Below are 143305 nucleotides of genomic sequence, written 5' to 3'. Positions count from 1 at the left end.
GGTGGTGGTGGCTGGCTGAGAATGGAGATCGGTGGTGGTGGTGGGTGAGAATGGAGATCGGTGGTGATGGCTGCCTGAGAATGGAGATCGTTGGTGGTTGGCGGGTTGAGAATGGAGATCGGTGGTGGTGGCTGGCTGAGAATGGAGATCGGTGGGTGGTGGCAGGTTGAGAATGGATATGGGTGGTGGGCTGAGAATGGAGATTTGTGGTGGTGGCGGGTTGAGAATGGATATGGGTGGTGGGCCTGAGAATGGAGATCGGTGGTGGTGGGCTGGCTGAGAATGGAGATCGGTGGTGGGTGTGGCGGGTTGAGAATATGAGATCGGTGGTGGTGGCGGGTTGAGAATAGAGATCGGTGGTGTGGCGGGTTGAGAATAGAGATCGTGGTGGTGGCGGGTTGAGAATGGAGGTGGATGGTGTATGGATCCACTGTAACAAATCGGCATCTGTGAAGACATTGGTTGGAGAAGGTGGGCAGGTTGGCTCATGTTATGCTTGGGTGTTGTGTTCGGATGTCTCTGGTGTACCCTGGTTCTGGTGATGTTCTGGTTATGCCCAATGCTTGTTGAAAGCCAGAGATGCAAAGAAAGGCACATTAACTGGGCATGGCAGACAAGCTGGAGGGAACAAAGGCACCTGAACTCCGGGAAACATATGATCCGGGAAATACAGGATCCAGGCAGCACTAATGGTGAATGTATAGTGATTTAAGGAACAGTTATAGTGGCTGATGATAATGAGAGTACGAGGATCGAAGACAAAACATCTCTTAAATTATGTCTGAATGAAAATCAAACAAGACTTGGAGAGATTGAAAGAAAAAAAGGCTCCAGAGATTGGACATAAACTGGTTGATTAATGTGACATGTAAGCAAATGGAAAAAAGTAGCCCGTTAATTAATTATTAATTACATGACATATATCACACCCTTATATGGTACATATTTATGTGTGTATATGAAACAGACACCTATTAACCCTATTAACCCATGTTAACACACACACATACATATATGTATATATACCGCCATTCAAAGGTTTCGGGCCACTTAGCAAGAAATGTTCTTGTTTTCCCCGAAAACGGCCGTTGTAACATAACCCTAGCAACAATCAACGTTCTAACAATCAATGAACCTTTCAAAGTTAAACTTAGATTAGCGAACACGACGTGCCATTGGAACGCAGGAGTGATGGGAGTGATAGAGTGCCTCTGCACACGTATGAAGAGATTCCAACATTAACCCCGTCTGCTCTGAATTTCAGATCCATTTCATGTTATTTTAACGGACAAAATCTGGTTTTCTTTAAATAACAAGGGCATTTCCAAGTGACCCCAAACTTTTGAATGGTAGTGTATGTGTATATATATATATATATATATATATCACACACGCATATAAAGGTCAGAAGGGGGAAGGCAGAGGATAATCACAAGAAGTACAGTCATGTCATGGTAAAAATATGTGATAAAGTCAAACAGAAAGTGAAGTTTCTTGCACCGAGATCAACATTCGGTTCCCGGCCCAAAATGCGAAGCCGCGGTAACCTTTACGTTAATATTGTTAGACACCATGTGATGTCATCATGAGGCTATATCGTTGTAGTGAAACAGGAAATATTGTCAATAATGTGTTATGACATCATGGCATTGAGGTCACATGTGCTGTTTTTGTTTTTCCTTAAAAAAAAAAAAACAACAAAAAAACCCAAAAAACGAATACTTCCTCGCAGAAAGTGATTTCACAGCAGTCAGTACAGTACGTGATAGGGGATTTGGATCGTGATGCTACATCTATAGCCTTTATGTCTTAGCACCAAACTAGTCAATTGTTCTGTAACTTTTTCGAGAACGGGATTGTCTCTCAAGTGTTGTAAGTAATCCACCATGTAGTGGTATCTCCAACCGGAGGCATCAGGATCCTAATGCGGAGTCCGGGCCACCGCGCGTCACCAGCTGGTCCGAGAAGATCTTCTTTAGCTGGGCCACCTCCGCTGACAGCGAGGCCAGCTGGGATCGGAGGTCGGGGTTATCAGAGGCTGGTGCGGTTGCGCCATCCTGGCCTTGAGGACCCCACCGTCTTTGGGGGCAGATCATAGGCTGCTGGGAGAATCCGGGACTCGCTTCAGGGGCAAAACTGGTATTTTCTCGCGTCACTGGTGTTGTAGCGTGTGTTCCTTCGTCTCCAGGCGCACAAGCCTTGAACCTTAACTTGTGTGGAAGGCTCTTAAAGTTCTCGCCTAGGGTTTCTATCCTGAGCCGGGGACTCTCTACGGTTTCCCCTCCAACGTTTCCATAATAAGGCATGTTAGAAGGCGCCAGTGGCTGCGGCTCTGGCTCAGGGACCCGGTCTTCAAAGAAAACGGGGCTGCCCACACTAGGCGTTGAAAACCCGGAGTCTTCAGAATGAGGCAGAGGTGGCGGAGCGCTTGGAGGGGATGGTTCGTGTGGCCCACACGGAGGTGGGTAGCTTGCCCTACTTTCTTCACAAGGATCTCGTACCAGGCCAAAGCGAAAGCGGAGGGCTAGAAGCTCAGCGCGTAGACGGGCGTTCTCCTCAAGAAGAGCAATAACTCGATTCTCCAGGGCAAGGTCGCCCGCCCGACGCTTCTCCCTCGACCGTTTCGCAGCCTCATTGTTCTTGCGCCTCTTGTCCCAGTAACTATCATCTTTCTTCTCATCTGGAGTGAACTCGCGACGTCGTCGAAGGGAGCAGGAGGTGGGCGAGGGCGAGGTGGAAGGGGAGGAAGAAGAGCTTCGCCGTCCAAGGAGTGATCGGGCAAGGAGCAGCCCGGAACCTGAGAGGAGGGAGCCGGAGGCAGAGGAATCCTTTGCGAGATGGCTCTGCGAAGGAGAGACGTAGGGCTCCAGCGTCGGTGGGGTCGGGTGGGGCGGAGGATCATCGGGGTTGGAGCAGAGAGCGGCGCCGTCCATGGCAGGGATTGGGGAGAGGGCAGGAGGAGAAGGATCAACGAGCTGAGCCAGGATTGCGCAAGAAGGAAGTTCTGTAGAAAAACAAACAAGGAAGGAATTAGAGAGAAGAACTTCGGGGCATCACAAACACAATCACACTTACCGTATGGGTATAAAATAATGGTTTGAGTCAAGACACGAACGCAATCTGCAAATAGAGCAATCAATAATAATAATAATGTTACCTGTGATGACCCTAGGCACAGGTGTGTGGGCCGGCTCCTCCCTGCACCTGTCGGTTACACAAGACACCCTCTAAGCTCTTTTTTTTTTTTTTTTTTTTTAATAAGGTCCTGCTGCCAAGACTCCTCCGGTATATCCCATGATGCTCTATGGCGAACAGGGGTGTGGGAGGGAGCGCCCACATACATAGCATTTATTACAACCTGCATTCGGAGACACCGCCAATAGGGGGAGGGGGGGGGATTCATCAGCATTGAAAAATTGTTGATCCAAAGATCATTCTGTCTGTCCGCGGAGACACGAAAGAATTTTCGCTCGTTTTTGTGCAAATTGTCTCGTTCTTAAAAGTTTTTAGGGGCCCTCGTTTGAATCGGTGCAATTGGAGGTATCAGAGCTATAAAGCGGATGTAAATCGGCGCTGGCCCTTTAAGGCCGCTGGCCGCTAAATGACTGCTGGCTGGATCCGCGTGGCCACGTGCGGCCGCACATTCCAGGCCCAGAGGTGCTGTGCAAGCAGCAGGAAAGGTAAGTATAAGTACCCCGTGCCTGGTTTGCCAAATGGCCGGTCAGGCCCGGATACACGGTAACAATGCAGTTAATCATACAGAGTGATACAGACACGCGGTTACACAGATACACTCTAACGCTGCCAAACGGCAGCACACAGTAGCGTAGGCACAGAGGGACATTATTAATATAAACAACGCGGGGGCACCGAGGCGCGGCCCCCCCTCCCGTGTGTTTGTGTGTGTTTGTGTGTCTGTGTGTGCGTGTGTGTGCGTGTACTCTATCCTCTGCTCATAATTGTGTAATCAGTTCTTGGAAAGCGAGAACACAAACAATCATCTTATGAAAGCGAAAAAGTGCCTGGGCGTGCCTCGCATACAGAGTTACGCAAAACCCACGAAAACCCGACAAACGGAGGGACGGATTTAAACGAAAGCGGACAAAATGAATCTTATCTCCTGTTACACGCTATAAAAAAACACAATTAAAACACACACTGTGATTAAATAACCAAAATACATTCATATTTCAATATACTGTGGGTTAGGGATGCCGTGTCACAGCTGGTATCAATGGTTATATATATGTTTGTGTCTCTGTAAATCTGAGTGTAAGCTCTTTGGGTTAGGGATGCAGTGTCACAGCTGGTATCATTGGTAATAGGTGTGCGTCTCTGTAAATCTGAGTGTAAGCTCTTTGGGTTAGGGATATCATGAAACAGCTGGTATAATTGGTAATAAGTATGTGTTCTGAATGATTCCGTGTTTCTGCATACTCTGGGGCAGGACTCAAGTTGTCAATAATTTTCTTGGTGTATTTGAGTGTAAGCTCTGCAGGGCAGGAATACAAGAATCATCATTCTATTGTATCTTGTGTATTACATGTTTGTCTACGTTTCTGATTGTGAGCTCTGCAGGTTAGGGATTCCTTGTCATAGATTGTGCAGTAAAGAAAAAAAATCTGTCTCTGTTGGGAATGCTTTGTTGCCTCAAGTCTCCACTCCAAGCAATGCTATTCATCTCTGTATGTTTGAGTGTAAGCTCTGCGGGATAGTGTTCCATTGTGGCAAATGTGTGTAGTTTGTAATAAATATGCTCTGGAGTTCAGGACCCTCTTGTCACAATTGGTATAAAAAAAGTTATATATTTGCCTTTAGAGTGTAAGCTCTGTGGGTCAACTCTCCCCTCTCACAAGTTTCTGTATGTCTTTTGTATAGCTCTGTTACTGTGTATAGTACTGTGTATAGCACTGTGTATAGCACTGTGTATAGCACTGTGTACAGTACTGTGCATAGTACTGTGTATAGCACTGTGTATAGTACTGTGTATAGCACTGTGTATAGTACTGTGTACATTACTGTGTATAGCACAATGTATATTACTGTGTATAGCACCGTGTACAGTACTGTGTACAGTACTGTGTATTTCATTGTGTATGGATAAACCTAGTTTGACCAAATCATTCATCAGCTAATGTTATTTTTCCTTCTCACTTATATGTAGTATATGTAGCTCTCTGTGTATTAAAGTGCTAGCTTTTGGAGACAGTAATTCTGGGTATTGGAGCACAAAATCTATATATCATATCATATCATATATCATATTTCCTCTAAAATGTGCTGTAGCTTCATAAATGTAATTTAAATTGTAAGCTTTATGGGACAGACTGAATTCTCCCTGTATTATACCTGTAATGATGGCATATCTCCCACCCCCACCGTGTATCTATTATTCTGTATATTAGAGGAGGAATAAGTTCTCATTGCAGTATTATTCTCCCCAGGCTCTCTGCCTGTGTCCCTGGGTGTAGTAGAGTGTAAGCTCTGCAGGACAGGAAGGTTCCTCTCTATTGGCAGTGTGTATTTAGCTTGGTGCTGACTATGAATGATTCTTATTCTGTGTGTGTAGAGTAGCATTATTTACAATAATAATAATGACAACAATAATGATAATAATAATAATAATAATAATAATAACAATAATAATAATAATAATAATGATAATGATAATGAAAATAATAATAATAATTTATACAAAAATGAGAGTTTGGATCATACAGTACCTGCCAGCTTCAGATCTTTTCGTTGCTGAATTCCTGACTTGGCCTCTTTCTGTTGTTCTCTTTCTCTGCTGTCTGTCTGTCTAATGTCAGTCTGTTACCCTCTCCCAACCTCTCCTCCTGTCTCTTTCTTATTGTCTCTCTTCTCTTCTCTATCTCATTATGCCTCCCTTTCTCTCTCTCTCCCTTCTTCTCTCTCTCTTTGTCTCTTTCTTTTTCTCTCTCCCTCCTTGTCTCTTTCTTTCTCTCTCCCTCCTTCTCTCTCTCTCTCTGTCTGTCTCTCCCTCTCTCTCCCTCTCTGTGCAGTCACACAGCTCCTGCTTGCTGCTGGCCCCCTCTCCCTATCTCTCTGTATGTACACAGTGAGTGTCTTTCTTTCCCTGCCCTACAGAGTTCATATGAGGCTGAGCATTTACCTTACTTAACCCTAGTGCGTCCTGTGAGAATGTGCCAGCCTCTCCCCTCCTCCGGCTCATTCTGTCCCTTCCTCATTCTTTGTCTCCTATACAGCCCCCCATGTACCCCTCTCACCCACCTACATATAATAACCTACAGCGCAATTATCTGTGGATGGATACTCATCAGCATTATACAATGCAACATTATAACATTATTATCACTGTGACAAATATATATATATTACATGGGATCTTTATAGAAAGTTTCATATATACATATATATATATACACGGTATATACAGTATATATATATATATTGTCTTAATGTCTTTATCATCCTGCACGCTGAGCATTATTGCACAGTTACAGAATTTTCAAATATGTTTTTTTTCATAATTCAATACATCATGTTTATTATTAATGTATTGGGCTGGAGGTACCCAGCATGATTATATTCTACATTATCGGTGTATAGATACTCGGTATTATTATACAGCGCGGGGGTTCATTATCAGTGTATAGATACTCGGTATTATTATACAGCGCGGGGGTTCATTATCAGTGTATAGATACTCGGTATTATTATACAGCGCGGGGGGTTCATTATCAGTGTATAGATACTCGGTATTATTATACAGCGCGGGGGCGTTCATTATCGGTGTATAGATACTCGGTATTATTATACAGCGCGGGGGTTCATCATCAGTGTATAGATACTCAGTATTATTATACAGCGCGGGGGGTTCATTATCAGTGTATAGATACTCGGTATTATTATACAGCGTGGGGGGGTTTATTATCGGTATATAGATACTCGGTATTATTATATGGGGCGCGGGGCGTTCATTATCAGTGTATAGATACTCGGTATTATTATACAGCGCGGGGTTCATTATCAGTGTATAGATACTCGGTATTATTATACAGCGCGGGGGGTTCAGTATCAGTGTATAGATACTCGGTATTATTATACAGCGCGGGGCGTTCATTATCGGTGTATAGATACTCGGTATTATTATACAGTGCGGGGCGTTCGTTATCATTGTATAGATACTCGGTATTGTTATACAGCGCGGGGGTTCATTATCAGTGTATAGATACTCGGTATTATTATACAGCGCGGGGGGGTTTATTATCAGTGTATAGATACTCGGTATTATTATACAGCGCGGGGGGGTTCATTATCGGTGTATAGATACTCGGTATTATTACACAGCGCGGGGGGGGTTCATTATCAGTGTATAGATACTCGGTATTATTATACAGCGCGGGGGGGTTCATTATCGGTGTATAGATACTCGGTATTATTACACAGCGCGGGGGGGTTCATTATCAGTGTATAGATACTCGGTATTATTATACAGCGCAGGGGGTTCATTATCGGTGTATAGATACTCGGTATTATTATACAGCGCGGGGCGTTCATTATCAGTGTATAGATACTCGGTATTATTATACAGCGCGGGCGTTCATTATCGGTGTATAGATACTCGGTATTATTATACAGCGCGGGGCGCTCATTATCAGTGTATAGATACTCGGTATTATTATACAGCGTGGGGGGGTTTATTATCGGTATATAGATACTCGGTATTATTATATGGGGCGCGGGGCGTTCATTATCAGTGTATAGATACTCGGTATTATTATACAGCGCGGGGGGTTCAGTATCAGTGTATAGATACTCGGTATTATTATACAGCGCGGGGCGTTCATTATCGGTGTATAGATACTCGGTATTATTATACAGCGCGGGGGGGTTCATTATCGGTGTATAGATACTCGGTATTATTATACAGCGCGGGGCGTTTATTATCGGTATATAGATACTCAGTATTATTATACAGCGCGGGGCGTTCATTATCAGTGTATAGATACTCGGTATTATTATACAGCGCTGGGGTCATTATCAGTGTATAGATACTCGGTATTATTATACAGCGCGGGCGTTCATTATCGGTGTATAGATACTCGGTATTATTATACAGCGCGGGGGTTCATTATCGGTGTATAGATACTCGGTATTATTATACAGCGCGGGGCGCTCATTATCAGTGTATAGATACTCGGTATTATTATACAGCGTGGGGGGGTTTATTATCGGTATATAGATACTCGGTATTATTATATGGGGGGTTTATTGTCGGTGTATAGATACTCGGTATTATTATACAGTGCGGGGGATTCATTATCAGTGTATAGATACTCGGTATTATTATACAGCGCAGGGCGCTCATTATCAGTGTATAGATACTCGGTATTATTATACAGCGTGGGGGGGTTTATTATCGGTATATAGATACTCGGTATTATTATATGGGGGGTTTATTGTCGGTGTATAGATACTCGGTATTATTATACAGCGCGGGGCGTTCATTATCAGTGTATAGATACTCGGTATTATTATACAGCGCGGGGGTTCATTATCAGTGTATAGATACTCAGTATTATTATACAGCTCGGGGGGTTCAGTATCAGTGTATAGATACTCGGTATTATTATACAGCGTGGGGGGGTTTATTATCGGTATATAGATACTCGGTATTATTATATGGGGGGTTTATTGTCGGTGTATAGATACTCGGTATTATTATACAGCGCGGGGCGTTCATTATCAGTGTATAGATACTCGGTATTATTATACAGCGCGGGGTTCATTATCAGTGTATAGATACTCGGTATTATTATACAGCGCGGGGCGTTCATTATCAGTGTATAGATACTCGGTATTATTATACAGCGCGGGGCGTTCATTATCAGTGTATAGATACTCGGTATTATTATACAGCGCGGGGCGTTCATTATCAGTGTATAGATACTCAGTATTATTATACAGCGCGGGGCGTTCATTATCAGTGTATAGATACTCGGTATTATTATACAGCGCGGGGCGTTCATTATCAGTGTATAGATACTCGGTATTATTATACAGTGCGGGGTTCATTATCAGTGTATAGATACTCGGTATTATTATACAGCGCGGGGCGTTCATTATCAGTGTATAGATACTCGGTATTAATATACAGCGCGGGGGGTTTATTATCAGTGTATAGATACTCGGTATTATTATACAGCGCGGCGTGTTGAGTATCCGCGTGCAGATACTCGGTATTATTATACAGTGCGGGGTTCATTATCGGCGTATAGATACTCGGTATTATTATACAGTGCGGGGTTCATTATCAGTGTATAGATACTCGGTATTATTATACAGCGCGGGGCGTTCATTATCAGTGTATAGATACTCGGTATTATTATACAGCGCGGCGTGTTGAGTATCCGCGTGCAGATACTCGGTATTATTATATAGAGCGGTATGTTATCGGCTGGGCTCGGTGTATGTCAGTAATGAGGTCACGCCGGGCTGCTTCTGTAACATGCGGTAATATTAGCTCTACTCTGGAGAGGAGCCTGAGGGGAACTTACATAACACCGAGTACGGCCGTACTGAGCGCGTCTGCTCCCTGCAGAGGGTGACGGAGCGATGAAGCTCGGGGACAAAAAGCGTCTCCTTAGCAGCAGTTGGTAGAGAGGAGACAGGGGACCTACATAGGGTGATACTGAGAGGGTGATAGATAAGTGGAACCGCCTCCCAGCAGAAGTGGTAGAGGGTAATACAGTGAGGGTATTTAAACACACAGGGGACAGGCATACGGCTCCTGAATCTATGACGAGACCGACGGCTGATTAAAGTCCCTACACTAAAAACCAGGCAGGCTAGACGGGCCGAATAGTTCTTCTTTATAATAATAATAATTATTATTTTTATTATTTTCATTTATTGTGTTTATTAATTTTGTATTATTATTGTTTTTATTTATTTTATATTATTATTATTAATTATTGTGTTTTTTATTTTATATTATTTTTATTTATTTTATTTATTTATTTTGTACCATTTTTATCTAGTTTTGCCCCATGTCACAGTTTTGCTAAACTGTTTCCACATTCTAACTTTTTTTTGGTTAAATCATTTTCCTTTAATCCACTATGGATGGGTTAATACTCGAAAGCAGTTCAAATGCCCCAAAGTGTCCAACAAGATTTCCACTAAAGACAAAATTTTTTTTGTTGGGGGTGAAGGTGATGGGCAACTATCTCAGAATGAAGACATTGAGATGGGCAATCTCCTGTCCAAAGACCTTCTTGACCACCCTTGTGTTTAAGGGTCCATCAGATCCAAACATCTTGCTGGTCTTGACCAAGGAGGGAAAACCAAAGTATGAGACTTTGTATTAACTGCATTTTTTCTTGGGCTAATATGGCTACGTCCACTTGCCAACTTTACCAAATCTAGATAAATTTCTGTGTATCTAGATAGCGCTTGGAATATATTGTCCGCAAAAGAGTCCCAGTGTGTGCTCTGCTCTTCTGACCCCTTCGATGTTCTCGTTTTCTTGTTGGCTCCAGCCAAGATCTCCGTGTATAATTTCGTATTGGCATTGACCAAGGAGATCGGGGCGATAGCTGCTGCATTGTGTTGGGTCTTTCCCTTCCGTATGGATAATAAAGTTATCTTGGGGCTTTTCTAGAGTTCGGTGGCCCCCTTCCCGGGAATTTATAATATGAGGTGGTTCTGTTTCTTTACGAAGAACAAGAGGTGGTCCACTGAGACCTGAGCAGTGGTAGATTAACTATTAGGTACACTAGGCGCATGCCTAGTGTCCCTAGAGCTCTAGAAGGCCTGGTTCATTAATGGCATCGGCTGACGAAGCCGGAAGTAGGTATTAGTGAGGGTCATTTTATGTGTATGTGCGCTTGCCTAGCGGCCCCAAGGGTCTTAATATGGAACAGAACTTTACCTAAAGCAGCCAAAAAGGCTTCTTCACAGTGATGGCAAAAAAGATGCGGAATCCACAACCCACAGAGATTCTATTTATTCCTTTAAATATGGGTTCTTGGTTTTTTTTTAGGGTGTAAGGGGTAATAAGGGCATAATTCACTAAAGCTTGTTCATCCATCTGGACCAAATGTGTGGACTTCTTCTGGATCAACAGCGGGGTTGAACTTGATGGACGCTTGTCTTGTTTTCATCCTAAAGTAGTAAGTTACTATGTTACTGTGCGATGCTGTTTCTCTGTTGCTTTTGATTACATAAGATGATAATAATGTGGTTTTACTGGATAATGTATCGTTTTTGTTGTGATATTACCAATAAAATATGACATCAGATGAGAAAACGTGTGTTAAGACAACTCACAAAAGAAAGGAGATGCTAAGAAAGAAGAGATTGGCAGGAAAGTAGGGTGAGAAAAGAAGGAGGATCTAGAGATGAAAGAATTATTAATATCAAGGCGGTTATGAATGTTTAGAATACAGGACTGGAAAATTAAAAGGAATTGAAGCATCTTGCCGTAAACATATCCTCCCATGGAGCCTTCTGAGCCCTCCCCGTCCCTTCCAGTCTATTACATAACAGTTATGCTGCTCTGAGCCTGGCAGCCAAGTTGGCAAAAGAGAGCGAGTGGGGACCCCGGACGTCTTCCTTCTCCGTGCTGCAGGAGCCAGGACCGCCGCTGCCAGGATCGCAGAACTGCTGGGCACTTAGGGCTTAAAGGGCAACTAAGGCACTCAGGGGCCGGGTTACTGTAATAAGATGTTACAGGGGTAATAAGGCACTCAGGGGCCGGGTTACTGTACTTAGATGTTACACGGGTAATAAGGCACTCAGGGGCCGGGTTACTGTAATAAGATGTTACAGGGGTAATAAGGCACTCAGGGGCCGGGTTACTGTAATAAGGTGTTAGAGGGGTAATAAGGCACTCAGGGACCGGGTTACTGTTATAAGATGTCACAGGGGTAATAAGGCACTCAAGGGGCCGGGTTACTGTAATAAGAGGTTACAGGGGTAATAAGGCACTCAGGAGCCGGGTTACTTTAATAAGATGTTACAGGGGTAATAAGGCAGTCAGGGGCCGGGTTACTGTAATAAGATGTTACAGGGGTAATAAGGCACCCAGGAGCTGGGTTACTGTAATAAGATATTATGGGGGTAAATAAGACGTTACAGAAGTAATACGACGCTACAGGGGTAATAAGGCAGTGGTTACTGTAAATGCACACAGGAGAAATCTGAGAGTCCCCGGTTTGGATGTTTTTGTACAGTTATAAGATGTTACGGGGTCGCTGGTGTGAAAGGGGATTTGAGGTCTGTTCTCCCCACCCCTCGCTCCATCACTGCAGGGGAGTAAACAGACTTGTGTAACGAGGAGGAGAACAGAATGTACTTTGACAAAAGCTATTAATAGAATTCTCAGGGACAGGAGCGATTCTGGTGTGAGAGAGCAAGCGAGGGAGGGGAGAGATGGGAGGGATGGATAACTAGAGAGGGGAGAGAGCCCGAGCAATGTAAGTGTTGTTATGGGGTAAGCAGCGGGCAAAGGTATGCGGAGTAATAGGAGGACTTACAAGCAGGGGTTATATTGGGTAATAGGGAGGTTTTATAAGAAGACGTTATATAAAGGCGTTCGTGGAGCTTTACGACCAGGGGTCGACAAATGAGGTTCAAGCGACTGCCCGGCGGATACACGCGTATACACGCGCTACACGCTTACAGTATGTGGCCGCGTGTATCGTGCCGCTAGCAGCACGCTAAATGATGGGACGAGAGAGACGCCGTCGTGCACTGCCCCACTAGGCCCGATGGCCGGTCCAGGCCTGGGTAATAGCAGGGGTTATAGGGGAGTATTATATAGATATATTATATGGAGTTATAGGGAGGCGTTATAAGGAGGGACTATATAGAAAAATAGGAGGAGTTACAGGGCGCGTTCTATGGAGTTATAGGAGGATCTATAAGAAAGGGTCATATAGAGTAATAGGAGGAGCTATGAGGACGGGTCATATAGAGTAATAGGAGGAGCTATGAGGATTGGTCATATAGAGTAGTAGGAGGAGTTATGCATATAGTGACGGGGGAGGGGTATTCAGTGTCATATTAGAAGTGTGCGTTAGTAAAAGGTTATATGGATGTGTATGTGTAATAATATTAGGTAATGTAAAGAGAGGTTATATCGGGACGCGGTAGCAACTGAATCCGCTTATAATAATCCCCCCCCCATTTGTCCCATTCCTCCCTACTTACTGTGCGGCCCTCCCCTGCACCCCCTCCCTCCTTTCGTTTATCAAACGGCCTGCCCTTAATGTCTTGCTTTTCTTAGAAAAACATATCCGAGGCTATAGGGAGGGTATTTAAGGACACGGCATATGGTGACAGCAAACCTTTTATATTCTAACTAATCCCTCCCTCGTTAAAATCCTGCAGCACATCCCGCAATGAACCCACTCTCTGTTAACAAAACCCGTCGCAGTGCGTTACTTCTTTAACCCTTGTTTTATTTAACCCCTCTTATACCGGCCATTAATTAATCATAAGGTTGTCCATAAGGGTACAATTAAAGGTGCTATAGGTGGAACTGCACCTTTAAATATACATGTATATGATCACAGTGTCACGTAATTTTATGTTTTTATTTTATATATGGCTAACGCGCTCAGAGGAAGCCAGCGGGTTTAGTGCTTCCTCTTTAACCAAAGCCCAGACTTCCTCTGGGACCCGGGATGATAGCTGCCGGCCCGTCAGGAGCCCTAAAGAAACATTTTCTCCGTGATCACTTGGGGAGAGCGGACCCTGCAGTTCCACTACATACGGCATATATGATTGGCTTCTGGGGCCACTTTGCCCACCATATATCATGCCATCTTGACATGGAGTTTGCCATTCATGCTCCCACCAGTATACCCGAGATTTGACAGGGTTTGCCCGGTAGTCTCCTGAGGATTGTTCCCCCAATCTAAGGGTCTCGGGACAGATGTCACACATTCTGGATGCAACTCCTTCATATGCCACACTGATTTAATGATATGTGAGCATTGATGATATCACAGCTGAAATCCCTGCTTGAATACAGGTGACTCCATTCAGAGAATATTAACATTCAATAGTATTTCCGTTTACCACCCTGTCATGACCTGGCTCACTGTCCCAATTAGCTTTCTGAGTTGAGTGCTAACATCTCATCAGCTCAGTGCCCTGTCCTGGGTCCAAAATTACAAGCCAATGGTCCAATGAGAGATCCCATCAGAGATTCAGGGACTTGGTACAATATTCTAGGTCAGGGTCTGGTTCCAAATGCCTTGACATTCTCAAGGTGCGCCATAAAATGATGAATTTCTCACAGGTGGCTCAAAGATTTAAAGGTATGTACGGAAACTAGAAGAAAAGAAAGATCCTTGAAGAGCATCGCTGCTTGTCTTGCGCTTGTCTGCATCCTCTTCCAGACTCCGCTGCTCGAGGTGGAGAATGATGGAGCAGGGCATCACCCTGTGGTGATATCCTCTACATTCCACAGTGGTTCAAAGGGTTAAAATGATAAAAAAAAAAAAAAAAGAATTCACAAGATTTTAAAATGATACTATAGCCTTATTACTATATAATAAATCCTGCCGGTGTTGCCAGGGTTTGGACGTGACCTTGGATAATCTATATCCGGGTGCGGACGAGCTAATAGATAGATTAATTAGATAGATTTTTTTTAAAAACAGGTTGAAAGACTGGCGTTTGGGATCCGAATATAACTGCCAGCTGTCCTGAAATTGCTAGGGCACTCCCGACAACTCATGTCACAACTACCAACTTTCTGATTACAGGTGTTTTCCCCCCTTTAATGTTGATAGAAATGCAGTCACATCGTTTACACGGAAGTTTCTTTATCCTTAAGTGTATATTAATATTTATTGTTTTATGTAGCGCCACCATATTCCGCGGCGCCGTACAATGGGTAAACAGGAGTAAAAAATGAAGGAATTCTGTCTAAGGGAGCCAGGGAGTATAATTTGAACCGCAGCGACCTCTGATTATATTCTAAAGAGAGGTGAAAATAATCTGTCCCTCTAATCCGAGTTACAGCAGGCGTCTGGGGCAGTCTGCAGGTGACATCTCGCACACGTGACGTCTAGGATTATAGAGGACAGAGACTGGACGGGCTGGACAGTCTAGGGTTTATCTAGAGGATAAACTGGAAATAAACTCAGCGTAATTCTAAGGGTTGGATGTCGGTTGTCCAGCCAACCATTTTTGCCCTAAATACTGATTGTAATCCTCATGCCCATCTGGCACGCCGGCAGTGACCGACATGCCGATACTCCCCCGATTTCCAGGGTGCTGGCTGGAATACCCAACTGTCGGCCCTACTTCCTGCCCACTTTTGCCTACTTCCTGCCCACTATTACCAACTTCCTGTCCACTCCCTTACAACTTTTCCATACTTCCTGCGTACGCCCTGCCCACTATTACCAACTTCCTGTCCACTCTCTGTCCACTATTGCCTACTTCCTGTCGGCTACCTGCCCAATTTCCTCTACTTCCTGCCCTTCCCCTTGCCAGCTATTGCTTACTTCCTGGCCACTAAGGGCAAGCCCAACCCACACGTGACTAGCCCTGTCTCTTAAAAGGATGTTCCTGTAGCCTACCATGGGAAGTTACCAGGTATGATCAGATTTAAATATTTGTTGGCTTTTTGTACAAAAATAAGAAGAATCCATATAAAAGTCGGTAATTGTGTTTATCGTCGTTCTGCAATCACTGAGACCATCAAATATTTATTATACCTCTGTTCATCACTAACATTTATTCAGAGGGACTGGACGTAATAAACAGGGACACTTGGGCAGTATAATGATGTATAACATACATGCAAAACCCAGACATATGCTGTATAAAGACACAGAGACGGCGAGATACACACGGAGAAATAACGTATGCAGATACATACGTGTAAATGGAAAATACGACACCGCCGTTTATAGATGCAGCGACATACATACAAATAAACAGCTGCTATTCCACACACAGCGCACACGGATATAAATAACACGCACTGGACACAGTACCCACATATACATACACCGGGCACGGATATACCAGCCATGCAGAGAGGTGCAGGGAATACAGACACACGGAGAGGGACCCAGACAGACAGTAACAACTGGCCGGGAACACGCTACACCAGGGGACGGCCGCTTCCTCGTACATGTGTCCTCAAACGCCCGTCTGGCCCACGGCCCGGAGCCTGTTAATGTACAACTGACAGTCTGCACGTAGCTGTCTGCAGACACATCGGCTAACAGTAAAGCATTGCACCCCCTGCTATACAGCTGTACTACAACACCGCAAGCCCCGCTATACAGCTGTACTACAACACCGCACCCCCCCGCTATACAGCTGTACTACAACACCGCACCCCCCGCTATACAGCTGTACTACAACACCGCACCCCCTGCTATACAGCCGTACTACAACACCGCACCCCCTGCTATACAGCTGTACTACAACACCGCAAGCCCCGCTATACAGATGTACTACAACACCGCACCCCCCGCTATACAGCTGTACTACAACACCGCACCCCCCGCTATACAGCTGTACTACAACACCGCACCCCCCGCTATACAGCTGTACTACAACACCGCACCCCCTGCTATACAGCCGTACTACAACACCGCACCCCCTGCTATACAGCTGTACTACAACACCGCATCCCCCGCTATACAGCTGTACTACAACACCGCATCCCCCGCTATACAGCTGTACTACAACACCGCACCCCCCGCTATACAGCTGTACTACAACACCGCACCCCCTGCTATACAGCCGTACTACAACATCGCACCCCCTGCTATACAGCCGTACTACAACATCGCACCCACTGCTATACAGCCGTACTACAACACCGCACCCCCTGCTATACAGCTGTACTACAACACCGCAACCCCTGCTATACAGCCGTACTACAACACCGCACCCCCTGCTATACAGCTGTACTACAACACCACACCCCCTGCTATACAGCTGTACAACACCGCACCCCCTGCTATACAGCTGTCCTACAACACCGCATCCCCTGCTATACAGCTGTACTACAACACCGCATGCCCTCCTATACAGCTGTACTACAGCACCGCACCCCCTGCTATACAGCTGTACTACAGCACCGCACCCCCTGCTATACAGCTGTACTACAACACCGCACCCCCTGCTATTCAGCCGTACTACAGCACTGCACCCCCTGCTATACAGCTGTACTACAACACTGCACCCCCTGCTTTACAGCTGTACTACAACACCGCACCCCCACTATACAACTGTACTACAGCACCGCACCCCCTGCTATACAACTGTACTACAACACCGCAACCCCTGCTATACAGCTGTACTACAACACCGCACCCCCTGCTATACAGCTGTACTACGACACTGCACCCCCTGCTATACAGCCGTAGTACAACACCGCACCCCCTGCTATACAGCCGTACTACAACACCGCACCCCCTGTTATACAGCTGTACTACAACACTGCACCCCCTGCTATACAGCTGTACTACAACACCGTATCCCCCACTATACAGCTGTACTACAACACCGCATGCCCTGCTATACAGCCGTACTACAACACCGCACCCCCTGTTATACAGCTGTACTACAACACTGCACCCCCTGCTATACAGCCGTACTACAACACCGCATGCCCTGCTATACAGCTGTACTACAACACTGCACCCAATGCTATGCAGCTGTACTACAACACCGCACCCCCTGCTATACAGCCGTACTACAACACCGCACCCCCTGCTATACAGCTGTAGTACAACACCGCACCCCCTGCTATACAGCCGTACTACAACACCGCACCCCCTGCTATACAGCTGTACTACAACACCACACCCCCTGCTATACAGCTGTACAACACCGCACCCCCTGCTATACAGCTGTCCTACAACACCGCATCCCCTGCTATACAGCTGTACTACAACACCGCATGCCCTCCTATACATCTGTACTACAGCACCGCACCCCCTGCTATACAGCTGTACTACAGCACCGCACCCCCTGCTATACAGCTGTACTACAACACCGCACCCCCTGCTATACAGCCGTACTACAACAACGCACCCCCTGCTATTCAGCCGTACTACAGCACTGCACCCCCTGCTATACAGCTGTACTGCAACACTGCACCCCCTGCTTTACAGCTGTACTACAACACCGCACCCCCACTATACAACTGTACTACAGCACCGCACCCCCTGCTATACAACTGTACTACAACACCGCAACCCCTGCTATACAGCTGTACTACAACACCGCACCCCCTGCTATACAGCTGTACTACGACACCGCACCCAATGCTATGCAGCTGTACTACGACACCGCACCCCCTGCTATACAGCCGTAGTACAACACCGCACCCCCTGCTATACAGCCGTACTACAACACCGCACCCCCTGTTATACAGCTGTACTACAACACTGCACCCCCTGTTATACAGCTGTACTACAACACTGCACCCCCTGCTATACAGCTGTACTACAACACCGCATCCCCCGCTATACAGCTGTACTACAACACCGCATGCCCTGCTATACAGCCGTACTACAACACCGCACCCCCTGTTATACAGCTGTACTACAACACTGCACCCCCTGCTATACAGCCGTACTACAACACCGCATGCCCTGCTATACAGCTGTACTACAACACTGCACCCAATGCTATACAGCTGTACTACAACACCGCATCCCCTGCTATACAGCTGTACTACAACACCGCATCCCCCGCTATACAGCTGTACTACAACACCGCACCCCCTGCTATACAGCTGTACTACAACACTGCACCCCCTGCTGCACAATTGCAACCACTACTATCAAGCTGTAAAACAGTGCAACCCTGCAGCCCTTGCTGTACAGCGGCACAGATCCCTCTGTACCTCTTTTCTCCCCTGATGCCTCTCTTTTCTCAGAGCTCAGAATGTTTGCTGGGTATGAGGGGATCGCAGGGTTCTACAGACCTTACAGCCACAATAATGTGTATAAAAACAGCAGGAAATGGCTTTATGAATGAAACTGTATAAATAAAATACATTATTATTCTATATGTCCTACACAGTTACAAAAACATCGACAAATCACATTTCCGCATGAAAAATCTCACCACGCCCCTTAAAACAAAAGAGTTGCTCTTTGGCCATTGAAATGTTGGCATCCAGGTATGTTTGTTAGTGTGAATGTCTGTGTGCATGTGTGTTAGTGTGAGTACTGTGTCAGTGTGTGTGGGTATGTCAGTGTGTGTGATCCTCCCCCGCCTGAATTATATTTTCACACCTAAGCATGTCTTTTTGTTGACTTATTTTTTATTCTAAAAAACTGTGCTTTATTTATAAGCATTTTAAAACACTTTCACACTTTTGTCCAACAGGTGAAACAAGGTTAATTTTAAGTAAAAATTCAAAATGGAATTTGATCGCCCCCAAGTGGATGAATAAGTAATTGCAGCTGTACTCCGTTATATGTTTTATTGATCAACAGTATTATTATCTTTTATTTATATAGCACCAACAAGTTGCGCTTCATACAATACATATATTCAAGGGATCTGACAAGAATTGACAGACTAAGACAAACCGATACATTAGGTGGAGAGAGTCCTGCTCGCAAAAATATCACACCAAGCAAATTAACCCCACTGGAACATTTAAGAAGCCTTTTCAGTGTCTACAGCAACAACCTATTACTGCCTGCACTTGTGTCACATGACCAACTAAGTGTGTCCCCCCCCAATAAAATCTGGAAAGTTATGGGTGTTCAAATGTACCGGGAATGCTGCTTCTATTGGTGAATTTACATATAAAAGTATTAAAATTCAACAGAAGTTTTTCCAAGGTCTTCCAAAATTCGAGATGTTGGTCAGTTCGGACATAATTCAGAGAAAACAGAGATATATTAAATAGACTGGAGTTTAAAAAGGTTTCAATTGGCTTTATTCACTAAACTGTAAGTAAGAATGAAATAATTCAATGTATATATATATATAATTCCAGTGTATGGAGATACTGTACGCTTGACCTTACACTGTGGCCTGTAACACCATTCCACAGTACAGATTTCTACCTAACCTTGATATATTTATGACCAGGCTGTAGTCACTGCTGGTCGAGTCCAGGAAGTGTGTTACAACTTCCTGTTTGGGCAGACAAGCGGGATTCCGATGGATTCTTTGCTGAGGGAACATGATTCTCATAACATGTTAATCGGTTGTCGAGCGCTGGATTGAATTCCAATTTGGATTTAATTCTGGCTACCTGGTATGCGGGTGGGCGGGTCCACGCCCATCTGTGGGCGATCTCGCTGGTGTCAGTGGGCGGGGCTAGCCCCAAACACATAAAAACTTAACTGGTAGGAGGGGAAGTGGGTGGGGAAAGAGGTGGGCCTTAACGCCACTCCTGCGACCCAGAGAAGCGGGGCTTTACCCAGAGTCTCCGGGCGAAACAAGGAGAGCTCCCAAAGAATAGATATAATAGATGTATAATACTTCCTATGCTGACTGGGGCTGATCTTCCTGAAATAAAAAGCTTCCGGGACACCGATAATAACCGCCACCCATTTGCATAGTAGATTTGTGCACTCGGATTCGTACAAAGTTACGAATCTCCGAAAACGAAGGCGATCGCTAATTGCCGAGAGACGAACGGCAAAAGTGCCCAAATTTCGTTAGGATTCGTCCGTTCATTGCCAGATTTAACCATTATGAGCTGTTTTGGGGCCATTACAAGCCATTTTGGCGCTCATGGTTGAGGTAAAGCGGTAGGGAATGTGATGGTTATGGCTGTGATTGATGGCCGAATGGATGAATCCTAACTAAACAGCCAAAACCCAAAGCCTATCTTTCCACGCTGCGCTTTCCCCACTCCTGGACATTAATCAGGCGCACTTGCTATAATCAGACACAAGGGAGTAGAAGGATTTCCAGACAACGGGGTCCATGACGCACACTGTGCCACCTCCTCTATGCTCCTCCTGTTGGTTGCGGTTCATATCCCCAATGCAGGTCCAGCCAGGCACCTCGGGGCCCGTGACGCACCATTTGGAGTGGTCGATGTGGGACGTGAAGTTTAGAGTTGAGGTGAAGCGAATGGCCTGAATATTATACGTATGATAATCCAGAGAACAGTTGGACAAGAGAGTTCCATGCGAGTTCAACCAAAACTGCACGTACACGTCCGACTTCAGCACCTGCGACACCCATCCAGAGTACAGATCTGAGGGAATGGAGCAAAGGGTAATAGTGCTTAATAACCCCTCTTATTACAGTACAAAATACTCCTGAGTGCCTTATTACCCCTGTAACACCTTATTACAGTAAACCGGCCCCTGAGTGCCTTATTACCACTGTAACATCTTATTACAGTAACCCAGCCCCTGAGTGCCTTATTACCCCTGTAACATCTTATTACAGTAACCCGGCCCCTGAGTGCCTTATTACCCCCTATAACATCTTATTACAGTAACCCGGCCCCTGAGTGCCTTATTACCCCTGTAACATCTGATTACAGTAACCCGGCCCCTGAGTGCCTTATTACCCCATAACACCTTATTACAGTAACCCGGCCCCTGAGTGCCTTATTACCCCTGTAACATCTTATTACAGTAACCCGGCCCTTGAGTGCCTTATTACCCCTCTGCTACCGTTGTTAATATTACTTCAGTGTTCAGGTTATGCCTCACCATCTCCAAATCTCATGTTTTTGGAGAAGCTGGTAAAATTCTTCCCGCCGGCTGAGGTCAGAGTCACTTGCCGGTTCCATGGCGGTTTGCTCACATATTTCTTCTGTGATGCAGCTTTCAAGTCAGGAAGGTCTTGAGAAAAGTCATCAGGGATGGAGGAATTGTATGCCGTGATGGTATTATATAGGAGCTGCGTGCCTGGGAAGAGAGACACCAACATCTGTTACGGAATTCCAACGGTCAGCCGCTATGTCTTTTTCAGACCGCGCTTATTGATCTCCTCACCGATGTCTTTGAATTGGCTGTAAGGGTAAGTAACGCAAAGGAAGGACTGGCCGTTGTGAAGCGCATTGTGTGGCCAGCCGTACTTCTGCTCTACAGGAAGGGGGAAATGTGGGGTGCTATGCACCAACCAGAATCCCTGGGTCTTATCTAGAAGAACAACACCTAGAGACAGAGAGAAAGAAATAACATGTTGGAAAGGCTCAGGAATTGAATAGATCCCACCCCAAAATACAAAACACACTTTATCCATTCTGGGTATCGTCGGCACATAGATTGTAAGCTCCTGATCTAAAATAGTTTGCCAAATTCCGCTTGGGACGAGTCCATTATAGATGAGGTCATGTGACAAACGTCCAAGTTTCTACTTGGTTTCATAAAAGTTGTTATTGCTTAGATGTCCGAAACATACTATTTCATAAAAAAAAAATACCAATGTTTAACCAGCTTTTTAGGATGAGCCACCTTCGATGTTTCATGATTAGATTAGAAGGTTTATACATTTGATTGGGCCTTCGACGTTCCAAAAGATCATATTTTTCCCTACCGGTCCAATGAAAAGGTATCCGCTAAGTTCTCTATTTTCTCTCGATAAAGCTTGAAAAATAATCTTTAGCTTGAAACGTTATCTATTTGCTTTTGATGGTCCAATAAAGAGCCACGGTGTTTAACCAGGCTCCTTCCATTATTATGCCTGAGATTATTCAATATACAGGGTCATGGGATGTAGCAATGACTCCCTCTGCTCCTCACCCTTGGTGTGGCCCCGGATTGCGTCGGCATTGCCCGCAGGAACTTGGTCGTTGTACAGCACATAGGCTACATCCTACGAGACGAAAAAGGGTAAGGATTAAAATACATTTCCAGGGGGCATGTCATTCGGTGAATCAAAATGTATCAACAGGAGAGGGATCTTTGGATTTGCTACATTATATCAGTGCAGGATACCCCCCCCCCGGTGATGTTTGTGAATGAGGGCGGTCGAGTTGTAATGGCAGACGTGGACTCCTTTTACATGAATGGCCCCTCACCTTTGCCTTGGAGGAGCCATAGAGCTGGCTGAGGGTCCGTCCCACCGCGCTGGCTGTGTTGTTCATTAAGGACTTCCCTGGCAGCCATCCTCCGCTCTGAGCGTCTTGATACATGTACTTCATGCCCTCATCGGGATTCTTGCTCCTCAGTTTGGGCAATTTGTATACAATAAACCTAGAGCCAGCGATAACATAACAGGGTCCCGTTACTTTGTGGACCACACCGACTTAACGGCTGTCACATGATTAGTGGGTTAAAGGTGATAACACATATTTAATGGGTTAAATTGTCAGTGAGAATGGCGTCTTTAATGGGTCAAATCGGTCTACTTTTACATTTTTAATGGGTTAAAGGGTCGGTTCCACTGGAAAACACAATAATCAAAAGTGTCATGTTTAATGGACCAAATGGTCAGGGCCGCTGGAAAGCAAGGGTGGCTAATAATATTCATTTACCAATCCACGGCTTGGCCGCTGTCCCCATAGCAAGAGATGGCTGCCGAACTGGGGATATGGAAAAGGAGGATCATGAAGCTCCAGAGAGGCATCTTCTGTTGGGCTGAACTCACCTAAACAGTCACAAAACACAAAGGCAATAAACAGGGACAGCGATGGAATGGAAGATATAAAAAAAAAAAAACAGTTAAAAGAATGGAAAATCGGGATTTTGAGTAAATAATTGGGAGGGCTGAGCAGATGAAAGCCCAAAATATACCGGAGGGAGAAAGTGAAAAAGGAAGAAGTGGAGTCAGTTACCAACAAACATGGAAATGTAAGCTAAACGATATAGAAAAATCCCACGATTGACAGAACCATGATTACTGTTTGGTTTTTCCGCACCTCGTCACCTCTGGAACCTGGGAGGATCACCACCGTTGACTACTTCTGCGATAATAAGAAGTACAACCACAACTTGTGTAAACGTATACACACCTACAGAGATAAGACACACAAACTGCGCAGGCACGACCAGAGGACCCTCTCCAACCCTACCCCTCACATTCACATTCTCTATCACCTTATGCTTTTGTAAAAGAACTCAATTCATCCCCGGCCATGGCGTTGACCACAAACGTTGTTGTTCCATCTTCAATATTTACAATAACTGTTATGACCCCCCCCCAAAAAAAAATCCCTTTACATATGTCGCTACGAGCATAGGAGCCCCATCTAGTAGGCGAAGTGGACCAAACCCACCACTGGGCACCCACCAGAGCGATGATCTTTTTTTTACCATGGGGTGCCTTCAAGTCCCATTGATGGGACGATGGGACGAAAATAAAATGTCATTCTTTTTAGACAACTGGGAGAAGGTCACATATGGAACACTGATTCATAGGCCATATTTTCTAATTGAGCGGGGCGAATGGAAGTCTACAATCTGGCGTGATCAGGGTCAGTCGTTCTAGCGAGAAGCGATATAATCTAAGGCTATTTCCTCGAACTTCTCAGCACTCTTTAAACATCATAGTAAGAACCAACCCAGTTCTCACGTGTCTGTGATATTTCTAGGAAATAATACATTTGCATGTGGACTTCCAATTTCAACAGCTTTGAGGGCACCTCTCAATATTCCCTTTTTGGGACCCAAATCTCTCTATGCCCCCCCCCCCCCCCCCCGATGCCTCGCTTTCCTAGAAGCTCAGAATGTTCACTGGGTATGAGGGTCTTGCAGGGTTCTACAGACCTAATTGTATGGGGTTTAAGATACCAAGTATTCTCAGCGGTGGTGTTACCCCAAACACCCTCAGCACATACAGTCCAGAACCTCGATGTCACCAGGCTAATTTCCATTGTTTAAGTTTTGTGGTGGATTCTGGGACTTGTAGTCCTGTTCTCTTTGCACGTTAGGGTATCTGCAGCCGTGTAGTCACTATAGCCTAAAAATACAAACAGGGACGCTAGAATACAAAATACAGAGTAACTCACGGTTGTTTCGTACAGGTGTCCAACGCCGGGGAATGCACACTGTCTTCTAGAACAGATCACGAGACAATCTGGTATCTGGACATTTGAGTCACTCACTTCTCTTTTTCCTAAATCACTTCCTTTTCTCGAAAACAGAAGTGATTATTTAAACTTTGTGCTTTATAAGCATTTAACGAAAAGCCACAAACCAAAGCGGGACAAATTGTGGCTCTCTGGCAGGCTAGCAGAGCCCCTGATAATGTAATTAGTAATTAAAGCGGCAGTACAGCAGAATCAATGATAAGAGCAATAAAAAAAAAACATAAATTAGGGGTTTATGCACTAAGGCAGGAGCTTGCACTAAAGGACTCACCTGGCCCTGCATAATGCATAGTTCAATAGATTATTAGGAGAAAAGCGTCCACACTTTGACTATACATTACGAAGCTCATTTATGTGCAGTTCCACATATAGCCACCAGGGGGAGTTTGCTTAAGAATGACCTTAACAGTATTAGCAGTATTAACACACAGAATCTCCAACCTTTCCTCTAATGATAACTAATTATGAAGAAGATGGGATTTTAAGAACTGGAAATATTTTAATCATTTTATGTTTTTGCATTTATTATAAAATCTATTTCATTCTAAGAAATCGATTAGAATGTGTGCATTCATCCTATGCTTTTTGGGTGGGGGCAGTCAAGATTTTCAACACTGTTCCACATACTGTAGCAGCACAGAGCCCCTGGCAGAGAATATATGTATATATATATATATATATATATATATATATATTGCGGACACAAGGTAGTTTATTTAACCCCGGCTTATTTAGTGTATTGCAGCCGGGGTTAGTTACACGTCTTATGGCTCTTAGTCTGTTAACAGAGGGTAAGTTAACAACTGCTTTTTTTTTTGGCTCATATTTTGTATAATTATGCATGTTTTCCTGTATGTACTAAATATGCATTTTGGGGAGATTGTTTCTTTTTTTTTTTTTAGCCAAATGTTGGTATTTACCTGCCAGAAACGTTGGATGCCGCCCATGTGCTACCTACTTTCTACCCACTAAAAGCTAACATGGGCTAGCCCCTCCCTTCTGTGTGGTTAGCCCTTCCCCTTTGATGTAGCCACTCCCCCAGAAAGGGGGGGTCTTTAGGTAGCGTACCCCAGGAAGTTCCCAGGTGTGCCGGCACTGCTTTTTTTTTTTTTTTTTTTTTTTTTTTAGATACAGAAGCCCTATCTGAAAGTTTTGTTTAGGGTCCCCCAAAAATAGGGCCACCCCTGGCCCGAAATCACAGTTTAACTCTTTCACAGTTTAACTCTTTCACACTACTTCAACGTCTATTAAAAAAAAAGGTTCGGACATCTGTAAGAGAAATTGTTCAGCTATTAAATTAAATTCTTTATGGGATGCGCTGCTGTCCTTTGTAGCCGCTGTACAGCGCTACAGAATACGGCGGTGCTATTTAAATCAGCAATAGAGTCACAGATATTACTGTTGTTCTTTGCAATGCTTTGTAACCTGTCCGCCCCCCCACCGGCTGCCACAGAATGCCACGGGAGATTCCATTCTGTAACCCGCGTGGTTTTCCGCCCCAGAACAGTTTGGCGTGGATGTAAAGGGTTAACCCCGCGTTTGTTGTTTCTCCGGCAGGTACGTGCGCGGTGTATTTACCTTCCTGCGCCTCGCAGCAGCCGAACAAAAAAGATCCCTTTAACTTCCTGGAAAATGAGAGCCCGATTATGTCACCTAGAGGAGGCGGTCCGTCTGTCCTGCTGCTGGGGCCATTGAAAGAGCTCTTTTAACCCCATGGGCGGCAGCTGACTGCCCCCTGTTATTCCTACGGTCAGGAGCAGACGACCACACGCACACACTACAACTCGTGGACTACAACTCCCATCACCCTCAGCCTTCGTTCCCGTCAGCTAGCGCCGACAGCGTATTTGATCCCCGGGACTCGGATCAATGAATCCGCATTACAAATAAAAACAGCTCTTTATCGCTGAAATATAGAACCTAGAGCAGCGCTACAGAATCTGCTGGCGCTATATCAGTAAATGTAATGCCTTGTCCTCATAGCTGATTTGTATCACAAGTCCCAGCACGTTGTCGTCAGCCCGCAACTAACCGTTGCATACCTCCCGTGTGTCCTGTGTTTCGGACGGCAGTTATTATTTTCAGGCACCGCCCCACGTAGCTGCCCAACCGTCCCGCTTTTGCCTGTTCCAGGTCTGGTCACTGCCTCTAGCCACACATTGTCCAGGTTTGGACACCTGAAATGTTAGGGGTTATTCCACCCGGCATTAAACCCTCTGCACCGATAAGTGTGACCGCAGCACAGCATGGAATCGACAAACAGAACGATAACTGATACACAGGACGGGTTCTCCGCTTGTCCCTGCATGTCTCGCGTGTTCCCAGGTCTGAGACATGCCGAGGACCACACTGGACTCTATCCTCTACCCTTACCAGGTTCCCCCTTAAAGGAATAGGGTGGTCTCCCTGCTGTTAGCCCGTTTCTCAGGGTCCCGGAGGAACCATTAATATTATTGTGTTAGAACACTAAAAGGCTTCATGAATTAATGCAAATAGCAGCCAGCTAAGAAGGATTTGGAGATGCCGGAGTTAACAAATCCACTAAATTACCCAAAAACCTACATTTTCAGATAAATGGTAATCCATCCACTCATTATCTAAATCATTAAATGGTTAAGGATTTAAAGCAGTATTACCGAGTAGGCCATGTCACCCAAGTGTCCCTCTTTAAGCGGAACAGTCCCTCTTTTGGGCCACCCGCTCCCCTGATGCCCCTCTTTTCTAAAGGCTCAGAATGTTTGCTGAATATGAGGGTATAACAGTGTTCTAAACCATGCCTCCCAACTGTCCTGCTCTGAGTGGAACATTCCTGATTTTTGCCACTCTGTCCCGCGTCCCCGATTTCATTCTCCGATCTTGTGGAAGTACTCGGAGAAATCAGAACAATGAAGACTCTCTGTCTCGCTATCTCTGCAAAGCTGTCTACATTATTCTGGCCTCTCAGAAAATGGGCGGAGCCACAGAGATAGCCTCTCCCTCGTTCCTCCAATCAGGGGGAGAGAATGTGCTCGGAGGCACCGCCCCCTGCGGAAGTGCTCCGGGATGACCGGTTCACGGAGAAGCGAGCAAAATCTTTAATTTCCTGCTCTTGTGATAAGTTTGATTATTCCTCCCCATTTAGTTGTCTCTCCCCTCTCTTTAAGTTGCTGAACTTGTTGTTGATTGGTTCAGAAAGTTTATGCATTGGGTGGACTAAGTGATCCTCATTACAGGGAAGGATTAGATCATGCTAATTGTGTCACCTTTTGCCACAGATCTCAGCTTCTTCGAAACTGGTTTAAAATAACACGACATTGTTATTTTTGTCAATTTTAGATGTATTTTTCCCCCTGTGTTTATATATTGAAAATAAAAAGCATATTGCGGGTCTTATACCATGACTGCATTCAAACTGAGGACCTGGTCCAGTCTCTAAAGGGTTTTCTTAAACTAGTTTAACCCATTCACTGCCAGGCATACATTACCTTTTTTTTTTTTATAATTGCGAGGCAAAGAGGCCACCCCAGCGACCTAAATACAGAATTCCAAAGCCGAGCCTACAAAACCAGTTAAACCAGAAAAACCAGTAGCCAAGAGAATCACGGAACCGAATGCCAGAATTCCTGTGGCTGCGGAATGTTACGGGGTAATGGGAAAGCGGGGTATGAAAAAAAAAACCATCTTACTCAACCATTTACTATACGACTGTACGTATATAATGTATATGTTTGCTTACGTCTTTTTTTCCGGGTTTGAAATGACATTATTCGCCATTACACGAGTATGCCCCACGTGAAAGCTGCTTTCACAATACAACAAAAGTGTTTGGGAATCATAAGTGTTCGAAAATGGCAAGCACTGTACAGTATCAGCAACGTAGCTGCCAAGAGGCCCCTTGAACCTTGAGTTAGGCCCAGAGACCACCAACTTACATGGTCTCCGTCTGCGAGACCCCCATGTTTGAATATATTATAGGCACCAGGGAAAAACTCACGGGTCGTGGAAGCTGCGTGGCGGCACACCCCTCTCAACGCCCACGTCCCCTTAAACCACAATATGGCACTCATATGCTGTTTGGGGTTGAACGATGGCACTGATATGGTGTTTAGAGGCAAAGATAACACTGATAAGCTGTTTAGAGGCGAAGATGGCACTGACAAGCTGTTTGGGCACACATGTGGCACAGACAAGCTATTTAGGGACAAGTATGGCACTCATATGCTGTTTGGGGTTGACAGATGGCACTGACAAGCTGTTTAGAGGCGCAGATGACAGTGACTAGCTGTTTAGGGGCAAAGCTGGCACTGTGGGAAGTGGATGATATGTTAACTGCTGAAACCAGGGGCTCAAAGAGGTGCAATGGTTGCTATGAAAAATGGGAGTGTTTAGAAATATTATGTTTTTTAGGGGGAGGAGTTAGCAATATAGCAGCACCCACCTGGGGCACCAACCATATTCTTGCACTCAGGTGTCGGTGACCCTAGGCTGGGTCCTGCTTCCCCCGTGCACCATGATGTGTATTGGAACGTAAAATGAATATGTTGAAGGATGATGTCATCTCAGGCTCTTAGTTTTACATTTTTTAGGGTTAGTGCATTCCAGCAAAACCACGAGAAAGGCGTAAAATTATTTAGCTTTAAAAAGGGCCGTTGATGTTGGATCGGCATTCAGCCAGCCCTGAAGTATTGATTGCCTGACTGTAGCCGGTATGATTAATAAAAGCCTTGTGAGGAGACCAACAACAGCCGTAGGTTCTTCACAGTGTGGACTGTTGCACGTGGGCCGTAGTCCTGCTTTAGAGTGTCCAATACGCATTGCGGCCTGTTTTGTAGGCCATTTCATTATAGGTTGAAAAGCAGCCTCCTGATGGCGTAGCTGAGGCCGACGGATGATTTTGTGCAGCCGCATATGATATATTTTTATGCTCACGTATATATCCAGCGTCTGGACACATCCGCAGCACCCGATCTGCCGCCAACGGCCACCGGCCCACCGGGCTTTTGGGAGCTGTCCCAGATGGAGACAGTCGAGGCCTGATAGCAAAACACCCGGAAAAACACAGAACCCAATACTTTATAGATGCGCTTTTTTAATGTTTATCGGGTAGTTAGTGTGGCGGCGGTTAGTTGGTGGGGAATTAATTCGGTTGGGTTAGCTTTAGGTAGATAAGACCCAATCGGCCATCAAATCGCCTGTTTTATCTGCTGTAAAGACTCGGACCTTAATCAGTCGTTGGTCTCGTCTTAGATTCAGGAGCCGTATGTCTGTCCCATGCATGTTTAAATCCCCTCACTGTATTACCCTCTACCGCTTCTGCTGGGCGGCTGTTTCACTTACGTTCATCAGTTTCATCACATAACCAGAAACACCTGGTGGTTACTGTACCCATGGTCCAAGATGTACCGATATAATTATATGCACCAAGCGGTGGCCAGACCATGCCCTGTCTACGAGCTTCCATGGCCTGGGCCCAAACAACTGATGTGAAACACGACCTTTTTATACATGATGGACATTGCATGTATATATGTAGGTATGTATGTATGTATGTATATATACACACACATACGTGGCCCTCTCTGAAAACAGTCGTGACGTGGATCGGTCTTTCGGTTTTCAATCGGAAAATCAACACAGCAAGGTAAATATTTTAAAACAGGTGACTGAGCTTAGTAAACAGAGAGCGTGAAGGACAGGAGAATAAGAACAGAAATAATGGAGAGAGACGTCAAAAGAATTGATGGATAGATTTGTGGCCAAAACCCTGTTCCGGTGGTCAAACGAGAGGCCTGCGATTAGCCGTGGGTGAAAACTTTGGTGTGCCTCTGAAACGTGGTGAGAAGTAGAACTTTTGCAGTGTGGAGACCCCCCGTGGAAACCATCAGGTTGGGGAGTTAAGCCGGGTTTCTGTGGACCTTTGTCAAGAATTGTGACCCGGGGAACAATAAGCATGGAGGACCACATGGGAGAGAGTATGAAGAGCGATCCACGGACAGGTAATATCACGCGAGACATGGTTAGAAGAATCCATCACGTTAATGACCTCAACTGACCCCAACATCTGCTAAGAGCTTATTGTATGAGAATACAATCTAGAGCAGGGGCATCCAACCTGCGGCCCTCCAGCAGCTGCAGGACTACATCTCCCATAATGCTCTTTCAGCTAAGGGGCTGGCTGAGGAGGATGGGAGATGTAGTCCTGCAGCAGCTGGAGGGCCGCAGGCTGGACGCCCCTGATCTAGAGGCTTTGTGGCACGTTGCCGCGCGGCCCGCATTTGTCCAACACGAGAACCTTTTGCAGAAAGTACGTAGCGCTGCCCCGGTGGAGCAAAACAAACACGGCCACCGTCTAAAAATCTTCCTAATGCAGTAGGAGGGCTTGAAAAGGTAGACAAACTCGACAACAAGCGCTTCACGAGTCCTCTGTATTGGACTGGAATTCCAGGATATATTCGGAATGCAGGATGGTGCGAGGAGGAGGAGAAACCAGGGACTGCCACGGAAAGCTATGACAATAGGCAGGTATTTAGAATGCGGGTGTGTAACTCAGCCCGACATCATCATTACTGACCTGCTAACTTCTAATACACAGATATCACCTCCTCCTAATACACAGATATCAGGACACACACCTGTTGCTATGCTTTAATAGACAGACCCCAAAACACCCACCCCCCTTAATACACAGACATCAAGACACGTAACATTCAGCGCCTTCTAATACAAAGACATTAAGACATACATGTTCTGGTAATAGAAGCAGAATAACTTGATGTAATAAAAGGAGAATTCCTTTTATTAAAAATGTAAACAGTTTAATTATTTTAAAGCCATGAAGAGAAGGAGCATACCTGACATTATGACACCACCGTAACCCTTTTCCCTCCCCGGTATAAACGAGGCGCCCGCGTGTACACAGCGATAGCGTGGCCCCCTACTCGTCATTATTTCTCATCCATAGAACCTCCTTAGAGGGGACATGCAGAGCTTTCTAAAGGCATGCAGAGCAAAGCTGTGCGTGGCCCCCAACCAGGTAAGCGGAGCGCTAACGTGTTAAGGACACAGTGGGCTTGAATTTGGCACTTCGTGGTAGGAAGACTCTCCCGTGGCACTATTAACGTGGTAACGCAAGGTGCAAAGATACCCCTCGGAGAGCTATGGACAGTCTCCGTTCGCTCTGCACGCTTGCGGTCTTCTCCTATCTCTGGTGTGGGGCAGGTTCTAAGTGTCCATGTAACAATTAAATCTCTAGGGAATAGTTGTTGTAACAGTGTCATGCTCATGATATCTCACGGAGGAATGTTCATGCTCAGATTCACGTCTAAAAAGGAGCTCCTGTGGGACCTGGCTTCCGAGAGCAGGCTATGAGCATGGCATAGAACAGTAGCTATGCCCCAGGTCGGCAGTTTTGGTAAGATAGGCATCTAACAGGAGCAGTTGCTATGTTCTTTGGGGGCGTTCTCGCTGAGCTGGGCAGTCCCGCTTGGCACGGGTCCATTCTCCAGGCTTTCGTTCATCTTCTCGCAAATAACATCGACCAGGCGTTCAAAAACTTGTTTCACGTTGATGTTCTCCTTAGCGCTAGCCTCAAAAAACTCAAACCCTAAATATAAAGAAATAAAGATACGCGTCATTCAACATCACAACAACCGCACCTCTGTATGTCTTTTTCAGACAATCATGGAGACATGAAATAAAAATATTTAAAACTGCAATGCCACGCCTGGCCACTTGGGGCAGCGGTGATTTGTTGCCAGCTCGGTAAGCAATATCTAACTGGCACAGAACCTCTCTATGGCCCTTCTATTGTTGTATTCATTGCCCTGGTCTGTCAAGAGTTCCAATTAGAATTGAGCGTTCTAAATTTAAGTCATTGGACCATGTGGCTAAATATGTCACTAGCGGGTAAATTCTCATCCTGACCCTGGTCTTTACCGTCTCTCTTGACCTTGATACGCGAGCTCACGGAAGACTAAGACCAGCAGCTACATTGTCCTAACGTTATACCTTATCTTACACCATAGTCACATCAACATAACTCGTCTTGATCACCAATCCAGCGCCCAGGGCGATTTGTCCTGACGTACACCGGTTATTTTTTTCCCCTTAGACGAACATACCCAATTCCTCTGCCAGACGGCGCCCATCTTCAGCGGGGATCACTCTATCATCTTCCAGGTCACACTTGTTCCCAACCAGTAAAACCTGTGCATTGTCCCAGGAATAGGTTTTAATCTGTGTCGCCCTGAGAAGAAAAGATTTTTCATAGTTTTACCTGCAAAAATGGTCCTCCTAAAGTTTCCACACATAGAATCTACTCGGCACATCCAGTCTACAAATTGTAGGTCCTTTGCCTTGTGTTTTATTGTGTATACCCTTATGCTTGCACCATGCATGTTTAAATATAATCACTTTATTAACCTCTACCATCTTTGCTGGAAGGCTGTTCTATGTGTTTACCACCCTCAGTGACGTGAAACTTGCATTACATCAAAACTATGAACTCAAGCCCAGGTCATCTGCGAGCAGCGATATATCACAGTCATGTCACTTTCTCCACCCAGAGAGAAGACATGTGAGTCACCAATCCAAATAAAGAATAATTACCCCTATGCCGCCCAAACCTTTTAACCAATTCCTTCCCAACCTGCAACTTTCTACCCCGTAGAGAGTTTTATCCCAGGCCACGTCTATGGGTTTATCGCTCCCGCCCTCTACAATCACAGACGTCGCCATGCTTCGGTTACCAGTCTTGCACGGCGTTGAAGGACTCCGGGTTTGAAATGTCGTACATGAGCAGGAAGCCCATGGCACCGCGGTAATAGGCTGTGGTGATCGTGCGGTAGCGCTCTTGTCCAGCCGTGTCCTGCATGGAAAACACCCCAGTGGATAAATTAGGCGATGACTGAGATGAAATCAGTTTGGTCCTACGAGGAACTGACCTTCATAAAATAATCGCGCTTAAGTGCAAGGAAGCTCGGGATGGGCTACAGTAAAGAATCACTAAAAAGCGACTCAACAAGGTACCCAAGATGGGCCAACTGGTTCTTCCCAGCCATCGATATCGCTATACATGTCATTGACGATGGGTCACTGTGCTTCCCATTTGGGGTAAAGCCTTTAGTCCATTAAACATGTCAGTATATCGTTAGGTCACTTGGAAACCACAATGGGACTGACCCCTATGACCCAACCATGGCGCTTGTTGGCAAGTACCAACTCCTCAGTCCATCAATCTCAAACCCTATATGCCCATCCCATGAATGTTTAAACTCTTTCATCCCTTCATCTGCACCCTCCTCTAAACAGAAATATGATTTGAGCTGGAATTCCTCACCCAGATCTGCAGCTTGACCCGCTTCTCGTTCCTGTAGACCGTCTTGACCTTAAAGTCTATCCCCACGGTGCTGACGAAGGCGGACGTGAAGGAGTCGTCGGCATAGCGGAACAGGAACGAAGTTTTGCCCACGCTACTGTTTCCGATGATCAGGAGTTTGAACATGTAATCAAAGCTCTGGTCAGCGGCATCTTTCTGGGACGGACGGGTATCGTTGGCAGATGCCATCTGCGGGTTAGAAAATCATTCATTATTACTCCTCTTTGGGTGGAAAGTGGGTTAAAAGTTAGTACACTGTAAGTTTTGGGCTAAACTTATCTTTTTAGCTGATCCATCAGACAGCATTGAAGTCAGCAACAATGTTACAACTGTTACAAGGAGCAACTACTGTGGGAGAACCCAGATGGAATTCAACACAAATAAATGTAAAGTTATGCATTTAGTAAATAAACTAGAAATACAGCAGGTACTTATACAATAGAATCCCTTAAATGAGAAGGATTTGGACAATGTGTAATGTTAGTTAAGCACCCACAATATATTATGTGTATTGGGAATAAAATAATACCCTCTTGTCAGGAGGTAATAGACCCGTCTGAATACCCTCATCTGTATTCAAGCAGGAGTTTTAGTTGTGATGAACATTTAGAAGTTCACTAGTCGGGATGCGCATGAATAGGATTTTACTGACATTATACGGTCATCGCTGAAAGTAAAAGTCTAGTACCCAAGACGGTGCTTTGTAGGTTAGCAATGGGTTGACTCAGGGGTGGGAACTGATGGAATGACCTACCTGACTTTGTGAATATACCTGGGTACATCGAAGGACGGCTCCCCCAGTGCTCTCCCCTCTCTGCCTCCATATAGGAACCAAAAGCGGGAGAGCGGCAGGGTTACCTATACACAGAGGGACAACGCTCATACCTGGGACTGACTGGCTTAAAGGATTTGGGGGGTAGCGAACGGGGGAGGGGGGGTTATACTTTTTACACGTAGGGTAATGGGATATAAGGGTTTTATTTTTTGTGCTGTTCTCAGAGGACTCTTTAGGGATCTCTTGGACGTCGTCATAAGAACTGAATCAGAAGTTGTATCAGAATTCCGGTTTACAGCAGCAAGCTTTCCCTCCCTATATGCTCAGACTGGGTCCCAAGCAGGCGCATAATCACATTATACAGTAATAGAGCCCAAAACACAGTTGTCTCTGCAAGGTAACCACACCGCTGTGTTTATACTACAACACCTATCAGCTGGCTGAGGGTGATAGGAGTTGTAATCAGCCAAGGGCTGCCCAGCCTTTTTTATATATTTTTTTTTTTTTTTTTTAAACATCGTGATGGGTCTCTGGCCGTTCCCACCCTATATAAACAAATCCGTTCTGTGCACAAAAAACCACTCCTAGGAATGTTTCCATGAAACGGGGGCTCTGAGAGACCGGCTCCGTCTGCCGTACCCTAACTGAACGAGCTTATTCTTAATCTGACCGTATGTCCTAATCAGGAAAGCCTTATATTACGGCATCTCTAGGCGTCCGTGACTTCTGCTGGAAAGCTGTTCCTTGCACTCACTACTCTTTGTGTACAAAGACCTGTGTTAATGAGATTTTGTTTCGCTCTCCTACCAATAAGCCCCACTGTCCCGATTTTGCAGGTAAAGGAAACTGTAGGCTGGTTGGGAAAGTCCTCTGATGTCTCCTGATCGGCCCGGGAAGCTGTAAAATTAATGGAGGTCTGCGCTGTTGCAGCACAAACCTCCATCACAACTCCCGCATGGCCACCAATGCTCTGCGGTTGGGGGCTGCAAGAAAGCTCAACATCTGAGGTCCCATCCCAGCCCTGCTTCCAACCCCTGCCCAACTACCTCCGCACCTCTCCATCCCTTCCTCTAGTGATCTCCCACCTAACAGAAGTATCCCGATGTGGACGCCTGAAACGCAGGCTCTTTGTACTCCATGGAGTCCTCTCTAGATGCCACTCATGTTACAGGCAAACCAGAGACCACAAGCGGGCTTCAGGCGGGGCATTCCAGGGGACAACCTACGGTTCCTGGTAGGCAATCATGATCTTCAACCCAGCTAGACGTTCCCAGGCGCTCCTCCTCAGGCGTGAGACGTCGGGGCACACGGACATCCTAAGCCTACACAACGCTAAGCGATGGACGGACGTGGGGTGCCGGAGCATCAGCTCTTCCAGAACCCTCAACTACACGCTGATACATTCCTTGTTACAATGAACCAGGACTTTGGATGAGGTTCCATCTTGAAGCCGACCGTTAAGGTATTGAACACGGAAGGATCCAGGCTCCTGGGACTTCAGAGGAGCTCGGGGGCAACGTGTTAGTGAATAGACCTCCATGGGATCCGGTTTCCTGCTCGCGGTAGAGTTTTCACGCTGCTGGGATTCTATAGGATTAGAATTATGTTTCTGCTGCTTAAAGGGTTAGCAAATCCTGGTAGGGAATGAAGACCGACTGGAATATTGAGTTTATGCTGCAAGACTTTTGCGCACCAATAAGAATGCGGAATGTTGCTGGTGGTGTCTGGTCGGCGGATCGGAAGATGGTCTGGACCTTCCTGATGGTTTTTTTGATTGTCCTCCAGGTTTCAGCTCCATGCAGTAGGACTAACGTCACGTTGGAGTAGTTGTCCTAAATGCATACTTTGTTGGTGGGGCTGCGTGGGACTTATTATTATTTATTGTTTTATATAGCGCCATCATATGCCGTAGCGTTGCACAATGGGTACTTTTACTAAAAACCTTGTACACAGCATTTACCGAGTCACTCGAGCGCTGGCTCAGCAAACGCTCCATGGAAAGCGCTCCAATTTAAATGCGAGTGATCTGGCCACTGATTGGCTGCTTCGTGGATGCAGCACGCCAATGCTCTGCCCACATTAATTAACTAAGCTTAAGCATATATTTTTCCTAAAATTCTATAATTGTGATCTTTTAAAGCGTAATGTCCAATAAAATATATTAACTAGTAAGTGCGTAATATATTTTCATCTGAAGAAGAGACCACTGAGGTCCAGAAAGACATTTTTTCTATGTTGGACCATTAAAAGGTATTAAGTTCAAGACTCTTGAACCAATATGATTACATACATTTATTTGTTTGGTCTTCACGCCCATACAGGGGAAGTTTCTAAATCAACTGACCCTTAGAATTCTGATACATTATCCCTTTAATAGTTCACTGCAAAGATTCTATTGTGGAGCCGACCCGACGGTTCTATTAACGCTCGTCAGGAAAACTATGACCTATCAGGAGGTAAAGATGAATGGAGGCACCTGTGCTCATGCAGGGGTTTCAGCTGTGAAATAGCAGTGAGGAAAGCACCTGCCGGGACGCTTAGATATCATTAAATCAGAATCCCCCCCTATATACACAGAGGGCGATTTGGGTGTTTTAACAGAATAAATAAGATAATATACAAGAGGAAATTAAGATGCATACAGATCTCCTACAGCCAACTCCCAGCAGAATTTGGCATCCTTTGGTTAAGGTTGCTGGGAGTGGCAGTAGGAAAAGAAAATAGGGAAGGAAAGGGGTTAATTAACCCAAATACACACCTTAAGATAATGCATCTAGAAGTACAGCCAGCTAATGCCGGCTTGACACATAATTACGGACCGACACACACCCATCCGTAGGGAGACGTGGCCCTGGGACCCAGCAGCTGGCGGCATGCTTAGCGTACCCGGCCCCACGGATAAGGAAAGTGGCCACGGTGGGGCCGGATCCCCCAATGGTTTGGCTTTTGGCGGAGGGGACGGTTTACGCTGCCTGCCGATGAAGACTTCGGTGGTCTCTCTCTCTTCGGAGGTCAGGGAGGGAAGGAAGGGGTCACATATCCACTTGGGAAGATGAAGATAAGCGGTACCGGGGGTCCGGTGCCCCTACTGGACACATTGACACAAGTTACCTTTTTTCACTTAATAGCTCCACTGGAGCTCAATTAAAAAAGGGGGGGCTCGCGGTCTCCGTACCTTGTCCTGCGTCTGTCTGTCCTCTTCTCGCTGCACCTGTTGCCGGATCTCTTCTATTCACCTATAGGACTTTCTCCATATGTTGGTGGCCCCCCCGCCTCGACCACCTCTCGCTTCTCCTTCCCTCCTGCGCGGTTGGCACTTCTGATCTGATTCTCCTGTCTGTTTTGCCCCCCGCCGCTCTCCGTCTCTCCTCCGTCAGCTGTGGGTGGGTTTTTTCCACCCGGATCTGTGTGTTTGCAGGTAGCTCTCCCTTCTCTAAACTGAGGTGTGTCTCCTTCCTCTGCATTGTCCCTTCCCTCCCTCTGCCAGCCCATGCTCTCCCCCTCCCCCAGCCCCCTCCCTGCAGGGCTATCCCTTCCTGTATTACTGCAGCCTCCCTGGGCTCCCATATAATAATATTTTTCCTCCATATCTTTATCCGCGTTAATAAGAATATATATATATATATTTCATGCTGTAATAAGTTACTGCCCTGGGGTAGATCCGGCTGGCGCCACGATTACCGATACACATCACGCACGGGATCTGGCGCGGTACTTAGCAATTAGGGCCCAGTAGTTACCCCCTGGGGTACCCTGATTGCTTGGATCAGTCACCTCTAAAATGCACGACAGAGTAATATTGATGTGGTCCCAGCCGCCTACGAAAGTTGAATTAATTGCTTTTGTTGGTTTTTGCCAAAATAGCCCCAAATCAAGCCAAATACATAATTTTTCAAAGGGCGGCACAGCATTTAGGTGCACATGATGGCTGGAGCGTCCCTTTAAATGCGCAGAGGTGGGCTGGATGCACACGGAGCGTAAACGTCATTCAGCGGCCGCTGGTCTTAAAGCGCCAGCCGCCTTTATACATTTGGGGCCGAGTTTTACTTTTTTTAAAAAAAATAAAAAATGTCATTTCTTTTTCATAAGCAGGCGAGCGTATCGCTAACGTGCCCGCTGTGTTGGGTTTTAAAGAGAACATTTTTGCCGCTCTGGAAGGATTTGGGGCTTAAAAAGTGTGTGAGAGGGTAAAGGTATATAGCAAGGGCAGGAGGTCCCGGGACTACTGGGTACGTTGGGGTAAATTAGACATGGCGGGGTAGTTTCAGTCCTCACGCTCTGCCGTATAGACGTCCGCCTGGTTTTGCTCGTACAGGAGGATCGTTACTGGTTTCTAGCAACTCACGCCGCTCATTATTCCTGAATGACAAGCAGAGGTAGACCGGCAACTGAATTCGGCACCCGGGTCATGCGCAGCCACGCTGTAAGGCGTATATATATAGGTGAGCGGCCAGTGCATCCGCAGGGCAGCTAGTATTTCAACGCAGCCCCCCGGTATATGTTTTCCACGGGCGTTAGGGAGTTAAAGAAGACATCCGGTCGCTCCATTCCATATCCCAGCCTTGGGCAACAGCGGCCTTTCCGCTCCCGGACTACCATTCCCATGACGTTCAAGCAGCCAAAATCTGACATATATGAACATAGAGAGAGTCTTCTGCACCGCTGGGGCACAGCTGCCGGGATGCCAGATGGGCTTGATGGGAGTTGTGGGAAAACACCAGCTATAAACTGCCGACACTGATCCGTCTGCTTACACTTAATTGATAATAAATTAGCCAGGATACTTAACCCTTTGCATTCTCTTCCCTGGGGCACGTTATAGCAGAGATTAATACACGAAAACACGGGATTCTGTATTTAACCGCTTGAACATTCCGGCTTCTGCCTTAAAGCGATAGACTGTCTGCTCAACAACTTAACCGTTTACCTTCTGAAACAGGATGAAAAAACACGTTAATTCTCCAACAAACATCCTGAATAGCAGCGACCCGGCCCTTTTTCCGTGTAATACCGGGGTTAGCGCGCGGTTTTACTGTCCCTTTAAGTCTTGGTTGGAGAATAAGGGTTGAGATTGGTTAGGACACGGTACAGCAGCCGTGGGATGAGCGCCAATTCAATAGAAAAACACCCCGACTTCTTATCATGCTGCCCAGCGGGAACTGATAGAATGGCTCGGTCTTAATCACCCAGCTGGGCCCTCTGACTAATGAAAGTCTACAGAGGGACGGACTTCATTAGGATTCCCATAAATATATATTTTTCAGGTATTTTTAATACATAATTTGATGGAGGTTCTCCGCTAACATTAAATGCTTACAGAGAAGGGGGGGGGGATTATCCTATTTCAGCAACCTATCAGAGCCTGCTTCTCTATCACATGTCGATTCACTGTTCCTGCCGTAAATGACTAATAAGGCAAACCTATTTCTGGGGTGTGTCTAGGGTCAGATATATAACGTAAGAAAGTTTTACTTTACTGTGAGGGTGGTTGATAAGTGGACCTGCCTCCCAGTAGAAGTGGTAGAGGGTAATACAGTGAGGGGATTTAAATATGCAAGGGATAGACATACGGCTCCCGAATCTAACCAACGACTGATTAAGATCCGCCGCAGTCTTTACCGCAAGAAAAACGGGTGACTAGACGGGGGCCGAACGGGGGCCGCATGCAAATCTTTCTAAGTAAAATGATATTAAATTATAAATAATAACAATTTAAAATTATATTAAATAACTTCTAAACGTGAGGACCGGCTATAAAGGTGAACACTCCAGATGGCTTCATGGTTCCAAAGGCAATAGGCTGTTGAGCACATAGGTTATAGATATTACATACCACAGGGCCCACAGTAAATATTACATGTAAAGAATATAAAATTTATTACATTCATCCGGATATTATTTCTGGGAGATTATAGTACAATTATAGAAAAACAAAATATCAGGTTATAATTTGCCATTTTTTGGGTCTGACCCTCCCATTTGTGGAGTAGTTCAGACAAGGCTCTCCTGCCCTCTACCTGCTAAGAGCCAGGGGCAACGAAACAACTCTCAAGATCCAGCTGGCTGATTGTCATGAGATTTGTAGAGTCACATCATCTTTTTTGGGGGACTTAAGAGGCTTCTTTTCTTGCGTTTCTTGGTTTCCAACAAGTCTTCAAAAGATCACAGAGCGATAGATCACCAGCCTCCATTTACGGCAATCGATTAGCCACCTGGGCTCATGTTGGACATCCTAGACACACACCTGAGGACCAACTTTAGAGCCCTATCCTGCGGAGCCCCTACAGGGTGGGCAGCAGCAGAGCCGTGTAGACCAGGTTGGCTCCGTTGCAGAGCAGACACACGAGATTGCAGAGCGACGAGATTCCATGGTAACGCATAAAACGTCTCCGCAGGGCCTGGTATTTGGGATCCTGCTCTCGGAGAAGCTTATAACCTTCCGCGTTGGCCTTTAGCCCTACTTCTCCTCCGAGGCCGTGCTCTCGTTCAATAGCCTGCATCTTAAACATGGACTTGGACGTGGCCGGAGAGAACCAGCGAGCGTTCAGGGCAGATAAAATGAGGGAACCAAAGAAGAGCAAAATCTGTTAAGAAAACAAGTTTAATAAGCTTTAAAAAAAAAAAAAAAAAAAAAAAAGCAAATGAAGTGGAGGAATGAACAGTGAGGCGTGAGAATGAGAAGAAATCAGACACCAGCAGCAGAACCTCAAAGGTTAATGCCAGGGATTCCAAAATTAAGAATTAAAAAGGAAAACGTTAGAAAGGGTAGAGGAGGGGTATTACAGTGTGAGAATGAGGAATGACAGGCGTGGGGGGTATCCTGACACGTGTCACCTGTACGCTCTCGCTGGGTGACAGCAGGTCACGGGGATGGTAAGCCGCATACACCGCCAGGTTCAAGAAGGAGCACAACAGGACGGCATGACCGTAAAACGGGAACAGCTTACTCTGTACTAAGCCAAAGGTGTGCCGGGGCACCCCCCTAATCAGCACGAATCCTACGGAGAGATAAAGGGATAGAGAGGATTATATATACACAGCTGGGGTCTGTAAAACGCAGAGCTTACAGTCTAATTATACAAAGACAGACATATTACATAATGAGATGGCACCGAGAAGCTCTGTTCACTAACGAGGGGACTGTATCCTGCAGAGCTTACACTCTTATTACTTACAAAGTATTACAAAGCAAAAATAATGGAAACATCAGATTGTAAACTCTGCTGAGACACAAATGCAGTCCAGGGGGGGGAAGCATTTTATACAGGAGGAAGACTGTCCTGAAGAGCTTACGCTCTAATATAGGTTAACCCGGCGACAGCACGGAGCCCGTCTTGCACAGCTTGCTGTCTATTTGTCAGCGGGACTTCAGGGAAAAGACGGCCGGCGACTCTTACCTGCTATAAAAGTCATCCAGAACTGCATGCCCCAGGACGTGGAGAGAATCAGGAGATACCCGACCTTCACGAGGCTCCCCGGCTCGCCTTCCGCCACCATCCTGCAGAGAGAAACGGGTCGCAGAATTAACCTTCTAGCTGCCAGGCCCTAGGTATATTTTCTAATCCTTTACCAATATTAATGGAGACGCGACGGCGCCGATATAAAACCAGCCCCTCAGAGAATATGACTCCTGTACCTTCTAGTACACGGATGTGAATTACAGACAGACTTGTCGATGCCAGCGCTGAACAGGCGCCCCCTGGTGGTAAAAACTCATAAAAGGCTTTCAAGTGGACAACTTTACAGAAAACATGCGCAAGATAAAGCCTTATCTGTCTCATAAACACGTACATCTTAGGCAACAAACATGTATGTTGTCAAACTGGGACACAACCCTATTATTATTATCAACATCATCTTTTCACCATTCCATATTTTTTTTTTTACTTTTTGATAACAAAACAATGGAGTTTCTGGCCAATTCCAGGGTTACAGCCAGCAATGTGTGTTCCACCGCAACCAGAGAAACAGAAAGAAATGACTTATTATCTCTTACTTATCTGCCCCGCTGCTTACACTCCATACATCCAAAGGGTCTGACAGAACTAGAACTGACGGACAAAGAGATCCTGCACATTTGGGAAAAAAGCTTACTATTTAAAATAAGCTGTAATATAGGGGAATAAACACGTTCTACGATCCATAAAACGTATCCACCGTCTGCAACGATGAGACGCCTGCTGTGGTACAGTAATGAGAATGTAGATAACATGTAGATTTAACCCGGCCCCTGAGTGCCTTATTACCCCTGTAACATCTTATTACAGTAACCCGGCCCCTGAGTGCCTTATTACCCCTGTAACACCTTATTACAGTAACCCGGCCCCTGAGTGCCTTATTACCCCTGTAACACCTTATTACAGTAACCCGGCCCCTGAGTGCCTTATTACCCCTGTAACATCTTATTACAGTAACCCGGCCCCCCGAGTGCATTATTACCCCTGTAACATCTTATTACAGTAACCCGGCCCCCTAGTGCCTTATTACCCCTGTAACATCTTATTACAGTAACCCGGCCCCCGAGTGCCTTATTACCCCTGGAACATCTTATTACAGTAACCCGGCCCCCGAGTGCCTTATTACCCCTGTAACATCTTATTACAGTAACCCGGCCCCCGAGTGCCTTATTACCCCTGTAACATCTTATTACAGTAACCCGGCCCCCGAGTGCCTTATTACCCCTGTAACATCTTATTACAGTAACCCGGCCCCCTAGTGCCTTATTACCCCTGTAACATCTTATTACAGTAACCCGGCCCCCGAGTGCCTTATTACCCCTGGAACATCTTATTACAGTAACCCGGCCCCCGAGTGCCTTATTACCCCTGTAACATCTTATTACAGTAACCCGGCCCCCGAGTGCCTTATTACCCCTGTAACATCTTATTACAGTAACCCGGCCCCCTAGTGCCTTATTACCCCTGTAACATCTTATTACAGTAACCCGGCCCCCGACTGCCTTATTACCCCTGTAACATCTTATTACAGTAACCCGGCCCCCGAGTGCCTTATTACCCCTGTGACATCTTATTACAGTAACCCGGCCCCAGAGTGCCTTATTACCCCTGTAACATCTTATTACAGTAACCCCGGCCCCGGGAGGGGGCCTTATTATTATGCACAGACCCCAGTCTTGCTCTGCAGGGTCACTCCCATGTTTAGAGAAACCTGTCAGTAGATAAAGTCCGAGGCAAACATATCCCCCCTGATTTGCAGGGAGAGTGACTGGTGTGCGGGGGAGGCAGGGATACACTTGCTCTATAGATGACATAATTACCGGTACATTTATTTATATAGCGCCAGCAGATTCTGTAGCGCTGTTAAACATACTGGTACAGAAAGAGAAGATGGCCCTGCTCTTGTGAGTTTACAATCTATACATACTGAACTGAGCCTAGAAGCACAAAATAACTACCCCCGGCTGTCTCAGCTGGGTATTTGCCTGTTCCTGGTCTCAGTTGGGCCGCTTCTCTTGGGCGGATGCAGAGAAACACGGTACCGTGTGTGCTAGAAACTGCTTCTTTGGTCTTCTTGACCCTTTCAGAGCCAGCAGAAGGCCTTGCAACCCCTTAGACATTAAAAGAGTTAATCCAAACCAGTACCGTATTTGCTCGATTATAAGACGACCCTGATTATAAGACGACCCCCCAAAATCTGAATATTAACTTAGGAAAAAAGAAAAAGCCTGAATATAAGACGACCCTAAAGGAAAAAAGTTTTACCAGTAAATGTTAATTCATGTAAACTATTTTTTTTAATAAAAGCTATGATTGAGAAAAATATTTTTTTTGTTTTTATTTCTTGTATTTTCCAGCCTGTCCCCCAGTTACGCACATCTGCCCCCAGGCTTGCCACTCCAATATGGCACTGTGGCCCATGATATGCCTTTTAACCCTCTATATGCCACTGTGCCCCATGGTATGCCTTTTGACCCCCTATATGCCACTCTGCCTCCAGAAATGCCTTATACCCCTATATCCCATTCTGGCATTTAGGGGGTTAAAATGCATATTATGGGGCAGAGTGGCATATAGGGAGGTATAAGGCATTTCAGGAGGCAGAGTGGCATTAAGGGAGTTAAAAGGCATTGTATAGAGCACTCTGCCTCCAGAAATGCCTTATACCCCTATATGCCACTCTGGCATTTAGGGGGTTAAAAGGCATATTATGGGGCAGAGTGGCATATAGGGAGGTATAAGGCATTTCAGGAGGCAGAGTGCTCTATTAAATGCCCCCTTAACGCCACTCCAGAAATGCCCTATGCCCCCATTTAACTAACACACACACACACACTCTCTCCCCCCCCCTCCCCTCTCCTCTCTCCCCCCCCTCCCCTCTCCTCTCTCCCCCCCCTCTCCTCTCTCCCCCCCCCTCCCCTCTCTCCCCCCCCCCCCCTCTCTCCCCCCCCTCCCCTCTCCTCTCTCCCCCCCCTCCCCTCTCCTCTCTCCCCCCCCTCCCCTCTCCTCTCTCAGCCCTCTCTTACCGGTGCTTCCAGCCGGGGCAGCGGGTTGACGTCGCCTTCTGCTGCAGCCGGAAGGAGGTGGAGTTGGCAGCGGGGGTTTGTATCCGTCCGTCGCGTATACTTTCCCCGGCTGTCAGAGATCAGAGATCTCTGACAGTCGGGGAAGGTCTACGCGACGGACGCAGACAACCCCCGCTGCTAGCCACACCTCCTTCCGGCTGCAGCGGACGTTGTCTACGCGGATCGCGTAGACGTCAACCCGCTGCCCCGGCAATACAGCAGGAAGCACCGGTAAGTGTGTATGATGGGGGGGGGGGGGGTGAGACAGGAGGATCCAGGTCCCCTGCAGCGGTGCGGGGGATCTGGATCTTAGTCTACTAATCAGACTCTATTTGAGGTCTGATTAGAAGACGACCCCGATTAGAAGACGAGGGGTATTTTTCAGAGCATTTGCTCTGAAAAAAAACCTCGTCTTATAATCGAGCAAATACGGTATATTCCTGCCATGGAAATAATGTATAAACTTCCTGCTCCTCAGGGGCGGGGCGGTTACCCTAGGCACACATACACAGTGCCGTAAAGCCAGCATTACACAGAGGCGGGGGTCTCTATTTTTTTTATTATTATTAGTAATAAAACTGGTCTGCAAGACAATTTTAGATAATCATGGCAAAGAAAAGTAGAAAATGTTTTTATTCTGTGCTGAGCGCCTCTGTGCTCACAGGAACAATTAATATTTAACTATGAACATTTTACACAAAGACTTTGACTGCTTGACTTGTTACTCGATAGTCATAAATCAACCTGATGAGGGAAAGAAAAGTCCCGTTGATTTATTCAGTAAAACTTTCATGTATCGTGAAGATCGGAGTTAAAGAAGGGGGTGGTTAGTCCTGGGCAGAGGAAGCTAGTAAAGGATGGGAGGTGAAAGGCACTGCCCTCACCCAGAGACCAGGGCTGATAATCAGCTAATACCAGCATGGTTTGCACCCACACACCCTTTATATACCGTATATTTCATATACCGTGTGTATATATATATATACCCATACAATACACACACACCAGCAAACTTGATGGAACTATTTGCAGAGGTCACATGACACACAGTGGACTTCATATATGACCTGTACTGCTGACATGTTCAAATATACATGAAGCCCAATTGGGTCACCAATGCCTGTAGTTTCTACCTGGCATCAGGACTGGCCCCTGGGGCCACCCATGCGCCAGTCTGGCTCACATACCAGTGAATGGAGGGGGAGAGACTCAGGAGTTCCACAGAGGACCTTTTTTCTTTTTGGAAAAAGATAATTGCACATAAAAAATATATATATATATATTAAAAATATTGCGCATGATTATTAGCGGTGCTGTAAAATAAATGGAAGGAATGCGGAAAGCACAGATGCGACCAAAAACACACAGACTGGCAGATTCCTTCCCCCAGGGGGTGCAGAATACATCGCTTAACAGGAACTGATCATCAAGAACAATTCCTTGTACGTTCTTATATGTGTCATAGAATTTTACACAAGATCAGACACATTCGCCCGTCTAGTCGCCCATTTCTCCTGCTGTAAAGACGCCGACCTTAATCAGTCGTTGGTCTCGTCTTAGATTCAGGAGCCGTATGACTATCCCATCCATGTTTAGCCTCTACCATTTCTGCTGGGAGACTGTTCCACTAATCTACCACCCTCTCAGTATAGTTAAACGTCCATAATGTTATATGTGTGTATATATATATATATATATATATATATATATAATGCACTAGCCTTCTGTGCAACAACTTTACGAGCCCACACCTAAACCCAAAAGCAACGTCAAGTTATATGCTGTGACGTTACAGAACTCTCAGGGCTAGAAATTTTATTAAATGCTGCAATATCTATATCTATATCTAATCAGGACACCCGGACTGTCTTGTCTCTACGCATCCGCCGTTATGGCAGCCGGAACATGTACCTGGCTCCAGGAAGCGTCACAGTGTAAGAGCAGCTCAGCAACTGACAGCTACTTCCGGGTGCCCTTACAAGCCTATCCCCTTTTCATCAAGTCATTTCACTTAACTTCTAACACCAATCAAAAGCGCTAGACTGGTTGCCTAGCGACCATTGTCTACAGAAGCTCATTGCAGGCAAAGTGCGTGTTTTTGCGAAGTCTGAGAATAAAGATATGGGAATTCAGCCACAAATGAACGCTTTGAGTCAGGGTGGCCGTGAGGTGTGCATGTCCAATGGACAGCATTTTTGTTCCTTCTTCCATCAGCTGTTACCAGGGAAGCCTTCAAATGGTCCGCCAAGAGGCTTCTTTAAATATTAACCCATTAACGGTCCATCACAAAGTTTCGGTTGTAGTGACTCTCTAATGGCGGCAGCTGAATAGAATGGCCTCATGAGGCGTTCTTCGGTGGTAAGACGCACAGACACTCTGTTGGAGCTCCCACACGGCCACCTCGCAACTCTCTAAATCTGAGCACCACAAGGTGGCTCTTCCTATAAGGTGGGCAGGTGGGAGGCTCACCCCACCTCTGGTGCTGTACCCACCCCTTGCCCCTCAGCACAGGTGACCTGATTTGCCGAACTGGAAACATCATACTTCCATATATGGGATCTTTCTGGCTCCGGATACCCGGGCCCCCCTTGCAGGAGGTCCCGCTAGTGTTGGTGGGACACACGCCATTGTTGGAGGAGAAGTGGGGTGTGAGCCGCTCCCGCAAGCTGGATTTTCCCTGTAGTAAACTGGAGACTCCGGGTGAAACGAGAGTTCCAAGGTATATGTACTTCCCAATGTCAACCCCCGACAAATCAGGATGCTGAGGGGGCGGAGCTTTGGAGGTAGAGTGTCGCTCAAACCATCAGCGCCATTGTGCATGCACGCATTTCTGTGCGTGCGCGACATGCATTCCCCGGGGTGTGTTTGGGGTGTGCCGCAGCGCCGCTCCCCCGCCCGGGGGGATAGATGACCATGGACTCTCTTGGTGACATGAGACACAAAGTCTTCATCCAGCTGGATATTAGCCAAGCCACCAGCCTGACTAGCGCACGTTCTCATAGTATTCTAATAAACCTTTATTTATTACATATGGGGTGGGTGACACGTATGTAACATAACATATGGTATACTGATAACGCGACCTCGGTATAGAGTACCGTTTAACTATTTACTGCTCATTCCAGCGATACGCCATAGGTAGTGAAAGCTTATGGATACGCTAAATGGAGCAGTATTTATTTCAAGGATACCCTATATGTGGGGGCAAATGATGGCACTGGATTCCCCATGAGGGGGTCCGTGTTTGGTGTTTAGATGTGGCTCTTATACGGGGGAGGTGATGTTACACCCTTATCGGCAGAGCTCAGGTATAGGTGGGTGTCCGTATCGCTCGGCATATGCCGTCAGCCTACTAATGAGCAGCTGCCTCCCTCCTCTGCAATTCCTCCATCGTTTTTTTCATTAGGGCTCCCAATATTTTCCCATCTTCCTTGCAGCAAATCTCTCAGCTTTTCATTCCATTTCTGTTTATCATTCATGTTCTCTCCTCATTCTCCATCTCGTGTGTCTTTCATTCCCTGTCCGTTCTCCTTTTGTTCTCTCCTCTCCCTGTACTTGGCTTCTCTCTCCTCTTTCTCCCACCATTTTTCAGTCTCAGCTGTCTTTTGTTGCATTGGTTCCCTTATTTTATCTCCATTCTTTTTTTAGCTGCCGAATTCTTATTTCCTCCTTTCTTCCTATTTATCCTTTTCCTTCTCCCCGTCCCCCCATCCTTCCAGGCTGTGTTCAGGGAGGGGACCGAAATGTCTGCCAGCAGTCTCTCCTCCCTCTGAGCTGATTCCAGGGACCGTCATAGGGGGTAGGAAATCTGGACAATGCCTGCAGGTCTGTAAGACTGAGGGGTCCCATTATTCATCATTATCCCTCCTATTCATGGTTCAGTTAATATCACCTTATAGTAACCCGGCTCCTGAGTGCCTTATTACCACTGCTACATCTTCACACTCTGTTCTTCTTATTAATATTATAAATATATAGGGTTCCTTATAACCATTTTACATCTAAAAATGTAAAATCACTTTAGTACTGCGGCAAAATCATAATAAACAAGAGCCTGAGTGCCTTATTACCCCTGTAACATCTTATTACAGTTACCCGGCCCCTGAGTGCCTTATTACCCCTGTAACATCTTATTACAGTTACCCGGCCCCTGAGTGCCTTATTACACCCGTAACATCTTATTACAGTAACCCGGCCCCTGAGTGCCTTATTACCCCTGTAACATCTTATTACAGTAACCTGGCCCCTGAGTGCCTTATTACCCCTGTAACATCTTATTACAGTAACTCGGCCCCTGAGTGCCTTATTACCCCTGTAACATATTATTACAGTAACCTGGCTCCTGAGTGCCTTATTACCCCTGTAACATCTTATTACAGTAACCCGGCTCCTGAGTGCCTTATTACCCCTGTAACATATTATTACAGTAACCTGGCCCCTGAGTGCCTTATTACCCTGTAACATCTTATTACAGTAACCCGGCCCCTGAGTGCCTTAGTACCCCTGTAACATCTTATTACAGTAACCCGGCCCCTGACTGCCTTATTGCCTCTCTAATATACTGTGGTGATTTTGCTTCTACTCTCTTGTAGGTCCAGCTGGAGGACGTTGTGCGTCACACATGGCTGCACATGAGACAGAGATAAAGAGCAGTGCCTCTATCATCCCATGTTTCCTGTTTGTAGAGGTATTGATTAACCCCATATCTGCCTCCCCTCAGTAATTATACTTCTTTATTCTCCTACTAACTTGATTTCTCCTTCCGGTTCACTCACTACCACTTTTCTTTTCATACATCATGCTGGATGGTTATTTTGCTGCTATAAATTGTTTATTAGAGCATAAAAATCCAGTGTAGAGGAAATGTGAAATTAGGTGGAGGAGGTGGAGAGAAACTTCAGAGAAGGAACAGATCAAATGAGACTGACAGTAAGGGAGTGAGAAATGGAGGAGGTGGCAGGCGAGGGAATAACACAGAATTCAGTGGAAGATTAAACTAATTCGGCCCATCTACCCTGACAGTTTTTCTTAATGGAAAGACCCGAACCTTACTTGGTCCATGGCAGGGGCGTTACTAGAAACCATAGGGCCTCGTCGTAAAAATTGCCCTGGGGGCCCCCAACTTCACCAAGCAACATGTCCCACAGTGCCCCCAAACAGCTTGTGCGTGCCACTTCTGCCTCTTATCAGTGACATCCTAACCCTTAAACACTCTGCCTGTGCCATCTTTCCCCAAACCGCTGATCCGTGCCATCATTACTCTCATCATAATGTGCTAACATTGCCCCCAAAAAGCTTGTCTGTGCCATCATTGCAGCTGGTCTGTGCCACCATTGCCAAACAGCTTGCCTTCTTTTCCTTGTAACATACACTTTGGCACAAATACATAAACACACTAACACTAAATGTACACGTGATAACATGCATACACTTACTTTTAAAACAAATTGGTAGAGTGATTTTACATTAAATAGAAGTGAGTAACATAGAGGATTAGCAACGCGGGCATCGAGTGAATGAGAAGAATCGATGAAGGGTGACAGTGGGTTGGCAGGGAGCACCAGCAGAAGGGAGAATCATTCTAGTGACATGATAAGAAGTGATCTGTGATTGCTTCAGGGATCTCTCACTCCTTTTCTCCAACCTCCACGAACAATTCTCTTCGGCATCCTTTGCTTTCTCTTTCATTTGGGATTTGAGTCCGATCTCTTTATTTCTCAGCTTCCTTTTCTCTTTTTTCTTTTTGCTTTTCTTTTACCTTTTTTGTTACTTACCATCTCCACCAAACCTCCATTCTTCCATTCATTCATTCATTCATTCATTCATCTCTTTGCTGGCTCTTTCTTCTATTTAAATCACCTTTCCCCTTCTCAAACCCTGCTGTCATCCTCCTTCCTCTCACACATATATATTCTTCCATCCTCCTTTACATTCACTCTCCACCTTCTCATTTCCCTTCTTCATCACCTCCCCCCCCCCCCCACATATACATTTTAGCTCTTCACTTTTTTTTCCATTTCTGCCTTCTTTGACTCTCTCTCTTTCCTTTTCCACCCACCATTCCCTTTTCTACCGTCCTGGACCCTTTGTGAATCACCCTTTAGACCCATCAATTTATCCCTCCCCCTCACCTCACAGGATGCTCTATTTCCAGCTGGTTCTCATGGCTGGTACCCGTGATCCTCTCGTACCACTTTGAATACACCGACACGTTCCCCGTCCACTCCCAGGGATTCTTCTGCTACGATACATCTCTGTCCAAGCCTTATCCAGGACCTGAGAGCACCAGCCAGGCACCACCGCGTCTCTTATATCGCTGATCACAGTGCTGCCTATCCTCACGGTAACCGAATACTGTCTATATGGGGTATTATGTTTAAAACTCGAGGGTGGGATGTGGGGACAGTAAGATATCGAGTCTATCGAGTGTAGGGAAGGTATCTACTCTACTGTTATACACAGGAAAGCCTTGAAGAACAATGACCTGACTAAAGGGTGGGATTTAAAGGTCTCAGTCTTTAGACTATAGAATAACATCGTAAATCATAATTCTGATGGTGGGTGAAGCCACGGTGCAAGATTAGAACAGTGACTTCTTCAATGACCACCTAGATTAAACCAAGAAATTGACCAAAACAAAGTCTTGGCCTTGGTTTATGTCTAATCCCCACCAATGCTCTACAGAGCCAAGTAGACGTCTTGGTCTACCAAAGAATGCCTGTAGGCACATTGACCGTAGGAGGGCTTCCTCATAACTTGCTTGATGGAGAAGGGCAGATGGGTGATAGGGGAGGAAACAATAACGGGTTCTATGCCCCTTCTTCCTACAGATCCTCCTTGGAGAAGTCTCCTCCGTCCTGATAAATCCAAGATGGCGGAGCAAAGAGAGAGTGATCTCCTGCGGGGACTGCTGCTTCTTCAACCCTTTACTGCGACGTGTGGTCAGGATTCTAGGTGAGAACCCAGGAAGGCAATATCCCAGCATGAAGTGGAATACGATTTGTCTTCGGCTGACGTTATTCCTTTTTGTCACCCCTCTCTTAGGTCTCTTTTGTTTTGGGCTCTTCTGCACGGTCATTTTTGCTGGTGCCGTCCAGACGGTCACTGGTAACCAGACCCCCCACTTCCTAACGTGTGCCGTCCAAACTACACGGCTCTGGGCTGCGTGTCGCATGTTCAGTACGTGTCATCGCCACACGCCTGCACGGGTGACCCTGACCTTGTTACAGAGGCTCGGAAAGCCTTCCTTCAAAACCCGCAGCTCTGGGGGCATATGCAGCGGTTTACACTACGGTGAGACACGTGGGACCCCACACTGTATACCCAGAAATGGAGCAAATTCCAAGAAATTGCACATTAGTTGTATTATGGAAACATTCAAATATGTTACGGGATTCAGGAACGTCCAAGAGGGAACTAGATGTTATAAGCCCTTACGATAAAACTGCTTCATCAAAGCAAAATTTTACTTTATTCAGAATTTTTTCAGGGAATGCTCAATTATCATGTGACACGAAAACAGTCACTGATAGGCTGCCGCCATACAAACTGAAAAGACGTTTAGTGGTTAACAGTGCCATCTTCTCTAATTTTTCAGATGTACATCACTCTGGTTCTGCGGGTGAAGGGTTCCAGGCTGGTGAAGCCCTCCCTGTGTCTGGCTCTCCTCTCTCCCTCCTGGCTTCTGTCCGTCCTCCGCGTGGCTGAATATAGGAACCACTGGAGAGACGTGCTTGCCGGCACCATCACCGGATCGGCCATTGCAGTCTTCCTGGTGAGAGATAAATACTTACAAGGACGGACCTGATTGAGGATGGGCGGTGAAAGCGGTGTCAGGGAAAGGAGTTTATTAATGAACTGTGGAGGGAGCTAGGGTATTAAATCACAGTGCTGCAGTATGACATCATATGGCATCATTCTGCTTCAATACATCCTAAAGTAGCAAGGTAGGTGAGTGGTCATGTCCCACCGCCTCCTGCCTTAACAATGGCACTTAATACAAACCTAACAATACTATGAACAATCAAATGGGTGCAGAAGGAGAGAGACCCTTGGTTTTAGGAGCTTACAATCTATTAGTTTGTAAGAGAAGGTCAAAGGGGGTTCAAATACCTTCCAAAAACAGCGTGGTCACACACCAAGACCCCTGGGCTTTCTCCGAGTTCTTTATGAGTCTGCTGGTATGAAATCTAATTAATCTCATGCTTTCTGTGATTGGCTTGTCCAATATCAGGTGACTTGTGTTTTGAATAATTTCGGGAGCTCAGAATCCAAGTGTGTCGAGGAAGAGCTGCCCCCAGACGAATTAGATGAAAATATCCCTCCGGAGCTGCACCCGCCCAAAACACATGAAAAGTTAAGTATGGTACAGGTAATGGGGGGGGGGCAATCCCACCAAATCCCCTTTCATTTCAGGGATCAGTAACGCCAATCGTTTTGGGCAAAGCTGTTTTGGACAAGCATGCGGGTCTAACAGCTGAATTATCTCTCCCCACAACAGGGTCTCCAAGATGTACCTCCAGATGTCACCTGATCCACCCGCCGTGCCTTGTTCCTGTGACTCCTGATGTCTTAATACCCTCCAACTGTATGACCAGCCAAGTGTAACACCTTCTGACAATCAACAGCGGGTTCCAAGAAGGAGAAACATCACTGCATGGAGATCCTCAACTTCACCCTAAACCTAGTATCGCAGGGCAACAGAGACTGTCAGAGTAAAGTACTGTACATCAAATGTGAATCATTAGAAACAGTCCCACTCTATCAGCCCTTGTCTACCATACCTGTCACATCACATTCTAAATTGGTTTTAAACCCCAGTCCATGAAGTCAAGAAATGCGAATGGTGGGGCAGACTCCAGTGCCCCATAGCCCCCTCCTGTCTGTGTCGCCCTGCGGTGGGAGGGGCAGACTCCGTGTCCCATAGCCCTCTCCTGTCTGTCACCCTGCGGTGGGAGGGACAGACTCCATGCCCCATAGCCCCTCCTGTCTGTGTCACCCTGCGGTGGGAGGGGCAGACTCCATGTCCATAGCCCCCTCCTGTCTGTGTCACCCTGCGGTGGGAGGGGCAGACTCCGTGTCCCATACCCCCCTCCTGTCTGTGTCACCCTGTGGTGGGAGGGGCAGACTCCGTGTCCCATAGCCCCCTCCTGTCTGTGTCACCCTGCGGTGGGAGGGGCAGACTCCGTGTCCATAGCCCCCTCCTGTCTGCTCACCCTGTGGTGGGAGGGACAGACTCCATGCCCCAAAGGGACCAACATTCTTTTATTCCATTATTTCCTCCCTTTATGTCATTCTGTTATGAAATGGTGAATGACTTGGGTGAATGTCCCCCTTCTAGGATTTCCCCATCGTGAAGTACACTTAGGATGGTGATCCCTCCCTTTGCCCAAACTGGGATTATTGTATTGTTTTATAAATCCCTTATTCAATGGATTTCAATAAATTAATAAAAATAATGTTGTGTATAGTCTAGTGTTTTTCTAAATCCCATAACCAGATACACCCCTCACTGTCTGTTAGTTCAACATCATGTAACGAGGATAAAATAGTTTCTTTCATATTGACTCCATTGGTATAGCGATCACACGAAAGGTGAGTGTGTGCTCAGTGCAAGGAGTATAGAGGAGGCAGCGGCCATACCCCCACGGCTTCAGTTAAATCTCCCTTCCTTGAATTTTTCATGAAATTGTGTTGATTTTGATTCCCTCTCCAGAAACAGCAGACCTTATATTACACTTAATTAACACACATTTATCAGAACAAAGCGGTACCAAACAGCTGTAAAATATAAACATTTATTACAAAATGTATAAAAAAGTGTTTGTATGAATAACACTCATCTAAAATCTACAATATATATTTATACATATTTTACAGCATACAGAGTATTCATGCGCACCAGCAAACTCTTCTATTCTTTTACCCCTAACTTATTTCACCCCATTTTTACATTCACCCTCAATCACACCTCATCCCTGTGGGGTATTTCTTGTTAAAGTATGTATTTTTTATGCTTTAATGTGGTTTTACATGATCCAGGAATGAAATGCTATTTCTATCTTATACAATATATATATTAAGGGAGGAAGAGGGAGATAAATGATAACATTTTATATCTTAGATAGTATGACCCGCTATTTAACCCTTTGGCTGTTTGTAGACACCACGGTATTTCACGCTTTTCTAGATAAGAATGCCTTAATATCATAGAAAAAAAAATAATATACAAAATTATATACATGGCAGTGTTAAGCTTTTAAAATATAGATATAAAATTCTAATATCTATAAAAGGTAAACTTGTACGAAAATGTGTCATAGATGTCCAAGTGTAGAAAGCCCTGGTGCCCCCAAAGCACTGGCCTTCACTAAGAGTTAGAATCCCGATATTGATATCGTTTTCCTCTTCCACATCTCGCTAAGTCGACTCATTTTTGTCCACAAACTTAGCATTGTGAGTACACCTGGTGGAGAAGATGGTCGTTCTGGTAAATATTAGGGGATGGGGGGACGACTTTCCTCTCCAGAGCCAGACATGAGAAGATACGCATATTTCAAAGAGAGAGAAGAAGGAGGTGGCGGACATGGTGGACGTGGAGGACGTGGCTTGGGAGACAGGAGGCCCTCGCATGTCTCCACAACAGTGTACTCAAAGCTAGAGGCTGGACTATGCTTCCCCTCCTTAGAACACAGGTGGTTGGCATCGGACTTTTGCCAGTCATCTTCTATCTGTGGAGCCTCCAACAAGTCATTCTCATGTCCATAACTTTCACCATGACTGATCTTCAGAATGGGAGCATCTTCGAAGCCAGGTTCTTCTTGGCTCAGCTCTGTACTCTGGGTCTCCAATGAGTCATAAGCTACCAGTCTGGCCTTCCTCTTTGAAGTCTCCTCAGAGCCATGTTCCTCAAACTGGTAATTAAATGATTGAAGTTCCTTCTCTGCGGTTCCATCCACGCGGTCTGGTGTCTCCCCATTGCCACCCTTGCTGAGAGATGAGGTACAATTTTCTCATTCAATATCACATAATTATCCTTGGAAGGCAGCTGGACAGAGGATCTTGGTGATGTTACCGTGGATGAAAGCTCAGATAGTATCTCCAAAGCAGAATATGGGTCGTCATAGAACGTATGCCTGGAGGTCCAAACCCGGTAGAAGTCGGCTTGCCCAAGCCATAGCTGTCCACAAAGACACACAAAGAAGTGTTAGAGCTGGTACACGTTTCTGAACTTTTAAGAAAAAAAAAATTGCCAACAAAGATGAGATTAAAAAAAAAGAACAGATAGGCTACCTTAAAATTCCCTTTATGGATGGTATAGAGATCTCGAAAGTGACTGTCAGGAGTTGGGATCTGTGGCCAAACTTTGTGCTTGATGACGCTAAAATGTTAAAATTTGTCTCGTTATGGAAAAGTTCTCAGCACATTTATCACGCTACGGCAGCGTCACTTTTATAGGTAGATTTTGTGTTCGCTTACCTGATATATTTCAGTATCAGCAGAAGGGGTATGGTAACCAGAAGGAGGGAGCCAAAGACATACAGCATGATTTGAAGAGGATCTAAGAAAATAAAGATACAGATCAGAGTAAGTCCCGCAAGATCCTTCCTGTTAAGATCAGATCTAAGATAAAAAAGAGAGACCCCCCCTCTACTCGATCCTATTGTCTAGCACTAATTGTATTTACGTTTGAGAAGGTTGACTGTAGTATTCTGAATCTAAGGGGGTATTCCCCATCAGAACGACCCCCATTGCCGTAAATTGAAGGTCTAGTGGGAAAGTTCAAGAAGACCTCATCTCTTGCAAGTGGACAACCCTATATGTCTGGAATCAGTATGAATAATAATACTGATGATTAGGTTCTATATCATTAGGAAAAAAATAGTTTGCATTTAGGCAACACAGGAAAATATATAAAATCACATAAGCTTTTGGGAGCACAGAATGTTTGGGACCTGAAGTTGATTCTATCTGAAGAAGAGACCTCTGGGACTCTATGTAGCGTTAGAACTTTCTATGTTGACCCAGTTATAGTTGACTAAAGTATCCGGTACCCTTAGGACATACTGGAACACTCAAGCCTCCCACTTGTTTTGGAGTTGTCAACCTCATGAACATGATGAGTAGGTAGTTGAGGTCAACCCAAGATGTAAGACTGCAGTTGTTCAGCCCTGAGTTACGGCCATCCTAGAGACTCACCAATACTTGTCTCGATGATAACGGGGGGTGTCCATTCACTCCAGTATCCGCTGTACGATACGCCGTCCAGTCTGGCTCTTACATAGACCGTGTACTGTGTGAGAGCTTTAAGATCCATCAGGAGGACACTGAGCCCCTTATCCACCGACTCCTGAAACGAAAGCAATGATACCGCCTGCTCTTTTTTCCATTTGACAGCTTATGAAAACCACCACAGAAGGACAATTAATTTTATGATGCTACTAAGTATCTAGTTCTAAGCTATTGTTATCTGATGAAGGAATCCACCCTAGATGCCCGGTAGGATCTCTGCATGACTACCCTCCTGGTGGGCGGACAACCTTCAGCAATTGTCGTATTATGATCCTCAACATCTTCTGGCTGCCAGGGATGACGCAAGCTATAGACCAAGACCTTCGTCATTTGACATACTTCCTACTATCCTAGAGACTCCCATCTCACTTTAGATGTCCTCTCTGTATGTTTAGCAATGCAGCCATGGTGGTAATTTTCCTTCTGTCCCCTTGTCCTGCCCTTTAATGTCGAGGGGGCGTTTAACCGTGATCTAAACACTGGCTATTAAAGCCCATTTAATTGAGCTTGTTAATTGGTATTATATTTGTGAAATCAATACTCACTGTGTGCGTGTCTTCTTCTGAAGAGGAGTACTTTACTTCAAACTTGACGCTGTCTTCAAAGCTCATGGATGGAGGTTCCCAGGATACCAGATACCCTCCAAAAGTCTTCTCTGTCACTGTCACGTTTCGGGGAGGTTCCAAGAAAACTAGTGGGGAGGGATGAATGGAAAAAAAAATGTTTATCGAGTGTTAAAATTAAATATTTCAGTTTTACAAGAGTGACGGCCCTTGTCATAGATAAAGACAACAAGCCAAATATGCAAAACATCACTGAAACTTGATGTGGTTGATGGAAACACTTGGGTCTGTGAAGTGGGAGATACCAGAATCACAGAATCATACCCCTGGCTTTATGTGTAAATAAGTGGCTGGCACGACTTGTCCTACCGAGATCATTGGTGTAGAACACTTTCTGGTACAGAGTGAGCTCATCGTTGTGATATTGGGTCAGCGTAATGTTGATGGGCTCGAAGGAGAACACGTCAAGGGCTGGGAAGTTGCAAATGTACCACCAGGTATCTTCAGGGTCCACCTCTGTCGTCAGAGCACACGACTTTCTGGGTTGATCTCTAAAGATACAGAAGCCGAGTTATTCCCTGAGGACAGACTTAGTTTGAGACTTTCATAACCCCCATTATCTGGGGACAAAGAGACGGATGGATGATGGTGTGAAAGTTACATGATGTCAGTGTTCCCCTGTTACCCGGCTGCGTCTGTCCTGACAGAGTAAACCTTCCCATTCTTTCTTCACTTTAGTTTCCTCATATGCAGCCTTCACTTCAGTCACGCCCTTTCTTTCTCAAGTCTATTAGACCCCCCCTACTTTCCTCCAATCACCATTCAGTTCCCATTATTTTCTTTCATTTCAGTTTAGCTAACCCTTTCCTCATTGCTTTCCTTTCAATTGAGCTCCCCTCTCCTCATTATTTTCTCTCTTTTGGTTCAACTCCCTCTTATTATTCCCTCTATATCTCGTCTTCATTTTCTCTCCTTCGTTTAATTTTTTTCTCTCCTCCTATTTTTTCTCCTTCAGTTCCACTCTCCCTCTAGTTCTTTCATCTTCTTCAGTCTAGCTCTCCCACTGCTCATGATTTTTCCTCCTTCAGTTCAGCTCCCCTTCTCATGATCATTCCTTTCCTCCATTTCCACTCCCTCTCTCCCGACCATTACATTCATTCACCCATACTTTATTAAACCAATCTCCCCTAATTCCTACCCCTCTTGCTCACACCATTTCTGCTCTACTCAGCTGAGTTCCCTTCTTTACTTTAAGATTTCTAGTCATACTCGAACACTCAACACATCGACTCCATCCCTTTCTTTCTTCTTTTTTTGTGTTTAATATTTGTGGATGGGGGGGATCCATGGTACTCACTGGGACTGATATTCAAAGGTATAGCTGGTGTTTTTCTTTTCGCTGCTCTGCCAGAGGCAAACCAGTTCTGATCCAGTCATTGTGAAGCAGTACGGGGCAGTGGAATTCACGTGGATGACCTCATACACTGGGGTGAAATAAAAGCCTGTTGTAATGTATTGTTACCGCAAATTTACTTAACACTTTATAGTTTACAGTATAACATAAGATTAGATACAGTAACTTGGTCCTATAATAAGGGAACCAGTATACAATCAATACATTACTCCCTGCCCCATGCAGCTTACAGTCTAAATAAAAATATTAGCAATATCTGTATTATTTCTTCCATTATGTCTGATTACAGTAACCCAATAATGCCTTATTACCCCTGTAACACCTTATTACAGTAACCCGGCCCCTGAGTGCCTTATTACCCCTGTAACATCTTATAACAGTAACCCGGCCCCTGAGTGCCTTATTACCCCCTATAACATCTTATTACAGTAACCCGGCTCCCGAGTGCCTTATTACGCCTGTAACACCTTATTACTGTAACCCGGCCCCTGAGTGCCTTATTACCCCTGTAACATCTTATTACAGTAACCCGGCCCCTGAGTGCCTTATTACCCCTGTAACATCCTATTACAGTAACCCGGCCCCTGAGTGCCTTATTACCCCTGTAACATAGCATTTTATTACAGTAACCCACATGATGACATGCAGCAAACACATGTTGTTTACAGTCACACTGCTGTCATGCCGCGCTCGCACATAGTACACACTCTGTTCATAAACACACACCCCTCCCTCCTTCGTCCATCTGGCATCATAGATAAGAGTGGCTCTGCTATAGGTGGCCACGTGGCTTCCTAGACCAGAGCCACATACATACTACTAATACATGTACTTAGCTTTCAAAATTCAAGGTTTAACACTTTAAGTGCCAAAGAGCGGTGCCTGTGCAGGTTGCAACTCTCCTTTTCATACGACATGTAACTTTATTAACCCTATAACCCCTCCGTATATTATCTTACAATTCCAATTTTATCTACATGGAGTTCAAATTTATTTCTATATTTTTTCTCTAGATTTGCCTGAATTCCTTATTTTTTCTAATCTCTCCTTATTGTTTCCTTCTCATTTTTTTACAGTTTTTTTCCCCCATACTATGTTTTTTTCAGCTTTGTCTCAAATCCTTGTGATGTCATATTTGTTTTCTCACTCTTTCCCTTTCCCCCCTTCTTCTTCCCCTACTCCCAATAACTTGTGTGGCCCCCGCTCACTGTTCCTTTAAACATGGACTCTCCAACTTTACATTTAACGAGAGCTACTTATACTGAGTGATTTAATGAATTGCACTTTAGGAATTAAGGATAACATTTCATTATCTTATTGTTTAATGTTTTGAGTTTATTTTTTTTATTGTATTTCTTTAAAGGGTTAAGCGTGGCAGAACAGATACATACAGCGCCTTACTCTAGACATGGAGCGTGCCAACCGCTCGAAAATCCCAAGAAGCTCGCAATCTACAAGTTGGAGATCCCTGATTTAAACAATTAACGCATAGAACCTTATATACCCGGCTCGGAGTGACTCTGGGACTTCTGTCGGATCTAGAACAGGCACTTACCTCTGCGAAGAAACTGGGGGGTCTGTATTTCTTTGGATAAACTTCCTCGGAGGACCAGCAGGAAGATTAGGAGCAGCCTGGACAGGTCCCTAGACATCCTGGTTCTGCGTACACTCATGGTGTAGGGGGATCCTCCTGACACCCTTTCTATACCACTTTCTCATTCACTTTTTTTTACTCCCGGGGGGCCGCCTTGCAGATATAAAATTCTAATTCCAGCTCACATTGTGTATTTCACCATTTTCTCTCGTCTTCTGTTCCCTACTGTGCTTTTCGAGTCTGTCTGCCTTTACTCCGCTCGTTCCTCCACCCACCACCCATTTCCCTCTCTATCTCATTCACGCACGCCTCTCCAGGTCAACCTCATGCGCACGCTTTCTCTCCCTCATTCCTACCAACGTCTGTGGAGAGTTCTTTTCCCACCTGTTCCACATAAGATAAGACAGAAGCCTCCGCAAACAGTAGACAGCGACAACACCAGAAGTCGTCTCTACTTTTAGAGGGAGCCTCACGCCTCTACTGGTTTTTTGAGGTCCTGTCTGTAACTGTAACTCGTACACTTTGACATAGGAAGAGTCAGTAAAAAAAAATGGAGCAACAAGCTTGCCATGGACTTTCTCTAATTTATTACTGAATGTTTCGATAAATAGAATTTAGAAGCCTAGGAACATAGAATCCCCGCAACAGATAAGAACTTGGCCCGTCTAGTCTGCCCGTTTCTCCTGACGTAAAGTCTTCTCTTAGGTTCAGCGTATATCGGACGCAGTTTTTTTTCTTATTTGCCCGAGCTGGGACCACGCATGGCCTGGAACTTTACTGGGACCCCCAAATGTAGGAACAATGACAGTGAAGGTCACGCAGTATGCATCTGGCACATTTGAGGGCCAGCATTAGGACTCATTGTAATTCTTGGCACAGAATTACGGTAATTCTCCTGTGAAAAGAAGTTGCGAAACTTAACAAACTGATTAAGATGTCTTTTGCACTTGGGGGCAAATGGCCCCTCCAGGAAACCAAGTTCCCTCGGATACAGAAACGTGGCATCTGTGATACTTTAGAGATGGCGTCTGGGTTATGATGGAGACGCGGTGACCGCGCTGTAGAATGAGGCCGTTGTCCACGACCCGGCGTTTGGGAGTATCCGTTAGGCTTTTACTAAAATTATGTTTTTTTATTCATGGAAGAGCAGGAACTGCCCCACAAACCCTTCAGTCACCTTCTGCTCCTGCTTATCTATAGGACCACATACTGTCCCTCCCAAGCATCTAACGCGATATACAGCTGCTATCTATTTTTTTCCCGCCACTAACTGTTAACCATATGTGTGCTGGGGGGGGGGGGAACGGTATAAGAGACAAAACCTCCTTTGCTCCAAAACGCCGAGGCCCTTGGTGAGTTGAATTGTCCCCGTTTCGATCCGAAGATCCGAAACCCATTCAGCCATCTTTTCCAACCAGGCCCCAGGAACCATAGAACGTTCAATGGAGCTTAAATCCCAGAATATGCTCTAATGGCTTCTATAATGGAAGGTTGGGGCCAGGAGCCATTTGCTTATGGGCCCTTTTCTGCTCTGGTTTCAATGGCGACGGCTCACATTTAAGAACTTGGTCCTTTAATTTAATAAGCAGTGTCCCCCAACTTTGGAGCGTGATGGGGAGAGCTTACAAGCATCAAAAAAGTCAAAGTCACGTGGCCCTCTTGAGAACCAACATCCTTTACCCAGGACTTTCCTCCTCGTTCCAGGGCTACCTGGCTAAAGCCAGGGCCGGTGGAAACCCTAGACGTGACACCCCCTCTGATTCAGACACTCTAAGCAGTTGCCTATGAAGCCCGGTACTAAGACCGGCCGTGGGCCGCAGTGATGTCAATTAGTTATCTTTTATACTAAATATGTTATAAATAAGTTATAGGTAGTTTTAACCCTTTGAGCTTTGCTACAGTTTGGTTTAGGCTATATCCTTATAAACAGTTTACATTTTATTAGGGAAGCCTATATATTGTTTCATTCAGGACAGGCTAGGCTATCTATAAATTCAAGGCAGGCCGCGCATCCAGTCACATGATAAAGGGATAAAAATGCAAAAAATATATAATTTTCCCCAATGTTACCATAGACGTTCCAAAATAAATATTAAAACCATTGAAAACAAAATAATTTTCTACAAAGCCTCCATTCATCTAATACACTTCTAACACACGTGTAGTGGTACATATATGAAGAATACACACAAAGTATGGGAATTTACACAATTTATTGTACGGGAGAGACACACTTTAAAGTGTTGGAATACAAAGCTGCGCTAAAGACAAAAAATATAGGCAGAAAATATTAAAGCACACATTTTCCCCATTTGTAGGTCACGACTCCCTTCACCCTCATTATCAACCTGACTGGGGTGAAGGGAATTGTAGCGCTTTTTTTGTTTGGACCTCTGACTACACAATACCTCATCCCTGTGTATTGTTAAACAAGCGACACTGGATTTCTGGGGTAAATCTCTGTAATATTCACTGTACAGAGCTACGGAATTTGATGGCGCTACATAAATCAATAAATAAAATAATAATAATAATATTCACATCTGTAATACAAGTCATTTACAGACCCGCATATAGATGGTAGTTATAGTGACATCTAGTGGTGAAAGAGTGAACTTGCTCCAGACCACAAGCCTTATATATGTTTATTCAAATAACAGATGAAATAAGTATCTTGTGATAATACCTTTTTTTATTGGACTAACAATATAATATTTTTATTTTTATAGATATGTTTAAAGGGCCAGTTCCGCCATCATTTGCACTTTAATACACATGACAGCTGGCAGGTCCCTTTAAATTTATATGATGTACCCTGTTAGAATACTTTATGGAAGGACTCAGTGGGCTCTTGAAGATGAAAGCGGCTCATTCTCTCTCCTGTTTATTCGCAGTTATTTTTATTGATGTTACCCTTAAGAGGGCCACGTGGGTTCTAGACAAAAAAGAAGAGTTTAACCATTGGAAGCACCATTCATTACATAAAATAATAAACCGGGGTGCGATTTTTCATGCATGCGCCGAGCTAAGCGCAAATTATCGGCTTTTGTGGCTAAAGTAACATTTTTACACAGAAGCCGGGAGTTACACAATTTATATATTTTATGTCACCTCCAATCATATGGAAAACGCATCGTATCCGGAAACCTTTCAAACATTATTCCTTTAACTACAAAGATCCCATCTCATTCCATTTCTTTTGTCTCTCCATCTTTCTCACTACCTTTCTTCTTCCTTCCTTTAACCTTCTTTCATCTCACCCTTTCTTTCTCATTTCACTCTGTTCATCTTTTTTCTCTTGATATTTCTCCCCCTTTCTCTGACACTCTTTCCTCTCTGTCACTCTTTCTTCCAACCCTTCTCATTTACCCCCCCCCCCTTCCTTGCATTTCCCTTTCTCTCATTCTTCTCCTCTATTTGTTAGTGGTCTTTCTTTATTGTCTCCACATCTCCCTTTTTTTTTTTTGTTCACCACCTCATATGTTTACTTTTTGCTTCTCTCTTTCAAGCACGATAGTTGCGCAACAACAATAAAGAGCACTGAGAACTTCCCTGCGTTTCAAGCCTCAGTCTGGCGTATGCCACGCCCCCTCGTGTAAATTTAGTCAATCAATTGTGTCTGTCCTGGCACCGAGGTTTGATACGCAGAATATTGTAAATGCAGTTAATGCTTCTACCGCCTCCGCCAATAGTCTCCAGGGGGTGTGGCTAGGCTGTCCCGCACATGTGTTGCACTGTTGCTATGGCTAATGCGCTGCGCAGGGTATTCTACGAGCTGAGTGACCCGAGCGAGCTGTCAGCTTCTGGAGCAGCTGGAAGTCCTGGCCCAGAGAGGGCAACTTCTGCGGTTACTGGCCCTCAGGAGCCCAATTATGTTTGTTCCGCATCCTGTGGCCCCCAGGGGCCGCCACTGTTACTCCTTGGACCTCCAAATTCCGGGAAGACGGGGCTCCTGTTCCTGGCCGCGGTGATGGCAGCTGAAGAGGGAGCGGGGCCTGTGATTTTCCTCTCCAGAGACCCTCTTCAGAGACTGCCTTGGGGAGGGAGGACGGCAAGAGACCCACTCACACTCAAGGTACTGGAAAAGAGTTCAGAGAGCCAGCGCGTGCGTGCTGCCAACCGGCGCGTGCGTACTGCCAACCGGCGCGTGCGTGCTGCCAACCGGTGGATGAGCCACTGTGTGCGTGCTGCCAACCGGTGGATGAGCCACTGTGTGCGTGCTGCCATCTGGCGTGTGCCTGCTGCCAACCAGGGGATGAGCCACCGTGTGAGTGCTGCTAACCGGCGGATGGGGTGGGATGAGCCACCGTGTGCATGCTGCCAACCGGTGGATGAGCCACTGTGTGCGTGCTGCCAACCTATTTATTATATAGACTGGAGTTTTGGTTCCGCAGATGGAGACAGAAGGTGTGAGGAGCAGAGTCTTTCTACCCGAGTTCAAGCAGATTTGGGACATTCCTTGAACACAGATATTCACCTCCTGCTCAGAATATTTCAGCACATAGGCTGTTCTGGGGAGGGGGGGCATTTAGTTACTGTGACATTGGATTCGGGGGTATAGCGGACATGTTTGTGAGCGAAGCCCTATGATGTCATACCTCGTGTAATTATCTTTTAGCAGACATGCATAATTTGTAACCCCTTTTTCTCTCTTTTTTTTCTCCTTTTTAGCAAATCCGCTTTTTATACCCCCCCACTCTGGACGAGCTCCTGAGACTCCTGTCGTCCCTCCACCTCACCCCCCCGTCTCCTTCCCTCATCCTGTTGGACGGCTTGGATAGATACCTCACTTCCGCGTGTGGCCCCCAGGACGGGGCTCTCCTGTCTGCTCTTCTGCTGGACTCTGCTTCTCACCTCCGCTGCGGTCTCTTGGTGTCCGCAGGCTGTCCCGCTGAGCGAGCCGATGGGGCGTTTCTGGCCGTGGAGAGGTACTTCCGGGCCCGGTGCCAGCTGTACCCTGAAGGGGTATCGGACATGGAGGACAGGAGGTATAGTGTCGCCTTTAACCCCTTGTGCCCCGAATGGATGTTGCATATACCACAGGATGGATCTCTTAGACTCGCCTCTTTAAAGTCCCAGAAGGGATTATCACCGGGAAGTCGCCGAGCGGATGGCACCAGTCCAGCTGGAGTTCCAGTTTAAAGTAAATACCCCATACTGGGCACTCTGGGGGGGTTAATGGTTGATACAGTTATGGTCTGTAAGATATACGGGACCATGGATTCGGACAACTCTGGGCTGTCCATCGGGTGAATAAAGTCAGTACTTTCTTACCCCCTCGCTGTGGGTAACAACCCCCGCCTTTCCATGTCTCGGGGGTAATTATTACATCATCTCTGTACAGGGCCGGCAATGCTTCGTGAAATCACGTAAATCATTCAATTCTATGTTAAAAAAAGAAGTCCTTCCTGGAAGTGTGATGAGTAATTTTTCATTCCCCGCAGCTGGAATGAAATTATATATTTTTTTCAGTTTTTTTCAGACCTCGTCTTATTTTTAAGGTCGTTTTATAATCTGACCTCAAACAGAGTTCTGACTATAAGGGGACCGGAATCCTCCTCTCTGGCAGCCGGTGAACGCCTGCGCGACACCCACAGAGAACCTCCGCTGCTGCCCGGCACTTCTGCTGGGGCTTCTATGACGGAGCGCCGGCGTGATGTTACCTTACGGTGCTCAGTCATAGAAGCCCCTGCGGAAGTAGAGGTTGTGTATGCGCATCGCGCAGGCGTCCACCGCCTTATATTCAGGCTTTTTCTTTCCCCCCCCCCCCCCTCTAAATTAATAGCGGTATTTAAATTTGGGGGGGGGCTCGTTTTATAATCCACTAAAAAAAGTTGCCTTTGGGAGAAGCTCTGGCGCAATCGAAATTAGTCAGAGCACTTCCTGCGCATGCATAGAACCAAGCGCAGCGCAAGGTACATAATTACAAGTCTTTTCTAAGCAGAACTTCGGAAGAACATGCGCGATTCCACGAGTGAGATTGTTCAAGCACATCGAGCAGACGTGCCTGCAGCGGGGGCTGTTTACGCTCGCATCGCCGCTGCCGGTGAACGTCTGTGCGATGCGCTTAGACAACCAACCATTGAAAGTGCTGGTAGGGGAGGCTGTCTGAGCGTATCGGGGAGTAGGATACGGGTCCCCTGCACCGCTGCGGGGGATCTGCATCCCAACCCTGCTGCCTGCCCGGCACCCGGAACTGCATGTCCCGGGCGCTAGACCCCGAATATAGGCTGCACCCCCACTTTAAAGACTTTAAGTGCGGCCTATATTCGAGCCAATACGGTATTATATATCACACACGCGTGCAGCGGCACCTTGTCATATAAACGCACTCAGACGCACAATTCTTACTAAAGTGCCTTTTATTGGACGGCTCATGCGTTAGTATCGTCACATCGTTTGCCCAGTAACGCGTATACACAATCTGGTCAGTGGTCTCGGGATTTGGTCCTTAAGTTGCGGCCTCTTTAGTGGCCCCTTTAGTTAGTTTTTAAATAATAATAATAATAGAGGGTTGGGCTGGGGCAGGTTAGTTGGTCAGACTCATTATATCATAACAATAAATTTAACCTCGTTACGGGGTTAGAAAAGATAGTGCTCTGAGAGCCACCGCTTGTCTTTTACCGGCCCTGGACTACATCTCCCATGATGCACTGCCAGCCAAGCTAAATTACCATTATTAAAACATTTGCTATTTTTAAATAAATCCTTATCACGTTGAACACCGGAGGTCCTTCTAAGGTGAGTAAGGTTTGATCGTGACCCCGCTAAGTGAGACCCTGTCCGAATGGCCAAATGTCATAGGTAGTGAAAGCACTCGGCATTTCAACACCTCAACTTCGGAACACCAGAGCAGAACGAGCAAGAGGCGCGGGCCTGACTTAGACAAAGCAACTTGGTCCTCAGGATGGGAATATAGAAAAAAAAATGCCGGCAGATCGGCCCCCGTCTATTCTGTATTAACCCCTACTGCTTCTCTAGAAAACGAATATTATATAGACTCGGATGAAGAAGTATTTTTATAGGAAATGTGAAAAAGTAATGGAAGCGGTAGATTCAACAAAACACGAAGAAAGATTAGCCACAGAAGTGCTTCTCAAGTTTTTTTTCTTCTTTCTTTTACATTAAAAGGGCCCAGGCGCCCCCCTGGTTTTAACCCTTAAACTGGGCTTGAGACATTTTCACATGTTTGAACCCAATTAGAGCAGAAGTATCATTGGAATCCCGGCCATTGTGACCCAACAATGCGAATGATCTTAGGGAGAGCTTTCTGGCCGCTGATTGGCTGCTCCAAACAGTTCATTTATTGACAAGAATCTAAACTTTTTCACAAAATAAATATGTCCCCAAGCCCGAGCTGCTCGAGACTCTGTCTAAAATAAGAAATATTAATAAATATTTTATTAAACATATGTTTATGATGTATAAAGGTCTGTTCATCAGTATTTTTAATGCCTCTAGAAGCATAAGCTTATAAAAGGCCATTTAGATGTATAAATAGGGGCGGGGGGGGGCATCTTTTCATTAGAAGTATCTAATATTTAATTAGTTCCACCCATAGTTTTGCCCATTTTCCAAGCTTTCCCCTCCCCCATTCCAGTTCCCAAGTGGGGAGAGCACCGGGCTGGCATACCGATTACCGGATATGTAAGTGGGCCTTGCTATGTCAATTGCTTGGGGTTGACGTGCGCCAAATCCCACTTCCTGATTGGCTGATCCACACTATAAGTTATCGGGTAAGTGGAGCGGGAATCCGCGCAGGAGCGAAAGGTTTATGGAACGTTCTTCCATTAGAACGCCATGGAAGGTTCCAATCTTCAAAAGATCATAAAATGCTGAATCAACATAAAAATGTTAGTAGAACATACAGAAGACATCAAAATTTATCTATCAAAAAAAGGACATTTAGTGGACAGATATAAATGTCTCTTTTTTTTTTCTGACCAATAAATGTAAAGCTCCACTTTGGTTCGTAAATTTGGACGTTGGTCAACTTTGGAGAAAATTGGAGACGTTCTGGGTGGCATTGGCGATCTTCCTTATTACTAAAAAGGGTTTAAGAGGCAGCTTCGCTGTTGGACAGGGCATGCGCAGGGGGATCCAGGAGCCGAGGACGCTACCGGCAGATATCAGCTGTCTTTCACTCTTCGTCTTAAAACAAAGTCAAAGTTGGCCGCAGTATTCATGGCGTAATAGACGTTGGCGGAGTCTGGGATGGTCAGTTCTGTAGGGAAGGAAATAAGTGTTCAAGTGTTCTAGTTCAGGGGTTCAGATCTGCTTTACTTTAGTAAATACCCAGGGGTGGGCCTAGGGATAGACACCCTGTAGCTACACACAAACTCGCTCTAACATTCGCTTGTCCTAGGCCCCACACGCCATACGCTTAGACACACACACACACACACCTACTATCTCTCTATCCCCTACTTCTCGTCCTCTGTTCCCCTCCCCCAGGCGCTACTAACCCTAGTCCTCCCCTGACGCGCTAATACCATACGCTGACATACACACATGCTAACACCATACAATAACATGCACGGATATACTAACACATACTCATGCTGGGTATGCGTTCACGTCTAATCATATATACACGCGATACAACGAGGTTATTTATTAAAAGGGATTCCGTTTGCAACAGTTTTACGGCATCTTCCTAGACTGAGCCATTCTGTTGGTTGCTATGGTGATAAATCCACTTTTCCAACTTTGCACCAGACTCGTGGTCTATTCGTACAAGACAAATCCTGAACCGCATTAAAGTTGGATCAGTTCTGCGCTGATATTATGAAAAACAGTAAATATATTAACAAAATAACAGAATGTAAACACACGCAGCTAGGAAATAATGCGTCTGACCATAAACTCTTTTTCCTCCCCACAACTTACCTCTACCCTCTGATAACAACTGCACCAGCTGGAAATCATCCGGTCTCCACGACTCTATATTGTGCTTATGCAAAGCTCTTTGTATTACGACACGGGACTTGTCTTGGCTGGTGAGCTGCGTAAGAGAGAGAGAAAAAGTTTCCAGTTCGTTCCTTTTGCTACCAGTTTGTTATGTTTGATCCCCCCTGCTTGAACGCAGGTGACCCCAGTGTATCTTTAAATAATGGCAAAGTCGAGATTTCCACCAGGACGGGTACTAGAGCCATTTGGATAACACAATAGGCGAGTCGGTACGTCGGCTCTTCACAGTAGGCTATTAAAGGGTTAATATTTCAAGATACTCAGGGTTTAGCTCATGAGGGGCGCACAGGAACCCAAAACTCGAACTAGAACCAGAAAAGACATCACGCGCTTCCAACACACCCCCCCCCCTTACTTTTTTTTTTTTTTACATTTTTTTATTATTATTATTAATTCATTTATTAGAATTATCATTTATTTATTTAGCGCCAACAATTCCCGCAGAGCTTTTTATAGTCCGTACATTCAAAGGGTCCGAAAAAAGGGTCAAAAATGTGTGAGTGTGTTAAAATCCCAGCTTATACTATCTTTCTTAGACTCTGAATGTTTTTTCCTCCCCATTAAGTTAATTCTACTATATTGTATCATGGCTGATACGATATTAGCATAACTTTAATGGTAAATATATATTATATATATATATATATATAATTATACATCAAGGCCGCAGGCCGTGAGCAGCACTCACCAGTATGCTCTTATATAGATTGCCGTGAGTGTTCTCCATGCTGACTCGGATAATACAGAGATCGGAAATCTGCTGGTTATAGACGGGCAGGGAGCAGGAGGGAGAGCTGGGGGAGCGGGGAGATGAAGCAGAGCGAGATAAATCATCGCGCAGGAGGGTAGCTGGCGGGGTCAGAGGTTCTGGCGTATTCTGTAACAGAGAAAGGACGCTGTATTATGGTAACCCTCCTCCCGGGTGCCTTATTGCCCCTTGGTATAGCCCTCGGGGGTTTTACTACCTTGCTGGCAGTAGATTCGGGTGGGCACAGTGCCGCTATGAGACCCTCGTCCATCTCACAGCTGCTACAGGATCCCGAGGGGGACAGCCGATCCCCATTCATCTTGGTGCCGAATACTTCGGAGCCGAGCAACAATCTGGGGAAAAAACCGAGGGGCAATAAAACTTTTATATATTTCCTTATAAAACGCGGAACACAAAGATTTTACTTCCTCTCCCTAGAGTCCTGCAGCAGTTATAAAACATTAAAAAGAATGACTGAGTCTATGAAAAGTGGAGGAACATGATATGATGTCATGCTACCCCATGTGTGATGTCATATTTGCTTCCTGGCATGGGACGTTGACAAGTCGATAATTCAAAATTAGATTAAATAATTATATTATTTGTTTTGCCAACGTTTCGGCCATACAAGGCCTTCGTCGGGGAAAAAAACGATTATAAAGGCTGTTGTACAAGTGAACGGTGAACGTACCAGCCTTCTATACAGTTAGCAGGGTTACCCAGGTGTCGTTCCCTTCCCTGGGTCCAAGGTCATTCAAAAACGTCCTTTTAGAACATAACTCATTCAATTGAAATATATCAGTAGATTTGCCGAAATAATACATCGGCAAAAGAAATAATATTTAAAAAAAAAAAAAGAATAAAGCCTGACGAGCTTTTTGAATGACCTTTGACCCAGGGAAGGGAATAATAAATATTATAATTATTTAATCTAATTATTCGTACGAATCCGAATTCATAATTCTAACAGGCATACGGCTCCTGAATCTAAGACGCGACCAACGACTGATTGAGGTCCGAGTCTTTACAGCAGGGAAAGAGGGGCCGAACGGGCCAAATAGGTCTGATCTGCCCGCAAGTTCTAGGTTTGTATAATCGAAAAAAAGACAGGGAACCTACGAGCTGAACCTCTTCGTCAGTTTCCTCCGGATTCGGGGGGAGTTCGGACACGAGTCTGCGGGAGGCTCGATGGTGCGGGAGATGCGGTAACTGCAGGTAAAAGAAGATCTTGGATTATAATTACATTAAAGAAATGAGCGTTAAAATGTAAAAAAAAAAAAAAAGAAAAAAATCGTTCCACAAATAACGACCCCTTTGTGGTATCAGCCCCTGTAAAAAATAGCACCAATAACCCAATGATTAAATATTTAATAGAATTAACCGTATTTATTCATTATTAGCGCTTCACAATAATAAATAAACATTGCATCTATTCAATTGTACAAAAAATGTAAATATAAAAAAGAAAAATGATTCCAATTAAAAGAAAATCCTTCCAAAAAATAGGTATTTAAAAGTGTGTTTAAAAACATAATAACCCCATTACACCAAGAATATATATATTATATATATAATAAATCACATATAACAGCAGCCTGTAGTGACTGCTATGTAATCGGAATTTTTTTCCCTAATTGCAGCCCTATAATGATATCTAATTTAGGGCCAAACCCTGTAATCATCATTATTATTATCATTATTAATCTCTTTTTTTTGTTATTGCGCCATTGATTGCGTAATTAAACGTTTTATAACCACCCCGCCCCGTTACGTCACCTCTGTTCCTCCGTCAGCTGCCGATGGGTGTAGAACGCCTGCAGGATGTCGGGCTTTGGCGTCAGGACGTAGTGGCGGCAGGTCAGCTGGAGTTTCTGGATCTTAGCCAAAACCTCATACTCCTAGAGAGAAGAGCGCAAGCTCTTGGGGTAAGAAAAGCATACATGGGGTGGGGTGCAGCGTTACCCCCTCTACCTTGTTAATCTGACACCCTTTCATAAACCCGTTTCGACGACTGAGCGTACATTCTAATGGCGGCAACCAACTGGCTGTAATAACATCCCTGAAAACCATGACTTCACCTCTGTTCAAGCAGGGGCTGCTCAGATATCATGAAGAGTAGAATATGGACAGGCCAGCGACAGACCGCGTGATCCTGAGAATCTGCTCGTGTGTATGAAGCGATGGATCTGGGATTTATAACAATAGACTATAACTCACCTTCCTTCTCTTGTCAAAGTTTATGAGCCCTCCCTGCAAAATAAAGAAAGAGAGAGAGAGTCAAGAGAAAGAGCACCCTTTACTGAGGGGGGGTGGATAAATGGAACAGCCACCCAGCAGAAATGGTAGAGGTAATACAGTGACGGAGTTTACACACGCTGTATTGGTAACAGCAGAAGGACTGGAATAGAGAAAGTTATTTATTTGATGAAATGATTATTTATTACATTGAATTATTTATATTAAATCATATAAAGGGGTCACGGGAATGGGAGGCGTATGTCAATCATTCCATTCAGATGGGGCGCAGAGAAGGGGACAGAGTGTTTGTAATCTCACCTCGATGAAATCCGGTAACGCCGTGTCCAGCATGATGAGATCGGTGAGAAACGTCCCGAGGTAAGGGACCGTGCCCTGAGCCTGCCTCTGCAATGGGAAAACGAGACTCTTAGCTAGAAGTGGAACAGCCTCCCAGCAGAAGCGGTAGAGGGTAATACAGTGAGGGAATATAAACATGCACGGGACAGATATACGGCTCCTGAATCTAAGACGACTGATTAAGGTCTTTACAGCGGGGTAAATGGGCAACTAGACGGGGGCCGAATGGGTCACTTAGGAGGTAGCAGCGTGTTATCTTCTTACCGTTGAGCGGACCTGGGACGCCGAGCGCTGGAGCGGACGTGGCTCATTCCGTGCGCTGTTTGTCCTGCGGAGGGGGATCTCGTCCTGGCGTCATACGGGAAAGGAATATACGATCAGGGATACTCGGCACTGTTATATACAGATATACTCTAGCGATATAACCGCGCATTATATAACAGCGTATTATATAACCGCGTATATATTATAGCATATCCTCTATTATAACACGGAGAGCGCCGGCCGGATACCTTGGTCAGGATTTCTCTGCTGATTTCGTGGTTATTGTCGTCGGAGAAGATGGCGGATAATTTATGGAAGACGTTCAGATTATCCCTGGGGGGTTTAAAACACAAAGCGACACGCGGTCAGTCACACTTTCCAGCTTTTTACGTCATTAATGGAGTAGATACTGCATGCGGAGGCTGGAAATGCCACGGTCTGCGCATACCTCCCAATAGCCCGCTTTTTGGCGGGACAGTCCTGAGTTTTGGACACTATCTCAATGTCCTAATATCTAGGGGGCTGTAGAATTAATGGAGGTCTGGGTGGTTGAAGCCCAGACCTCCATTGCAGATCCCTTGTGACCAGCTAGCGCCGGTCGTCGGCTGAGCTCGATGTGGTGACGTGAAGTGTTGGGGGTAAGATCTCGGGCTGGGTTTAGGAGTCCGCACCCATGACGGTGTAATAGCGGGTGCCGGCGGGACCGACGCGGCGGCTGTCGGGACTTTACCTGCTCACTGATCCCCACGATCTCTTCAGCCTGTAGATTGAGTTGGACTGCAGAGCCGACAAAATCGCTCTCAGAGACGAGAAGTTACGCAGGAACCGGCAGTGCTGGGGAGGAAAAAGTTATTGTCACATTCATGCGCAGAGATCCCTCTTGTGTTATCCGTCGGTGGACGTCGGGTGACAACATAAACCATCAGCCATATTTCTCACTAACGCAACGGCTAACTCCGTGCCCCACAGCCCCCTCCTGTCTGTGTCACCCTGCGGTGGGAGGGACAGACTCCGTGCCCCACAGCCCCCTCCTGTCTGTGTCACCCTGCGGTGGGAGGGGCAGACTCTGTGCCCCATAGCCCCCTCCTGTCTGTGGCACCCTGCGGTGGGAGGGACAGACTCCGTGCCCCACAGCCCCCTCCTGTCTGTGTCACCCTGCGGTGGGAGGGACAGACTCCGTGCCCCATAGCCCCCTCCTGTCTGTGTCACCCTGCGGTGGGAGGGGCAGACTCTGTGCCCCATAGCCCCCTCCTGTCTGTGTCACCCTGCGGTGGGAGGGACAGACTCCATGCCCCATAGCCCCCTCCTGTCTGTCACCCTGCGGTGACTCCCTGCCCCATAGCCCCCTCCTGTCTGTGTCGCCCTGCGAGGGTAGTTACAGACTCCGTGCCCCATAGCCCCCTCTGCTGGGAGTTGGAGTAATATAATCACACCTGTGCTATGCAGATCCATTTCTCCAGCACCTTGGCCCTCTGCTGCGGCCTCAGCTGAATGTCGCTCAGCACAGACGCCGTCACACACGCGGTCACCGCATTGAACTGGGCCACGGTAGCCCTAACACTCGGGGCCACGTGTCTGTTCTCCTTTTTGTCGCGCTGAGACCATATGCTTCCGAGACAGTGACAGGACTGCAACCTCTGGAAGAGATCCTGCCGCAGACATACAGAAAAACTCACATGTGATAATATATATATATATATATATATATATATATACACATCTTTAATGTATAACTGGGAGGGACGGTTTGTCTAGTAGAGCATCATGGGAATTTAAATTCATTTTGTCAGCTCCATAAACACCTGAAATCTCAAAAGACAACTACTTAGGATCCAATGGATATAAAGCCTTTTCTTCTATGCCCATTCATCCAGAGTTTGGGCTAAAAACCCTGGAATTCAGGTACAAACCCTGAAATGCTGAATACAACAGGAATTCCATTTTATTAAGAGAGGAAAGTGACATAAATTAAATAAACACGAAGAAATAGATATGAACTCACCACATCCATAAGGGTAAGTTGTTCGGCTACATCTTGTGGTGGATAGGATAGTAACGTTGGGGTGTTTCCGGGGGTCTCTGCGTCTCCCTCTTCAGGTGGGGTGGTGGGTTTACACTCTGGTTTTAAAGGAAACCTCAATTAGTACGCAGGCTGAAGACCACAAAGGTGAGATCAGGATCTAAACCGTCGTTACCCTGCTGGGCTTGGGTCTGTTGGCCTTCTTCTTGTAAACTTTGTAGAAGGCGGACCAGAGGGCTGGGTGTCTCTCGACAGTCACGGCTCAGGTAGTCGGAGATCAATTCTAGGCAATCGGGGGCATCTCGGAAATCCTGAGGATGTCTCTCTAACCAGGTTTGAAGAATACCTCGGATGGCCCTGAGAAGAAAAGGCACGAGAGGAAGGTTCAATTGTTGTGACTTTGGAATTTTATCGTTCTTGCCAACCGTCGATGAAGATTGGATCCAACAACCTTCTCACCAGTCAGGGTCTTTAAATGACCACCACCAACCTTCTCACCAGCCAAGTGGGTCAAGTTCCCCTGTAAGGCTGTCTTGGTACCTTTTTTTGGGGGGGCTGTCATAGGAAACCGGTGGAAGCGATTAGATGATAGCCCGTTTTATAGGCCCACCTATAGTTTTGTTTCTGTAGGTGGTTTGGAAGGTCTACCATCAAAGAGAATAGAAACCAGATCTTTTGTTTCAATACTGACCTCTGGACAGATAAAGTGTCCGGTACCGGGCTTCCTGGGGGAAGACTTTCTTCATCACCCACTCTTTCCAGATGCCTATGGAGAAAAAAATAAAAATTTCAATGGATTATCTGAAGGATAATCCCATTTTTTGCTCCACCTTTATTTGATTGAAGCCACCGACTTCCACAGGGGAGAAGTAGCCTGAGGAGGGGCATAAAGGTTACATGACCACTAGACAAGAAGCACAATATCATTCACTTAATTGTGGGTCAGAACCACCGGCGCGTGGCTGCCAAGATTCCATGAGTCACGACTAAAGAGTTGGGTAACGAGTTTCTTTGTAAACTCAGATGTGAAAGACAAAGTTAAAGATTATCCAGATGGCATCATTGATTGTCAAGGTCAAGGCTGGAAGAGTTTTTTGGGTTTTTTTTAACAAAGGAGAGCAAATAACAGTAGAGCGTCACCCTACCTGTCCAGCAGAAGCTCCAGGACCTTCTCAGAAGAGGTGAAGGATCGGTATGTGCTCAGGAAGATGGGCACGTACCCAGAGTCATTCCCCTGATATTCCACCAGTAGGTTCTCCACCAGCTTCTGCAGAGTTCCAGCTCGGAGACTTCGAACCTTACAGGTCTTGTAATGTACATAACCAGGAGAACAAGGTATGGCCTAGGGGCAAAGGGGGATAGGGTTGTAAGGGGGGGGGTAAGAAATTTAAAAAAAAGAGAAAAGATGGCGCACAAGGACATGAAGTAGGAGACTCGGAAGAACACCGGATAGAAGGACGGATCTGCAGCAGGTATTGGTGATGATGGCTTTCAAAGCATGAAGGCCACAGATAATGGAAGATGAGAAAGATAATGGACCGTGATCGCATGTTGCAGGTTATATTTGGAGAGGACAGGTAGATCGTAGGAGAACAGGAGGTGTTGGGAAGGTATATGTGGACAGGTGAAGGAGAAGCGGCTTGATGGAAGGTTAGCGTAAGAGGACAGCAAGCTTGGATGTACGAAGGACAAAAGATTACAAGAGGAAAACTGTAAAGTACGCAGATATAGGAGGCTCTTCTCGTACCGGGCTTTCTCCAGCGGGGGTTTCGGTCCTCACCCTCCTCAGGGTCACTCCGTAAACTGCCCCATCTTCCACCTCCTCTCCCCACTCCTGCAGTGGATTCTGGGAAGAAAACGTTGTTTACAGTTCAGAAAGGAACATTCTATTTGTTTGCTATACATACTCCGTGGGTTACATTCATCTGGGAACCGGCAGCAAAGTATCAGGAACCGAGTTCATAGCGGCGGATAGACCCAGAGTAACTGATTATCCCATTATCGATCTGAAACGTCATTAAACATTATATTAACTTAATAGTTAAAAAATGATTCATGCCGTTGATATCCGTGAGATTCTTGCTCTACACGGAATGTCTACGAAGGAGTCTATAGGAGTCCACATTGGGCCAACATAGAAAAAGATGGAAAGTTCTATATGCTTTTGAGACCTTAGAGGTCTCTCTCTTGAGATGCAAAATGTATCAACTCTGACTAAAGACACGATTTTCTCTTCCCAGCACGTTTAAGTCAATGTAGCGCTAACCCCTGTGAACCTAAAGGGTTAAACGACAGATTAGATCTTGTTCCTACTTGTAGGGATGCTGGCTCCTGCCTGATTTTTCTAGACTTTCACGCCGTCACGCAGGAGAAGCCCTGTCCCTCTCTCTATGGATCCCTCTGGATCAGGGGAAGCCAAAGGGCAGCGCTCCAGCTGCTGCTGAACCACAACTCCCATGATTCCCAGCATGGGTGTTAGAACCAGGAGAGACGGCGGGGGCAATCCCCTATCCCCAATTACTACAGGAACAGCCAGAAGTCCCCAATCTGTCCCCCCCAAGAAAAGTTCGAGACATTCCGACACATTGTATCTTATCTACTGGTTGGTTTGGACAGCCAAGGATCATGGGAGTTGTAGTTCATGTAAAGAGCTACTATCTGGTGGCTTTATTAACCTATGCTGGCCCTGATTCCCACAATTGTCTCTCCTCCCAACATTATTATTTATTGTTTTATATAGCACCATCATAGGCTGGAGTGCTGTACAAAAAGTAAACGGAACGTAACAAGTAGTCCATGACATACCATTCGACTAACATACCCCCCGGATACCCCTGTTTTAGCCGGCGTTTAATGAAGTGAAACGGAAAATCCGGCAGCAGCAGCTTCTAAATCCAAAGTCACTGATCTGGTTTAACCAGATCCCCTCCCCCTCCCAGCAGAGGTTCCCGGACGCCCTATTCATTCTGACACCCTTCCCGAACCGAACGTTACCCAAAATCCTCCATCCCCTAATCGGAACATACTGGGGGGCGGATCAAGCTGGTATTAAAAGAACTATTTCGTTAGGATGACATAAATGAATTAAACGCCCAAACTTTCATCAACATGGCTCCAGGGTCACCTCAATCGTCCATCACAAAGCCTCTACCCAACTGGCTTGCTAATGGTGGCAACTAAATATAGATATTCTTAGTGAAGTCACCTGTATTCAAGCAGGGGTCGGAGCTGTGATGTAGCATTGAGAGAAGCACCAGTTTAGGAGCTCAGACATCATTAAATCAGAGCAGAATATGGCGGAGTCAGACGAGAATCTGCCCGTTCAGCCTGAGATTGGGGTAAAACGATGGGATTCAGGGGCAAAACCTGCGCGTTCCCAGAGATTTCCTCTGATGGAGAATGGCTTTTTTGGTTGGAAATGACCCTCACTCAGCTCCTTGGGGCCTGCAGGCCGTGAAGAACATGAGTGCTGAGAGGGCCAATGTAGGCGCCTTCAGGTTCCACTCTGATGTAATGATACCCGAGCGACCCCACTAGTGTTTTTCTCACTGCTACATCACAGCTAGAATGCTTGAACACAGGTGATGTCATCCAGAATAAGGTTTTTACAGGCTAGATGGGTCAAGCGGTTAGTTTTGTAATCGCGGGAGGAGGGGTACGGGTGCCACCTGATCCAGTTTTACTGGTGCGTGGTTTCCACGGGCTGTTGGTCGCTTCCCAAAAATGCCGCCAAGCCAGACGGGGCATTTAGAATTCCAATTCCCTTTTCAAACAGAGCGAGAGATTGTGAAAGTCACACTGAGAATGGCTGAGTCTGCAATGATACGGCTAATGCATGCGGGTCCCACAGGGCACGGGAATTAACTACTTCGGATTTCTACCATACCTCCCAAGTGACCCTGTTCAATAGAGCCAGTCCCTTGCTGGCCCCAAATCCCTCTGTACCACTTTTTCCTCCCCTGATGCCCCTCTTTTCTGGGAGCGCGGGGTGTTTGCTGGGTATGAGGCTGTCACAGGGTTCTACAGCCCTGCAAGTCACAATAATAATAATAATAATAATATAGAAACAGCAGGAAAAAATAAATGAAACTTTGTAAATAAAATACATTCTTCTCATCTGGTAACAAAGTGACATTAAAAGTCTTGGTAAAGCCCCGCCCAGGCCACACCTCTAACCACACCCCCAAAACATCACATGTCTCCTTCTCACTCCTCAGCTTTCTGTCCTTTAGCCCCCTCTGGACCTTTCCTAATACCCCAACAAGCCTTCTGTACCTTCCAACTACCCCCATCTGTTCCCCTTCTTCACATCTCCGCCTTGCCCTAGCGGAGGGCAATTTTCAGTCTGCATCAGACCCTCAAGTCATATTTAACAGACAATGTCTCCACTTCCCAAGCCAACCCAAAAACACAAAAAGAACACAGAAAGGATCCAGACAGGGTGTAACTGCTTTCTAAAATAGGAAATCAGAACAGCCTGGTGGGAACCTGCCTCCCTACACCCATATCACTTGGCACATAACATTCAATGTAACAACGAAGCACCCAAAGAGTTAACTGCTTTCCCTGAGTCACGTAAGGTCACACGTGGGTAATTTTCACAGCCGGCGCGTGTGTAATATTAATCCCAGAAGGTTATATACTAACCGAGACCTGTTATCAACACTAGAAAAATCCTGCCTTTCAGAATGTAAGCTCTGCGGCCCAGGACTCCACTGCTTGTTACTTAATTGTAATCTGTGCCGGGTAAGAGTGTTCCGCTTACACAGCTGAGCTCTCTAACCCCGATCTGTCATTTTATTAATTCCTCTAAAGGTTTAATCACATAAAAACAACCCAAAGGCGTTTACTAACCCACAGTCTCTATAGCAACAGTACCTGCTTTTGTGTCACATGACAATTGAGCATTCCCCCTAAAAAAAAATCCAAACAGGGCAAGTTCTGATTCAAGAGTTATTTCTGGGGAAGGTTTGGGAATTTAACGGTACGAGAAACAAAAAAAATGAAGTCTGCATTTAATTCTGACAGTGTTAAAGAATAAGTGGATCTGCACCTTTAAATATTGGTCGACATGCCTCTTAGAGCGTAAGCTCTGTTGGTTATAAACCTGTCCTAGCACTCTAGACTGTTCGGTACTTTTAGTCGCCTGTTTTTTCCGGCTGTAAAGACTCAAAGTCTTATCTATATTAGCCTCTACCACTTCTGCTGGGTGGCTTTTCCACTTATCTACCCCACTCTCAGTAAAGTAAAACTTGTTACATACGATCTAAGCCTCTTACCTTCTAGATTATGGCCTCCTTTGAAATAAACGTCCCTCCTGTACTTTGTTAAATCCCTTTAAGTATTTAAATATTCTACTATATCCCCTCTCTCTCCCGATATCCCTAATCATTTCTATCCTACAAACCATATGTTCTATCCCCCGGAGCGCTATGGCTATAAGATTAAATTCTACTTGCCTTGACCACTACCTACGTACATTAGAGTGTAAGCTCCTCAACGCAGATCTCCACTGGTCTGTGTCCCCCTATCTCTATATGTCGAATGGACATCACAAGAGACTCCCATTATCCAATGAATCTGTAACCTGTACGTGTTCTCATCGAGACCAAGAAACATTAGAGACAAAGACGTGTACCATGGTGATCTCCTTCCCCATGGCTCGAGAGGGTTTGGCCCCTGGGGGTTGCTCTTCGTCTGACATCTGCCTGTGTGAGGGTCAAACTGGATGACGAGTCACAGGGGAATATTCCTGGCCACCAGCTCCGTTGACATGTTCCCAGTTGAAGGCGAGGGCATAAAAAAAAAAGCCAATGGAGGATACAGAGGATGGAGGAACGGATAGAGGTTGGCAGGTGGATGGATGAAAGAGTAGAAGAAACCACCAGACGAGGACAGAAATGGAGTGAAGATAAAAGTAGATCAAGAAGATCAAGAAGGGTGCAAGAAGGTCCAGGTCCAAACCATAATCCCTGGTTAGAAGGAAGATTCTTATACTTGGAGATTTCCAGTGTTCTTTCCAAAAAAAAAAATAAGTCTTCGATTTTATGGCCAATCCTTGGAGAATTCTTCGGTTTCTTCAAATATCTCGTCGCATTACAAAGTTCCTCAAAGAATCTTGGGATGCCGCTGTAGGATAAACCCTGGTTGTCATCGGATGGATCTTGGAATAAGGAATGTGTAAATCCTGGAGCCCAGTACAAAAATAATAGGATAATCCTGAAATGATAGTCCTAGGACAGAGGTGAAGGAACCCCTGAAATAATCTTGGAATAGCAGTCTATAATTCCCGGGATAATCCTGGAACGACCGTCAGGAAGGGTTTTGGAATTCTGGTGTGAATTCTAGGATAACTGTGTAACACCAGTCTGTTAATCCCGGAAAAAATGTGGCTAATCCAACCTATAAAAAACGAGGATAATCCTAATGATTTCTCTAAATCTTGGATAATTCCGGGATGGTTTCTCTAAATCCAGTGATCGTTTCGGAATGAGGTCCTAAACACAGAAGCAATCTGGTGTCAACCCGGTCATGGTGGTACGGATGGTCTCCAGTGATACCTACAAACCAGTAAGAGGTTCACCCTTTCTCCAGTTAACCCTCGCTTTTAGACTGGTATCCACTCCGTGGCTTTGTGTCCTTCCAAAGATTCCACATTTTACTCTCCTTTCCAAATCAACATTCTCTTCATCCCTGATCTCTGCACCATTCTCTCCTTCATCGCCAACGTGTTCCTTTCTCATCCAGTTCTCTTTGTCATATTGACATTCTCTCAACTATTGCCCCCTTATGCAAATGCACTTCCGACACCCTCGTTCGCGTGTCTCTCTCTCTCTCTCTACTCTTTGTTTACTTCTCTTCTCCTTGTGTCCTTCATAATCCTTTCTCTCTGTGGTCAGCCTGTTGTGGAAAGTTTTCTTTCTTTTGAAATACTTCTGTCTGATATCATCAAGGGATTAAATCCCAGCCCTCCAGAGAGAGAGGGAGAGAGGGAGAGAGAGAGAGAGGAGGTGGTGGAGGAGGGATCAAGGAGGGGTGGGGAGCTCTGGGAAGTAGGGAGGAGGGAGAGAGAAAAACAAGGGAGAGAAGAAGTTTTAAATTAACAGGGATGAAGAAAAAAGAGGGAGGAAAGAAAGCAGATGAGAGATAGAAAGATGAATCACGGAAGGAGATAAAATATCAAAGGAGGGGATTTAGGAAAGCGGTTCTGTAGGAAATGTTTGGGAGGACTTGGGGTTAAAACCAAGAGGAGAAAGTGGAAAAACAGGAGGAATGAGAAGTCATGGAGGAGGGAAATTTGCTGATATGAGAAAGGTCGCAGAAAGGTTAACGGGTTCTTGTGGGAAATAGGCAGCTTAGGGACGGCCTGGAAGGAGCGAGAGGGCAAAGTGTGACCGAAAGACCCGCAGACAGTGTCTAGACAGGAGTCAAGTGGCAAAAGACCCTGATGCCGGAAAGTTACCCAGAACCCCGAGATGCCGCCGGCTGAAACCTCTGACCCTGTTATAAGAAGCAGTCCTTGTGGGGATGGCAGCGTCCTTTATCCGCGCCGAAACTCTCATTATTTTCAGTGTACACAGACCAGGGGCTTTGTTTGCAAAACAGAGAGAAAACTGAAGTGAAATCTGAGTCACGCCAGGGAAATGTCTAACTTACTCCAGAGGTAACATGCGACAATAAGGCACTCAGGGGCCGGGTTACTGTAATAAGATGTTACGGGGGTAATAAGGCACTCAGGGGCCGGGTTACTGTAATAAGATGTTACAGGGGTAATAAGGCACTCAGGGGCCGGGTTACTGTAATAAGATGTTACAGGGGCAATAAGGCACTCAGGAGCCGGGTTACTGTAATAAGATGGGTAATAAGGCACTGACCTTGCTCCCAGAATCCTCCTCTCCCTCAGTCGTCAGGCAGCGGTATGCTCGAAGCACGATACCCCAACTCATATCTAGATCTAAGGACAGGCTGTTCCGTGATCCAGTATCGCCAAACATCGTGCTTTCCAAGGAAAGAGATATATATATATTATTGTATACAAATGAGACATGAATTACCCCGCGTGTACAGTGTATTAGCACATGACACAGTGCAGACGTGTGATACAATGTGTATGATCTGCATGATACAAAAAGAATCACAGAGACAAAAACACACAATGTACTAACACACCAAATTCCCCTCCCCCACACGTCGTATTCTTTACAGTACTAACGGATCCTCTATGATAAGTTTTGGGGCACAATTATTTAACCCCCGCCTGTCTTCATCTACTCAATAACCTTGCAGAATAATAAGTAAACCTATTGTTCTTTTTTAAGCGGGGGAAATAACCTGATCGTTCCGTACCTCTGAAATCTGTTACTTCTCTCTGCGACTATCCCACCATCCCAAACACCAGGAACCTCTCACATCCTGCCCTGCTTTCTGCAGACTCAGGAGAGGGTGGTGTGGGGAAGACGGTCACTTCCTCTGCCCCAGTAACACACAAACAAGGACAGCTTTCGCGGCTCTCAATGTCAGACCCGTTACAGGGTCAAGTAGACAATTAGCAATTCAGTGCTGTTAAAAGGGGTAATAAGGCACTCAGGGGCCGGGTCACTGTAATAAGATGTTACAGGGATAAAAAGGTACTCAGGGGCCGGGTTAGTGTAATAAGAGGTTACAGGGGTAATAAGGCACTGAGGGGGCGGGGTACTGTTATAAGATGTTACAGGGGTAATAAGGCACTCAGGGGCCGGGTTACTGTAATAAGATGTTACAGGGGTAATAAGGTACTCAGGGGCCGGGTTAGTGTAATAAGAGGTTACAGGGGTAATAAGGCACTCAGGATCCGGTTTACTGTAATAAGATGTTACAGGGGTAATAAGGCACTCAGGAGCCGGGTTACTGTAATAAGAGGTTACAGGGGTAATAAGGCACTCAGGGGCCGGGTTAGTGTAATAAGATGTTACAGGGGTAATAAGGCACTCAGGGGCCGGGTTAGTGTAATAAGATGTTACAGGGGTAATAAGGCACTCAGGAGCCGGGTTACTGTAATAAGAGGTTACAGGGGTAATAAGGCACTCAGGAGCCGGGTTACTGTAATAAGAGGTTACAGGGGTAATAAGGCACTCAGGAGCCGGGTTACTGTAATAAGAGGTTACAGGGGTAATAAGGCACTCAGGGGCCGGGTTAGTGTAATAAGATGTTACAGGGGTAATAAGGCACTCAGGGGCCGGGTTAGTGTAATAAGATGTTACAGGGGTAATAAGGTACTCAGTTATGGTTTAATAATCTGAAGGCTGTTTCACAACACAGTGTTTATTGTATCATTTTTATTTCCGTAACAGAAAAGAGAACACAGAAAAGGTCGACAAAACATCTCTGCATGGGCAACGTCAGCACTGAATGTTCCCACAACTCTCCCGATCTCTCCGACGTCATGAAGTGTCAGGGGCTGACCCTGCGGCCCCTATCATGGTCTCCCTGGCCTGTCTGTGACACTGTAAAGATGTTGGCAGACACAAATAACAAGGGACGGGCAAGGACAGAGAGGCACGGAGGACGTGAGAAAGGCAGCGTGACAGACAGACATTATAGCGGCGTTTTTACAGAAGGTAACGTATCCACACGGAATAAACCGCAGCTCCTTGACTTACTATGCATTATGAAGAGCAAACCCTAGCAAGCTTCTTCTGCAAGAAGGGCTGAGATGGCCTTGTACAATGTATAGTTAATACGAAGGACATCTCTTTGATTTAAAGGAACAGTCACATGATTCAGCCATTCCATTGGTGTAGGTTTTTTTTGAACTATGCATCATGCAGGGCCGGATCATTTGTGCAGGAAGAGCTTACTGGGGTTGGCCCTTCATAATGCATAGTAGAGTGGAGAAGAGAAAGTAACTGGACAGGTACAGCGGGGCAAGCCGTTGGGCAAATAGGGGAGCGTACTACTATCACGTGATAAATCAAGTGATAAATTAGCTGGGTGCGTATTTAATCAGCGGGACAGGTAGGCGAAGGAGCCCTAAACGGTGCCATTCGATGGGTGCCGCTGAGTAGGGATCGGTTTCGCCTTCACTCCTTCCCCTTCTTCTTCTTGGGACGGGTTCTCCTCTTGGTTTTTGATTCTACGATTTGCTGGGACTGCCTCTTTAATGCGGCGCGAGTCACGACATCCCCTTCATCATCGCCGCTGTCCTCGTCGTCTGTTAGAAAGAAGACAAACAAAGCCATTAGACCGCTAATAACAAGTGATCGGTAGCCATCATGTCAGGCTTTAAAAATATTTATTCATTTTATGTACGTATTACTCCCTGCTCTGGGTTTTTCTACTCATTCCAGAGGTGGCGAGTTTTCTATTTGTATCAGTCCTGGAGTTACCAAGCTCTGAAATCCTGCACCAGTCCTAGAGGTGCCAGACTCTTTATCCTCTATATAACCCTAGATGCGTCAGGCTATATGTTTCTTTACCAAACGGAACTGTTGACGTGGCCTCTGGATGCGTCAGTCATGTGGCGGACTCACTTACCTCCATATATATCCTGCTTGGCTGGAGCGGGCAGCGGGATCCGGACATTGTACGCCGGGAGTTTACCCTCAATACTCGCTTGGAACTACAGGAAATTAAAATAAAAGTCAGTTATCTGCGTACCTGGGAACTCGTGGCGCTGCCTTTTGTTCTGTAAGGGGAGGGGTTAATGCCTCCCACTGTCTGGTTCCACCCACTTTTTACTGCTTCCTCTAACCACACACCCCTCCTTTCCATGGGCTTACCATCAACACCCTCTCCAGTCCACCCTACTTCCTTGCAAGCCACACCCCTCCAGCCCACCTCATCTCTTTGCTAGCCACACCCCTCCAGTCCATCCCACCTCATTACTAGCCACACCCCTCCTGTATCCCACCCCCTCCCAGCTCCCACATACAGAAGGGGACACCACCAACTGTACCATGGCATTAACCTGGCAAACACACCCTAACACCACAACCCACATAATGTATTATAGGATCTCCTAGCCTCGCATCAGTCCATCATATGATCTGATGGGGGGGGGGGGGTTAGTTTATTCGAATTCCTTCTAACACAGAGCTGCTCGAGCACATCACGTAACTCACAAATACATCAATTCTCCCTTCTTTCAGCTCACCTCCTCCTCCTCCATCTGCTTAAGGACTTCTCCAAGGTCCTGTCCCTCCAAGTCATCCAGGAGCTTCTGCAGCCTCTCCTCAGTGACGGACAGAAGGTCTAAAACATACTCATCTGACAGGGGCGAGATATTCGAAGCAGGGTAACGGCTCCTACGCTGTGAAGGGAAATCTATCAGTCTCCAGGCATGCCACTTTCTAGCCTACAATGAATAGAACTGTATCCAGCCTCCTGAGTGCCTTATTGCCCTGACACTTACCACCTTGATGTGCTGCACTTTGCTTCCTAGATGCTCCACTCCTGATTTTGCCGCGCCAAAGATTTTGGACAGTCTCTCCAGATCTTCCTTGGTTTTGTCACGTCTTTTCTCTTCCATCTGTAGGTGAGTCTGAAGTTCCTCCAGAACTTGCTGACCGCTGTTTGGAAAGCGCAAAGAGGGGACAGAGAATTAAAGGACGTCTTATGCAAAGCATGGCTCCTGCGTAAGAGATAAATTCAACAGGCAACTCATTTCTACCTGACACAGAAATGATGAAGGAATATGATATGATAGGTCAGGTATTGCAGCTCGTTCTTCTTGTATGCAGAGAGAGACATTAGTACCTGGATAGCTTGGCCTCTCCAGAATACTTGAGTTCCTGAAAAGCCTCCTGAAGCCTCTCCTTCTCCTCTTTCAGCCTCACCAGGTTCTTCTCGTTTTCAGCCTTCAGCTCCTCCAGGTGCCGGTGTGTCTCGCCCTGCGCTATGAAGCGGCTCACCACCTCCTATCATTGGAGATGATATGAAGAGACAAATGGAAAAAAACTTTTTTAACTCGGCTTCCATTGAAAGTTGAGGACCCTGCCCCATGTAGAATGACGGAACCATTGGCTCAACCCCTCAGGGGGGTTATTATCTCTGCTTTATTGACCAGTATCTTGGTCCTTCATTTAATCAAAACATCTACAGACAATGAGGTCTCACCTGAATGTCAGTAACCCCAGTGGCATCTTTAATCCTCTGAAAGGCCTCCTGATAAGTCTGGATAACTTTCTCTTCCTCTCGTCCACTTGAGATCATCTGAGCTTCTACCGGAGCATCTTCTCCTGGCAACACCACCCTTTGTGCCTGTATGGGAGGAAAAAAATGCAGAAAATTAGACACTATAAGAAGCATCTTCTTATGCTTGAGTGGCCTACCGCCATACTGACAAATGTTCTGGAAGGCTGTCTGCCCGGGGAGCAAGCCTCATCCACATGGCAGGCTGCCACAGAGGTCCATGGCTGCTTAGGCGGTCACCTAATATGATATTGCTAGTCTGGAGCAGAAGCATATCATAAGAGACACAGCGGTAAACTTTGCGAATTATGTGGGACTCCTCACCCTCCTCTCTGCCCTCTCGGCGTGCATGAGTCTCTCCTCCGCCTGCCTCTTGTACTCTTGCAGGACTCTCTCCCGTTCTCGACGCTCCCGTTGAAGCTCTTCCTCCTGACGCTGAAGTTCCGCCTGCAAAAATAAAGTAAAATGCGTTGTACCGTATATAATGTAATGAAGATTACACGTACAGAATGAAGACATTACTTCTAAAGTGGGAGTATTGTGTAGACTTTATTAAGAGTATAAAGAGGTGATAAAAAGCCCCCAGTATGGTACCCGTGCCGTGTCCCGAGCCATCACTGCGTCCCTGTTCATCGTCTGAAGCTCCTTCAACTCCTGTCTCTGCCGAAGGATCTCAGCTTCCAAGAGATCCAGCTGAGATTGAAAGGTCAGACTTTCCTCCTGTAGAGAGAGAGAGGTGATATTATTGTCATGGTCCATAAAAGCCAGATAAAGGTGATCAGGGTATACAGGAATGGAGGGACCCGCTGGAAGAAGGAGATCCTGTTCTACAAAGCTAGCGATCTAATATAGCGTAAAGACAGTACGCACCTGCATGTGGTCCTTCAGCTTCTGGTAGACGTTGAAAATGTGCTCAGATTCCTGCCATTTTAACTGGGCTTTTTCCAGACGGTTTTCCAAAACTCGAAGGGACTGCAGATTTGAATGAAGTATATATAACAAAAAGTTAAAATGTAGGAAGTCATAGGAGAGGAGAAAACGCTAAGAAAAATACATTAGAAAAAGCTTTATTAATTATGGATTCTTTTGAGCCAGATTATGCAGCTTCTGCCACCCTGAAAGTCATAGATGGACAGGAATAGAGCGCTCTGAGTTGGAGAATGATGAAAAGCAGAGACTGCAGATGTTAAAGTGCGTCACAGAGAGAAGGGGAGCAGCATGTTTTGGAGGGTTCACAGTTTGGTCGGAATATAAAATGTTTAACCTGATGAGGAATTTCCTCCTGTTCTTTGACTTCATTCTGTGAATGAAACAAGTAAATAATAAGGAAGCTGGACACGGAGACAACAGGGAGCTACGGGGCACGGAGTCTGTCCCTCCCACCGCAGGGTGACAGACAGGAGGCAGCTATGGGACACTGAGTCTGTCCCTCCCACCGCAGGGTGACAGACAGGAGGCAGCTATGGGACACTGAGTCTGTCCCTCCCACGACAGGGTGACACAGACAGGAGGGAGCTATGGGGCATGGAGTCTGTCCCTCCCACGGCAGGGTGACACAGACAGGAGGGAGCTATGGGGCACGGAGTCTGCCCCTCCCACCGCAGGGTGACACAGACAGGAGGGAGCTATGGGGCATGGGGTCTGCCCCTCCCACCGCAGGGTGACACAGACAGGAGGGGGCTATGGGGCACGGGGTCTGCCCCTCCCACCGCAGGGTGACACAGACAGGGACTCCCATTGGTATTCTGACTCTTTGCGCATTGGGTGTGAATGGAGGATAACTGTGAAGAAGATATTCTTGGGTCCGGTTTCTCCTTACCTGTTCCTCCTCTATAGACCCTTCTTTCCTCGGCTTGCCTTGCTCCACATGTTCTCTCTGCTTGTACTCCGCCTGGAGCTCTTCAAGACGCTTCCTCCTCACCTCTGTCTGGTGGCGCAAAGCATTCAGACGCTTCACCTTGTCGCACAACTTCTGGTCCATCACCTGAATTGCAGCCTAGAGTCCAAGTCCATACAGATATACGTGTAAGTGGATATCAAAAGTGTCCGTAGTGTAAAATAATATAGAATGTAAAATAGCAGAGGAGGGAGATATAACTTAATGGGGAGGAATAATCATGCAGATCCTGGGACCAAGAAATTAAAATGGTGGATCTCTAATATATATATATTGCTTATTTTAAACTGTTAATGATAGGACATGGGTTTATCTCGTGCACGGATTTAGGAAAGGCGCCTTACCTGGCCACTCTTACTCCTCATGGCAGCTCTCTCCACCGCTCGACTCTGGAAAGCCTCCTTTATCACCTTCTCATCGCCCTGGGATATGCAAAAATATGGCTTCCACTTATCACTTATGGCTTGTATTAGTCCTGTCTACCCATTGTACAGCGCTATGGAATTGGATGGCGCTATATAAAACAATAAATAATAAATAATAATAATGGTACCAACCGCAAGCACATCAGCTAATTTTTGATGCAATTTCTTGTTCTCCTGACGCAGCCACTGAATCGTCTCCCCGTTCTTCTGGATGGTCCATGATGCGCTCTCCTGGTAGGCCTTTTGATCACCATCTGTAATAAACGAAAACACCCTGTAAGGAATCCAACAGGAAAGACATTTTCCTTTATATATATATATATACTGTATACAGTAATACCCCCCCAGCGCTGTATACAGTAATAACCCCCCAGCGCTGTATACAGTAATACCCCCCCAGCGCTGTATACAGTAATAACCCCCCAGCGCTGTATACAGTAATAACCCCCCAGCGCTGTATACAGTAATAACCCCCCAGCGCTGTATACAGTAATAACCCCCCCAGCGCTGTATACAGTAATACCCCCCAGCACTGTATACAGTAATAACCCCCCAGCGCTGTATACAGTAATACCCCCCAGCGCTGTATACAGTAATATAACCCCCAGCGCTGTATACAGTAATAACCCCCCCAGCGCTGTATACAGTAATAACCCCCCAGCGCTGTATACAGTAATATAACCCCCCAGCACTGTATACAGTAATATAACCCCCCAGTGCTGTATACAGTAATAACCCCCCCAGTGCTGTATACAGTAATAACCCCCCAGCACTGTATACAGTAATAACCCCCCCAGCGCTGTATACAGTAATAACTCCCCCAGCGCTGTATACAGTAATAACTCCCCCAGCGCTGTATACAGTAATACCCCCAGCGCTGTATACAATAATAACCCCCTAGTGCTGTATACAGTAATATAACCCTCCAGCGCTGTATACAGTAATATAACCCCCCAGTGCTGTATACAGTAACATAACCCCCCAGCGCTGTATACAGTAATATAACCTCCCAGCACTGTATACAGTAATAACCCCCCAGCGCTGTATACAGTAATACCCCCCCAGTACTGTATACAGTAATAACCCCCCAGCGCTGTATACAGTAATATACCCCCCCAGCGCTGTATACAGTAATATACCCCCCCAGCGCTGTATACAGTAATACCCTCCCAGTACTGTATACAGTAATACCCCCCCAGCGCTGTATACAGTAATAACCCCCCCAGCGCTGTATACAGTAATAACCCCCCAGCACTGTATACAGTAATATAACCCCCCAGCGCTGTATACAGTAATATAACCCCCAGCGCTGTATACAGTAATATAACCCCCAGCGCTGTATACAGTAATAACCCCCCCAGCGCTGTATACAGTAATATAACCCCCCAGCGCTGTATACAGTAATAACCCCCCCAGCGCTGTATACAGTAATATAACCCCCCAGCGCTGTATACAGTAATATAACCCCCCAGCGCTGTATACAGTAATATAACCCCACAGCGCTGTATACAGTAATGTAGGTCAGCATTGACAAAAAGCTGTTTTTAACTAATTTTGCTCCAATAAACTCCCTCTATCTGCAGACCTAGATGCGGCCATTGTTGTCAGTCATGTGATATTTTGGGTGACTTTCCTGCTCAAACACCACACCCAGCTGATGCTTTATGGCGATGCTAATGAAGTCTGCTCCACCCTTCTATTGTTTCTCACAGGCAGTATGATAAGGACTGAGGGTGTTAGTCGAGCCCAGGGGTCTCCAAACTGTATCTGTTGCAGGACTACATCTCCCATAATGGTCTCTCAGGTTAGAGGCTGGCAGAGGAGTATGGGATATGTAGTCCTGCAACATCTGCAGGGCCACACTTTGGAGACCCTTGGGCTAGTAGATTGGGGCTCAGATAACAGAGCGAGAACTCTGAAAATGTGACAAAAACTAGAAGTTTGGTTTTTTTCAAAAAAAGTAAACTGCACAATATTTCTGAAAACTCATTTGAATCCAATACTAGTAATAAAAATCATGAGATGATGACGGACAGCTCCCTGCAGGGTCTATTCTCCGTCCCCCTCTCGTTGGTAGAGACAGCGTCCATCAGCCTGATCCATTCGTGAATTTCACCGACAATACATACAAATACACCAATGGCTCTGCCCCGTGCGCAGCGCTGAATGTGCATGCGCAGCAGACCCAGGGGTTATTATTATTAATATTATCATTATTATTATTTATTGGGCTAAATAACAGAGCTAGGACACATAACTATATGGCTGTTACAAACAGTGCATTTCAAGATTGAAACAGAAAATGATACTGTATATTTTTGAAACAGTTTTTACCGCTGTTAGATTTGTCCCAACCAAATCGAGACTGTTGGCAGCTATGAAAGTGTCAGCTCTGCAGGTGACGCGGCCGTATTACAGGAAGGCAGACTCACCCAGAAGCTGGATCTTCTTCTGAAGCTCTGCGATCTGCTCGTGTATCGGGGGTTTCACGGCGTCGAGGGTCACCGTGCTCGGCATGGCCGCCTGCGGCAAACGGCAAGAAGAAGCGGACGCCGATTAAACCCCAACCTTACGTTAACTCGGTATTTCTGTGTGAGACACAGAAGAGAAATAATGCATTTAGAAAAAAAATCTTAACCCATTCCCTGCCGTATTGCAGGTCTGTAGAACCCTGCGATCCCCTCATACGCAGCAAACGTTCCGAGCTCCTAGAAAAGAGGGGCATCAGGGGAGGAAAAAGTGGATTTGGGTCTTAAAGAGGGACTGGTGCTCCTAAACAGGGACAGTTGGAAGGCACGCTTCAATCATTTTGCTGTTGTACGATCTGTTTCACCCACCTTGTTTGGTTTCCCGTGTGTTTTTAATTTAAACGGAGTCTCCGGCTTTCTGCTGCTCTACACAACTTTTGATTACAATGAGCCCCAAGCAACCGTCTCCATGGATACCGGACACAAGCCGTCTCATTGGTTACTCTGCCGTGTGCCTTTTTTTTTTTGTATTGACGGCCATATTACTGCTCCCGGACGTCTGCAGCAGAACGTGTGTGGCGGCCATCTTGCTTCTCCCATGAAGCCATTGCTGTTCAGCGCATGATGTCAGCCATATAGAAGCGCAGAGACTGCCGCCATGCTGCTACCCCACTAGGCCTGTCCTATAAATAATAATATTTTGTCCATCTTGCGGCTTTGGGGCAATAGTTTCATTATAGCACCTTGTGTACTGTATGTCACATATCCTTCTATCGGTAAATAATACTGCAGATCAGACCCGTCGGCGCGTCTGGTCGCCCGTTTCTCCTGCTGGAAAGACTCCGACCTTAATCAGGCGTTGGCCGCGTCTTAGATTCAGGAGCCGTATGTCTATCCCATGCACTTTTAAGTCCCCTCACTGTATTACCCTCTACCACTTCTGCTGGGAGGCTGTTCCACTTGTCTACCACCATCTGATTAAAATAAAACATCCGTGCATTCTATCTAGGCCTTTTTTCCCTCTCGTTTTTCTCCAAGTCGTACATATTGAAATCTTTTAGTCTTTCCTGATCATTTTTATCCTGCAAACCATTCACCATTTTAGTCGCCCTCCTCTGAACTCTCTCCAATATGGCAGTATCCGTCCGAGATTTAATTGAGAAACATGTTTTCAAAGTCTAGTTTATACCCCAAAAAAGATTTTTGGTGCATAAGAACTATCATCCCCTGCCGTGTGCCCGCGGCACTGAGCTCTTCATTACCTAGTGTTAAAACATATAAAATAGTAAAATTCTATCATTAAAATTAATTACTTTAAAAACATTGCGCTGCTTTCTTTTTTTAATAGTTCTAGTTTTTGCCCCATAATATAATGTTTTCAGGCAGCTGCAGATCGGCCAGAGTTCTCGCTCTGTTATCTGAGCCGCAATCGACTAAAACCAGGGGTCTCCAAAGTGTGGCCCTCCAGCTGCCGCAGGACTACATCTCCCATAATCCTCTTTCAGATAGGAAGCTGGCTAGACAGAAACCCTGACTCCTTACCATACTGCCTGCGGTAATGAATAGAATGGCCAGACATTGTGACCAATGAAAGTCTATCGAGGAACAGACTTCATTAGCATTGCCATAAAGAATGAGCTCGGTGTCTGTGTACAGCGCTGGGGGGGTATTACTGTATACAGCACTGGGGGGGTATTACTGTATACAGCGCTGGGGGGTATTACTGTATACAGCGCTGGGGGGGTATTACTGTATACAGCGCTGGGGGGGTATTACTGTATACAGCGCTGGGGGGGTATTACTGTATACAGCGCTGGGGGGGTATTACTGTATACAGCACTGGGGGGTATTACTGTATACAGCACTGGGGGGGTATTACTGTATACAGCACTGGGGGGGTATTACTGTATACAACGCTGGGGGGGTATTACTGTATACAGCGCTGGGGGGGTATTACTGTATACAACGCTGGGGGGGTATTACTGTATACAACGCTGGGGGGGTATTACTGTATACAGCGCTGGGGGGTATTACTGTATACAGCGCTGGGGGGGTATTACTGTATACAACGCTGGGGGGGTATTACTGTATACAGCGCTGAGGGGTATTACTGTATACAGCGCTGGGGGGGTATTACTGTATACAGCGCTGGGAGGGTATTACTGTATACAGAGCCAAGGGTTTATGCTCAAGGAGAAAATACTAAAAAGTATTTAGTATGGCTCTCCGGGCCTCCCGTCTCCCTAATCTTACGCCAGGGTCTTGCCATGAAGCCTGCGGCACCCTGTTTTATTTGGGTACAGCTTCCCCAGAAGGCTACATATTCCATAAGGATCCCCACTCACAGGAAGCTTCTAGACACACCACCCGCGGGCTTAACACCAAAAAGCAACTCTCAGAGAAACGTTTTGGGAGGTTGCAGAAAACCAAGGTTGTTAAATCAAAACCACTTTGAATCCTTTGCCCAATAAAACAAAGTTGGGCTGCAACCCATGTACTTCCTTTGTGTCTTCGTGCCAACCACAAGATGGCGTCTCCACTATACAATTTCCCAAACACCGATACATTATCGAGTGGTTATACTACACATCGCGACAGCGGCAGCGCGGGACCCCAATGACATTCTATATCGGCGAAAGCTGTTTCAGATGGCATCTCTAGCGAAAAAAAGGTTATTTGCCGCATCAGAGATGGCGTCCTTACACGCCCGCACGGATATGACGTAAACCGGAAGTGAGTCCGCTTAGCCCAATGCTGCTGCTGGCGTTATCAGATAGGCTGTCCATTGACTGCTGTCTCTACCGGTATCCGTGTGCACTGAAACATGGGGCTCATCATGCTGCTGATGTTGGGGGTTTTGGGGTGCAGAGCCGTGGAGGTGAACCGGCCCCGAGGGGTTTCATTGTCCAGTGAGTTCATCTTTACTTTCAATTAGTCTCTGCACAAGGTCATAAAACATATATATTATATATATTAATCTATTTCTATAATTATTATAAGTGTACTGTAATAGTTTCCTTTTATAAAGCTATTATCTTTTATTTATATAGCACCAACACTTCCCGCAGCGCTTCTTACAGTCCCTACATTCAAAGGGTCTGACAGAACTAGGACTGACAGACTAAGATGAAGCTGTATGTTAGGTAAAGAGGGTCCAGCGGGTAATCTAGAGATCAGGAGTAATCTGTGATCAGGATATCTAATGATCTTATAATAAATTAATAATCATATAATAAAGTCCCCTCCCCAATAATAAACGGTGGAGTGGTCATACTTATACCGTATTCCGTCAGGCTGTGCTCCAGAGACATGCTTTTGATTGGGTTGCTGATCGCTTGTCGGCCGCTGATCGCTTGTAGGATTTGGTCATCGAATATGTCATAGCTTTTCCCATTATGTGTGGGGTAGCCCCTCTGCCGCCATGATGATTGCTGCAGGCCAAGTAACAGGACTGGGTTACCCCAGGCTACTAATACCTTACTGTTGCCATATATTCTTTTTTATTTTTATTATCTTAATCTATGGGGCTGTTTCTTGTGCCTTGTTGTTGCCTGCTTATGGTACTTTACTGAGAGCTTGGTAGGTACGCGGAACAGCCTCCCTGCAGGAGGGGTAGAGGGTAATACAGTGAGGGGATTTAAACATGCATGGGGCAGGTATACGGCTCGTGAATCGAAGACGGGACCAACGACTGATTAAGGTCTTTACAGCAGGAGAAACGAGCGACTTGACGGGGTCTGATCTGCCGGCAGGTCCTGTGTTTGTGTTGCAGGCGGTTTGGCGAGTGAACGTCTGACGGTTCAGTTAGATCCGTGTTCCGTTCCTCTGCCCATCAGTCCGTCTGTGTTTATGATTCCAGTATGTAGGGAAATCATAATAATTGCAAAACCGTTTCTGTAATACTGCTACGTTATTGCGTGAGGCTTTGTAACAGAAAGCTTGTCTGTGATCCCAGTATACAGGAAGCACAACATCTGTATTTAAAATGTATTGCGCATACACCTGTCAATCACAGCTCGACAATATCTGGATCATATATATATATATATATATATATATATATATATATATATATATATATATACCGTATTGGCTCGAATATAGGCCGCACTTTTTTCCCCCACTTTAAGTCTTTAAAGTGGGGGTGCGGCCTATATTCGGGCAGGCAGCGGGGTTAGGATACAGATCCCCCGCAGCGGTGCAGGGGACCCGCATCCTACTCTCCTATACGCTCAGACAGCCTCCCCTGCCAGCACTTTCCACGGGGGGCGTATAAGCGTATTGCGTAGATGTCCCCCGCCGGCCCCGCAAGACACCCGGGAGTCTGCTCTGGTAAGTCGGGGGGGGGGGGCAGAGGAGGACAGTGGCAGCATATACGGTATATATCGCCTGTCATATGCATGGCGCAAGAAGAGTTAATTGCACATCTGGATAGATTATTATATATTGTTGTTGCGTTATTATTATATGTTATTGTTGCCTGATTATTTGTTGTTTTTATTATTGACTGATGTGCGGCTGACGTCCCGTTATAGATCAGCTCTTGTCTCTGGCCGTATACAGTAAAGTAAACAGAAATCTCGTGTCCCTTTATTCCCCACGCGTGTCCTGCTGCGATGTGACAGGGCGCGCGGTGAGAAACACGGAGCCGGATACATGTATGTGCACTGAGGTACGAGGCGGCTGTCATTCACAAAGGGAAATGTGGCGTGTGTGCGGAGTCGCGTGACATCCTGAGACCCACCGCCAAGTGTTCATTCCTATACACTGCTATGGTATATGACAGCATGAATCATCCGCACGGACTGTTTCCTGTACCGATAGCACCCTCCTATACCATATCTCTTTCCTTTATAATAAAAACATAACATTCCACGGCAGATCGGCCCATTCGGCCCATTTCCCCGGATATAAAGACTCCGACCTTAATCAGTAATTGGTCTTGTCTTCAATGCCTGTACCGTGCATTTATATATTAGCATCTACCACCTCTGCGGGGAGGCTGTTCTGCTTATCTACCAACCTCTTAATAAAGTAATATTTCCTCCGATTTTAAGATCAGGTACTTTAGTTGTAACCTTTCTCCTGGAATAAACGTCCCTCCTGCACTTTGTTAAATCCCTTTAAGTATTTAAATCTTTCTATCCCGGCCCCTCCACGCCGGACACATTGAGCTCCTTAATGCCTTGTCTCTGCTTTTTCCAAGTCCTTCCCCTCTGTGAATGTATACGTCTCCTGTACTGGGGGGGGTACAAGCTGTCCCTCCGGGAGGTATATACCGTATATAATGCACAGCTAAGGAAATATCAGTGAGCGTTACGCGGGGCCAATTCCGCCCTCCTTGCCGAAAGTTACTTCCTGGTGTTGTCTCTTTGTAATGTACGCTGTATGTTGTATATAATGTATATTGACGCCCGTAACCTAAAATGTTTCATATATATATATATATATATATAATGTGTGTGTTAGAAACCTACCGTATATACGCTATATGGACAAAAGTATTGGGACGCACCTATTCATTATAAATCACACGCCTGCAGCCTTGACAAACATTTATGAAAAAAAATGGGGCGTCCTGAAGAGTTCAGTGAACTTGTTGTGATGGGGGGGGGTTTGCGGGCGCTGTGGCGGGACGCGTTACAAGACCCCGTAAAAAACGTCTTCTGCGGGGTGACGGATCCCGCTTCTCTGTTTGGTGGATGCCAGGAGAACATTTGATGGAGGAGGGATAATGGTCTGGGGCCATAAAAGACACGGCTGGATGAGGTTGGGGAGGAAGAACTCGACCGACTGCACAGAGCCCCGACCTCAACCCCATCCAACACCTTTGGGATGAACCGGAACGGAGATTGTGAGCCGGGCGTCTCGCCCAACATCAGAGCCGGACCTCACAGACGCTCTACTGGATGAAGGGGCAAAAATTCCACAGAAACCCCCAAAATCCTCTGGAAATCCTTCTCAGAAGAGTGGAAGCCGTTATAACTGCATTCATATTAATGTCTGTGTTTAGAATGTGATGTCATCAAAGTCCCTGCTGATGTCATGGTCAGGTGTCCTAATACTTTTGTCCATATATTGTATATGTGTAAATATATATATATATACTTTTTTTTTTTCACACTGAGTTCCTGGTTTTCTCCGCAGATGTATTCTTTATGATTATTTTATAAATCTCCAAATGTTTTTCTTCTTTTTTCAGATCGCGGTTTCTATGACGATTCCAAGCCATTTACCTGTCTCGACGGATCCCGCACCATTGCGTTCGATCGGGTGAATGACGATTACTGTGACTGCTCGGATGGAACAGACGAACCTGGTAAGAGAGCTCTGGGCGCGGTGAAAAAGGATAAACTACGCCTTTAGCAGGCGATGTATGAAGCTTATCCCTGTATTCCCGTCCGACCGTTTCCCGGGTAACGCTCTCATGGGGTATCTCACGTGGGGTTAATAAGGCCCCGGAATAAATGTATTATTTCTGTGCGCTGTTTTTGCCCCGCTCCAGGCACAGCGGCGTGCTCTAACGGGAGGTTTCACTGCACTAACGCCGGATTCAAGCCCCAGTACATCCCGTCATCGCAGGTCAACGACGGCATATGTGGTAAGTGGACTCTGTTCCACAGAGCTTACACTCTAATGCTGATGCAAAGAGGTCTGATGTCTTTATAGTCTGATATACAGGTGGAAATAAATGCAGATTACAGGTAGAAATAGGTTTAGTTTGGGAAGAGTGGTATTGCAATGGGGGGAGGGGGCTGCCCTGCAGAGCTGACACTCTTTTTCCATCTGTAGATTGCTGCGACACCACGGACGAGTATAACAGCGGAGCCGTTTGCCAGAATACCTGCAGGTGAGATACTCCTTGCTTTGCGCAATCGTATCGCGCTTCGTGTTGCCAAGTGGAAGAAGGGTGAAGGTGATTGGAGGATCCTCTCTGTTTCTTCCTTAGGGAGATGGGGAGGAAAGAGCGAGAGGAGCTCCAGAAGCAAGCAGAGGTGGCCACAGAAGGCTTCCGTCTGAAGCAGCAGTATATCGAAGAGGCCAAGAAGGGCCGGGAGGAGAACCAGGTTCTGATCACACTGTTTTAATGTAGTGAGCGGAGCTGTTGTGTGTTTAGCGGACACGCTCTTCTGTATCGCGCCGCTCTTCTGTATCGCGCCGCTCTTCTGTATCGCGCCGCTCTTCTGTATCGCGCCGCTCTTCTGTATCGCGCCGCTCTTCTGTATCGCGCCGCTCTTCTGTATCGCGCCGCTCTTCTGTATCGCGCCGCTCTTCTGTATCGCGCCGCTCTTCTGTATCGCGCCGCTCTTCTGTATCGCGCCGCTCTTACGTTCCGCGTACCTTCTGCCGCAGGTGAAGCTGCAGGACATGGTGCAGAAGCGCCAGGGTTTGCAGGAACAGGTGGAGGCTCTACGGGCCGAGAAAGAGGAAGCCGAGAAGCCGGAGCAGGAGGCCAAGGAGGCGCACAAGAAAGTCTGGGAAGGTAACCCAAGTCCACGGCACGGTGCCGCGTTACAGCCGCTTAACCTGCACATGTGAGCATAACACACGCGTGTGTTCATTGCAGAGCGGCAGGAGGCAGAGAAAGCCGAGATGGAGAAGCAGAGGGCCCTGGAGGCTTTTACTGAGTTGGACCTGGACTCCGACGGGATGTGAGTGTGCAGATAGAGCGTTTCAATCACGACCCATGTTATTTTCATCCTCTTTGATGCGTGCCGTAGCTTGGTGGTCCCTTTACATTTAGGTGTTGTCTCCCTTGCAAAAACATATATGCATTTGGCCCTTCGCCCACCCCCCCTGCTAGTTGCAATACAGGAGATGTCAGAAGACATCTCCTGACGTGGGGTCAGCTCTTTCTTGCCACTGATTGGACGCTTTAAGCAGCGAGTCAGTGGCACAAATCGGATCACGATGGAGGCTGTAAGGTTTGAAAGGTAAGTCATTGTTTTTGTATTACAGGTTTTAAAAAAAAAAAAAATGCATATTTTTAAAAATGAATATGCATTATTTGTTTAAAGGGCTGCCTGGGACACTGGTGTGTCCCTTTAAATCATTGCACGACTCTGAGCTGATTTAAATGAGCAAAGGTCACAAAATCATGTGATCTACGGACCAAGCTATTCTGTCTTAAGCTGGTTAGCATGTGTCAGAGGCTTACAGGAGCTGTTCCCCGACCAAAGCTACATACAGTCATCTGAAAAAAGAAACTACACCCATCTTAATTCCTGCGGAGGCAGTAAGGGTGTACTTCACGCATGGCTTCTCCATTTTGGCTTTATTTTTGTTGAATAAATCGTGACACAGTGTAATATTTCATGTGTTCGTCTGAGGTTGTATTTACCTAAATTGTAGACCTGCTAAGTAACAGACGGTTGTCATGCTGATATGTAAAACCATAGAATTCGAAGATTCTTTTTCACACGACTGTAGCTTGAGTTTGCCCAGCCAGCACATGCATCAGCAATAAGCCTGTAATGGCTTAATGGATATGCTTTGTTGGAATTGAGAATTAAATCAAAATGTGATATCTGTCTCCCAGGCTGTCCGCCCCGGAGATGCTCTCTCACACGGAGTTGGATACCGACGGAGACGGTGCTTTCTCTAACGAAGAGGCGCTGGTGAGGCTTTATCCAGAGCTGTATAGTATGCTGTACAGATCTGCAAGTCAATACTAGAGAACTCCCTCAGCGATGCTGGATTCTCTAGACTCATTCTAGAATCTATAACGTCGTTCCATTCCTTTTTCCCTTCCCATTAACAGGCTATCCTGGGAGGGTCATATTCTTTGGATGTTAGTAGTTTCCAGGATTCTGTTTGGCCCCAAATCCGTGAGAAATACAAATCAGAGGTAAGAAGTTTTAAGGTTGGACTGTCTTTCAGGGTGCAAGTAACCAGATGGTGCCTAGGATTAAGTATTTGTGTTATTTTTCAAGAGTGCAACACCACCACCACCTCCTCCCCACATAGAAGAAGGCACAGCGCCTCATCCAGAACTTTCCCCGGAGGAGGAGGATGAAGATGTAGAAGAGGGTGATGAAGATGATGATGATGAACAGGTGGAAGAAGACCACAGGGTGAGGATAGAGTTAATGTTTCTTACAATCCCCTTTGTTCCAAAGCTGCCCTGGGGCACAGCCAGCCGATCCAAGCTTTCCACACCCTGGAGGACCTCAACTTAAATAGTACGGTTTTTAGGGTAATCCAGGGCTTTCGGGTTCCACAGCCCTCGTATATCCTAAACCTAGACCCCTAGACGTGGTCTCGCATGGATTCAGAGGAACTAAACTGTCGTTATTCTTTCTTCCAGGGTCCGCCATCCAAGACATATGGAGAGGACACTGAGATGCCACCATACGATGAAGCCACCCAGGCACTGATAGATGGTAATAGGATCTTTCCAGCTGCCTCTCTCCATGTTTCAAGTTTATTCTCTTTTTCTAAGGATTTTTTTTTCTTCTTCTCAGCTGCTGAAAAAGCTCGATCCCAGTATGAGGAAGCTGCCAAGTCCATGCGGGAAATGGAGGACACTATTAGGTGTGTAGTCTCCCCGTAATGTGTTATTACAGTAACCTGGGCCCTGAGTGCCTTATTACACCTGTAACATCTTTTTACAGTAACCCAGCTCCTGAGTGCCTTATTACGCCTGTAACATCTTATTACAGTAACCCGGCCCCTGAGTGCCTTATTACCCCTGTAACATCTTATTACAGTAACCTGGGCCCTGAGTGCCTTATTACCCCTGTAACATCTTATTACAGTAACCCGGCCCCTGAGTGCCTTATTACCCCTGTAACACCTTATTACAGTAACCCAGCTCCTGAATGCCTTATTACCCCTGTAACATCTTATTACAGTACCCTGGTCCCCTAGTGCCTTATTACCCCTGTACTGCAGTCTTTTTGTAGTTTAGTGTAGCCTCTCACTTTTATATTCTTGTCTTTCAGGAGTCTAGAGAAGGAGATTTCTCTGGATTTTGGGCCGGAAGGGGAATTTTCTTACCTCTATGGACAATGTTATGAACTTTCAACTAGCGAGTAAGTTGTTGGTGGGGAGACTTATGGCGCACATAAGCGCTCGGTATGAATGCAGGACGCTGTCTGACACGGTACGGATAACTCTGGTTTCCAGCGGGAGTTGGTGTTGTGCTGGTAACCGGGTAACCGAGTGTTTTTATTAATGGAAGTATAAAATGGGACACTTTGTGGAGTAGTGAGAAAGCCGGTGGCCTTGGACTGTTGAATGCTTCATATGGAAATAGCAGTGGGAATGACGGAGAGACATGATTTTTTTCCCTCCCCTTTCAGGTATATTTATCGCCTCTGCCCATTTAACCGCGTGACACAGAAGCCCAAGCATGGAGGCTCGGAGACTAACCTTGGGTAAGACGTTTTTCCAGGTTGCCGTACCTGAAGGAGCCTGGTTTCTGTTTGGAGAACTTCGGCGATGGGAACATGGATCTCCAAGGCAGGGAAAAGAGAGATCTGTCCCTGCTTCGCACCAGACCGCCCAAGACCACCCCAAAAGTGCTGGGTACAAAATCAAGTTTGCAGTATGACCAAATAGCATAAGTTCCTCGTCTAAATGAAGACCAGCTCGTCTGGAAAGCAATAGGGCGATATTGCGGTGCCTGGTTCCTTTAGGACTAAATAATGTATAGATCCGTGCAGACGAACTTCCCTGTAACACCGGATCATTGTTATTATCATCCACAGCACCTGGGGATCCTGGGCTGGACCAGAAGATAATAAATTCAGCGCAATGAAGTACGAGCAAGGGACGTCATGCTGGCAGGGTCCAAGCCGCTCTACACTGGTGAGTGACAGCCCGGGGCAGGGCTTAGGCTTTGGCCCACATGCGTTATTGGATGACCCCGACCTGTTCGAGCTGAGCAGCGTGGACTTTTACCCCCTGATTGTGGTACCGAGTGGTGTCTGTGAGATGTGGACTGTGGTTTTGTTTTTTACCGGCCTGAGCTGCGGGACGTTGACTCTTTCCTAGAAGATGGCGATGCTTCGATGGCATTGGAGCGTGAGCTTCATCCTTGACATCTGATGATGACCAGAGGTGTGGGTGGGTTGCTGGTAACGCTCCAGGTTTATGTTCTTTTGGCTTCTAGGTAAAGCTGTCTTGTGGCAAGGAGACGATGGTCACCTCCACGTCTGAACCAAGCCGCTGCGAGTACCTCATGGAATTCTTCACCCCTGCAGCTTGTCACCCACCTCAGGCCCAGACAGGAGACCACGACGAGCTGTGATTTTTTTGATGTAGGTATTTACAGACCTACACAGAATAGTAATGGGTGGCTGCACTTAATGAGTGAGTGAGTGAGTGAGTGAGTGTCGCCTTTTAAGTCGACGTGTTGTGCTGGGATATACTGAGATATGATGTCATACCTTGTCAACCTTATCATTAGACCTCCAGCAGTGTCCCCGTGTAAGACCCCCAATGTGTTTTCTCTCGCAAAAGAAGTCTGATGAGTGTATTTACGAGATTAGGAGACTGCGGGAGCGTTGAACATTCCCAGTGTGCTGGCTTTGGATGTCGGCACGTCGACCCACGTGGTTTAAAGTCCTTTGTGTTCCAACAGAGAACTCCTCTAGGACTTGGTGTTGCTTTTCACGGGAATGTGACCAGTGGAATGGAACCCTCGCCCCACCGGTGTCCCAACATCTCCTGTAGTGACCGCATCCGCCCCCCCCCCGGCTCTCCTTGGATACCTTCACAGAACCAGGACACAGGCAACCATAAGACACATTCCATCCATCCATCCATCCGCGACCAGACCCTTCCTCGTTCGCTGCCGCTGTACATATATTTTTTGGAAATAGTGTGTGTTGTTGCATTTTATTAATTAAATGACACTTCTCCCGATGTTATGATTCATTTAGTCCTCCACCCTGTCGCCTACATGGGCTGCGTGTGCAGTCTCTTCATGTACAATCAATTTGAGGTGGGGGCTTTAAAGAAAATGACTTAGTTTCTCTTATTTTTACTATTTGTTGGTACGGTTTTCTTTAAACTGGGAATGTGAATAGCTTAACTTGTCCTGCATGTGTTTAGGTTACGTGTTGGCCTGGCCTCCCACGGGGTTAAAAAATGTGTCCTAACCTCCGCAGTCAAAGGGTTAAACATTGCGATACTATGCAAATAAACTTTATCTGTCTTACTCTGGTGTGCAATCACAGATTTTAACCCTTCCTAGACTCCTGGCGGACTATAGTCCCGTCAGTGATTTACGGGGATATTGCTCCCGGCGCCTGCTGTTTCGCGCTCCTCCTGTATAATATTTAAGCCGTTGGCTCTGTGCTCGTAGACCGTGACGCCCGAGGAGTTCATACGGCCCGTTGTGTTTGACCTTTGGCCGTTCTCGCTCGTTCCGGTGCAGTTAGAGAGTAAATCCAGGCTAGTGAAGTGTAAGCTCTGCGGTGCGGTGCCTGTGATCAGGCCGGTGCTACAGAGCAGAACAGTTTTGTGCGTTTTTATCAGGGATAGAACCCTTGTGGAATTTGATGAATAAACCCGTTTTGAAAGCCATGCTTAACCGTGTGATGGCTGGGAGGTCCCTTTAAAGTTCCGTGTGGTCTTTGATGGTGAGACTGCACGGGACGTTAGACCCGTTAATCCTATTTGTGATTTAGACAGCGAATCCTCGCAGTACCAAGATGAAGTGAGTACCTGCGCGAGGGGGAGGCTTCATCCTATGGCATAAAGGCAGAGAAGCCCAAGGTGTCCTTATGGGGGGGTCTCAGCACTTGCTTTGTATTTAGGTGACACTAGGATCAGTGAGAGCAGCACAAATACACAGACCGTTCCTCCACGCTTGGCCATGGGCTTGGGATATTGTGACACCCCATTCTCAGAACCTGCACCCACTCAAAATTCCCCAGTGGGGCCGTGTTTCCCCCGCAGAACGTTATAATTCATGTACCGCTGATCTGTATTTTTCCTTCAGTGTTTACCACAATTATCCTTTTTATTGATTTATTTTATACTTTAAGACACGCCGATTTTTAAAAACAATAGTTTTGGGGAGAAAGTAATTAATCTGTTGGCTTTTGGATTATAACATTTAGAGAATTTTTGGGGCGCTCTGTCCTGGGGATGAGGATATCACAGGGTTCTAGAACCCTGAAAGTCACAATAATGTGTACAGAAACAGAAAATGGGTTTATAATTAAATTATGGAAATAAAATATTCTTCTAAAAAAAAAAAAAAAAAAAAGTTATCAATAGGTCAATAAATCACATAAGAATTCTAAAGCTCCACTCCCCGCAACACGCTTGTGCCGGACTGCCTGTTCATTATATATACGTTATCCATACATCAAAACTTTCGGTTTGGGCCGGATAAATTCATATTTTAAATACAGAACATGGATTTACAGCCAATCAAAAACTTTTTCCATCTCATAAAAAAATATTTCACCACTGGAATTATAATAATAAGCATATATACACATACGGGCCCGGAATGGCCATCCGGCACACCAGGGCTAATTACCAGTGGGCCATTGGCCAACCGTGCCACACAGTCACCCAACCTGCTGACCATCTGGTGGGCCGTTGGCCAAACGCACCACACACTCACTCAATACAGATATGCCAGGCCGCACGCCACATGAGCACAAAGGCATAATGTCCGACGGCACATAGCCAGCCATTGGCCACACTTACGTCATCAGACGGCCGCCGGCCTTAAAGTGCCACGGCCGCCTCATCGTTGCCAGGTCGGCCCTTCACACAGCCAATGAACACCCATTTAACGCGGCCCGGGCCATTTATTGCAGTCGCAACCAATGAAACATTTTTCCAGTCCATCATAAATAAACAGGCAACAATGAATTATTAATAATTATCTTTTTATTTCTTTTTTTATACTTTTTTTTTATTATTCAGTGCTCTCAGCTCCTTGGATTTCAAACCAGCTTATAAAAAATGCACATTATTCTTTTTTTTTTTTTTTTAACATTTTTTTTTTTTTTTAAACAATGTTTCAACCCCCTTTTTTTCCGTTCATTAAATAAATTATCACCTTATCCTCGAGACCAACTTAAACCCATCTCCGCTGAAGGAGGAAGGTTTAAGAAATAAGAATCCTTGTTTGTTTAGGCTCAGAAAGAACATAAATTATGCACATATTTATACCCACACAAATAAAGAATAAATACTTCGAAATAAGTTAAAAACAACAATTCAAAAGATCTCGCCAGGTTTTCATAATATTTTTTTCTTCAGTTTTTTTTTTTTAAAACCTCTGTCGATTCTTCTTTTTATTTTTATTTTTTTTAAATAATTTGCAAGAGATCCTACAACTTTCTACTAAACACAGCCAGAGTAACCACACAGAAACTAGAACACAAAGCTCTAACTAAAATTGTAGGGATAAGAGAAAGGTTTTTACCCTTTCCCTTCCCCAAACTACGTTATGTTTTTAAAAGAAACACAAAAAAATCCTATAAATAATATTTAAATCAAAACATCAAAAAAAAAAAAAGAGGGTTTTTTTGTTTTTGTTTTTTCGGGGGAGGGGGACCGAAAATAAACGAGAAAACGATTTATAGAACAGACGCAAACTTAATTAAAAACAACCTAATTTTCTTTTTTACTAGGTATTTTCTGGTATACAATAAATGAACGCAAATCTTATAATTGTGAATGGTATACGAATATCTGCTTTGAATTAAGGCTGCAGTCCCACTTTCCGTGTTACAATAAAGACATTTAATCCTTCTTTGCTGTCATAAAAATTTTTGGCTAGCCGGCTCAAGGCTTTTTTTTTTTTTAAACAACCTGGCTTAGACCACCTATTATTTGAAATAAACACAAAAAAAATAGTTAACATTTTTTTTTTTTAAGCCCTTAAATCAGCCACTCGGATATTCAATCTTTTCAAGACCCTTTGAGCAAAAGATTCACTAACATAATTTTGACCAGAAAAATCGCCAATTGCACAGAGTTGCCAAATCTAATGCCTTCTGCTGCCGAGAGCCGGCGTGAAACTTGTAAAAATTAGAATTTGAATATATACATTGTCTATTATCTGCTTAGGGATTTTTACATATCAGGTTTTCAAATGAAATTATATTTTTCAAGACTTAAACAAATCCCTCAAAAATATATCTTTTTTTTTTTGTTCGACTGGAAGAATTGTTTGTAATTTAATTTTTTAGTAAATTCCCGGATAAGTGGGGCTGAAGCTATAATCGCCAACTTTCAGCCATTTTTACTACCCAAACTTGGTACATAATTCCATAATAATGTTAAGAAAAATACACCATTTTTGGATTTTCTTTCGGGTTTAAAATGCGTACGTATATATATATATATATATTATTTTTTTTTTCCATTGGTTTTAATTCCCTAAATTAGGGACTTTTTATGTAAAAGAAATGAAGACTTAATGTGAATGAAAAGGCATTTAATGAACCCCACAAACTGGGATTTTTTTAAAACTTGTATTGACGGATAAGACAATGTAACAATGCCCCTCTAAAAACCACTCACAAAAGAGAGGTTAGGCATATTTTTTATTGGTCTATTTTAAAAAAAATAGAATTTCGTAATTTGGGGACCCATATTAGGGAATTAAAAGTATGAATGGACAAGCTGTTTTTTGGGACAAGTGTGAAAAGCTTAAACTGCTCACAGGATTTTTTTTTTTCACCTTTTTTATAAAAATAGATATTTTTTCTTTTTTTTTTTTGTTATCTCTTTCATTTCTGCGCCCGTCTCATTTCTTCGTTTATTATCTTTCTTTAAGGAGAAGCGAGGGAGTAGAGAGCGAGAGTTTGGGAGCAGTGAAAAGGTTAAAGATTCTCTGTTTTGTCGTTGGTAGAATATTAACCGGTTCACTGCTGGTGAGAGAGAGCAGTAGATATTGCCCTACCAGCGCCCTGCTCTAGGGCTACAATGTTCTGTACCCCCCTGTGCCAGCCATAGAGGTGCCAGACTCTTTGTCCGTTCCCATGTTGTGTCTTGGCATTTTAGCTCTAGTCTTATCCCCCTCGCTGCAGTACCTGTCCCCACCACTAGAGGCTGTTTTTTTTATCATTATACATTTACTTTCCAAATGCACCAGTCTGTGAATATTCTACAGTGGCTTGGAAGCCAATCTACCTACGTTCTTCTGTAACGTCTCACCAGGCCAAGTTCTAAATATTGTTCCGTATCCCTTATCCCAAAAATTGGACCCTGGGTACTTTGCCCCTGATATTTCGTATCAAGCTCTTGATGTGCCCACAATAAAAATCCCTAGCCAAATACGTTCTGTATCAGCTCTAGAGACGTAGTATCGATATTGTTTTTGCTCTCTCCATGATCTGTTCCCCTTCTACCCCCATGCTAACATCCCCTGTCTTCCATCTTTCTCCCTCTCTAGCTCCTCTTTCCCACCCTAACTCCTGCCCCTTTTTTCTTCACGCTTTGTGTTGTTTACTGGTTTTAAATGACACTTGTAGCACCCTGTCGCCAAGCCGGTATCCGTTCAGGCTAGCGATCGCCATGGCGGCTTCATCGTAGTTTGTCATGGTGACGAATCCGAAGCCTTTGCACTTGTTGGTGGTGAAGTCCCGGATAACTTTGACATTCGTGACTGCTCCAAATGGGCCAAACAGCTGCCACAGCACGCTCTCATCTGCCTCCGGGGACAGGTTGTAGACGAAGATGCACCAACCGGCGGAGGTGGGACCCGTCAGGCTAACGCCGGCAAGGTTGGTAACACTGTCAATGGTGATGGGAGAGAACCTGGGGAGGAAGGAGAGCGGACTACATTGGGTGTGAGGAATAGGTCTTCATGAGAGGAAATCAGGAGAAGAAGGAAGGAGAAGGATAGCACTTCACTAGAGATGGAGATAAGTCCTCTAAGAGGCAGCCCAGACAGACGATGGAAGTGAGAGGTGGAATATATAACGATAAGAAGGAGGAGGTGTGTGAAATAAATAACACGTGGAGAAGAAGGATTGAAGAGAAGCTCCTGCGTTTGGTGGACTAGGTCCGTAGGATTGAAAACAATGGCATACACCAGGGGTGTGGAAGTCCAGGCCCTGAGGGCCAAAACAGACCAGGATTTCAGCATTTCTTGGCTTTAAACTCAAGATATTTAATCAATTCCCACCATTTTGATTCGGCTGCCAGCGCTCATACTGAGATATCCGGAAAAATCAGGCCTGGTCATCATGGCCCCCCAAGGCCTGGAGTTTGACACTGCCGGGGTGCACTGTGTATGAGGAAGAAGGTGAAGGCAGCAGAAGAGGTTGAGGACAATGGAAAGAGGGCAGTATGTGGACACGGCCTATTATTTCTGGTTTGGTGTAGTTGTGGAGAATATGGAGAAAGCGTTCCCACTGAAATGAGGGGGTGACAAACGCGCATGCGCAGGGGTCTTATTAGACCCCGGCCCCCGTGATATGTCGCCAAAGCCAGTGTTGAAGCTGGCAGGTGAGAATAGTAATATTTTTTATATTTATTTGCGCCTGCTTTAAGAGAACTTCCTGAAAACACTCTGAGCAGGAAGCTGTGGTGAAACAGGAAGTACAAAGTGCAACTAACAAAACAATCCTCCTGTCCTGTCAATGTTAAGCTAAGTGTGTATAAACTACAACAATAAAACAATGAAGTATGTATGTACGGCCAGTTTTAGGAAATATGAGTCTCTCTCTCTCGCCTCCGCAGGGTCCGCAAGAGTCTACCTCGGCAAGAAAAAGCTGAGGTGACCTTGCATGAGTGAGGTAAAGATACTGGCGGGAAATGGCAGCTTCTCTCATACACTGCATCTTTGGAAACAATTCTCTACGGACCCCAATGCATTCTAATACAGCACTTCCAGCCATGGCCGCCATCCTCACCACTGAGTGCCGGGATATGACATCATATCCTTATCCTCCATGTCTAAAAGGCGCTTGGAGCCTGTTACTGCTCTGTGCCCATTGAGCAGCGGCGCACCGAGGGGCATGATCTCCCCACGAGGGGCAATCTGCCCTCCGGGGACTATCAGCCCCTCTGTGGATTAGGCCAGAATGTGCCATGCGGACAGCACTACATCGCACAGCCTACAGCGACAACAAAACGAGATTAAGAATAACCAAAAAGTGGGGGGAAAATACGAAGAATCCCGAGGGCCGCCGAAAAATATACATTAAAAAAAAAAACAGCCAAAAAAGTGCTAAAATATATATAAAAGTAATCTAGTGGGGGGGGAGTACGAGGGAGCTTCGGTTTAATGCCCGGAGAGTGAGTTTTGCCCCATGAATTAAAATAATGGGGTATATTTTTAAGGATCCGTACGCCATGTGCATCATTGTATAACGATACTGCGGCCGTGTAATAGTAAATATCAACGATATTAAGGGGGTAGTTTCTTTCTGTACAGGGATCTGCCTCCCTGTGATAGGGGTAGTATTTCAGTTAAGAATGCAGTTTCTCTCGCGGCTCCCCCTGGTGGCATCATAATATGAGCTGGGATGGTGTAGTGAGAAAAGGGGTAGCAGCCCAGCAGAGTGTTTCCAGGAAGGGACTTTTAAAGAAGAATCAGGGATGCCGATTACTTTAACAATCCATACAAGAAGCCGTAATCATATATGATGACGGTAAACACCAGCAGCCATATAATGGTGCCGAGTATATTCTCCGGTTCTGGGAAGCTACGCGCTGATGGTCAGAGCAGGGGTTAAAGGTGCTAACTGGAGATTTTGGCTTGTTTCCATGGAGATTGCAGTGTGTGATTATGCTGCATGTTCTACACCACTGTTCACTATTAACTATATAGCAATGCCGAGTATCTATACAATGATGCAGAGCACAGGGCTTTCTGTAGGCGACACAATGCCGTACCGTATAGTGGAACAAAGTATCTATACCGCGATGCAGGGCGCGTATAGAACTATTCCCCGTCCCCGCGCATTAAACCGCAAACTAAAGATCTGCGCCGGGTGGGGGTAGTCTGGGGCAGATGGGGATGGGGGCTCTTATTTACCTCTTGACGCCGTACGCCATGTTTATTAAAGAGTCCAGCCTGCGAGAGAAGGGACAGGAGAGGGAGCGGAGTGTTAGTAATAGCGCAGGAATAGCGGAGGGTGGGGGGCACAGTGCTATCCTGTAGTGGGAGTGGGGAGAGGGGGCACTAGTGGGAATTAAGGGTTATTAATGGATTACACAGGTGTAGTCAATCATACCATATATATGTATATACACACATATACATATATACATATACATAGTCTATCCGTGTGATATGCGTGTTTGTGGCTCGGCAGAGTAGATACAGGGCGGCCGGACAATTCTAAATTCATTTCAAGCGAGTAATGCGTGGATTTTTCTTGCTAGTAATGAAAACATGCAACAAACATGGAAGACATTAATAAATGACATGTAACTGTATGTACAGACAACACACAACACGACTACATAACTACACAGATACCTGCAAACGGATAGACAGAAATAAACCCAGACAGACAGACAGACGGACGGACGGAGAGAGCAAAAGATACATAGAAAAGTACATAGAGTGACAGATCTAATGATAGATAGATGATAGATAGGTAGATAGATAGATAGATAGATAGATGATAGATAGGTAGATAGATAGATAGATAGATAGATAGATAGATGATAGATAGATAGATGATAGATAGATAGATAGACACTCAGTCCACATTAGTCACGGAAATCCCAAATATTGCATAATCGAGGTCATAAGCTAAAACTAGAGGGTCAGAGCCTTATTTTACTAATAGGACAGTAGATAAGTGGTACCGTCTCCCAGCAGAAGTGGTAGAGGGTAATACAGTGAGGGGATTTAAACATGCATGGGATAGACATACGGCTCCTCAATCTAAGACGAGACCAACGACTGATTAAGGTCGGAGTCTTTACAGCAGGAGAAATGGGGCGACTAGACAGGGGCCGAATGGGGGCCGATCTGCTGTAAAATTTCCTGTCTCTATGACCGCGGAGACAGCGAATGTGATTGAAGTCAGCGTTTTATTCATTAAAAAGCTTGTTTGGTAGCCGAGCATTAACCAGAAATGAAGGGTGGGAGAAGATGGCTGCGAGATGTACCCTTACCTTGTATACGAGGCCGGAGGGGTGCTGGAGCCAGCAGGAGGGGTGGGCAGAGAAGGGAAAGGAATATAGGGTAAGAATAAGGGATAGGAAGGGGTTAAATAAAGCTTGATAGCTGTGTACTTATTGTTTTGTAATGTAAAAGGTCAGTCCCACGCCAAATGTCTAGCAAGTGACACGTTCCCTTACAGAGAGAGTGGTAGATACGTGGAACAGCCTCCCATGAGAAGTGGTAGAGGGTAATACAGTGAGGGGATTTAAACATGCATGGGATAGGCATACGGCTCCTGAATCTAAGACGAGACCAACGACTGATTATGGTCTGAGTCTTTACAGCAGGAGAAAAAGGCGACTAGATGGGGGCCGAATGGGCCTGATCCGCCAGCAAGTGTTTAACTATTTCTCTGGGTGATCACAAAGTTGCCGTTATATCGATACATAAAAAGGATCACATTAGTGACGCGAATAACCATGAAAAGGGCAGAAATTAGTAAGAATGTTACATTTTGGTCGAGAATGGCGAGCTGACATCAGACGGGGGGGCGCGTTAAAGAAGATGGGATGGCTGGAATGGGCAGCGCGTAGTAGTGGGGAGCAAAATCCACTCACCTGAATCTCTGCGTCTGATGGTGCAGGGGTCCCGTGTACCTCCTGGCTGTGGTCTGGTACAGGTGGGTGAGCAGCGCCTGTCCTGTTTTCTGGCTGGGATTGTTGGCGAATTTCACTGTGATTGGTTCGCTGGCACCGAGGGGCTTCTGTCCATTCAGGCCCTTAATGGCCTCCTCCGCCTCTATCCTTTTATCAAATCTTATAAAACCCACTCCCCTCGAGACACCTAAAAAAAAAGAGAAAAAGATAGTCAGTTCCGGGCACAAAAAGTGGAACCCTGAGATAATGATTATTATTGTTTAATATTATTAATTATTATTGTTTATTATTAATTCATATTATTCATTATTATTAATAATCATTGTGTATTATTTTTAATAAATATTGATTATTATTAAGTATTATTATTATTCATTATTACTTATTATTATTCATTATTATTATGTATTATTTATTATTGTTTATTATTATTATTATTCATTATTATTATTATCGGCTGTGCTACGTACCAGTGACCTGATCCACCAGTATGCGGGACGTGATGATTCTGCCGTACTGGGAGAACAGCTGCTCCATCTCCTTCTGGTTCATGGTTTTTGGGAGGCTGCTGACGTACAGATTGGCATCTCTGATGGAGGCTGAACTGGGACGGGCATACGATACCTGCCCCGACGGGAGACATGACATCAACACATTAGCTACATATGGACAGACGAATAGTCATATCATCGCCTTTACATACAAAGCCGTACGATTTAAGGCTCGTGAGCCATTGGATTTCCCTTTTTATTCCTCCCCAGCCCACAGTGACCAAAACTTCCCCTTAATGGGCAGATCAGACCCATTTGGTCCTGATGTAAAGACTCAAACCTTAATCATGTTTAAATTCCCTTGCTGGATTAGCTTCTACCACTTCTGCTGGAAGGCTGTTCCGCTTATCTACCAGAGGCTAGGCATTAGGTAAAATGTGTCTTTGGATAGGTGACATTTAAATATGATGTCATATCCCCCCCCCGAGATTTTCATTCTAAATACCCTCTCCCAGAAAGTTATAAACACCATAATAATACATTTAGTTCATTTAGTTGGACATAATCATTCCATAATCAAAATTCAAAACATCACATGGCCTCTGCTCTGAAATATAACGATTTAGGTTATTATCAATACATTTTTATACATAGTTTTACTTATTTTCAAGCACCGCAGATTTAAAAAAATGCCATTTTTATCACAAATCAAACATGGTTTTTTTTTAAGAATAACAAAGCTATTGCTTAGCCAGGAAAAGCACATGGCAGGATGGCGCTCGCAAATTACATCATCACTGTCACACCAGTAGGAGGAGCCTAGACATCACATGACGCCACGTGATAAGTCGCAGCCAATCATTACTGAGTATAAAATCCTACATGCCTTCAGTTACCTGCCAATCAACAAGAGCGGCGTAAGGGGCAGCTGGAGTAGGGTGACCACATGTCCCAGATGGGACTTTAAGTCCCTGGTCCTGGGCAGCCTCAATCCGGGACAATGCATTGACCCGGAACTGAAATACCTTTTTTTCTGACCCGTAGGAGAGAGAGGAGTGCCAATCCTTATCTATGAAGATAGTGAAAAGGGGGTAAATAGTGAGAAGGGATGGAGAGGGGGTAGATAGTGAGATGGGAGGGAGAGGGGGTAGATAGTGAAAAGGTGGGGAGAGGGGTAGATAGTGAGAAAGGGGGTGGTAAGAATATTGAAATAAAGAGTGAGAATGTGTAAGAGAATGAAATAATACATGAATGCATTGTGTGAATGAGTGAGAAAATGAAATAATGAATGTGTGGATGAATTGTCTAAATGAGTGAGAGTATAAATTAATGAATTTGTGAGAATGCATTCATGAATATGTGTAAATGATTTGTGTGAATGAGTGAGAGAATAAATGATTGTGTGAATGAATTATGTGAATCAAAGTGTGAATTAGTGAGTGACTGTAAAAGTGTTTGTGTGTATCATAGATGTATAATTGATTTGTGGAAAGGCAAAGATGGCACAAGCAGAGTTTTTGAGCCTTGGGAATGGCACAGGCAGGGTATTTATGGGACAAAGATGGCACAGGCTGGGTGCTGGTCAGGTTCTATGTAGGCAGCGTGGACTCCAGGGCTGGCTTTGGGTTGTGCGACCTGTGATCTATGCCTGTAATTTAGGGGGTTTTGTCTATACCTTTAATGCCGTGTTTTTATGTGAATTCCAATTGATCTATACCTGCAAAGCTGTGTTTGTGTGTTCTGTTGATCTATACCTGCAATGTTATGTTTCCATACATTATTATTGTATACCTGCAAATACAGGGTTTGTATGTCTGATTCTGATTCAGTGTGGCCAGGGCCGGCCCAAGACTTAATGCCGCCTGGGGCGAAGTTTAAAATGCCGCCCCCCCCGATGCCGTGGGGGAGGCAGCATTTTAAACTTCGCCGACGCCATTATCTACCCTCCCCCTTTGTACTTACCGTTAAACAGTCCAGCGGCGAGTCTCCCTGCTCTGCCACGGTGCCGGCTTGTAATGCTGAGCGCCGGAAATTGATGTCACTTCCGGCGCTCAGCATTACAAGCCGGCACCGAGACTGAGCTAGAGGGCTCGCAGAGGAGAGAGAGGGGCGCCGAGCGGGTAAGCGAAAACCACTCGGCGCCCCCCTCTCTCTCTCCTCCGCTTAAAAAAACCCCCCCAAAAAACGCGCGGGGCAGCAAAGTGCCGCCCCTTCAAAAGTGCTGCCTGGGGCAATTGCCCCACTCGGCTCCATTGTAGGGCCGGTCCTGAGTGTGGCAAATATATTTTTGGGGGCGGGAGCGAAGGGAGTGCTAGGGAGCGTGGAGCGGGGCCCAATTTTTTCAATTTAAAATGTGTTGGCAGCAGGGTCTAATATTTATATATATATCGGCAGCAAGGAAGAGGTTAAATCTGGCTTTCTCCCTGGAGAGGAAGGATTGTTTATCATGCGCAGCGCGCGGTAAGAAATGTGTGGGCCCTCCAGGGATTCTCCCATGAGCCTTTGCACCATCCGCAAGCATCATTAAGGGCACAGCAGATGGAGCCCGATTCACCGAACGCTTTAAAAAACATATTTTCAGCACTATTATTATTATTATTATTATTAATAAGGCTAAGACCTTAATCAGTCATTGGTCTCATCTTAGATTCATAATCCGCATGTCTATCCCATACATGTTTACATTCCCTCACTGTATTACCCTCTACCACTTCTGCTGGGAGGCTGTTCCACTCGGCTGTGTATTAGTTATATTCAGAAGGCGCCCAAACACAGTACCCAGTGGAAGGTCTAGCCCCGCGGGTACACTGTATTACTATATTTAATAACAGATTTGTGTCAATTGCAATAGAGGGCCACTGAGTGGCCCCCGTTCTTAACCCTTCATCTGCCAAAGGAGGTGAGAAACACATGGTGTTGCCCACCGCCTGCGGCATTTCACGGGACCTTTTAATATATGGTAACGGGACCCCAGTGGCGCCAGGTTCTAGGGTCTAAGGTCAGACTGTCAGTGTGTCCGATGGGGACACACTGTATATAGCGCCATCATATTCCGCGGCGCTTTACAACGGGCAAACAGGACACAACAAGCAGCGCGTCGCATAACAATTTGGACTTATGGAAACAGGAGGGCCCTGCGCCAAGGAGCTTACAATCCACTAACAGTGCCGCTTTGTGGATTCTCTTTTATTTGCATGTTGTACCCGTCTGGTGCCGACAGAAACAAAGAATCAAACTGTATCACGAAGCGTTACATACCCCAAACTACCAAATCTGCTGGCAGATCGGCCCCCGTCTAGTGTCCGTCAGTCGTTGGTCTCATCTTAGATTCAGGAGCCATATGTCTATCCCACGCATGTTTAAATCCCCTCACTGTATTACCCTCTACACCGGGAGGCTGTTCCACTCATCAACCAGTAAAACCTACTTGCCTTACATTGTCTCTTTAAACATGTCAGTGTAATTGGGTTATACGGCCCCCGTCGGTGCTGTCCCTATTAGCCCATTATGGGAGATTAGGACACATGGGTGCTGTACAGGGGCCGCACTTTCACTTTCCTTTGTGTGGATCTGATTTGGGATTTAATAAGAGCAGCTGCCCCGCTACCCCGGAACATGCCCCTTCTCACTCTCCTGGGGAAATACCCAATAATTAGCCAGGAAGAGGACAGATGGCTGAGTGCTTTTGTTTCTGCCTTTCCTCCTCCCTCCTATTCATCTCGGCCGTCTTCCCAAAGGGCATGCATTTCAATGACAAAAGACAACAAAGCACCAAAAATGTCCCCTGCGTTCCTTCTGACCTGCTGCCTCCTGAGAAGGGGTATGTGGGGGGCGGCTGCGGGGCATCTGACTCCGTGTGACGGTGGGGGAGGTATAGGATTTCTCTGCACAATCTGTTGGTGTCATCGCAGCCAATTTAAATTCCTATAATGACTGCGTGAAAGTAACTCACGCCCATAAGGAAACCCCCCAAACAGCTGGGGGTCCCAACACCAAGCACCGGTATACTAACGGAGGGTACTGAGACCGCCGGAACTCTGATACATGCCCCATTAAAACAGTACACGGCAGCATCATTGTATATTATACAGCGCGCCGCGTTCATTATCAGTGTATAAATAATACAGGGCACGTGGCTTTGGCAGCAGTCACGGCAGCTTTGCACGTGTGTATTGAGCTGTAGTGAGATATATGTGTTCAGTGCTATGTTATAGTCCTGCTACCTCCTCCACTGGGAGGCTGTACCCAGGGCAGGTGACTCCAGACAGTGACAGGTCCCAAATCACACTATAAATGCTTATAATGAGACCCCCGCTACGTGGTCCGGCTGCCTCTCACCTTGATGGTCTTTGTTTGTAGTTTCAGGCCGTTCAGGGTGTTTATGGCTTTATCCGCGTCGTTGGGATCCACGTAATTTACAAATCCGTATCCCAAACTCTGACCTGCAGAGGACATGTTTATGTGAATACCAGATGATGTCATATGCACCCCCCCCATGCCTTCATCCTGAGCTGCGTCACACAGGCTGTATATACGGGGCTAGAAATGGCACGTCTTCACCCCGACAAAAATCATCATTTCTATAAATCTTAAAATCATTTTATTAACGATAGCCACGACCGCAAACCATTTTTACAATGATTTTTCCTCCCCATGAAGTCACTGGAAACTGATCGACTTATCGAGTTAGCCCGGTCACTTCTCTTTAAACCAAATATTGGAATTGGATTCTCTCTTCTAATTCCACCCCCCCTCCTCTATTTCGGCCCCGGAACATGTGTTAAAATGGCTTTTTTTACTCACCCGTGATCTTGTCCCTGACCAGCTTGCAGGACTCTATGTCTCCGATGCTTCCGAAGAGGCTCTTGAATTCCTCTTGGGTCATGTTCTGCGGCAGGTAGTTAACAATCAGGTTGGTTTTGCTGTCGTCGGCAGCTCCGTTGGTGCCGTTCAGGATCCCGGCACTTCCCGGCCCATTACTGGCCTGGGTCTCCATGGTGCTGATTATCTGCTGGAGAGAAGAGAGCAGAACGTCAGGTCTCATCCACACGACCTGGACACATCCCTCTCACCCATCATCCCGAGTCATCGGTCATTCTTATTCCTCAGGTTCTATCGCCAAATCAATAGAACTTCCAGTATATGGTCTGTATGATGTCATCCATACTGCCGGTAACCAAGGCTTTAATGGATTCTGATGTCATCTATATCTTTAGGCTCAGAAGATTACATTTAAAGCATCTCAAACAAATCATCACTTGACATAGTGATTAACCTCTAACGATCACTAGCTATACAGGTGGATTGCAAGCTCTTTGGGCAAGGAACACTTCTCTTCAAATATGCCATAATGCACTGATACCCGATCAAACCATGTATGATGCCCCGCTTTACCTTTAAAGTGCACACTCTCTAGAGTGTAAGCTCCTTTGAGCAGGGCCCTCCTCACCTGTTGTTTCTGTAACTCAAGTTGTTATGTTATATAATACATGTCCTGTACAGCGCTACAGAATATGATGGCGCTATATAAAACAATAAATACTAATATCACTGATAAGACCTGGAGTCCATAGCCGGCCTGTGTCGGTGGTGGGACGGGACAAAGGGGCCCTGCTGGTAGCCAATCAAATGAAGACATCTAGGCCCTTCAAAAGTTTGGGGTCACGTAGAAAATTCCTTGTTTCTTGAAAGAAAAGCAAATTCTGTCCACTGAAATAACATGAAATGGATCAGAAATCCAGCGCAGACAGGGTTAATGTTATAAATGACTATTGTACCCAGAAACGGCTGATTTTTTATGGAATCTCTTCATTGGCGTACAGAGGCCCTTTATCACTCCCATCACTCCTGTGTTCCAATGGCCCTGTATCACTCCCATCACTCCTGTGTTCCAATGGCCCGTTATCACTCCCATCACTCCTGTGTTCCAATGGCCCGTTATCACTCCCATCACTCCTGTGTTCCAATGGCCCTTTATCACTCCCATCACTCCTGTGTTCCAATGGCCCTTTATCACTCCCATCACTCCTGTGTTCCAATGGCCCTTTATCACTCCCATCACTCCTGTGTTCCAATGGCCCTTTATCACTCCCATCACTCCTGTGTTCCAATGGCCCTTTATCACTCCCATCACTCCTGTGTTCCAATGGCCCTTTATCACTCCCATCACTCCTGTGTTCCAATGGCCCTTTAACACTCCCATCACTCCTGTGTTCCAATGGCCCTTTAACACTCCCATCACTCCTGTGTTCCAATAGCCCTTTAACACTCCCATCACTCCTGTGTTCCAATGGCCCTTTATCACTCCCATCACTCCTGTGTTCCAATGGCATGTTGTGTTCGCTGATCCAAGGCTGATTGATTGTTAGAAAGCCCTTTTGCAAATTATGTTTTTAGCCAGGAATTTTTAAATGGTAGTGTAAGCGTGTGTGTGTATATGTATGTGTGTGTGTGTGTGTGTGTATGTATGTGTGTGTGTGTGTGAATGTATGTGAGTGCGTGTGTGTATGTATGTGTGTATATGTGTGTGAAGGTGTGTATATGTGTGTGTGTATAGAGGGATAGAGAGAAGGAGAGAGAATATGCGTTGTCAATCTATTATATAGTGATAACATTATACAGGAATTCTATGAGTGGGTAAACGGCAGGAGCAAGGCATTGTGGGAGACAGTTTGGGGTGGGGGGGTACAGGGGGCGACAGCATCTGTCTGCTTCCATCCGCCTCCTATAATTAGCAAGGCAGCCGGGAATAAGCAGGGACATCTTTAACGAGATTTTAGCTGCATTATGCCTTAAAGACCCTTCTCATCTTCCCGGGTGGGATTACGCGGAGCATCAGGGGGGCAGATCAAATACTTAAACTCATTATCAGCTCAGCTTCTGTTTTGCTGGAAGTGAAGGGTTAACCGATCCACAGTAAATCAACTACCCCCCCTACCCCCACCCTTCTTCATTATCTCAAGAAGAAAAACAAAATCTCTTAAAGGGAGAAGACGGGCGGCTTTTTGTCTTCACGCTGACCCAGATATCACGCCATCCCACGTTACAAGTAGAGTGGAAATTATTAGGCGCCTTGCCAAGTAGCGTTTGTCGAAATGAAAGACCTCGGCTGCTGCGGCGCATCTTGAAGTAGCCCTGAGTATGAGATATTCCTAAAAAGGCTTCCATACTTGACAGGGTGGAAAATGAATTTGGATTCTGATCCACATTTAGCACGGGGTCAGGACGGCATGCTGTGGGTTAATACGTGCGCTCATTTAAATCACACCTTCGCATGGGGGTCACCTAAATACCCCACGAGCTGACCCTGAGAAATATTAACCCTTTAATGGCCCATCTTGAAGTTCTACGCAGTGGCTCGCCCCTATGCCTCAAACACTGGTCCTCTAGGAAACCTTCCTTATTTAAAGACAAACTTCATTGAGTCACCTGCATTCAAGCAGGGATATCGGCCATAATACACTGGGAGCAGGAAGCACCCGTTGGGAATCTTTATATATATATGATGACAACAGCGTAGAATAGGAAGGAGTCATCTGCAGACTGTGTGACCCTGAAAATTTACCCCATTCATCCTGAGATTGGGGCAAATACCCTGAGACTCAGTGTCACATTTTCTGGCTCACACACACATATACACGCTTACACTTCTAAACTACATCCAAACATTCCGTAGCACATTTTTTTTAGTAATATCGTTTTATTTAATATAGATAGCTGTCCATAAATAAAGGATTGCATTTTTTTTGTGCACCGTTTCTCTTGTCAATAAACCTCTCGGTGGCTTTGCCTTTCCCTGGTTACCGCAGCTCGTTGTGTCATCTCTAAGCATCCTGTATAATGTCAAGTGCTGACTGAGCCACTTGGGGAAGTGCGGCCCCATGGAAACCGCTATACCTTTATGCTAACGGATAATTAAGAAAGGGTGGGGGCGATAGACGTTCCTTAAAGACAATAGGAGGGCAGATGTACCGGGCAGGGGATCGGAAATTACCCCAGCGACCCCACTGGCAGATGTACGCAAACTTCCAACAAAGCTGTGTGGTGTGCGAGGCACTTTGTGCAAACTTTGTGATGTGAGGTTTCGTCTGTTGCTCCCGGTAACCTTCTATATATATATATATATATATGTATATATAGATATAGATATATATATATATATATACAGCAGAGAGCCTCTGAAATATACCCGGGGAGGGGGGAGAAATATTGCAGATACCCTGCAAGGTGATATTTACTCCCTCCGGCAGCCAAAGGGTTCCCTCCCCCTATACTTATACAACTCCTTTACTGACATCTGCCTCCATCAGCCCGAAGTGCCCCGTTGCCATAGAAACAGAGCATCCTCTGATACGAGCAGGAGCTCCCATACGCCCAAGTTGCTAACCTCCTTGCCAGCGTGCGGCGCATGCTGACGGATCTAACACACGAATTGCATTTGTGAAACTAAACAGCGTCTCAGCCCTATTACCATAAAATGCCATTTGATAAATTAAAGTTAATAAATAAAATACAGCCTGTTTTAATAAGAATACCAGGATTCAGAGAAGTTTGGAAACGTAGGTTAAATCATATGTTTGCCCTTGAACATTTAAGGCCGTTGGCAGCTATGGATTTTTTTTCTTGTCGCACTATTTGCTTCCGTTCGCAGGGGATGTCTTTTTTTTCTGGCCATACGTGTCTATGTTACGTGTTTATAGGGGGCGGGGATCTATATCACTGGGTTATATAGTTGGGCTATAGGATCCGAGTGGCCAAGAATCGTTCAAAAAAATCCATTTCGGAAGCTTCTTTTTTGTCTCCATTATTGTATATCGACCTAGCCGGCTATTTCTAAAAAAAAAATTTAAAAAAATGGCGGAGGACGGGGGAAACGGTTATCAGAGCCAAAAAGTGGGGGGAAGAAAGGAGAAAAAATAAAACAGAAGAAAATGGGACGGGGAGAGGAGTGCTGGAGATTCCACGGCCACAATGGGTCCTTCACGTCAGAGAGGTCTCGCCGCCTGACACCAGCGCCGGATATCATCGTACATCTCTGTATGGGCCAACAATAGCTTGCCCTGTGTGTGCTGTGCAGACTGGCACTACCACGGCCCGCTGTGTACATGCGCTGCCTGCATCCTACCTGCACTGTCCGGAGGTCTTTTTTCCTACCCTGATCCCCCTCTTTTCTAGGAGCTCGGAATGTTTGCTTGGTATGAGGGGATCGCAGGGTTCTACAGCCCTAAAACCCCCGATAACGTGTACAGAAACCGCAGGATATGGGTTAACAAATAAATTTTACGCAAATAAAATCCATCCGGCCTTTACTTAGTGCCGTTAGTTATATGGAGAGTAATGACCTTTAAAACAAAATTTCCCCTCCTAGGGCAGATGAAATGTTGGGGGTATATTATTAAATGAAAGCCTTGAGAAATAAAGTGTTAAATGTCACGACGCACTGTGATTGGTCGTTTTGGGCTCCTACAAGAGAGCAGTCTATATATATTGCGGAGGGTTAGCGTGTGATGGGAAGGCGGTGTATCCGTATATATATGTCATGTTGTGTAGGGTTAGTGTGTGTGATGGGAAGGCGGTGTATCCGTATATATATGTCATGTTGTGTAGGGTTAGTGTGTGTGATGGGAAGGCGGTGTATCCGTATATATATGTCATGTTGTGTAGGGTTAGCGTGTGTGATGGGTAGGCGGTGTATCCGTATATATATGTCAGGTTGTTGAGGGTTAGCGTGTGTGATGGGAAGGCAGTGTATCCGTATATATATGTCATGTTGTGTAGGGTTAGCGTGTGTGATGGGAAGGCGGTGTATCCGTATATATATGTCATGTTGTGTAGGGTTAGCGTGTGTAATGGGAAGGCTGTATATCCGTATATATATGTCATGTTGTGTAGGGTTAGCGTGTGTGATGGGTAGGTGGTGTATCCGTATATATATATATGTCATGTTGTGTAGGGTTAGCGTGTGTGATGGGTAGGTGGTGTATCCGTATATATATGTCATGTTGTGTAGGGTTAGCGTGTGTGATGGGAAGGCGGTGTATCCGTATATATATGTCATGTTGTGTAGGGTTAGCGTGTGTGATGGGAAGGCGGTGTATCCGTATATATATGTCATGTTGTGTAGGGTTAGCGTGTGTGATGGGTAGGCGGTGTATCCGTATATATATATGTCAGGTTGTTGAGGGTTAGCGTGTGTGATGGGAAGGCAGTGTATCCGTATATATATGTCAGGTTGTTGAGGGTTAGCGTGTGTGATGGGAAGGCAGTGTATCCGTATATATATGTCAGGTTGTTGAGGGTTAGCGTGTGTGATGGGTAGGTGGTGTATCCGTATATATATATGTCAGGTTGTTGAGGGTTAGCGTGTGTGATGGGAAGGCAGTGTATCCGTATATATATGTCATGTTGTGTAGGGTTAGCGTGTGTGATGGGAAGGCGGTGTATCCGTATATATATGTCATGTTGTGTAGGGTTAGCGTGTGTGATGGGAAGGCGGTGTATCCGTATATATATGTCATGTTGTGTAGGGTTAGCGTGTGTGATGGGAAGGCAGTGTATCCGTATATATATGTCAGGTTGTTGAGGGTTAGCGTGTGTGATGGGAAGGCGGTGTATCCGTATATATATGTCAGGTTGTTGAGGGTTAGCGTGTGTGATGGGTAGGCGGTGTATCCGTATATATATATGTCAGGTTGTTGAGGGTTAGCGTGTGTGATGGGAAGGCGGTGTATCCGTATATATATGTCATGTTGTGTAGGGTTAGCGTGTGTGATGGGAAGGCGGTGTATCTGTATATATATGGCGGGGCGCTAGCTCCGTCAGAGTCTACGCCGTCTCCGTTATCCAGGTGAATACTGGAATTAGAAGCGAATAAAAATAACTCTTGTGTGTAAAGCCGGCGCACTAAAATAGACGCTCCCTCTTTACGCTTCAACGGAGCAGCCTAAGAATAGAGAGAAGGAATGGAGGGTGACGAGGGAAGCTTAAGTGCGAGAGAAAGGAGGCAGAGAACACGGAGAGAGAGAGATCCGGAAAGAACAGATACCACGGAGGGGGCAACGGCCAAATCTACTCCACCAGGCGTGATAATAGGACAACGCAGCCCCTTATTGAGCAATATTGCAGGAAACGATCAGATTATAGCATCGGAGTACATGCCTCGCGCATGGATAGGTATTCCTGACCAAAGGTGACAGCGTCAAAGTCCACAACCCATCATTATTCAGATTAAACACATTTTCAGGAACTGAGACTTTTCTCAAGACTCTTAACATTCTTCAATGAAACTTTTTTAAGTATTGAAGCCCATCACAAAGATTCTGCTGCAGCGACTCGCTTCTGAATGAATCCACCTGTGTTCAAGCAGGGGTTTCAGCTGTGATCATTAAACCGGAAGAGTATGGTGCTGTGTGACCCTACGAAGCTTCCCATCATTCTGCTTTATTACTATTAATATTCCATGGGTATGAGGTCAGAACTCCCCCTCTCCCTTAAGACATATTGCGTGATACATTGTGACATATATTGAGAAGGATCCCCATCAGTCACCGACCGCACGGCACATAATCCTGCGCGGCCTCAGGAGGTCACAGCGCTCCAGTTAAGTGTTATTGAGAGACTCTCAGCATGCAGAGCTCATTGTGCCGGCTCTCTGTCACAGAGAGGATGATGACGGTAATTAATCTAAACAAAGCTACGCCGTTTAATTAGACTGCTTGGCCATTGTGTGGAATCTTGAGCAATGAGCTCTTACATGTATCCCTATTCACCACCGACGGTCCCACGATCTCCGTCTTTTTCCTCCCCCGATGCTCTGTAGGATCTCTAAGGAAGCTATAGCATAGAAGCGCACAGCGGAGGAGACAGGGACCGAACGCACCGCATTACAAATTAACCCCCCGTGCCGAGAGGACCCAGAATTCCTATTTTACGGGGAAAGAAGGAATTTGATAATAGCTGGGTATAGAAACAGTCTCAAAAAATTGGTGAACTTCAATTAAGATTGAAATGTGTATTATAAGTGTAATCATGCCTGATATGCATAGTTGCCAATGGTTCCAGTTTTGGGGGGCAGTCCTGACATCTGGACTTGTATCCTGGTTGGCGACGTCCTGGGCCATGGACAGGATCATTGGTTCTTTTGATTGCTGATGATGATGGTTGTGAGGTTTGTAGCGTGCTGGTGTGGGTACAGAACCCCGACAAATCACACATTACGGTTATTTACGGCATTATAGCTGATCTCTGCCTCCTTCCCCAACCTCAATGCTCCCTCCATTTTTCTGCCACCCCATTGTCTGCCACTCCCCTCCCTCCATCTCTCTGTCTTTAGCTGCCAATATTCCATTGTTCCCTCGCTCACCATGAACAGTTTGTTCTCTGTATCCCATGCAGTTCCCAGCCTTCTCCTCCCTGTCCATCTTCTCTCCATTCCTCCTTCCCTTCTCCCCATCTTCTCTCCATTCCTCCTTCCCTTCCGTCCATCTTTCCTCCATTCCTCCTTCCCTTCTCTCCATCTTCTCTCCATTCCTCCTTCCCTTTTCTCCATCTTCCCTCCATTCCCCTCTTTCCTCAATCCACTCCGCATCCCGTATCTCAGATCCCTTCGGTCCTCCCCCCTCTCGCCATCTCTGAATCAGAATACGGCTCCATCACTTTGGTAAAGCCCCCATCATTCTCTCCGTATATCTCACGATCAAACACACTATTCCCCTACTCTGCTCGACCCACAGATCCCCCACACGCTTCCTTTCCATCCATCCATCGCTCACCTCGTCAATGGTCCCCATCTCTCTTCTTCCCTCTAATCATTATCCCTCACCCCCACATCCACCTTTCCCTACATTTAGCTTTCCACCCTCCATTTGATGTTTCCACATCCACCTCCCCATCCAGCTTGCTTTTCCTCTCAGTATCCACCCTCCATTTGTATCTCCTGCCATTCCTCTCCTCCCTCCTCATTGCAGCTTTTCACGAGACCTCCTTTCCTGCATACAGCCGTGGGAGCGCTCTCGCCCTTCTCTCGCTCTCTCTCTCTCTCACTTTGACTGTGTGTGTCTTGCTTTCTTTTCTATGTGAAGCCAAAGGTAAAATAATTGTGCATGAGATGGATATTCCTGATTAACACGAGAGTTAAAGGATTAAAGTCTCTCCCAAGATAACACACAATGTATGTTACACAATATGACTCCAGGGAGAGTGCAAAATATCACACAGGAAGTGTCATATTGTCAGTGTGACACAGGAAGTTTCATAGTGTCAGTGTGACACAGGAAGTGTGTGACGGTAATAGTGTCAGTGTGACACAGGAAGTGTGTGACGGTAATAGTGTCAGTGTGACACAGGAAGCGTGTGTCACATAGGACAGGTGTGACAGCCACTGCCCTTGGCACTAGTTCACACTCAGCACACGGCTCCACTCACTTTTTGTTACTATATATATATGTAGAGCTACAAACTACTTGTATGTTGTGTCTGCTACAGTGTGCTTTAAACTGCCTTGGGCGCTGTGTGTGGTGCAGGGCTGCCTGCCGGGTAGTATATCACCAGTAGAAGACACCGTGTGATACATAACTGGGAGTCAGAGTGTGTGACATGGGCCAGCCTAGGCCAAATAATGTAAGGCATGGGCCAACCTAGGCCGAATAATGTAAAGCATGGGCCACCCTAGGCCAAATAGTGTAAGGCATGGGCCACCCTAGGCCAAATAGTGTAAGGCATGGGCCACCCTAGGCCAAATAGTGTAAGGCATGGGCCAGCCTAGGCTGAGTAATGTAAGGCATGGGCCAGCCTAGGCCAAATAATGTAAAGCATGGGCCAGTCTAGGCTGAATAGTGTAAGGCATGGGCCAGCCTAGGACAAATAATGTAAGGTAGGCCCGCCTAGGCCAAATAGTGTAAGGCATGGGTCACCCAAGGCTGAATAGTCTGACTGCTCTGTACATACTCAGATTTAGAAAGTTCAAACCATAAACATAGAGACATAGAATGTGACGGCGGATCAGAACCTTCCGGCCATCTAGTCTGTAAAAACTCCAAACCTTAATCAGTCTTTGGTGTCGTCTTAGATTCAAGTTACTAGATTTGTACAATTAATACACGAAATGGTGTATATTAAATACAAGACGCTGACTCTGACCCTTAGCACAGCCTTTAAATATTTGGAACCCAAATCTTACGCTTGCAGTTTTTAATTGAGAAACATGGAAGCTCTGATGTATTTGTCTTTATTATTATTATTTATTGTTTTATATAGCGCCATGATATTCCGCAGCGCTGTACAATTGTTTATCAGTGTGTCTGTCTATGGGGCAGTAGTGTCCAAGGATCCACAAGGAGCCCCCCCCCCCAGTAGGGTGCCTGCCGGGTGTTTAAAAATTAAAAAAATACAATTCAGACAGAAATACCAAGAAGAACTCCTGAAGAAATATAAGCTTTAAAAGACCAAGCCCATCAAGACGCCTCCATGGCATGTTCATTGCTTGTGTTTCATAAAGGACACATACCCATCACAGATTCCCCCAAACAGGCGTGCTCACACGCGTGCTCAAGCACACGCCCAAGACCTGCCATGTCTCCTCTATTGTTCTCAAGAAGCTTCTCTCCTCCTCTCCTCCACCCCCCCCCCATGCGCCTGTGGGTACCAGCCGTAACGGGCAGGGTATCTGCGGGATCTGCCCAGTTCCAGCCGCCTTTCCCATCCAGCACCTGCGCCTCCAGCAGCACAGACGTGTATGCGAACACATACGTGTGCCATACGTGTATCGAGACCCGCTCAGATTTACAGAAAACACCCAGATCAATCTTTGTCCATCCATCCATCCACCTGTCTCTCTCCATCGATCTATGCATTCCATCAATAAATTATAATGCCTCCCCCCATAGTAAAGCAATACATATAATATATTTACACACATATATATATATATATATCTAATGTATGTATATCGGCGGGGATATGTGAAGTCGCATAGCTGCATAGCTATAGCCATAAGCTGTGTGCAAGGTCACACTATGCGAATCCATCATTCTGTATCACTGCTCTTTTCTGTGCCACCAAGGACATGCTGTGCATCCTTGTAGCTCTGGCCCCCTCTCTTCCTTCATCCCTCTTGTCTCCCCCCACACACACACCACCACCACCACCTCCCTCACCACTACAACACCAGTCCTTTTTCCTCTACTGCATTGTAAGACGCATTCAAGTCCCAAATGGGACTCCCCTGGGATTTCTCCCTGCCTCCCTCCACCCTTCTGTCCTCTTTTTTTCCCCCCTTTCCTCCTCCTTTAGCGCAGAGCCTCTGTAACCTCCTTCTTAACCCCCTACTACACAAAAAAGACACAGATCAAAAAAATCAGTAGGTATGGAAGAAAAAAAAAGATGGCGGCACTTACAGTCACCATGCTTAAGGAACGCAGGTTGGACCCTGTAGATTTTCGGTTGCGCCTCTCTTGCCGCCGTGTCCCTTTCTTCAACGTTCTGGCGTCCGAGGTGCGCCTGCCCACCCCGCCGCTCCCCTGCCCCCTCCCGGCGGCCGTCACGGGATCGAGACAAGAAACCGGAATATGAAAAAATATATATATCGAAATATTCCCTCAAATTGGAAAGAAAAAAATTGGGGAACAAATTCCAAAAAATGGATCAGCCGTGAAATAAAAAATATCCAAAAATAGAAATATATATTTATAATCGCATCTAAAAGCGAATGGTGTAGAAAGCCGCGGAGGCGAGGATGAAGAGGTAGTGGTGGTACGGTGGGAGGGGGGTCTTTGTCTGGAAAGAGTAGGGGGGGGGGTTCTAGATTTTGGAAATAGGGAGTGAGAGAGAGGGAGAAGGGAGAGGTCCTAATTGTTTGCCAGTGTCTTTATCCCAAAGTGGTGTCACCTCGGTCTCTCTCTGCTTCTGAACGACCCAGTCCCCCCTCTCGTGTCTTATATACGGTCCTGTGCATGGTGCAGCTCATTCTGCCATTGGCTGAGAATAGAAGGGGGGGTGCGAGGATAGGAGGGGGTTGTAGGAGGAGGTAAATCTCTCCCTCCTCTTTTCTTGTGATATATTTTTTTTTCCCTTTCTTTGCTCCAGGCCCCCTGAGAAGAGGGATGGAGAGGAGGGGGTCTGTCACACCTGCCAGTCAGCTTTTTATACCTCTATATATCTTATTCTGCCTCCCTCCATCTCCCATATACGACCCGTCCATATAGCTGCCCCCAAATCCTGGATCTCTTGGTCCTACTTCCTAATATCCTGCATTCTTTGTATCCGCTTTCTCTTTTGCGTCTTCTCCACTCTCACCCCATATTTTGTTCCAATAATTAATTATCTGTCTTGTTCCCGTTCTGCCCATCTGCCTTCTTCCACTGTTCATCTGTCTGCCCATCACCCCTTCAGCCCATCACCCCATCCTCGTCACCATCGCTCCTTCTTGCGCTCCTCGTTCTATTCTAATCCATCAGCAATGTCCCTTACCCTCCGCTCCCTTGTTCTTCTGCCTCCTTGCCCGCGCCTCGGTTTCTCCCGTTGATGCATGCAAAAAAAAAAAAAAAAAAAAAGGAGAAGGTGTCAGTGAAGAAGAAAGAGGAGGGCAGCAACACGCTAATTGTGTGTACACGGGAGGCCGCGGTCCCGTGTGTACCGCTCTCGCACACTCAATTTAGGTTCCAGAGCCGTCTGAGAGTGCGGCATCTTATTATGCAAGGCTGCGCTCTCCGGGCCGGCGCGGCCAGCTCACTTTGATTGATATACATAAAGATGCAGAGCTTTGCAACTTGGCCCCCCAACCCCCACGTGCAGACACACTCCCCGCAGAAGGCACAGCATTGTACTGCGCACAATAGGGGGCACTGGCCGTGGAGGGATGGGGGTGAAGCCCATTCATACCCCAGCTGTATCACTCCAATATAAACTCCCTTGGCAGACACCTGCCACTCACCCCTCTCCTTCGCATGCACCTCATTCCCATTCATCATTCAAATGCAGATCCTTTAAAAGCTGAGATTTAGCCCCAAAAAAACCCATAGAAACCAACTCAGTTCCTTAAAACGGCTCCGCTAACTTTAAACCAAATAGCAAATCGCAGTAAATCGGCACAAGCTGAGCGGAAAAGACGAGAAGATAAGATATTTTCGGGCGTATGAATGATGAAGGGGAACACATCCCCCGCCTAGCGGTCATTTTACAATTTAACAATGTTATGGGGTCTTATAGCTGCTGTTCCACTTAGACAAAACATTAATTGATCCCTCTCGTGTATGCTGAGCAAAAAAAAAAACCCCAACAACCTCGCCAGATTGATTATTTCCCATTAATCGCATAAAACAACAATGAAGCCTTTAAGAAGCCTTTTCCGTGGCTACAACCTATCAGTGCCTGTTTTCTGTGTCACGTGACAAATAAGGGTTGCCGGCAAAAATGATAAATGGAGCAAAATCTTACATCATTGAAGAATTCATTCTTCTCTAATTAATTAATTCTCTGCCTTGGACATTATATTTATTTTGTTTTCACTCTATTTTCAAATTCCTGAATCGTCTCATCTACTGGAAGGCCATTCCATGTACGCACACATTTCTCTTAACGGTTCATCGGACTCACCATCAGCTGGTCATTCAGAGGTCCTGGTGATCCAGCCTTCAGATGCCCGTTCAGAAAAACATCTGCTCCGCTGGAAGTTACTGATCGACACGAAATGAACTCTCATTTTATGCCAGAAAACCCTATCTGAAGTTCAATGGATTGCATTTTTTTGTTAGGCCTGATTCATCACGGTTGCTTTTTCGACCTTGATAATCTTAAAAGGGCTAATATCACATTTATACTCAAACGCCGATTACCGACGGACTCTTTATAGAATTTCTTTATTCAGTACCATCAAAAAATGATATTGCGATAGAGGCTAATAGTCACGGAGAACCCGTTAGCCTCAACTAGCATTGTTTAACCCAACTGCGTTTAAATTCTCTCTAGCGAATGTGTTTTTACTTATCCGAAGACAGTTATATAGTCCGGTTCCAAAAAGGGAACTCCAACTCCATCAGATTATTATTATTATCTTTTAGTTATATAGCGCCAACAGTTTACGCAGCGCTTAATACAATACATAAATTCAAGGGGTCTGACAAGACGAGAATTGACAGACTAAGACAAACCGATACATTAGGTGGAGAGACTCGGCTCGCAGGCTCACAATCTAGATTATAAACAGGATTCCACAAATATTGCTCTGGATTCTTTTTTAAAACAGGTCTAGTTTTTGTATAATATCATATATACTATATATACAGCGCTGGGGGTTATATTACTGTATACAGCGCTGGGGTTATATTACTGTATACAGCGCTGGGGGTTATATTACTGTATACAGCGCTGGGGGTTATATTACTGTATTCAGCGCTGGGGTTATATTACTGTATACAGCGCTGGGGGTTATATTACTGTATACAGCGCTGGGGTTATATTACTGTATACAGCGCTGGGGGTTATATTACTGTATACAGCTCTGGGGGTTATTACTGTATACAGCGCTGTGAGTTATTACTGTATACAGCGCTGGGGGTTATTATTACTGTATACAGCGCTGGGGTTATTACTGTAAACAGCACTGTGGGTTATATTACTGTATACAGCGCTGGGGGGTTATATTACTGTATACAGCGCGGGGGGGGTTATATTACTGTATACAGCACTGGGGGGTTATATTACTGTATACAGCGCTGGGGGTTATTACTGTATACAGCGCTGGGGTTATATTACTGTATACAGCGTTGTGGGGTTATATTACTGTATACAGCGCTGGGGGGTTATTACTGTATACAGTGCTGGGGGTTATTACTGTATACAGCACTGGGGGGTTATTACTGTATACAGCGCTGTGGGTTATTACTGTATACAGCGCTGGGGTTATATTACTGTATATAGCGCTGGGGGGTTATATTACTGTATACAGCGCTGGGGGGTTATTACTGTATACAGCGCTGGGGGCTTATATTACTGTATACAGCTCTGAGGTTATTACTGTAAACAGCACTGGGGGGTTATATTACTGTATATAGCACTGGGGGGTTATATTACTGTATACAGCACTGGGGGGTCATATTACTGTATACAGCGCTGGGGGGTTATTACTGTATACAGCGCCGGGGGGGTTATATTACTGTATACAGCACTGGGGGGTCATATTACTCTATACAGCGCTGGGGGTTATATTACTGTATACAGTGCTGGGGGTTATATTACTGTATACAGCGCCGGGGGGGTTATATTACTGTATACAGCACTGGGGGGTCATATTACTCTATACAGCGCTGGGGGTTATATTACTGTATACAGCGCTGGGGGTTATATTACTGTATACAGCGCTGGGGGTTATATTACTGTATACAGCGCTGGGGGGTTATTACTGTATACAGCGCTGGGGGGTTATATTACTGTATACAGCGCTGGGGGGTTATTACTGTATACAGCGCCGGGGGGGTTATATTACTGTATACAGCACTGGGGGGTCATATTACTCTATACAGCGCTGGGGGTTATATTACTGTATACAGTGCTGGGGGTTATATTACTGTATACAGCGCCGGGGGGGTTATATTACTGTATACAGCACTGGGGGGTCATATTACTCTATACAGCGCTGGGGGTTATATTACTGTATACAGCGCTGGGGGTTATATTACTGTATACAGCGCTGGGGGTTATATTACTGTATACAGCGCTGGGGGGTTATTACTGTATACAGCGCTGGGGGGTTATATTACTGTATACAGCGCTGGGGGGTTATTACTGTATACAGCGCTGGGGGAGTTATTTAAGCTTTTCATACTCAGCCCCCTCCTTATTCTCTCAGGGTGTGCTGAATTCTGGTCTGTGGCCATAAAAGAGAGCACTGGTACGTTGACAGGTATTGTTGCCATATCAGCAGGAAAACATACAGATTTCTATGTTGTATGCGGCAGATTAAACTTTCAAGGAACAGATCTGCTCAATCCACAGCCGTTCCTCTGATCTTCTCTGTGGGTGACAGGTCCCAACAGGGTTCAAATCGGAATCCAGCCCGTAAGAGATCACGTCAAAGGCACGGAACGTCCAGCAAAATGAATAGTTATGGAGATATGATATTGGAATATACCCCGTGTATGTGTAACCCCCCCCCCCCGGTGTCATTTAAAACCTCATCAAACAGATGTTCTTGGCAGCCATCACTGCAACCGGCTACCTTTACTCATTTGACACTTTGACCAAGTTGCAGTTTCCTCTGCTTTCTCTTTTTTGGGGGATCAGATGGTCGGGTCCTTTCCTCCCACCCTCCTACGGTTGTGGTTAGAACCATATGCCACTAATTACCTCTAGGACTATACATCTGTCACCCCCCCACACACACCCTCTTCAATCTGACCACCCAGAGAATCTCAATTAGACAGGAGGGGTGTGGGGAGGGGGTATATTATATTAAGTTATTACCTTCGTTCTCTACTATAGCAGGGGCTTCAAACTTTGCATCTATCGATCTATGACTCTATCGATCGATCTAATATTAGGACTTATTGTATCTGTGCAGATAACCAGCTCCTTCCTTATTACTTCTTATTACCCTGAGCAGTAATTATATAGTCAGGCCTCCTACCCCGTTAGACATCTCTCATTATCATATATTACAGCCTGCTCTGCGAATTACCGGGGTATATAATTATTATATTTCTCCGCGTCGTTGTGTATTGTTCACGCATACATCGCATATTCGGCATTAATAGTACATTCAATAATCCGCACGACGCGGCCGGTGGTTGGTAAAAAAACGAGCTTTGGGATTTATTAACTGTATCGTTAGTCTAGTAAATCAGTGATCCTTTCAGGTATTGTTGTGGGGTCCCCTATAATGAGACGTACTCGTTGGGGGGGGGGTGATTTACGAAGGTGTCGCTGGTATCCGGAATAGAGATAGAAAAATGTAGATCTGGGCGAAAAAAAAGGGGCAATCGTGTCATAACAAGGACATAATACACGCGCTGTAGCAATCCCATTAACATCTAAATGAGATGAAGTATGCGTGAGTTGAGTGGCAGCTGAACGCGTGTGATTGGCTGCTGCTCTGCTTGCAAGTGTGTGAATAAAGCTGCCATTGGTTTGAATAGGAGCGCCACAGGAAGCATACTGAGGTACACTTCCTGCTTTGGCTGAAGAAGTCAGGGGGAGGAGCAACAGTGAGACGGACATGTCCTTTACAAGCTACCATAAAAAAGAGAGTGCATGCGCTGGTTTGCATGCCTTCTTCCCTTATAAATGTTAGTATTTTTAAGCTTTAGTAAATATAGCACCAGCAGATTCCGTAGCGTTTTGGCAATAAGGGAAGGTGAAAATTACCAATAGTTGGATAATAAGATTATCACAGGTTAAGCCCAAACATTTATCCTTTTGGAATAGAACCTTAATCAGTCGTTGGTCTCGTCTTAGATTCAGGAGCCGCATGTCTGTCCCATGCATGTTTAAGTTTCCTGTGTGTATTAGCCTCTACCACTTCTGCTGGGAGGCTGCTCCACTTATCTACCACCCTCTCAGTAAAGTAAAACTTCCTTACATTCTAAGCTTCTGACCCTCTAGTGTTGGATTCTGGTTTCTTGTTGTAACTTTTCTCCTCTTTTGGAATAAGCGTCCCTCCTGCACTCTGTTAAATCCCTTTATGTATTTAAACGTTTCTACCATAAAAGAATCAAAGCCATGAAATTGTATCTAAAATGCCATCACGCAACAATAACAATAAAAACGTTCATTACACTGACAGCTTTATAACGAGGACACAATTAAAAAATACTCTCATCTGCGACTTCATTCTAAGCATAAAACAACTGAAACCAAACGACACGAAGTCCAGATCTTTAATCTAAAACTACAATCACAGAGAGTTCTTCCGAGAGCATATAAAAAAGCCAGTCCATCCGTCTGTAAAGACTCGGTCATTGGTCTCGACTTAGATTCAGGAGCCATATGCCTCATTGTATTATCCTCTACCACTTATTCTGGGAGGCTGCCCCACTTATCTACCTCCTTTTCAATAAATAACAGAACATTCTCTCTAGGACTTGATTCTCAGAATAAAATTAAAATACATCCCAAGTACAACTTTTTGACATGTGCCAAACACTAATCCTAGTAGTCTAAGGCTAGTAGATACTTGGAATAGCCTTCCAGTAGAAGCGGTACAGGCCAATGCAATAAGGGGTGTACGCAAAGAATACCAAAACATTAATAAGGGATTTACAAAAGGCAGAAGAGTAGGTCCAGTTGGTTCTTGTTGTTACTATCTACATATCTATACACAGAACCTGGAACGGAGCAGTAAATACTGTATACAAAAGCGATTGTAAGCTCCTTTGAGCTATGCTATATACTACTTGTTATGTCCGGTCTACCCACTGTACAGCGCTACGGAATAAGATGGTGCTATATAAAACAATAAATAATAATAAAAATAATAATAATTACATTCTGGTGCAAAGTTTGAAAAGTTGGGTTTTTTTTACCACCATTGCAATCAATGTCCCTGCTGATTGGACCATTGCACTGGTTGCTATGGTGATAAGACCAGTTTACAAGCTTTTGCCCCGGAGTCAGTTTTTTATACAGACCCCTCCATTATATGTACATCCCATCATGAGTGGTATCACTGCTAAAAATGTGGCCCTGCCCTGCTTAGGGCATTGTTTATATGTAAATCTCATTATAAAGCAGTTTGCTGACAGAAGCCATTCCTGCGATCTCCCGGGACCCCCCATGTCATCTGTACGGCCAAGATGTCCCATTGTGTGAACACAAGCCCGCTCTGTCCAGCGTCCCCTTCTAATCCAATTGCCATTTACTAATTTTGTTGGCCATTAGTTAACATTTCCTGTCTGGAAATTGATTTTATTAGGCAAAAAAAGAATTTTCATTAATTATCGATGATGTCCTGCCGCAGACTTTAACAAACGGTTTTGTATACTTTCCCATCTCTAGACACCTTTCTGCCTCACAAGTGACTTCCATACAGACATCATACCTCCCAAGTGTCCCTCGTTAGAACCCAATTCCCTCTCTGCAACGCTGATGCCCCTCTTTTCTATGATCTTAGAATGTTTGCTGGGTAATGTATATTACAGTTATTTGTATAGAATATGTATGTATAAATACCATACTAATGATAAAATAATAGCTCTCAATAGTTTACCAAGAGCCATAAAAAGTCTTGGCAAAGCCCCGCCCCAGGCAGACCTCTAACCACACCCCCTAAAACCAAATTGCCCCTCTGGCCATTATGTTGGGGGGGATGTGATGTTCTCTCGTTGCAAATGTTATGTGATCCCTCGTTGCAGCATCCTCCATATGCATTTATTATTAGATCCATTTTTTATGGAGTTATATAGCGCCGTCATGTTCCGTAGCGCTGTACAATGGATAAACAGGACATAACAAGTAGTGCATCACATAACAATATGGATTTATAGAATCGCTACCTAAATTGTTGGCGCTATATAAACAAAAGATAATAATAATAATCACCGCCAGGCGCTGCTGTAGAGCTGGAGCTGCAGCTTCTACCTTAAGCAAGTCTGTTATTTATTTAAGTTTTTGAAAGAATGCATTGCATTCTTTAAAAAAAAAAAAAAAAAAAAAAAAAATTTTTAAAAATATATATTTTAAAAAAATTGTACAGCACTGTGGAATATGATGGCGCTATATAAAACAATAAATAATAATAAAGTGCTTTAATATATATTCTTCTTTGGTGAGGCAGTGAACTTTCCCTTTAATATATACTCTCGCTTCACCTTCCGTGGGTCGGTGGGATGGGGGTCTCCAGGCCATATAGCAGCAGATGCCTAGAGGTCGGAGGTTATTGTCACTCTGCCGGCACATCTGTCTGTGTGTGACGGTGACCTCCTCAAGACACAAGTCTTCACATCCCTTTGCCTTTCTTCACCGAGAGCCATTCGTTAAAGAGACAGCGATGTTTTAGCTAATAGGAAAGGTCACATTTAGAGAGGATGGAATTTATTGTGTACATTTTATGGGGTTTGGGTATTTTTATTATATGGTGCTTGTTCACAGCAGATGGGGGGGGGGGGCATAAGCTTTTTCCTATCTGGTAATATAGTGATTTTGAGCCTATATTATTGTTTTTATTATTATTTATTATTATTCTTACTTATGAAGATACATATTGTGGAATATGTTTGTATTTTTTAGTATGTTATGCTATAAAAGGTTTAATAAGTTTTATAAGTTACGCCCGGCGAACATCTTCCCATCCATCTATTCTGCAGATTACTAATTTTATTTATATTTATTACTGATTATTTTTTTTGTTTATTTACGCTTTCCTGCCACTGATTGGCTGCTGTAAGCCAATAAATTATAATGATAGAGCGGATTCTCTAGTATGCAAATAAATCTGAGTTGATCTTTCATCGTATTCAGGGTTAATCACAAGTTTTTTGCTTCTATGGCAGCAACCAATCAGTGTCTGCTTTTGTGCCATGTGTTCCTGGTAGGTTAAACGGGGCATTTAAATCAGTGCAATAAAGGGCGTTGGGTTTTATGGCTGGTGCGGCTTGACGTAAATGTACTTGCCACGCGGGATGCTGAGGCGCAACGTGTGATATGATGTCATATCCATCCGCACAGCTTCAATGCGCCTTAAAGTAGCCACATGGGAATTGTGATTTGCAACACAGACTTCATTTCATTTTAAAGCTTGGCAGGCTGACCAGGATCTCCTTATCTGTCAGACTCAAAATTGGGACTGTCCTACAGAGAGTGGGACAGTTGGGACGGCGTGATCTGATGTCTATACTATGAAAGCTGCCTGTTTTCTAAATTCACATGAGCATTCATCCCCATTTAGCTTTCCCCCTTATTGTTAAGCTGATCATTGATGTCCGGGCAGCCTTGGTAGGGGTCGGGGCAGGAGAAGAGAGAGAGAACTTCAATAAAGTGAACTGAAGAGACCTTTCCTTTAAGGTGAATATATACATGAGTTCCAGGAGCTGTTACAGATATATATATATATTACACACACATAAATGGATATGTGTTTTTATTAGAAGACCCGAAGGCCTCACACTATACATAGTGTTACTGTACTGTTCCTTCATGGCCTTCAATTTAACACAATGTTCTGCCACACTGTATCCTCTCGTGATACATGTAGCTAGAACAGACTCATTTCCCTTTCATTTTAGATCTAAAACCATTTCTTGCCGTTTCTATTCACGTTATTAGGACTTTTAGGGCTGCAAAACCCTGTGATACCCTCATACTCAGCAAACATTCTGAACTCCTAGAAAAGAGGGTTATATATGGGGGAGAACAAACAGGTAGCCGGAATTGGTTACCAAAGAGGGACTGCTTCCCTTAATGACCAATGAAGTGCCTGGCACATCATGGCACTAAAAACAAAATACTGTCTGTGCTTCTCACCCTAATAAAGTTGGCAACAAATATATAAACATAATATAAATGAGAGGTTTTGGTTATATGAATTGGCCAAAGCATAATTAAGCTCACCCGCCACGTCAAGGCACACTCTCAATAGGGCGAGACCCTACTCTCACCTCCTACATAGTGGGCACACAAAGCAGTTTATACTGCTACCAAAACCTTATTAATGTGTTGGGAGAGGTGCAATTAAACCTCCTCCCATTTAACCCCTGGACAGCAAGCTGCAACCAGACTGATGAGGAGCCAACAACCTCAAATATGTGCAAACAGGGAAAAGGAAAAATGTCGGTGCGCTAAGCTAGTCTCAGGCTCATGGCACTAAAACAGCTTCTTCGGTTATACAGTGTTGCTGTCAACTAAATAAAAAATGCCGGCTTCAAAGATGTCCCAAATAGGACATGGGGACATGATTACCAGTTTTGGAAAAAAATTGTTTTGAAAAACAAAATATTAAATGTACTTATTCCCCTATTGAACAAATAAAACATAAAAACAATGGGTATTTCTAAACTCAGGACAAATAATAGAATATATTTAGCAGGTTTTTTTTTATTAGATGAGTAAAAGATTTTCCAAATAAAAGTGAGAAAAGGTGTGTAGGTGGGGTTCAATTCTTTATCATATTTTACTAGTTTTTTTAATAAAATATTTAGATATACGAATTAAAAAAATGTTATCTAAAGAAAGCCCTTCTTGTTCTGAAAAATAAAAAAACAATATATAACTTGTGTGGGTTCACTAAACGAGAAAGAAGAAACTTAGAGCTAAACACGAGCATCGCAGGAATGTTAAAACAGCCTTTCAGGCTTTCAGTGCAGAAAGGTACAAAAAGAAAAAAACTAAAGGGGTTAACAGCGACACTTCAATAGTATTGCCACCCAATCCCTCCAAAAGACTGTCTTGCAACATATAGTATGTACAGGTCCTCATAAGGGATAAATCATATGGAGAGAGCGGATGGAAATTGTATACCCGAGAAAACAGCTTCGATTGTCGGAGACATGTGGAGACGACTGATAAAGAACGGGATTTTTAATACAGAGATGGAGGGTAGAATTTCTATAATAGAAACACTCGGGGGGGGTAACGTGGAGAAGATATAATTGCAATAATGGACACAGTGGCTAAATTATATTTATATTTCTGTTGTAAAAAAAATTAGTAATTAGGAAGAAAAAAAAAAAAAAGATCATTTATGGCTAGGTGGGGGCCCGAGTATAACAAGCGATGGGTTAAAGAATCTCAGCTTCAAAATCAATCAATGGATTGATCAGTCTGAGTGCAGCAGATAACCCATCCAGCCCCAGAACAGCAGGTTCATGAATTATTGATCAGAGCTAATGGCTGGTAATTGAGAGAGGAGAAGAAGAAGATGGTGGTGGAGAGGTGGGGATATTAATTATTCAGGAGAGAGAGAGAGAAAATCTGATTACTTTACAGACCTCAAAATATTTAAAAAAATAATAATAAATAAAATAATAATAATGAGTTTTGTTATAAAGCGTCTAGTTCCGCTCTGATTAGGAGATGTTTAATGGGTTAACGTGTCTGCCGGATGGGCAAGCAGCTCTGGTCTCCAAATGCCACTAGCGAGTCTGATTATTACATCCTTGTTGTGGGAACTGGAATTTCGGGTTCATTATTAGGAATTTGAGTCAAAAAAGTCGATAGAACGATTTTGTAAACTGCGAATTGTCGGACATTTTTTCGCACTTAAACTGCTGCCAAACTTTTTGTAATTCAATAATAAAAAAAAGTGATGGCAACAAATAATTTTGCATGTTATTTATTATAAGAGGTCACGGCTGGTACGTGCGGCCGCAGGCTCTGTTTGTACGCTCATCTCTTGATCTAAACGAAGGCAGAAAAAAACTTTTCATTCAGTATTGTTACAAAGAGTTAAAACAAATCTTGTCTCCAAAGGCAATCAGATTTTTCCTTGGGTGAATATTAACTAAGCTAAAGTTAAATTATTATAACCCTGGACACCTGTGCTTGCCAGACAGACATGAGAACATTATTAGAAAGCATTAGCTGAATCCACAAAACACACTTCACTTCCACATCTTAACTGCCCTGACTGTAAAAAATAAAATAAAAAATAATAATAAAATAATCGGACCCCCCCCCGTAAACGTCTTCTCTCTATATTATTAAGAAGTCCAATTTGGACAATTGAAGCAGCTTTGGAGCTAACAGATTCTATCAAGGTTTGTGTTACTATTGCGGGTCACGCGGTCTTGCATTAATTCTTAAAGGGAACGGCTGCCAAAGAATTGACATTTTATGTAAGTAGACAGTTTGAAGAGTTAATGAGTATTCCAGAAGCTCCTTCGATGTCATCAAACTGCGTCTACTCTGAGTTCTGCGTTTCTTGCTATTATTTGGGATTCAGACAAAACCCTGGGGCAAGCAGCTTAGAAATCTAAGTGTAACGAAAATAATTCTAGAGCAATCAAAAACATATTTTATACTGTATTTCATCCCAGCTATACTGCGTGATATACAGGCAAGATATTGCTGCATGGTACTTAGGAGGGGTATTCACTAACCTGGATGATTACAAGGCATGCAGCCTTCCCTCCTCATCCCCTCAATCAGTATCGTAATGAAGCCCTCCAACATGCCCAAGCTGCAAGAACAACACAAAATTCTCCATCACGCAAGCAGTCCTCTCCTACCCACCCCCCAACCACTCAATAGATTGTAAGCTCCTAAGACCAGGGCCCTCTTCTCCTCCCTGTACCGGTATGTTATGTTAATGTCAATTTAAATTGTCTTTTGTTAAATATTTTCACTGTCCCCTATTAACAGCGCTATAGAATCTGCTGGCGCTATATTAATGTGATGTACAGGAGAGCCATAACGCAGAAAAAGTCAAGGAGCGGAAATGTTCAAAACTTCTACAAACTCCCAGTTTTTAGGGCATCCTGGTGCCGTGGGGTGCTTTTGATCGGGTACGTTGTAGAGTAGGATCGCACAGGTAGTTGTGGACTTTTAACAGCTTAATTGGGGGGCTTCTTATGGAGGATAGGGAGAAGGGCTGAACTTGATGACTTTTTGAACCTTAATGACTACGTTGCTGGGAAGAGAGATGTGCTGTGGACATATAACACGTAAAACGACGAGAGGATGATGAAGAACATAATGACAAATGTGCCAACGGAGAAACACAGCAGAAGATAGACAGAGAGGACTTTAAAATGTCCTTGGCCACAAAGAATTCTGGGAGTACTTCACCTCCCCCCTTATTTCCGTGTTCCTTGCATTATTAATAATGCTAAATTATTTATGTGATTATTCAATCTCTGCTATTTAAAGAGTCGGCGGAGACAGGCAGCGGGACTGACGGAGTTTAAGTGCAGCGCCTTAACAGGCGAACACAGAGCCGGCAGCTTTGTGCAGAGCCAGTTGTCCTGCAACAGAGGTTTATTTAAAGGCGGTGTTTAAATGAATGGCAGCAGAAGTGTAAGAACAAGGTATACAAAGCGTTACAACCCCCCAGGGAACAAAGCCTGTAATCTCCAGAGTAGGAAGTAGGTATATTAAGCTGTAAAATACTTGGA

General features: G+C 45.4%; 9 protein-coding genes and 1 pseudogene across 9 annotated transcripts; 3 read left to right on the top strand and 7 right to left on the bottom strand.

Annotated features, from left to right (window-relative positions):
* Positions 1-1913: 1913 nt before the first annotated feature.
* Positions 1914-2933, bottom strand: LOC149277961 (uncharacterized). The gene has a single exon (XM_089502581.1). It carries the CDS (start codon positions 2931-2933, stop codon positions 1914-1916), a length of 1020 nt encoding a protein of 339 aa, XP_089358707.1.
* A 17943-nt stretch (positions 2934-20876) lies between these two features.
* LOC149277960 (deoxyribonuclease-2-alpha-like) lies at positions 20877-27651 on the bottom strand. Its single transcript, XM_089502580.1, has 7 exons — positions 27640-27651; positions 23450-23562; positions 22994-23168; positions 22716-22788; positions 21966-22127; positions 21681-21878; positions 20877-21214 (listed from the first exon to the last, which is right to left on the bottom strand). Exons 1-7 carry the CDS (start codon positions 27649-27651, stop codon positions 20877-20879), a joined length of 1071 nt encoding a protein of 356 aa, XP_089358706.1.
* Positions 27652-32406: 4755 nt separating this feature from the next.
* LOC149277959 (ras-related protein Rab-3D-like) lies at positions 32407-34547 on the bottom strand. Its single transcript, XM_089502546.1, has 4 exons — positions 34320-34547; positions 33730-33848; positions 33103-33227; positions 32407-32585 (listed from the first exon to the last, which is right to left on the bottom strand). Exons 1-4 carry the CDS (start codon positions 34545-34547, stop codon positions 32407-32409), a joined length of 651 nt encoding a protein of 216 aa, XP_089358672.1.
* A 6867-nt stretch (positions 34548-41414) lies between these two features.
* On the bottom strand, positions 41415-42630 carry LOC149277958 (transmembrane protein 205-like). Its single transcript, XM_089502599.1, has 3 exons — positions 42531-42630; positions 41968-42131; positions 41415-41717 (listed from the first exon to the last, which is right to left on the bottom strand). The coding sequence occupies exons 1-3, from the start codon at positions 42628-42630 to the stop codon at positions 41415-41417; spliced, it is 567 nt and encodes a 188-aa protein (XP_089358725.1).
* A 7646-nt stretch (positions 42631-50276) lies between these two features.
* LOC149277957 (phospholipid phosphatase-related protein type 2-like) lies at positions 50277-54188 on the top strand (annotated as a pseudogene).
* Positions 54189-56325: 2137 nt separating this feature from the next.
* Positions 56326-67093, top strand: LOC149277956 (ATPase SWSAP1-like). Its single transcript, XM_089502579.1, has 4 exons — positions 56326-56375; positions 65409-65592; positions 66189-66505; positions 67087-67093. The coding sequence occupies exons 1-4, from the start codon at positions 56326-56328 to the stop codon at positions 67091-67093; spliced, it is 558 nt and encodes a 185-aa protein (XP_089358705.1).
* A 2553-nt stretch (positions 67094-69646) lies between these two features.
* On the bottom strand, positions 69647-84108 carry LOC149277955 (ral guanine nucleotide dissociation stimulator-like 3). The gene is made up of 17 exons (XM_089502578.1): positions 83989-84108; positions 77862-77960; positions 77260-77456; positions 76806-76880; positions 76290-76471; positions 76097-76212; positions 75528-75743; positions 74825-74928; positions 74321-74427; positions 73792-73904; positions 73453-73485; positions 73012-73133; positions 72355-72444; positions 71453-71588; positions 71176-71364; positions 70407-70521; positions 69647-69741 (listed from the first exon to the last, which is right to left on the bottom strand). Exons 1-17 carry the CDS (start codon positions 84106-84108, stop codon positions 69647-69649), a joined length of 2109 nt encoding a protein of 702 aa, XP_089358704.1.
* Positions 84109-86172: 2064 nt separating this feature from the next.
* Positions 86173-93121, bottom strand: LOC149277954 (outer dynein arm-docking complex subunit 3-like). The gene is made up of 13 exons (XM_089502577.1): positions 93037-93121; positions 90737-90858; positions 90524-90601; positions 90102-90278; positions 89153-89254; positions 88877-89002; positions 88607-88729; positions 88208-88351; positions 87848-88008; positions 87504-87660; positions 87246-87401; positions 86627-86711; positions 86173-86303 (listed from the first exon to the last, which is right to left on the bottom strand). The coding sequence occupies exons 1-13, from the start codon at positions 93119-93121 to the stop codon at positions 86173-86175; spliced, it is 1647 nt and encodes a 548-aa protein (XP_089358703.1).
* A 2775-nt stretch (positions 93122-95896) lies between these two features.
* LOC149277953 (glucosidase 2 subunit beta-like) lies at positions 95897-104326 on the top strand. Its single transcript, XM_089502587.1, has 16 exons — positions 95897-95981; positions 99275-99391; positions 99578-99673; positions 99865-99922; positions 100022-100139; positions 100426-100555; positions 100640-100724; positions 101612-101690; positions 101834-101920; positions 102006-102146; positions 102380-102455; positions 102537-102606; positions 103017-103106; positions 103377-103451; positions 103785-103884; positions 104189-104326. Exons 1-16 carry the CDS (start codon positions 95897-95899, stop codon positions 104324-104326), a joined length of 1545 nt encoding a protein of 514 aa, XP_089358713.1.
* Positions 104327-109487: 5161 nt separating this feature from the next.
* Positions 109488-119295, bottom strand: LOC149277952 (ELAV-like protein 3). The gene is made up of 6 exons (XM_089502534.1): positions 119076-119295; positions 118611-118714; positions 114252-114405; positions 113743-113968; positions 112043-112081; positions 109488-109836 (listed from the first exon to the last, which is right to left on the bottom strand). The coding sequence occupies exons 1-6, from the start codon at positions 119266-119268 to the stop codon at positions 109488-109490; spliced, it is 1065 nt and encodes a 354-aa protein (XP_089358660.1). The 5' UTR covers positions 119269-119295.
* Between the last annotated feature and the right edge of the window lie 24010 nt (positions 119296-143305).

The sequence above is a fragment of the Sceloporus occidentalis genome, unplaced genomic scaffold (assembly GCF_023333645.1).
Source record: "Sceloporus occidentalis isolate IW3139 unplaced genomic scaffold, rSceOcc1.0.p SCAF_205, whole genome shotgun sequence".
NCBI classification, from domain to species: Eukaryota; Metazoa; Chordata; class Lepidosauria; order Squamata; family Phrynosomatidae; genus Sceloporus; species Sceloporus occidentalis.
Note: the sequence above shows the minus strand (reverse complement) of the source record. Positions and strands in the feature narration are given on the sequence as shown.

Bases quoted from the DNA above. Each gene is read 5' to 3' on its own strand.
- LOC149277959 (XM_089502546.1), bottom strand. From the start codon at position 34,547: ATGGCATCTGCCAACGATACCCGTCCGTCCCAGAAAGATGCCGCTGAC. The intron at 33,849-34,319 runs GTGAGGAATTCC...TTTTCCATGCAG, and splicing joins GGGTCAAGCTGCAGATCTGG to GACACGGCTGGACAAGAGCG. The intron at 33,228-33,729 runs GTAACCGAAGCA...TTTTCTTCTCAG, and splicing joins TTCAACGCCGTGCAAGACTG to GGCGACACAGATTAAAACCT.
- LOC149277952 (XM_089502534.1), bottom strand. From the start codon at position 119,268: ATGGAGACCCAGGCCAGTAATGGGCCGGGAAGTGCCGGGATCCTGAAC. The intron at 114,406-118,610 runs GTGAGAGGCAGC...CCGTCGGGGCAG, and splicing joins TACAAACAAAGACCATCAAG to GTATCGTATGCCCGTCCCAG. The intron at 113,969-114,251 runs GTACGTAGCACA...CTTTTTTTTTAG, and splicing joins ACTGGTGGATCAGGTCACTG to GTGTCTCGAGGGGAGTGGGT.
- LOC149277961 (XM_089502581.1), bottom strand. From the start codon at position 2,933: ATGGACGGCGCCGCTCTCTGCTCCAACCCCGATGATCCTCCGCCCCAC.
- LOC149277954 (XM_089502577.1), bottom strand. From the start codon at position 93,121: ATGCCGAGCACGGTGACCCTCGACGCCGTGAAACCCCCGATACACGAG. The intron at 87,402-87,503 runs GTAAGTGTCAGG...TTCCCTTCACAG, and splicing joins AAGTGCAGCACATCAAGGTG to CGTAGGAGCCGTTACCCTGC. The intron at 86,304-86,626 runs GTAAGTGAGTCC...TCTTTCTAACAG, and splicing joins CAAGCAGGATATATATGGAG to ACGACGAGGACAGCGGCGAT.
- LOC149277955 (XM_089502578.1), bottom strand. From the start codon at position 84,108: ATGTTTGGCGATACTGGATCACGGAACAGCCTGTCCTTAGATCTAGAT. The intron at 75,744-76,096 runs GTGAGTTCATAT...TGTCTGCGGCAG, and splicing joins AACTTACCCTTATGGATGTG to GATCTCTTCCAGAGGTTGCA. The intron at 73,486-73,791 runs GTGAGATTACAA...TTTATTTTGCAG, and splicing joins CGTTACCGGATTTCATCGAG to GGAGGGCTCATAAACTTTGA.
- LOC149277960 (XM_089502580.1), bottom strand. The intron at 23,169-23,449 runs GTAAATGAATAT...CGCTGGCTCTAG, and splicing joins AGCGGCCAAGCCGTGGATTG to GTTTATTGTATACAAATTGC. The intron at 22,789-22,993 runs GTGAGGGGCCAT...TTCGTCTCGTAG, and splicing joins ATGGCTCCTCCAAGGCAAAG to GATGTAGCCTATGTGCTGTA.
- LOC149277956 (XM_089502579.1), top strand. From the start codon at position 56,326: ATGCTTCCCCTCCTTAGAACACAGGTGGTTGGCATCGGACTTTTGCCA. The intron at 56,376-65,408 runs CATCTTCTATCT...TTCCGCATCCTG, and splicing joins GGCATCGGACTTTTGCCAGT to TGGCCCCCAGGGGCCGCCAC. The intron at 65,593-66,188 runs GTACTGGAAAAG...TCTCCTTTTTAG, and splicing joins GAGACCCACTCACACTCAAG to CAAATCCGCTTTTTATACCC.
- LOC149277958 (XM_089502599.1), bottom strand. From the start codon at position 42,630: ATGGTGGCGGAAGGCGAGCCGGGGAGCCTCGTGAAGGTCGGGTATCTC. The intron at 42,132-42,530 runs GTAAGAGTCGCC...ATCTCTCCGTAG, and splicing joins CTGGATGACTTTTATAGCAG to GATTCGTGCTGATTAGGGGG. The intron at 41,718-41,967 runs GTGACACGTGTC...TTTTCTTAACAG, and splicing joins CACCCAGCGAGAGCGTACAG to ATTTTGCTCTTCTTTGGTTC.
- LOC149277953 (XM_089502587.1), top strand. From the start codon at position 95,897: ATGGGGCTCATCATGCTGCTGATGTTGGGGGTTTTGGGGTGCAGAGCC. The intron at 100,556-100,639 runs GTAACCCAAGTC...TGTTCATTGCAG, and splicing joins GCACAAGAAAGTCTGGGAAG to AGCGGCAGGAGGCAGAGAAA. The intron at 100,725-101,611 runs GTGAGTGTGCAG...TCTGTCTCCCAG, and splicing joins GACCTGGACTCCGACGGGAT to GCTGTCCGCCCCGGAGATGC.